The following is a 144,179-nucleotide window of genomic DNA, read 5'->3' as shown; positions in this document are numbered from 1 at the left end:
ATATAGAGGCTATGAACTAATATAAGTAATAACTAGTATTATGATATCAACCCGAAAGATTAATAAGTAATAACTATAAACTATAGTATATTAATAAAAAATAATGAAATAAAATGTCATTAGTAAATTAATTATTATATATTTATATATTTACAACAGCGTATTAAATTTGATAATAAATTGATAGCCAGTATATTAAAGACTTAATACAATAATAGTTAATGTATGTTACCTATAAAATATGTAATATTATAGTCTTAAACGTATAAACAATTTTGAATTAAAACTGTGAAATTAAAGGTTTAACTAAAAATTATAATAATGACTGTTAGTAAAATAATTATTTCAGAATATTCAAGTGAATATAAATAGATTAAATATATTTTTTTATAGATTTAGACATAATTAAATGACACTTTGATGTATTTTAAATTTTAATCAATTTAGATGTTCTAAATAATTTTAGATTCTGAGCGGAGCAATGAATGTTTACATTTTTCAATGATATTTTTTATGATTCTAAAAAAATTTTTTATACTATAAAAAATGTTTCAATCTTAAACTACGAGAGTGGTTTCTGGTAGCAACTTATATCCTGTAGTTTAGTACTGTTAGAATAGTAAAAAAAATCGCAGTACTTTACAAAATAATTTGGAAAACAAAAAAAATTATAAATTAATAAATGCAAAAGACTTGAGTTTTTAACCAAATATTTATACTAGTTTTTTCTAGACATTTTATAAAAAATATTTTAAACGTACTTTGATAAATAAATATTTTAGTTTTCATAAAATTAGACAAAATCACGAAAATTTGTAAATAAATTTGTGATTAAAAAATCATAAAAAATTAGATTTCAACACAACGTTTAAAAATGTAATGAAATATAATCATCATACATTTTTGTAATTCAAATACCTATTAGTCATAGAAACTTTAAAAATGTATTTAAGTTTATTTAAATTATCATTTTCCATAAACAATAAAATTTATTTTTGAAATATTTAACCAAATATTTTAATATTTATAAGAATTTGAAAATTTCAAATTTTTTCAATTTTTTTTCTACGGATGTTGATTAAAATTGTTACGATCAACAAAAATGTATAATAATTGATTACAAGATTCAAATATTTAAATTAAAAAATCAATTAAAAAATATCAAAAATACATATTATGAACATTATTTATAGATATTTCAACTTAGAAAAAATTGGAATTTCAAAAAAAGAACAATTTCAGCTAATTTAAAACATACAACTTTTAGACTCTTAAAACTCTTACCACTATACGATTATAATCATTTACTATACATAATACAATTTTGTTTTAAAAATATATACCTACATTAATATTAAGCTATTTATACGACACACCTATTCACAATGTTATATTATAATATATAACATAAGATATTACTATAAAAATTTGAACCAATATCAACATAACTGTTAAAAATTATCAATGATCATGAGCTATCAAAACTTAAACTGTATTTGCGCACATTTAAATAATTATTAACGTTTAGGAATGATAACGATAAATTATAATAATTTAAAACAACTTTTGAATATGATAATTATTTGCTGTAAAAAAGTTCAATACATTTTGTACGGTCATATACAAAGTAATCAAAGTATATAGAGAGAAATAGATTAAAGAATTTCGCGGTTTTGTCGCTGTATACCTACTACTTATGCATTTACTTAGTAGCACAAAACATGACTACAGTGGCATGATATTACATGAAAAAAAAGACAGTAGAAAATAAAAATAAAATATTACAAAGGCATAATAATTTAATTATTTATTATATCTGTAACGTAAAATTCACCCTCTGGTGGCCTGTCATGATTCGTGATAACTGATAACATTTCCTTTCCGTCGTCGCCTTTATGTCACAAAAGAACGAATTTTAGAGGTGTAAAATGTGTTTTGATAGTAGCCACTACTGATGTTACAAATTTTACAATAGTTCATTACTTTAATTTAAACTTCTCGCAAGCCTCATATTATTATCAAAAGACGAAAAACAAAAACGATATAAATTATATACACTATATTATAATAACTAATAAGTATAGTAGCTTAGTTAAATACTTAAATATGTACATTACACGACCACGTGAATAGAAAAAAATGTTTTCTTTATAACTAATAATTATTTTCATCTTAAAAAAATGAAAATTTTCATATTTTTATTTATAAAAAATAATTGAGTTGTCATTTTTTAATGATAATATCATAATGTTTAAAAGTTGTTTTTCTAAGATCTATCATTCAAAAATATATTGAAAATATTAAAAATAAATGCATTGTTCGTAAATCGTAATTCTATAATATCAAATACCAAGATTATTTCTTCTACCGGTAAAATAAATTTATGTAAGTCTATGCATAATACTCAATAGTATATTTACAGAGGGAGATTAGGGAGATATTATACATCTATTCTCGTAATTCCTTTTTTTAGCTTATATTTATATAATGATTATAGTTGTTTTTTTCTTCCATTTATCACTTTATTGTTTACTAATTAAGTGTTGGGATTGTATCAACAACTTAAGTTATATTTCCTTGCTCAAAAAAATCAATAATACACCACTGGTATTACTATTATGATATTTATATGAATTTATTTTTGAATAATAATTAAATATATTAGATTATATTGAATTCTACAAAACCAAACTTTATTAAGAAGCAGAACCTTATATACTTAAAATATTATTTTGTTATTTTTAACAAAAATATTTTCAAGACATGTCAAACCTATTATTATTTTAATATATACGTATCTGCATCCTAAAACAATAAAGACCATTTTTTTTATTTTTGTTACAATGATTACCATTCAAAATAAAAATATGATATGCATTATTCAATTATAAATTCAACCATATTCAACATATTATGCGTGAACACAATTCAACAATTATATGGTTTAAGAATGAATAGACAATAAAAAAACAACTAACACAGTCACATACTAGATGTAAGTTGTAACACTAGTTTAGAATAGACATCTAAAATAAAATATAGTCATTAATTATTATATTTTAACTGTAGTATTAATGAATTTAAATAATTCATTAAATGAATTTATTTAACATAAAATGTGTTAGGTTAAAATTCATAAGATAAAGACAAAAAAGGAGGAATCTAAAATCAAAATTCAGAGACGATTAGAATTAAATAAAATTGAATTGATAGAGATTGTTTTAACATTCATGAAGTAATTTTTATTGCTGCTGCTTAATTATAATAGAAGACGGTTAACCTCATCATCCACGCCTATATAATCTAATCTACTTGTTTTTACCTATCCATATTTATTTAAACCAGAAAGAACTACTACTAGATGTATAAAAAATGTAACATTACAAAAATAAAATATATTATATTGTCATATTTTAGAATTTTAGTATCTTATTGATAAACTTAGGCTTATTTTATTAGATACATACTTATTTTATTACTATAGATCTAAATGCATAACACTCATTTTAGCCTAATATATATTATATATATATATTTCAAGTAATACTTGAAGTGATAAGAAGGAATGGGGAACAAAAAGATAAAGAAAATATATGAACATGACCTTAGCGTTAAAAACTTGCATAACATAATATAGCAAGAGAAAAAAATCTCTTGGGAAATATAAACTTTCATTGATGTTTTTTAATTAATCATTTACCATTTCATTATACAACAACGCAAATTTAAACTTAATTGGATCGTGAGAATATGAGAAAAGTATTGTGAAGTTTCGTTTGGTTAATCTGCCTGCAGCTGATATTTAATTGCCTTGTACATACTATACGATAAATTATTATTTATTAAAATGTATTATTCTGAGATGATTGGAAATCAAACCAAAAATGTTAAGAAAAAATTAACACTAGATGCAAAGCCATAGTATAAAGTTTATGAGCTTCAGAAGCTATAAATGTAACAAATTTAAAGATAATTTGAGTACAAGAAACATTGAAATGTCGAAATAAATAACTATAATAATTATTTACTAATATAATAAAATCATATAAATGATAAATGTATAAAAAAAAAACTATAGAATGAATAATTTTTAATTATATAGTTATAGCAAGGACACTTTACTATTATTTCTAACATAAAATAAGTTAGTTTTGATAAAATTATTATTTAACTACAAAATTAATTTGAGAAAATGAAAATATGTTACCTAATAAACATACAATAATTATATTATCCGTATAAAAATTATTTATTTATTTTTTAAAATAAAAAGTTATTCTTAACTCAAAATTAAATTAAAAATATATTATTGGAGAGAAATTAAAAATTAAAAATTTTTTCTTAATTCTTTTCACTTGCAATGCTTATTTTTAATTAACACCCCTACTGATTTTACAAAATACGTCTATAAATAATAATATGAAAACGTTTAATAAAAGCACAGTAGTTAACTCACTAATTATTTATTACTTATTATTTTCTATACTCTTAAGAAATTCATTGTATTAAGATGAGTTTTTAAATGTTATGAATATCAAAATCAGTATGTATTTGTTAACGAAAATTATTATGTTATACATTATTTATAAAAAGTAAATTGTATTTATATTTTATATATATACTTAAAATATTTTAGTAATTGAGAAAGCAATTTAAATTATTTATGTTAGTTTATACTATTTTTTTTATTTTGTTATAGTATAACTTTAAACTAATTATTTTAATTATCTTAACTATACCGTAACAAACTATACTCTTAAACAAAAGTATACAAGTATAAAATAAACTTGAAAAATATAATATTATATTATATTACCAGTGACATAATATATTTAGTTAATTTTTAAAAACCTTTTAACAATAATATTAGAACGTATTAACGACATATTAAATGGTTTGTTAATTACAATTTTTTAACATTTACTGTCCCCAAATCAATGTGCCTAAATATTTTATATCATAATCATATAATTATACTATGTAATAATAATAAATACTCGATAACTTTAATTAATTACATATATTTTTTCTTACCTGAACTTCGTGCACAAGTTCTTGATCGTCGAGGAATACAATTTTGCAGTGGTGTGTTCGGGCGCTAGTACAAAAACAGCCCATGTTGGGTTTTTTTCTTATTAACTCTTGTCAAATAGATCTACAAGTAAAAAATTAAAAATTAAACTTTTATAATACTTTACTTTTGAGTTAATACAATAATGAAAACAAATTTTAAAATATATTTAGTAAGGAACAATCGTAAAAATATTAATTAAACAATTTTATCATGTATTTCAATCGAAAAAATAAATAACCAGAAGACTTTTGACAGATTATAAAAATTATTTGTTATATTTTTATGCTGTCGAGTCCCTCAAATGATTAATTTCTTTATTCACTGAACTTATAGAGGAATTTCAATGAGCCTTTTAAGGATATTAAATACACCCATTATATAGGACATTTTTTGCCCTTAGCATTTTAATTTGAGATAATGTTTATTAGTACCACTCTACAAAGGTCTTCGTTTTGCATATTGTATACAATATTGTTTAGTTTGAGATCAAATGTATTCATTCGACGATTATTTTAATGGAACCATTTTTTTTCAAGCGCCTTCGATTAAACTGGATTTTTATGCTATCCACAACAATTTCCCATATGGTCAGTCAACTGGAATGGAATTCGGGATATTGTCCCCGAGGAATTGCCAAGGGAACACGCTAGTGGAGCAGGAAGCTTAACAACTTAACCCACGGGACATTGTCCGAAACATTCGGTCGTAAATGCGATTTACGCGAAATAACCCAAACTTTTACACACGATGGATAAGCTTGTAAAAATAATGCGAATGGATAAGATAGTGGTGAGAAGGGACTAGGCAATAGCAAGCAAAGGACAAGTTCTGAAAAACACATCCTTTGGAAACTGAAAAAAATTAACGATATAACACTTGCCTTTGGGAAACCGTGATTCCTTAGAGTCTTTCTACACGTAAAAAATGATGAATTTTCTCGTCAAATTGTAAAAATGAAATGATAAATACAAAAACGAACGCGTGACTAGGGAATTCCAAAGGGAAAACAATACAATTTTAATATTTAATCAGAAAAATATCGTTGGAAAAATATTATAATCGTGTAACTGGAAGAGTGAAATGGGAGATAGCTTTCAACAAATATTTATTTTTTCTTGAGCTTTGTTATAGAAAAGAATCAGATAAGTATGCCTTTAAAAGATAAATCATTTGTATACCTAGTTATTGAGTTATGATTTATATTGTTGTCATTTTGTTTGACTATCAATTCATGTAATAATATAAGAGTATATTGAAAAAAAAATACTAATAAATATATATATTATATGTGCATAACATTTTGAATCAACAATAGAATTATTAGTTTTGTTAATTTTATAGACATTCGTGTTCTACGCTGTATAAACATAATAATATACCAATTGATTATTTAACCAAAACAAGCAAACTAAATTGTATCATCTACCGAATTGGGATATTTAAACTTATAGTTGATAATTTAAAATTCTTTTTTTTTTTTTTTTAATTTCAATCATTTATTTCTATGGTATATTACAGAATAAATATACATGTTATGTAATATAATAAAATTAATATTTATAACAAATGAATATCAAATAGTACAAACACGTGTATATTATAAATTATAATTGGCACTTGCGTTTTCAATTCGTATACAACTATACGATTTGAAATCAAAAATATAATATTATAATATTCTAAATTATTATTAATTTTATATGAATAAAATTATAAAACTAAATAGTATTTTTAGTTTTTAAACATAAGTAAAAATTATACATACTCGTAAATATATAATACAATATTTTCAATTAATTATGATTATTCAATGAATACATTATTATTTGAGTTTAATTTTAATCACTACAGCTATTTTACGTATAAACTGTATAATATATAGTTTTTACGTTCAAATAAAGCTATGTAAAAACTGTCAAAACTTCGTGTGCGAACATTAGAAAACTTTGAAGGTTTAATTTTCATTTAATTGAATAACAGTGATTATGATTTAGAAGTATTTTTTTAGCTTTAACCCTTTAAATTATCCTTGGAAAAATAAAACATCAGTGTTAGATAAATAAATTCCTATCAATTGGTTTAAAATCTAAATGTACAATCTACACGAAGAATAGGTCATTATTTTTATTATAATCTTGTAAAAAATATAGAGGAAACTGATTAAACAGTATAGCCTACCCTACAATACTTGTAATGTACCAACAAATTGAAAAATATAAATTTATTTTTTGACATAAAATTAAAAATGTATCTGTTTTTCGAAATTTTCATTGTCTGTCGAATTCTAATAGAACATATAAGTAAAAACAGTTCTATTATCTATTCAAATATTTCTATTCTACACTAGCAAGTTAACAAGTGTATAGTATAGTTATACAAATAGAATTTTTAAGTTATAAGCATTAAGTTTAAAATAATAAATAACACTAACTCGTTTATAAGATGCTTCAACAACCATGTTCACGCCCCTTTCTTCAATAATGCAATTATTCAATACCTGATGTTTGAAATTTTAAAGTATATTTAAACACCATATTTAAAAAAATTAAGAGTTTGAAAATATGGTTTTTAAATACATTCAAAAATTATAAAAACTTTAATTGAATAAATAAATTATTAAATGAAAACATGAGAATGCATAACAACCTTTATAGGGAGTAAGAACTACAAAGTAATTCAATATTTCAATAATATATAGTAGTTTCTAATAAAATGATATTGGCTTATAATAATTCATATAGTTGGTTAAAATTAATCCAAAAACTTTGTAAATTTTAATTAAATAAAATATAATAAGGAGTGTCCTATAACTATAGTAACTATAGTATAAAATGTCTATAAAATTATAAAATTTATGACATTGAGAAACAAGAAATTAAAACAAGAATACTATATATTCCAATAAAATTATTCTATTCATACATAACATATATTATTGTCAATTTTTAACGAAATAAAATATCAGTTTTAAGGGGTATTTACAAAGTGTCTATGCTATTAAGATATACCTACGGTAATTAAAATTTGAAGATATTCGTTTTCATAATATTTAAAATTACTACAATATCAAATATTTTTTTATATCCTTAAGATTTTTTTTTTTTTATCACACAAAAGTATTTCATTATTCAATTTTTATGTTGAAAATCTCTTATCCTTACATTATTTTTACAATCTTACAACATTTGTGTGAGCAGCGTAATAAGCATAAGAATGCTCGAATGCGTATTAAAAATGAATATTAGTATTAGGGATAGAAATTATAATTGATTTATATTTTATTTAAAAATAATTGAAAAGATTGTGAAACATATTATTTATTATTTGCGATAAGGTGCATTTAAACGAAAATAATTTAATAATTTATTTTATACATTTATTTGAATAAACTTTTAAAAATATTAATAGTTTTATAAATCTACTAATTGATCCAAAAACAATAATATACCTTATTAGTTATAATTTGTTTCAGATTTCGTAATATATTTATCATAACAGAACGTACTATTATTCTTTTTAACTAAAACGTGTTTTGATAAGAACGGAATTTAATAAATAAAATCATATGTACACAGAAATCGTAAAATTAGTTTTTTTAATTTTGCTTATTATCGATACATTTTTTACCGTATAAATAAATATATATATATATATATATATTACAATAACTAGCTTATATAGTTTAGGTACGTAATATAGTATCGTGCGTCGTCTGCCGCATGGTAAATTAACGCTGCATAACCCGTTCGCATACGTAATAAATAAAGGAATACATGAATATGATATAGGACCAGTAAATAAAATCGACGGCCGTTAAAATTCCGTAATAATAGTTATGATGATGATGATAATAATATATGCTAAACCATGGCTGTTGAAACGGTACGTTATTGTTGTTTGCATTACAAATCGCCGCCAATACACGACAATACGCCACGAGATAAATATTTATCACACGCTCTAGTTGCGCTGACATAGTATCTATCTACGTCTCCACTACCCGCAGAGTTATTTCCTTCAATATACGTTCAATATGCGCATCAAATGGTACGTTAATACCGCTACAATAACAATGGCGGTGTAATAAGCCAACGGACAAGGGTTGTTTGGAAGACGTAATAATTTCATAGTCTTACAAACATCAAATCTCATCGTTTTTTTTTTTTTTTTTGAACATTGAAATGAAAACAAAATACATTTGAATCAATGGCCATAGTATACCATCTAGTACGATTTTTAATGTATTGTATACTTTATAGTGTTTGAATTCTGGGCTACAGTTACCTACGTACCTAATTATGTATCATAATTAAGTCCCGAATTCAATGTAGTGTTTTTGATGCTCTAGGATAATGTAAGTAAATAATTCATTCTATATTACATAAAAACATTAAAGATGAAAATTTTATTTGATATTTATCAAAGTTTTCTATTTTTTAATTTAATTTTATTAATTTCAGGTAATTTTGCTAATTCTTAGTTCATAAATTGTACAAGATTTTAGCATTAATTAGAAAATTCAAAATATTTCATCAATAAATAATATTTTTATAATATTTGGCTTAATAATTTGTATAGATTTTTATTTATACCCAATATCAAATTTTCTATCGTTCTACATTATATAAATTCAATAATGTCTTTATCTATCTTTGACGTTTATTGAATATAGTGTTTAACCAGGACTTAACAAATAACAAGTAATTAATTGATTTTAAATACATCGTGGTTGCATTTATTTACAGTATACAGTATTATTTATTTATTATTAGATTAGAGTCTATAATTTGGTATTTTGTTTAAATATTACTATTAGTCAAGATAAAAAAGTTTAAAAAATGACAAATATTAAATAACAGTTTTTCTACTGTTTCAAATTTACATGCCTATAAAAAAAAAAAATGTTGATTATTTTTAAAGATATATTATATTGAAAAGGCACTTTTTAAGATATTTTTTAAAATATTTAATTATTTAATTACGGGTCCTAATCATCATTATTATATATTTTAATGTGGGTAAATATTGAAATTCCTCGAATTTTTTTTTCAAAAATTTACCACCGACATAAAAAAAATGTTATACATATTTATGTATTAGTTAAATAAATAAATATAAAAATAAAACAATTATTCAAACAAAAATCGTCGATTATACAAGTGCATAAAAACAAAGAGAATTTTAGATTTTGGTTATTTACGTGAAAAACTTAACCTATAAATGTATTCAAATTTTTTCTATTAGTTGTTAATAAAAAAAAATCATCACTGATTTTTATTTCTCACTTATAATTTAAACTGTTAAATTATACTATAATTATACAAAAAGTGAAAAAGTTCATTGTTTTTCATTCTAATTTATTAAAATACTTTGAAAAAATATGTTACGAAGGGAAAAAATAACAACAGTTTCTTACTTATTATGACATTATACGTTACAGTGTAAAAAGTATTCACCTAAAATGTCAAAAAGTTAATATTTATGTACTCAAATATAAAAATATTTATAGAAAGTTAAAAAGTTAAATAAATAAAAATAAATTGTCATATTTTATTTTTTGTTAAGTAGAAGTATTAAATTATAAGTAAATATAAACTTATGGCGATGTACTATCAACGTTTGTTTGTTTTTAAAATATTTAATGAGAACTAGAATTAAAATTTATTTAAAAAAATATTTTTATGTATTTCATAGTGTTATATTCTAGATCTGTATATCTGTATATCGTCTAATGTTTATAATGTTTATTACCATAACTATAATAATAAGCATACGTTTCCTTAAAAACATAAGATAATTAAAAATAAAAAAAAACCTTTTAATCTCAATGTCAAATAACAGCATCTATTTAATTTAAACAAATAAACTAAACGTATAATACTGAAAAATTAAGCTCTGGTTATTAAAACTTCAGTAATAATGTAATAGCTACTAGTATAATGTTATGAACTATGACAAATACGTATTAAACAATTGTATACAACATCATAATACGAATAAGTTTTTGTTTTGTTTTTTTTTTTTATTCTAATAACATTATCGGTTAATAAAATTATCAACACTATATAGGTTAGAAAAAATACCTGCAAGGATTGCCATTTTGAATCGACACCTATCAATACTGTTAACAATCGATAATTTTAAACTTTAACCTCAGTTAGAATTGCACGATTGCGTATTCAATATTAGTTTTAAGTTTAGTTTATATAATCAAACTGTTGTCAAATAAATACATTTCCACTTAATATATTATATGTTAGGAGATACCTTTGTTTGAGTGAAATTCAATAATGTTGTGTTCAGAGAAACAAATATATTCATTAAAAACTACATTAGAGCTAATAATGATACACATTAATCATTAGTTAGGTAAATCATCTAATAACGTCACAGTTTAGATACGGTCATTGTTGACAACGACGACGAGATGTCTGCCATCAATAACGCATATACGGTATAAACAAGACACGACAAAGAGGGCAACTGCAAAGCGCACAATAGATATACTAGGGGACCCACGAGGGGGGACGTAAATTACCGATAACTCGATCATCTTTATAAAGAGCTTGAACTCGTCCGTTTTCGATTTCTATACAAACGCCGACGACTAACTGTATTCGTTTATATGGCATGTTTTCGTCTCAATCTTTTTAAATAAACTAGTCTAATGCGACGGCAAGCACTAGTGGCGGAGTATTTATAAAACGTTATTTTTCTTTCTAGCTTCTCTCTCTTAATCTCTTACCGTTTCACTACGCGCAGACACCGACAACATATATACACACATACAAACGTATACCTAACCTACACATGACCACCGTAAGAGGTCGACAACCCGTTTTATATATACATATTAACCGCGGGAGAGGTCAAGACTATAACACAACGACGAAGTTAATTTTATTTAGTATCCAAAATTATCATCAAGTTGTTGAATTACTTGAATTGTTTTTTTAATTTTATCACGGTGGATTTGTTAAATTAGTATATGATCAGAACATAATCATGAGAATTATACAAGCACACGTACAATCAAACAATAAACAAAGTGTATACAGCCCCCTATATTGTTATTATTGTAAATGAGCTTAATTCAATTGCACAAAGCGCACATATTATACGCTATATACGTTAATAATAATCGGCGGTATGGAGAAAGGGGTATTGTGTACACATTTAATATATATTATACTATATATTAGTCTGCAGATAGCAAACAAACGAACACGAACAAGGGAGAACCGCATACGGATCGACTACAGACGGAGGCGGACGGTGTATAATATTCGTAAATGCTCTTATACTCACGTACTATTGCCGATCAAATCCTATCATTACTATTAATCCAATATGCAATAAAATAAATGAAATCATCATTTTTTGATTAACTAATATAATAATTTTTCAGCCATAATTTGTAAATGTATAACCACAACTTTGATACTAAAATAGCCAAAATATATGTAGTTTAAAGTACCAACTACCTATATTTGATCGTTTCGATTTCTTTTATATTTAACTAATTGTTTAGGTACATTTTCATTTCATTTATTTACAAGTACTTGATAATTGACGTATAAATATTTTGACGATAGGTGATTGAGTATCAATAACAATTAAGAATAATAGTTAATGCTCCATATTATACCTAATGATGATCCGAAGAAATTCAACATATTAAAATCTTATTTATACGTTGAATATTAAAAGTACTATAAATTATTATAATAGCTACTCCTATTAGTACTTAACTCATGACCGACACAAAACAACCAATTAAGCACGGATGAAATAAGTTTAATTAGTTAAGTAAATTTTACTGAGAATATCTACTTTGTCGTACAATCATTATTATGATTATAATTAACTCCTTTAAGGATACACTGATTCGTATCAAATTCACTTTTAGAATATAAATTGTGGTTGTAATAATATTATCAGTTTCGTATCAAATTGTAATTTTACATTATTAATTGATTTAATATGTACTTATGATTTTTAATTTTTTTTCTCTTTGTTCTAAAATAAAAAAGTTACTTATAAAAAAAATTTAATGTTATTACATTCCCAAATTAATTATAATAAAACATGGAACAGTTTCGAAATTATTGTGATTTATGCAATTAAATAATACCTATACAATTTAAATGAATTAAAAAATGTTACATATACTATGATCATCGATCATTAAATTTAACCACCAGAATGTCTGAAATTAACAGGAAATGTTATAATATATAAGTTTTTATGTTTGAGTGAGATTGAAATGTGAAAATAAGTAAATAACATATTGGACACAAGAGTTTGGTTAAATTTGATGCAAACAGAAGTTTATAAAAAAACATTTTAAATCACAATTTCCATTCCACCACCACAACATCTTTTCTCCGTAAGCCTCTAGTCTCTAGTGGCTCAACTATTATTGGGAGATACCTAATTAACCATTCCTAAAAACAACTAACTTCTTTAATATATTGCGGTATATTTAATTCTATAATAGACTAATATTATTTTTTTAATACTAATTACCCATCATTTCTAAAAATATTACATAATTTTATTCGTAATGCAACTATTGTTAAGGTTAAACTCAATATATTTAAACATAATAAAACAATGGTCAGTTAGATCAGTGCTTCTCAAACTGGGGAACCATGGCTATATGACTGGCGGACCGTGAAATATTTATTTTAGTATATAACTAAGAAAAAATAATTAATGATCTTGATTAAAGGGGCCTTGACAGTTTCACATTAAACTAGGGGGGGAGGGGGTTATGACAAAAAAAGTTTGAAAAGCACTGAGTTAAAGTAACTAACTAAGCCACCTAAGTAGCATAAACGAGCCAAAGATCAACATTTAAGACAAGCCCGGTAATAGAAATAATTTTTAAATAAATGTATTCTTTTAATAGGCATTTTTAATAATATATTTTATTTCAATTCAATATGCTAATAAAAAAAAAAATACTTATGCAAAAAATAAACTTATTTATTCTAATTTCAAAGAACTCCTTTATAAATTTATAATATTACTACGCAAAAATAAAAAATAAAAAGTTTTTAAAAAAGAATAACGTTTCTGAACACGTATATCATAGAATTTTTAGTTAAAAGATTCAACGTTTTTATTATCTGACGAAATTCTAATTAAACTATATGCATTTATATATAAAATAGTGCTGTTGGTTTGATAATATTGTGCATTAGTTCATATAAGTAAATGACCTTATTTTTTATTTTTTCGTATTTTTATAATACTTTTTATATTTTCTAACTCGGATTTTATACACATATACACTGTTATATTAAAACGTACTAGAATTCAATATCGTGAGAATATTTTAAAATTTAAATGAGATTAATCCAAATCGCCTTTAACATCAGCCGGACGTAGTTTAATTATAAATATTATTATATTGTTTTATGTTTTAAATATACTCTCGGCACTTTACTTCAATATAATAGTAAGTATTTCATCAAACATTAATTCTAAAAATTACATACTAAATGAATAAATTTACATAAAATAAAAATGATAATTACAATAAACTCAAAGTTAAAATCTAAAAACAACTCAAATGTTATTATTGTTAAAAAAATTAATATAGTTTTATCATTTGTACTATACGTATCGAAGCTACTAGGTTCTTTAATTATAATGGTATTATCTATAGTTATATTCATATATAACAAACACTATCTGAATATTTTCAGCTTGTTCAATAATTTCTGATGATATTTTTTTAACATTTTCAATAGATAATTTATAAACGTCTAACAACATAGGCATATTATTATTTTTAGAATCCCTAAACTCTTCAAATTTAATATAGAACATTATTCTAAAATCAAAATATCAATAACATTTTCATAAGAAGTTTTGGACTTATGGCCATGTAAATTCTAAATCAATAATTTGCATGATGTTTTAAAATTTATATTTTGTGTATCAAGAAAAACTTAAAAACTATTGGTATACAAATCATCAATGTAGTAGAAACTTCTTCATTTGTTCGAATAAACTTTTTAAGCCAACTACATGATATGTCTGTCTAAATATTTTTGTATGCAGAAAACTAAGATACCTACTACTTTGTTTTGTTTGGCCAATTGAACATGTACAGCTTGCTTGTTCTATTACTTTATTGTTAAAGAATATAATTAAAACATAAATATTATAAATAGGACCTCAATGTAACAAACAAAAAAAATATCTTCAAATCATATAGTCTAGGTATCATGTTGACATGTACTTGACCACTTAATAACCTACATTATGTAAATGTTTAAAATTTACCACATGACCACATTAAAATGTTATCCTAATGTCTTAGGATAGTGTTTTCTTTTGAAAAATACTTTAATTTAGGTAATAAAACTAATGACTTGTGATATTTTGATTATACTAATTAATGTAATATTGTCTGCGCTAATTGTACTTAATTCATGAATTATAAAAATAAAATAATAATATGAAATATTATCATGAATAAAATTAAATGCACATTACATAATAATTGTGTACTTTAATACAACAACAAAATCATACAAAAAATACATAAGTCATAGTCATATAAAATAATTCTTCAGATATGTTAGAATAATAATTATTATAGGATAAAAATTGTTAGATCTACAGGTGGTTTATATACAAGTAAAAACTTGTAAAAATACATTTTTAATAGTTAAAATTAAGAAATAAACTTGAACACCAAAAAAACTAAATTTAAAAATAATAATTTTTCATCTATTTATTCACTTCTAATGGAATGAACTTCGATAACAGTTTGTTTTAAATCTTTAGCCTTATCAATCTTTCACGTGACGTCACTACCATTTACATTATTTTTTTACTATACACGTATAAAATACTCAATTATAAACCCTCATGTTAATATGCATGTAATGAGTATCATTATAAAGACGAGCGCAATAAAATATATTTATTTATGTTAAATCTCGTATAACTAAATTAATTAGAAATGAGCATGACGTTTATAAAATATTTTCAAATCCTTAAATGCGTTCACTGCTTATCCGAAAATGTTAGAATTAAAAGCTATATCACTACTAAACTATACCCAAATTTGTTATTAACATTTAAAGGGGATTATTATATCTAGTAAGAACATAACAATAATGATAATGAAAAAAAACAATCAACCCGAACGTGGCTCATTGGGTATAATCGACAACAGTGGCGGATTAATATCCAACCAACGTGTTTGCATTGTGAGCCGGTCACGTATCTCAGAAACGTCACGATTTCCAAACCATCACATCACGCGCACGCTCGCTCTCAGAGAGCTCTTGACCTCCAATGGCTATTGTTCATAAATACATACACACACACATAAATGTACATACGTAATACACTCGTACATAACCCTAGGTTTTTTTTAAAAATATTATTAGAATTACTACACAATACTTATAACAAAATTTACTAGTAATGCCTAAAAAGTAAAAATGCACACAGACACGGTTTAAAAATAAAAGTTTCAATAAATTTGCAACATGAAAATAAAAATAGAATTTCGGCAGAAATAAATATCCAAACAAGTTTCCTATTCCAGTGTTGATAATAATTATTGTGATGTAGATGACGGACCGTACATAATGAAAGGAAGAAAACTGGTGTATGCCATCAGATAGACAGCTGCAGGTGCCGTCAGTCTACTAACAGACACCTGTTATGTATATAACTACTGAGTATAGGTTAGCAACAAGACGATTCTAATTTCGAATAAAAAAAAACTGCGTTAAAAACAATTTCTTCGATGGCTTTCTAACTCATTTTTTTATTTATAAAATAAAAATAAAATCGAAACACATGTTAATTAACTAATTAAAATATAATTATTGCTATTTTTTCAGTAATAACATCTACTATCCAAGATTGTGCGTATTTAGATGCTATTTACGTAAAAATTACCTTTATACCTAGTACTTCTTGCGGTGGTTAAAACGTTACTTCATAGTTTCAACGTTAATCTATAAAGATTTTTTAGGTTTATATAATATTTACGTAGCTATCTGATTCATAAATAAAAGAAATATCCAAACAGGTCGTATACAATTTTTTTCCTCTGCTGCAATAATAACAATATTTCTATATTGGGTGCTTTCTCGTTATATTACTTAACAAATTCAAACCAAAACTTACTATGCGTAAATACCGCTTTATAAAAGGATAAATAAAACATTTGATAAATTTAATAAAAAAAAAACATTGTGTAGCACGCTACATTATTATAACTATAAACTCATATATATTATAATATTATACGCTAAAGACATAATAGCGTAGAAATACAAACGATTTTAAGTCAAATTTATTTTAATTTTAAATAAATGAATAATTTTTTTACGTGAAATAATTATTTATAATTACATAGTTAAAATTTTAATTAGAATAATATAATGTAAACATTTTTTATATACTTTGATTTTAGATGAGTAAAATGTCATTGTTAATAAATGTTTTTATTTCTTAAAACGTGAAATTCTACTGATGTCAAATGATTTGATTTATATTTAATACATACCAATATATATATATATATATATATATATTTAATATACATAAATATTTTACATATATTTACCTAATATAATAATATATAAAACAACATATTTCGATGAAAATAATAAATAAATATATTAAAGCTGACATCTAGTCCAAAGAAATACTAAACTATAATGCACACCTTGAAAGAAGATAATGTAATATATTATAGCCGATTCTACGATCCTTTCTCTAATTATCGTCTACCAACAATAGCATTGTAGTTACTGAATCGATATAGTGTCTATATAGATACATATGATTATATTCCCGTTAGGTGGCATGTATGAGTTTCTGTGGATTTATGATTTTCTATTGTAAGATTTTATGACTTACAATAACAATCCGATCCTTAGAGAAAAACACAATTTTCACGACTGTTATGACTCGTGTGAGTTATGTCTTATGACATATGAGTTTATGCTGTAAACGGACTTCAAAATATTCTATTAATTACTGATATTTTATTTCGACACATAATATTAAAAATTGGATAAATTATATTATATTTAGTTAAGTATCTATAGGTATATTAAAATAATCTATAAATACCTTATCGTATTTTGTGACTGAATAAAATAAATTCTTAAAATACACATAAATGTGTTTTTATTAAATTTACATAAAATTTGTATAATCTTATATTGGGTATCCAACATGACTTATTTAAACATTGTATATTTTAATTGTTTTAGTTCTTTACCTAATAATAACAATAAATAATATGAAAAAATAATTATTATTTAAAAATAAAACTTGAAAATAAATTGTTTATAAAAAATATTAATTAAATCATTGTTTAACAATCATAATGATGTAGAAATCAGACAATATTTATAGTAAATAGACAGGAAAATTAATAAAAAAATGGCTTTTTTTCTATTGCTGTAATATAAAAAAATTACAAACATTTTATACTTTAAAGATAAATGATTCAATAAAATTCCACAGTGGAGAAAATGTTTATTATAACTATAAAATTCAATTAAAGTCAAAGGATTTAGCAATATCGATTTTACATTAATAAAAATATAATTTTATAAACGATCAAATTTAAAATATAATTTATTGATTTTGATGTATTATCATACGTAGGTACATGCATGCATTTAAAGATTTAAAAATTCTTTTTCATGTTCACTATCTCTGGTTTTAAACCCGTGTGTTATAACTTTTTTTTTTTTTTTTATTTAAGAAAATTTACAATCTATATACAATCTATATAATAAGTAAATATGATGATATGAATATCATAACTGTGTGTTATAACTTATGAGAAATACACTATATTGTATTTACCATGCCTTATTTTCGAAACAAAAATTAATCTTAATATTAAACATGAATATTATGTACTCGTATAATTTAAAATTAAAAAAATTAACATTAGTAAATGACTTTTGTACAAACAAAGCATAAGGCTTAACATTATCTTCATGAACATTATATATTCATACGAATAATAATTATTATTTCTCCTAGAACTTTCTTATAAAACAGTTATTTTATAAAATTTCTTTAACTATAGAATAATATTTTTAAATTCTAATCAAACCAGAACAAACAGGTGATGATATTCAAAAACATATTAACATATGAAACGTATCACAAAGTTGTCTTTTTTGAGTCATCTGGTCAACCGGAAAGTCATCAATGCTCCAGACATACGTATTTATTGTTTGTTAGGTACTCCATTTCCCCTTTCCCTACACATAATACTTTATCTGCCATTAACCATTTAACCGTGTTTATTGTCAAAGAGTTTCTATTTTGTCAATATCCTTTGTTCATATGAACTATTTTTTTTCCAAGTGTATATATTATTAACAGTTTACTCTGATATAAAATAACTGATCATTAATCATAAAAAATAAATTTTCAATTTTTACAACATCATTAGTTATTTTTACATAGATAAATAAAGAGGGGAAAAGGCGCATTGATTTAAAATTAATATTTTCAAAATGTTTAAAAACAATAAAATTATAATTATCTTCAACAAAGTCCAAAAAATCTTTTACAAGTTTTTAATTGGGAAATTTAAAAAATTATACAAAATTGTTCAACGAATATAATATACCTTCTCTAATTAGGTGTATATAAAAATGTATGTATTATTTTTTATGTAAGCCCAAGTTGTTATTTCGAGTTTCAAATGCATTCTTGTATTATAACTTATAGCTCAATACACACAATTTCAATTATCATCGAACTTTAACAATTTTATACATCTATTTTAGTACACTATTACTTATATTTATTTTATTCATTATATCACTCGTTATTTTTATGAAAATATAATAAATACAAATTACTATCAATATTTACACAATTTAATTTTAATTTAATAAAATATATCACTGATGTTGTGTATTATAAGAAAATATTTTTATATAAATTAATAAATAGTCGATTCAAAATTATATTCAACTATAACTATGAAAATAGCTATAATGGATGAATTTCACGTATAATATCTTCCAACTTACTGGTTAAATATAAGAATTCTTCTAAACTTAATAGTTATGATGTTATAAACTTGTATATAACTATATATGAATTACACAATAATCTGTCTCGTAATATATTAAGTTCCATTATTTACAATATACTATTATATTAAACCTGATTATCGATAGAATAATACCATGTACAGTATTTGAATCAAACATAAAGTCATACGATTTGAGAATTATTTGATTATAAATATGTGTTATAACATAAAACTAACAAATAATAAATAAAACTATACATTGAAAACGTCTGCATCATTTTTATTTGTAATGTAATATTGTAGTGCATAATATATTAATTCAATCATGGTCAATAGCATTATTCAAACAGTGTGCGGTATTGACAAATACAAACATACTAAACGTAGAAGACTAATAAAAAATAAGACACAAAACATTTTCAGAAATACAAAATCATCATATTATAGTCTGCCTAATAGAAGCATATACTATGCATTGCAATGTACATTGGAAATCACAAATTATAGTAATAATTTTAAAACCATTGGCTATATACTATAAAATCATACACTGTGATTTAAGCTAGGAATTTAGAAGTGCCTTCGGCATGGAGAACATAGTGTTAGCGTCGCGCGACGACAGTGGCCTGCATCATAGGATATGCTACGCGCGTACGTCGCGCGTCCGTCACGTTTCCAAGTCTCCAATGCCTGTTAATAAATTGGCCACCGCTTCCAACACATAAACACTATAACATATTATTGTAATAATACGACTAATATGCAACAATCTTTTGTTTTTATGTCAGAAAATCATCACACAGCTAATACAATATCGTCAAAATTCAATAAAAAAATATTTTTTTAATTTAATTTTATATTATTATTCATTATAATCAGCCCTAACATTTTATATAGATACGCTACATACATCATTGCATATTTTGACTTTAAAAAATATTATTATACTATCTTCCTGGGCAATCTTGACACCAACGAGTAGGTAAAAAATGTAATGAAAACGTCCACTTTGAGTATTTACAAAAAAATAAAATAAAGAAAAAAATCCTGGTCGATCAGACGATAAATTATTGCTCTAATACTATACTTACTGAAACTATGTCATTATAAAAATTAAAACATTATATTAATGTATACAACAATTTGTACCTAAGACTCTTTGATTAACATTCAAATTAGTCAAATAGATGCAAAATTATTGGAAAAATAAAGTATTAAAATTCGTATGACTATTATGATAAATTTTAATAGAATAAAATCAATAATAAATGGGAAATTTTAAATAAATTATCTATTTAGTTAAATATTTACGGACACAGCCTTTATAAAATTACTAATCTATATTTTATAAATGTGTAAGTATCTACATATCTTTGTTGTTTTTTTTTTTTTTTTTAATGTTAGTATACTAGATATTTTTTCTATTAATATATTATGTATTGTATATAATAATAAAATAAATAAATTATAGCTATTTTTAAATTATGTACTAATGAGTAATTATATTTATTTTAATTAAAATGGATAATAAGCTAAAACATTAAAATACATTTATATTCTGCATTAAAATTTCCAACCTTGAAATTTTAAATATACTTATGTTCACTGGTTATAATAATATATATTCAAAAATCTCGTAAAAAAGAACCAAAGCTAAGGAAATGAAACAACATAACATTATGTTTGGATTATTTTTATAAATTGATATTATAATAAAAAAATACTTCTACAGTTTAAAAGAAATAAATCGCTAAACGTATATTTTAAATCATTATTTTATTACCTACTTAATAGAAACTAGTAATATCTCTAATACGCAAAAATACATAACTACTATTTTAACTCGAATGTAACATAAAAGAATAATAAATATTATTTTATTTAATTAAAAATACATACTAATAAAATGAAAAGTTTTAAAAATATAGTGTTAATTCTTAATAGTAAATTATATAAATAATGAATATAAGCAATACATTTATTTGATATTATACAGTATAATATACTTTAACTTACATTTCGTATAATTCATAAAATAAAAATAGATGCATATTTTATAGTGGTCAATGTATAACAAAAAAATAAATCTTGTTTAATTTATTACGACAACATATTCAAAAACTCATATTGTAAATAACAATAAAATTACCATGAATATCATTATTTGAAATAGATGTATTAATCGTTAGTAAAATGTATATGGTAACAAAATTAGAGACTATTCAATATTATTTTTATTTTTTTTTTGGCAGAAAAAAAAAATTTATAAAATTACAATTAAATTATGTCTTTACTATTAATAATAAACATATTTTAGAATATTATAAAAATTAACTATTATCTTATTATTTGAGTAGTAATGAAATATATTTTTTTACCGTTAAAATATATTTTCATATAAATTGTATAAAAATTATTTTAATTCTCACTCATTAAAAGATTTAAATTCGCCTTTTATACAGTTATAAAAAGAAATTTCATGGTTAATTCCTACAAAAAAATGTATATACATTTAGTAGAACCATAGAAAAAAGAAATATTCTCAACAAAAAACATTAATTTCCAATCAATAAAATGTAATATGGTGCTTATTAATAAGAATCTTAACATAATATTGATTTAATATTATAGGTAAAATCCCTTAATCTAATTATGCTCGAAAATATATATAATGAAGGTTGATGATAATTTTTTTTTATATATATATACCTAACTATTGTTTTCGGTATCACTACAACTTCACTATTATTATTATTATTATAATATAATACAAGTAGATATAAAAAATTATTGATGAATTTAAACTGAAACATAATACCTATAACTAAAGAGGTAATACCGCACTGATATTATTTTAATAATTTATTCATGTACACTTGTGTTTGCTATTTATACACGTTCTTAATTTACATTTTTTTTTTACATCTAAAAACGTATACAGTATTTTTAAAGAATTTAATTTTCAATTCAAATATTTTATTAAAACTTAAACGTTATTCTAAAGCATAGATTTTATTTTGAGAAGTATTTAAAAATATTAAACTATTTAACATTACTCTACTAATTATTATTATGTTAAAAAAATTTTAAAAAATTATATATTTTATAAATATTAATAATATCATAAATCCGTTAAATCTATTGATAAAAGAAAATCAACATTTTGAGTAAAATATTTAATATAAAATAATATTCTAAGCGTCTAAATCCAAAAATCTAATCAAAATTAGATGACTATATTATAAATATTTGATCTATATGTATTTTGTATATGTAAGTGCACCTATATATATAAATAAAATATCTATACAAAAAATATCATAGTAATGTCTAACGATTAATTTTGAAACATTTAATTACATATTATATTAGTTATTTTTGTCTATAAAATACTGCGATTATTTTTGTTTTCCAAGTTTCCAATCAACTAACCTCGATCAAAACGACTGGATCCACCGCTTAAGCAACGAAGACACGAATGTTTTGCTGTACATCGGATATTTCGTAATTTTTCTATTCGTCAAGTATAATAATTATTACTAATCACGTAAATATTTTAAACACGCACTACTCACACAAGCACATATATACACACACGCACGCAGAAATAATTTACAAAAATAATACACGCCAATATAAATATAAAATTAAAAGAAATAAAACTTAACTTAATAATAAACTACTAAATAGTAATAATAATAATAATAATAATATAAATAAACGCGTCCGGCGTACAGTACGAGAGCATCCGAAGGACTACTCACATGGAGTGGTTCGGATGGCTGCTGGAACGGCCGCGCGGCGGGAACGACGCGGAGAACAGGTGAACTGGAGTGCCGCCGCCGCCACCGCACGGCGCTGCCAACATTGTATATATGTATTTTGTGTGTGTAAATTATATATATACATATATTATGTGTACATGCTGTAGTCGCTATAATGTTCTCGGAATATATTACATAAGTCATTACTCATTAGTATTCCATTGGTCGTCGTGTTCGTCAGTCCGTGCAGACATTATAATCACAAACATTCGTAAATATTTTCACGATTGTCCGAGGACTCACCAACATAAATATATAATATATTACGTTTCATTAAGTTATCATTATTTTAATATTTTTGTTATGTATTCATTTTTTGCACCAACATTTAAACTGCGCGAATAGATAGAAATAGGGATGGACGGATGATGTGATATTAACTACTCTAGCTAGGATTAAACTCGTCGTGCATTTCCGCATGGACATCGATAAACACACTAAATTTACTCCCAACTATGTTGAAAAATCCTCAAATTTATGGATGCTATCGCATCATTTAGAACTATTGAATATAATTTTAACACTATTAGCGTGGTAAACGACCTAATCGACGTGTCCCATATAATAATCCATACTAATTTTATAAATAAATTATATATTATTTAAATTTAGGTACTAAATATTAATAATAAACTATATATATATATTAAAAAGCATCATTTCAATTATGTTACGTTTGCGTTTTGTGTAAAAATCAAACAATATTTTTAGTTTTTTAATGCACAATAATTGAAAATCAATTTAATAATTTAAATATTGCAACAAAGGTAAATCGATCGAAAATAAAGTATGCATAGGTATTATAATAGTTCCTTAAAATTACAACCTAATAGTATTGTTAAGTTATATATATATATATATCATTTGATTACATATTATAACAATTCATTTTTAATATTAAATAATAATGGAAAAATAATAACTTAAAATATTGTCTTCATATTATATTCTACGGGAAAAAATTCGTTATAGTTTAAATTTTAAAACAAAAAATGTAAAATAGTAAGGTACAAATGTACAATTGTATTTTAAAAAATAAAATATTTTATCAAACATTAAAAAATAAGATGCAGCGACCTATGATTACATAATTTATCTCATGATATAGAACAATTCAACTGTTCATTTCTTTTAAAAATCAAAGACTTATAATTAACTTCATATTGTATTTCACATTCTGTATTTATAATAATTTATTTTAATATCACGTTAAAAATATAGATCTATAAAATTATTAAAAAATATTTACTAAAAAAATATAATATACTATTATAAAATTAGATCCACGACCGAAGTGCACCAGAATAGCCTATTTATAACGCCGTGTGAATACAATTTTGTTATTGAGATAAATGAAAATATGCATACTAGAAATGCAAACATAATAATATTTGATTTTATTAGGACAATGATTTATATAGTTCATTAATATTACAATAATCAATTATAAAAGTTATGTTAATAGATTGCAACATTCATAATAATGCGTGTGTTTATTATTATACATAGTTAATTACATACTTAATGTATACGTATTTAAAAATATATATATAAATACACGAAAAAATCTCGGTTATGTGAATTTTTCTTATCCTTTTAGATTCCTTTGTACACTCAATAATGTAAAACGCATATCATTTTCAAATTAAATGGAAATTTTGTTTTTATCTACCATAAAAGTTATTTAAAATCGACTGTATACTATAATTTATAATAAATAAATCACATAATTTATAAACTCACTATAATTATATAAAAATACTAACATGAAATCTTTCAATAAAAAATATTATAGGTAGGTACCTAAACAGCAACCACTATAATAACCACAAAACACGTACTTTTATGGGGCAGTTCGCCCCTGTATTTTACTATGGTGATGGTCGATGGGTTTCGGATGAGCGAGTAAGTTAACACTTCAGTTTGTAAATCTTAAGAATATACAAATTCTGCGACAATCGATCAGTAGCATTGATTTTACAATATATTCAGGATTACATTATATTCTAAAATTAATGTCAGTAGACAGTATAAGATACTGTTAGATATCATCTAGTAAGATGTTATGAAGCAATAAAGCTTCTTTTAAGAATAATATATATGTGATAATGATTATTTTTGTCTTAATTCTTTGTTAGTTGTTTTTTTTTTTTAAATACTAGTAATACTACTAATGACATGTTATAAGGTTATATTTCTGAATACTCTAACTTTTAACGAAAAACATTTATTGACAAATATAGAGAAAAAAGAAACAAAAATTAAGTGTTAGAAATACTAAAAATGTAGGTTTAACAATAATGTTTGTAGCCTGTAGCATTGATATTTTGTATGTATCAGTGTGTTAAAGGTTGAGATATGAATGTATTATATAATGATAAGTTAGAAATATATAATGTGATAATCATAAAAGAATAAGAGACAATTTGTGAATGGGTAAATATATACTGATGATTAATCTAGGGCTGCACTTATCTTAGTTAAGACCAACTTACAAATTTCGAAAATTAACTTACAAATACTTACAAATGAAGATCTTTAACTTACAGTCGATCTGGTTTGATTTTGTCAATATAGGGGCTAACTTCACACACGTTAAATATATACTTGGATATGTAAGAAACAATAACTATTTACTAATTAATACTTATTAGGTTAAATAGTATACTGTATTTATATTACAATAGGAGTGATAAATTGCGAGTTAAGCAAGCGGCTTTGCGATGGTTGCATTTTCAATATAATGATATGGTCGGTCATTATTTTACTCTAAATTATTGGGTGTTGGTGGTAACTAATTTTTATACTTTCCCCCACTAAATGAAATACAAGTCAGCACCAGTGTGATAACGTATGTATAAATTTATAATTATGTTATAGTGGGAAATAGGCGAAGGAGGTAGTCTTTATCACTATTATGATTATTGTGATCATGGATATCTTCACTTATAATATACTCGTACTTTAATCACACAATTTATTTAAATATAAAAGTGTATAACAATTACTAAACTATAAATTTTTTACTGTACTGAATTGTTTAAAAGACAATAACACAGTTGTATTTTTTTGTATTTTCAAAGTACATCGTTATAATCTAAATTTAATGAGTATAGGCTAAAATATTGAAAAAAAATGACAACGGTTCGTTGACTGCAACGGCAACTTAAAAATATAAGTATACTTATAAAATATTTTTCCGTTTATTAACTGCAATAAATACTTGTGGGGTACATATATTAATCAACAACTATTTCATAGTAGATCTAACATATATGACACATACAATATAAGATCCTAAGATCCATCTATTTAGCTTTCATGCGGAGTCCACCTAAATATCAAGTATATAGTAACAGAATGCTTTACATTCGAAGAATTCAGAGAAAAAGCCAATCTTTTAGAGTATATTTCCACATAGTTGAACAATTCCCAAGATACAACAAATTCAAAAGTCAATTTCGTCATCACTTCAAAGTTAATAAATACCTAAGTTATAAAATTAATCACTGTACAAATTTTTTATAATCTCTTTTTTTGTATATTTTTATAGTGTAAATACTTTTTCATAAACCTCAATGACTTGGAGGATACTATAGTAAAAAAAAATATATATGGGATCTATCAAAAGATATAAAATATAATAATAATAATAATAATATAGATATTCATATAAATATATGAATTATCCGAATCAATTACAATACACAAATACAAAATAATACCCAAATATTTAACTATTCACCAAGTTTTACTTTGATTTTATAAGCCCTGCATACACACATATTTTATCAATGTGCAATCTTAAATAGAGCTTAGATCTAAGACCCCGCACAGGATTTCTTTATGTAAAGGATTATGAACAAATAAATTAGAAGAATAAAAAAAAAATAGGTACTATAATACTTGTATTAATTTTTAAATATATGAAAAGTTATTATAAATTATAGCTTTTTGATCACACATTTTACTTAAGAAGTTTTGCAGAAAGAAACTTTCTTTTAATTCGATAAATCTGATAAATGTTGATCTAAATATATATATATATATATATATATATATATATATTTATATATAAGGTAACAGGGAGAGTTTGAACCCCCAACCCCGCCTTACACACAGGCCTGCTTAGATCATATGCTTGCATGGTAGTATTATAATTATTATTATGGACTAAACTGTAAATATAATTATATAACTATAAAAGACTGCAAGAAATTCTAATCGTACTAAATAATAACATATAATAATAAGAAGTATATTAATTATTTAAATGGCGTACAGTGGAAGACTATACTAATAGAGATTATTTTAAAAACATCATTAACATTTTTGGAAATATGTTTTTTTACGTAACTACTAATGTCTTCTTTTAGAAGCATTTCAAATTAAAATTTTTGGAAAAAGAAATATTTTTTAATATCTACGAAATAATATCATTATTATTTTTTAACTATTTTAAAGACTGTTAATAATTTACTTTTACTGCGCATTAAAAAAAAATCGAAACTTTTCAAGAAAATGAGTGTTTTTAACTTATTCATTTCAAAAAATGGCCTATATAATATAATTAATTTAATTAAAACATCACGGCATGCAGTATCATGCGGTAGGAAATCGTGAAAACACAAATAACAACGGTCCTACTTATTATAATATTCTCACATCACATCGTCATTATAATACTCACAATCGACGATAGAATATTATAATATTGTTTTATTGTATGGCCATAGGCTAAATGGTTTAGACAGACAACACGCCTCAACCAGCTAATGAAACATCACAGAACACCGCATATACACAACTGTCAACTACCATGTCGTGCGGTCCATGCACGGAGACTGACAACTGTGAGGAAATCTCCGAAAATGACGGAGAGTACGAGGCGTGCTATCAGGTCGACGTCAGTGACCACGTGCTTGAGAAACATAGGAGACTACTCCCCTCTCCCATATAAAACGTAGAAAGAAACATATAATTTCACGCCCCCCCTTCCAACAAGAAAATGTAGACGAAACTTTATGAATGACAAAAACGAACATTAAAATTAAATTTTAATTCATGTTAATTATTCATCTCATCGTGAATAAAAATATTTAATAAACAACTTCAAATAAATAAAGATGTTTGACTATTTTATAACATGGCTCATTTACGTTTCAAATAACAATTAAAATCGATTATAATTCTGTGATATAGGTAATCACTATATAGTTACTCACTACACATATTTTATAACAAGCATTTAATAATAATTAGTGACACCGTGAAAGTTTTAATCACTGCAGATGCGTACAGGAAATATCGTTATTATATTATGTTCTATTCTGTGGTTATTTTTCATGACTATGTAAATAATATTTATTTTTTCAATTTATGTTTAATCTTGTTTTAAAATTGAAGTTTATTTTAATTTTATTTTATTTGTTTTTATAATTCAATAAGGTTGTTTTGCATTCGTCATATTTTTTAATTTGTTTTATATTTTTAATTTTCTAAAATATATAGGTAATTTATCAATATGATGATAAAATCATGAGTCTATTGGCTTGGTAAATTTAACATTTTGCACGAGCACTACGTTGAATAGAGTGAAGAAAAAACACGTATAGAGGGAGGTTAAGGTCTTTCCCGATATGCATTTCTAGGGCGGCGAAGGAAGAGTGGTTTATTGACTGGTCTCGAGAAAATACCCACAGTTACACACATCCTGTGCATTTTTACCGCCGAGAAGTAGTACTAACATCGCTGATTGCGAGTGTTCGATGACTATGTCACCGGCCGCCGCTCGCAAATACTACTACGACCTGGCGTCGACGCACGCTGATATGCCGAGCAACCGGATGACAGCGGCGACGACGAAACTGCCGAAGGCGACGTCAAACGCTGAGAACGGATATTGGTTACTCGCGTTCAAGTCGTGCAAGCCCGGCACTACCAACTCCACGCCATTTGGATTGGACTTGAGCACTAGATGACCAGGGCCCACGGTGGACGACGACAACGTCGAAGCCGAGCGCGCTGCTTATGACCTAGCCGAGACGTACTATAAACGCAGCCAAACGGCCGAACCGACCGTGCACATCGAGCCGGCCGATCGCCTGACATCCGCACTTCGGAGCCAAGTCGTACAGCAGCGGCACGTACGTTGGCACACTTTGCCGTCGGACGAGTAAAAGACGTTCCTTCCCGCGGCTGACGTACCGATGACACCAAAATCAAATATATTATACTCTCCCCAATTCCCCATACACGGTAGTTGATGGTACGTAATACGTTACGGTGCATCTACTAGTGTCTAGTACGTAACCTACCTAAAGTCTATTTACAGTAAATGTATAATGTATACAGGTACATTACACACACATAATATTATTATCATTACACCGTTGCGACTTAGTGGTGTTCGTGTCAACCGTTCAATATTGAGTTGTGCTTGAATAATTATTTATTAATACTCCAATAACCCTATACGTATAACGTTTATAGAATTGTTTTTATAATAGTATCTAAATAACCATTATTTATAGAATGAACTTCGATCATTAAATTATTTAAATTATAGTTATAACTTATTACCGAGCGTCATAATAATATATGACTTATTACACATTACCAAATTACATATTTACCTACATATTATCTTAAGATTATGACACGTACGATATTAGGTACTTACTGAAAGGTAACTGAATACTGGATATAATCTTTAGCAGGCATCGTTCATAGACCGCTCACGCGCGAACAGTATTGCGTCTACGACAGACCAGGTGAAAATAATAAGAACGAACTCAGACTAAAATCAAGTTAACACACCACTCGAGAAATAAAAAAAAAATGTTGAAATTTATGTATTTCACTAAGTTAAAAACGATTTGCGATGGATCAGTTAGACATTTTTGCTCGGACTTCATTTCAACATCATATAACCATATTTTGAAGTTTTATCATTCATCATGACAATTGCTCATCAGTGGGTGTCGCACACAGTATTATTGTCTATGGTCATACGATTGTAAAAACTAATAAGTCATATTGATTAGTAGATACTTAGTACATTGTGATCATAGCTGATTATAGTCATAAGTGGTAAACATAAGTATTTACTGCACGGTTCATAGATATTGCGATGTCTTGTTTTGCTTGCGACCGGAACTAGTAGGCGTATAAACTAAACCTGACCCTCGAATATAAAAATAGTCTATCTGTGGGGAGGAAAAGAAAAATCTCATTCGGTGTTAGACGGAGGATACCTACCCTTTGAGGAGAGTCTAGAGGGTAATCTCACAAGTACATATCTACCGGTTACCCTTAGAGTAGACCTTGCAACTTATAAGAAATATGACAAAATAAATAGTCAGTCTCAACGCTAATCAATAAACTTCTCGTGACATTACCAGTTAAAGTAAGACGAGTAGTCGCTCCCTACGCTTACTCGCTTTGGTTGCAGCTTTGAACTGGAACTATTGAATCATATCAATAATCTACATGAAATAGATATTTATGCATAAAAAATACTAAGTATAAAACAGCTATAACTTTGAAACGAAGTCCAAGCGACAAATTCTGATCGCACCATCGTTCTTAACTCGTTAAAATATGCAAGTTTCAAAAAAATTAAAAAAAATGACACAGCAGTACTTCTTTTAATATACGTATCTAACGCGCTTTTGGAGGTCTCACAGTTACATCTTAGTACTGACTAATGACTATAGAAAATTGAAAATATAATAACGCGCGAACCGCAGCTGTTTATTTTTTCTCTAACCAATGAACGACTGTTATTGTCTTTGTGTGAATACCAATATTACACCACAAGATTATCCGCAGTGCTCGCGTTTTAAAAAAAAACTTATCGAAAAACGAACAAAAATTACTCCGAACGTTTACATGTCTACCACAACGACCAATGAAATTCTTATGGAAAAAAAGGGCGCTAAACAGATTACTAAATACTAATCATTTTAATTTATAATGTTATCTAGAACTATATAAACGTATTTAGGTGTGTCTGGCAATGATCAGACTTATGAATATGAATTGTTTTATAACAAAGTTTTAGAAATTATTTAAGTGTTGGAGTAACTGATTTTATGAGATATAAACACGATAAAATAAATTACCCGAAATTGGTCGTTTGGTGTCATCAAATGAAAAAATACAAAGTAATAAAACGTATTTTGGTACCCATTAATATTAATGTTTTAAAATAAATAATAATTAACATATCATTTGTGTATTTAAAATTGGTCATCATTTTTTTTTTTAAATCAGCTATCCCTAACAAATATTCATTAAACTTTATTGTATTTAATCATGGTTATTGTGAATTTCCATAAAGTTAATAAACCGATTATCGTGTTGAAAAGTCTGTGACTCATTAACTTAAAGGATACAACAAATTTGTATTGCGACAAATTAATCATACAATCAGTTAAGAATGTAACCAAATAGCAAACCGTACGACCAATTTATGTAAGTTCATTGTATTTCTATCCAATGATAGGTGACCAAATTTTATACTTGATATTAAATTAGTAATAATTATTGGCTAATGTGAAATTTACAATGATGGCAAATTGGTAACAAACCATCAGGTGTATAATACAACTATATTTATCATTTTAATGCAGTGGCACCTATTCAATTTCGACTTAAATAATATGAAAAAAAAATTTATTTTGAAATGATGAAATATTAATACTAGAAATAATTAAGTTGCCGATTACCGATATAATTACATACAAACTTCGTATAAACCAAACATTAAAATAATTGAAACTATGACTTTTACACTAATTTTCTTAGGTATCTTCTTTGGCATTTACCAAGATCATAAATAATGCAATATTACAGTATATATTACTCATCTATCTGTCGAATTTCTAAATGTGTATGTATGTGTATGTTTAAACTTAAACTATTAGACCTTATCTTATTACCTACATAAATATTGTATTATGTTCATACGTCAAATTTATTTTATACTCCGGAGCAATTAATGAGTAGTCAACCTAATGTACACGTTACATATACTTGCCCAGCTTATATGTTTTATTATTTTACTTTGTAAATAAATTTATTAAACTATAAATATCCATATGTTTAAATTGTAAAACAACGTCTCATATTTAATGTCAACACCATATCGTTTTTAAAGTATATAGGAGGTATTAATTACGTAGGGCTAGCGATATTTCCAGCACATTAATTACCAGTATAAATATTATGCATAAATACTCATATATTTAATATATTTAAGTGTATTTTAAAATATCGGTATTCTGTGATTCGATAATTACCGTTGCTATCGAAAATACAAAGTCACTGCAATTACTAATTATCGAAAATACCGTGTCACGATAATTATTGAAAATACCGTATACATTTATAATTTATATTTTGTGAAGTTTGAAGTTTGCACGTAAAATAATTCTTAATCCTAATTTGTAAATAATATACTGGTCTCCAATTGTAAAAAGGTGAAGACTTAAGAAGTCAAGAACTTCAAATCTAAAATACTATTTACTAGAACTATAATTATACCTTTTTGTGCTTATAGCCAATATAAAAATAAAAGGTAAATAAGTTGGTACTGCTCCGCTGTACATTAGGTGTCTTATATAACTCAATAACTCATAATTGAGAAAATAACTATAATGAATTAATTAGCTATAATTTACTCAATGATAATCCTTGTATACAATGAAATACGATTCTAAACGAAGACTGTCTAAATTTTGATAACTATAGTTACAAAACTGTCATTCTAATTATAATATTAAAATTATGTAAGCAAATATAGTTTTTCTTTAATTTTTTGTTTGTTTTCCTGCCTCCTGATTATAAAATAATCACTGAGAAGTGAGAAGTTTTACCTTTAACCTCTTTAAAGTACAAACTATATCCAATTTTCTATCCATAATCAACCTAAAAATGAAAATTGAAGCATTTATCGATTACTTATTGTGTATACAGACAAAAAAAACACACATTATTGTAAAATCAATAACTCATCCCTCTGCTAAAAATCTAAAAGTTAAATATTTAACAGCAGTTACTTAAATTATGTCTTTAACTACTAAAAATTATAATACATATAGATACCTACACACAGTATTTGTTTCGAAATTGTTAAATTTGTTTGCGGTTAATAATGTTAATAAAATGTGTATAGTGTGTAGCCGTATCTACAAACAACGGAGGTATCCGGCTATACCTATATATTATACCTACTTCGAAAATCGAAAACTGTAAAAAACACTTTGATAAATCAAACAAATCACATTTCGAACAACGGTAGATTACAGCACACTATCGCATTGAAAGACTATAGCCACTTTTTGGAATTTTCACTATTTCGGGTGCCGTTTGATGGTCAATATACATTTGTTCAATGTTTGCGTTTGTTAAAAGAAATGAAAAAAAAAATGAATAGAAAAAGGTCACGTAACACACCGTGTATCAGCTTCGGGCACTTATATAATATGCATTCCCCAAGGCACCCCGTCGGAATGGAAAGAGTTCAGTTACTGCACCTTACACAATATAATATAAAATAATATATAGTCATGTACCTACGGTTTAGTGCACTTTATACATGTCTAAATATCTATATACCTAACCCACATAATATATACTCCGCAGTCCACACTAGTTATTTGACATTTTACGACTGTAAGGCGCGCATTATATTGTTAAATCCAATCATAAAACACGTCTGTCGACGATAGACTGTCGTTTTATCTGTGTAGGTAACTACTAACTATACATTGTTATTATTATTGTAATATAGCTATAGAGTCGATAAACCGACCGATACAATAACATCATGTTATTTTCGACCATATAAATATGATACATTAAGACATCAATAGGAACTAGGTTCACTGTCCCCACACAAACCTCATTATTATACCTACCTATAATGGAATAGACACCATTGGCACAACTAAGGGTGGATGTATAGAGAACTTGTGCAGTTCTAAATTTTAAATGTGCATCTCCAAAAATAGAAACATTTTTCTATTAATATTTGAGTATTTTGAAGTAAATATAATCATTAATTAAAATATTTTACATTATACTGTATATTGAGAAAAATAAGTACCTACCTATTATTTTTCCAACTACCTTTGAATTCTTCACTTTTTGTGCATCTCATAAAATTTTCGTCTAATTGCGTCTATAGTAAACACAACTACAGGAAGGAGTTAGGTCAGTAAGGAGATTTAATCCCACCTCTTAGAACCAAAAAAAAGTTACGGTTATTGTAAAAATAATATATTTATATAAATTATAAATAGATAGGTATGTATTTAAGTTATAAAACAAAATGGAAGGCCAAATTTTCGAATATTTACTAATAATTTATGTATTTCCAAGTTGAATATTAGCCAAATATTAGTATTATTATTAATATAGGTATTAATACTGTAGACATTATTGTTTAATGCATTTTGCAGAGAATCGATTAACTATAAACAACATGAATATACTACCTGTATTTTATATAATACATTAATACCTCGTGAACACTTAACTCCCATCCACTTTACTGTATATTATGTTTCGTACTTTATTTTAACATCTGGAATGAACAGAACAGTGGTAATAATCTTAACAATATTGTAAGAATTCTTGATAGGTAGGTGCTAAGGGTTGGTAGGTTATAAATTAGTAAAAATACTAAAAATGGATAAATTCGTGATAAGAATTATCTTATAATTTTTTTTTTTTTATTAGACGTAAAAGACCACGGCAGCTCTGGCCATTGGTCTGACAGTAAATTACTTTTTATTGCCTACATTAAAATAGGTAGATATAACATAAAATTAATATAACTCAAACCTAATATATTCGGTTGTCAACCAACATCGCTCTTTTTTTTTGGTACGCAATTCGGATGCAGCCGTAAAATACATTATACTATAATAGGTACAGAATATATTCATTTGTATAAATCAACTAATGATAAATTTTAACACTAAAAATTAACAATTACATTTTGATTCATCAATTAGGTATTAATTATTAGACTAGTGTGGAAGATAGAGAAGTATTCATTAGATTCAAATTAGAATTAAATGAGCCGGTTGCAAACAATGAGATAAAAATTTAGAACCCTAGCTTTATAAGCTTATCATATATTAGGTATACATAATATGTATAAACTTACAACTTACAAGTTACAAATGATCTTTTTTTTTTACTTTATCTTTATAACTTTACCTCTTTGATGGCTAGCTCTAATAATCTTTAATAGTCCTCTAATAATTTCATACCATCTTAATAAAATATTACATCATAAAAGTTACAAATAATTATTTATTATTATTATTTTATAGCAAAATATTTTTTAATACCACTTTATCTAGTTTCCTCAAATTTTGATTATTGTATATAAAATTACAACAATAATATAAACAATATACCTTAAAACCTTTCTTTTTTTTTTTAAGTGATCATAATGAACAATGTTGTTAATTGAAGTAATTACAGCTGTTTCAAACAAAAAAAAAAAATAAAAATTTTTCATTTTTTTTTTCAAATATATAAATTTAACAATTTATTAATATAAATATGTTGCTGTTATTTAACTAAACAGTATATAATTAATTGTTATCATTAAAAAAAAAATTAGTTTTGTAAATTTATGATGATAAAAAATGTATATTACTGGAAACTGAATAATTATTTTCTAGCTTATTGCAACAAAGAAATTATAACTGTTATTATAATAAAATTTAGTAAATCTTATGGATTTTATAATACTAAAATGCTTAATTCATATTTTCAATACCTATGAGAACAATATACATAATATATATATATATATATATATTATATAGTAATGTCATAGAGCATTAGGACATAGACTATGTATAATGAATAATAATTAACAATAATACATGTTATGAAATATATGGAATTATATTTATATGGATAAATAATATTGGTCAATATTTAAAAAAAAAAACATTAGATACTTCATTATAAAAAAAAAATTAATTATTAAGTACAGTTAAAAAAAAAAATTATATTACATAAACAAATCAAATAAATATCATTAATTTCTATAAAAATGTAATTGTTTATATAATAAATCAAAACCAAAAATACAATAATTTTAAAATTTTAAATAAAAAGAATGAATAAGAATACTAAAAATATTTAATTTATGTAGGTAAATTTAGTTTCTAAAAGTTACTAGTCATTCTCTTAATGGTATTTAAAAATATATTTACAATATACCATACAGTTTAACAATATTGAGTAGATACTCATGGTGGAGGAATAAACTTAATGGAAAGCATAGTTATTTTTTAACAATTAAATTGATACCATGCAGGACATATCACTCACTATTTCAACAGTCCAAAAATAATTTAATAGGTGTAGTAAATGTAGAAATACACACATTTTTAAGTGTATATGAATTTAAAACAAAATTAATAAAAAAGATAATTGTTACAGATATCGGAGGCAAGATTTAATTACAATACAATAATAAATTAATATATATATATTAAATCAAATTTTAAATTTATACAAAAATAAAATTAAGATTTTCTTCCTTAACAATATTCCCAACTAAGAAAAATAAATAAAATCTAAAAATACCAGTTTGTGTGTTTGTAAAGTAAGCACTATTGGATGGACATTATGTCAGGATACTTTAATTAATACTATTAATCATAAGTAATCAAGCAATAATACATATTTATTGAAACAAATATATACTAAAAAAAAGATTCATGAAAACTTTGAGCAATGCATAAATGGCTTTAATAATGGGTTTGTTCGTAGTTAAACTATTAAAGGAATGCATTCAGTAACCGTTATTGATGAATTTATTAATAAATATCAATTAAAAATTATGGATTGTTGTAAAGAGAAAAAAATTTAAGTTCAAAAAATATAATAATACTAATGAGTATTGACACACATTATTTTAATATTATGTAAACTTAAAAAGAAAATATGGCAATTTCTTGGAAAATGAGAACAATATTCTACAGTTATTATAATACATTAAAATTAAATGATGTTATTATTGGAATGAATAAAATAGTCAATTACTGATTGCTTAAAAATTACAGTTTTGATAAATTTCAGGCAGTAATATTCATTTATACTTAGATTACACAATTGAGCTTTATTTGTTTAAATTTAAACACTATGGAACTGAAAAACAATTTGTCTATAATAAATACTTACAAATTATTTACTCAAATAGTATGTGTATTACGCATATTACAACGATCAATGATTCAATAAGATTACTAAGACTAAATTATTAAAACTAAGGTAGTAAAAAATATGAATATTGTTATTATAAATGTGTTAAACACATTATTGGTAACAAGTTTGACAGTCTAAGTTACATTACAACTGTTCAAACGAGATTGTACCCGATTCATACAAATTGGTCGAATAATAATAATAAATAATAATATGATTTTATACATATCATTATGGCACTACTCGTTTCAGAATAATCCTTTTTTCTTGGTTTTTTTCTCTTTTCCATCGGTAGTTCTGAAATACAAGTTAACATATTATTAAACATTGTGCTAAGCTGATTAATTAATAAATAAATTATAATTTAAGTAGGAAATGTGACATACTCTCTCTCTAATGACCGCCTTCTCAATTCGTCAAGACTAACACCACTGCTTGATTCCCAGTCTCTGATTTCTACTTCAAGTTGTCTACGTCTTTCGTCCAATTCACTAGCTTCAGATTCTAATCTTTTCAACATTTGTTCATTCTTTTGTTGTAACTATTGAAAAAAAAAAATTAATATTTTTAACTACATTAAAGTAAGAACAAAACACTAACAGCAATTTCCGAATCTTTAAGTTTTTGTTTTTTTTCTTTGACTTTCATCTCAAACACTTGTTCCATTTCAGTTTCCATTTTTTTAAGTTTGGCATCATGATCACGTTTTTCATCTTCCATTTGGGCTAATGGATTCCTATTAATAAAAAAGACAAAAACAAATTATATACATTCAAACACAATGGGTTTAGAAGAATGCTATACCAATTACAATATTGCTTTATAATCATAATTTATTATAAATTTATCGGACTAATTTTTGGATGAGGGAAAAGTAATTGTTTCTTTCATACTATTAACTGAAACTTACCAAACAGCAACGAAGGAATTGTTGATTGCTCCTGGGGCGCACGAGCTGGACAGTGTGTAAGAAAATAATAATAATGTTTTTTTTAATTGATATTATTAACATAATCAGTATAATGGTTTTAAAAAAGCTTGAGTTCACATAAAAAAAGCATTCTATACTATAAACTACAAACAACTAATTTAACTATTTATCTTGGTAAACAAGACATATTTTAATATAAAAACTCTAAACGATTTCCAACTTGTACTTATATAAATAGATATAATATGATGTTGCCATTATATTAAGAACTTTTTACTTTTTTCTTTATGATACATATTAATTTTAGTAGATACAATGAAACCACTATATTAGAATACACCTTCCAATAGTATATTATTCTAAAAAAATTCATAGTAGCAAATTCATACTAACATCCTAGTTTAACTACTGATAAATCAATCAACTAATTAAACAAACAATATTTATACTAAATATTATTAAATAATTAAGTTATTATATAAAAATTTCAATAAATAGGAAATTAATAGATAAAAAATTTTGATTATTTTTAAGGAATAAATTGTTCAATTAATACCAAGTCATATTAATCTGAAATAAACTTCTCAACAAACATTTGTATGCAATTGGCTATCAGAAAAATAATTAAATGTTTTTTTTTTTTTTATATTAATAAGGGTCACAATATAATATCATGTATATACTCTATCCTTCGTATAGGAGTAATCTCTAGTGGCGAGTTTCTGAGCATGAAAATGAAAATGAACAACAAGCCTAATCACACACAAACAATTACACTATTAAGAGCATCACTTTTTATTCCAACAGACACCTATATTGCGTTTTACTAAAATAAACAAAGACATTTTTTGATCACTGCACAACATTAGAAATGAAGACAATTTATTGAGAGGCATATTCTAACCAAAGTAAATGAAAATCAATCTCTGCCTAAATTTAATATTATAAGAGACAAAGTATAGAAGAAAAAATTATATTTCCCAAAGGAATTTATTTTATTAAGATTTCATTGCAATAAATATTTCTATATTCAACTTATGATTCTTTTTTAAGCTAAAAATTTTAATTGAACGATATAATATTTTCATAGTTTAACAATATCAATGCTACACAATATACTAGATTCATACCTATGATATTAATTGGTAATTAAAAAGAAAATATTGAATAACTGATAAACAATATTTTTAAAATTCACAAATTTATACATTAGAGTATTAACATTAAACAGTAATTCATAATTTATTTATATTTTACATAATTAATAATATATATTTTATCAACTCCCAGTTGTTAAGAAAACAAATACATTTAATTATTTTGGTAACTATCATTAACTACAAATTGGAAATATAATGAAACACTAATTAAATATACAAGCAAAATATTATTTTTCATAGTAAAATAAATATTTTAGAAACAACTAATTATGCATATTAATGCATACCTATACTGATTATGGATTTTAGCAATTCAATATACTAAAATTCTACATTTTAATTTATTTATAGCATATTTGACTTGAAAAGGTAATTTTTTTTTTATGGTCAATAAGCCCATGCAAAATTAATAAAATAGCCAATAAAACAAATATTTTAAATGTTTATAATGAAATAACATTAAATATATTTATGCAACTATTATAATTTTTTTGAGGGTCTCATCCAAAAATCAGCCAAATAAATGATAAATAGATATTATTTGGATACATAGAAGATGGAATATTCTATAAATATGAAATGGGCGCAAACCACAACCTTGAAAGGCTATCAAAAACGCTTACTCATATACCATAAAATATTAACTCACTTGGTCATTCCTTTTGGACCATCAGCTGAGAAACAAGCCAACTTTCTAAATCTAAAGTTTTCATAATGTACATTACTAGTCACTTCTTTTAGATCTTGTAAATGTGTTCTCAACAACATATTTCTTAAAGCAACAAAATCACAATGATCAAGATTTTCCACTAGAATTTAATATAAACAACAATTATTCATTATCATACTTAAAGTGAATTTGAATTTTAAACAGACCTTCAACTAAACCCCAAGGATACTTTCGACCACGCACCTTCTTCCCATCCACTTCATGAACTTCAGTTGATCCAACAACAGCAAATGGCACCCGTGCTTTAAGTTTTTTTAAATTTTCACGATCTTCATCTTTGTCGGAATCAGGGAAATCGTAAATTTTGATTTTATGCTGAGCAATTTCTTTTAAAATCTAATAATAATAAAAAGAGCAATTTTAAAATACTAAACATAGTTTATCATATCAACATAAATTGGCAAATATAAAAAAATATAAACCTGTTTTTTATACTCTGTCACTTCATCTGGAGTCATGGTATCTGCTTTGGAAATAATAGGTATTATATTCACTTTGTCATGAAGTCTCTGCATAAATTCTACATCTAAAGGTGTCATTCCATGACTATTTGACTCCAAAAAATATAAGCAACAATGTACACGACTATCATGTTGTATTTTTCTATTAACTCTGGATTCAGCATTTAAGTATTCTTCATATCTAGCAATATTAAAAAAGATATTTCAAATAAACATTAAATGACAAATTAATAAAAATATTATATTTACCTTGACTCAATATATTCAAGCACTGGTTGCCAACAATCAGAATTGTCAACAGCATCACCAAATCCTGGTGTATCAACTACAGTAAGTGAAAGATTTACACCCTTTTCTTTTAACATACATCTATTAGTTTCGACTCGTACTGTTTTACCAACACGTAAAGAGGGACCAAGATGTTCTTTGCCATATATATCAGCCAAGAACATTGTATTAATTAAGGTGGATTTCCCAAGACCAGATCTACCTATAACAATTTTTATATTAAAATTTAACTTAAAAAAATGCATGACATCTATGCAAGTAGTAGTGTGATATGAAATACATACAAAAAATATAAGACTATTCAAAAACCTAATAAACTTACCAACAACCATAAGTGTAAATTCAAAGCCTTTCTTTACAGCTTTGCGATATACTTGATTAGGTAAATTGGCAAATCCAACATATCCATCTAATTTCTTCACTTTTCTATCATTAACCTTTCCATTTCCCGGTTGATCTGTTTTTAAAAGTTTTTCTTTGCTTTCTGTAGGCTCTGTTGATGACTCAGCTACATATTTAAAAACAAAACATTTAAATAAAATACTTAACAAGAATTAAAAGACATACGTTTAACAACAACTGGTACTCGTGGTAAATTCATTGGTGCAGTTGATGGTAAATTTGTAATTTGATTAGTTTTTATACTGGTAACAGAGTTCTGATGGGGCACTGGAGAAGTTGAATTGGAATTTGATTGAACAGCAGACTGAGTTCCAGAGATTGCACTGTTTGCCGATACGTCATTCTTAAAGAACAACTCCCGTTTACTTTGTAACTAAACAATTAAAAGTAAAGGTTAAACATTTTAAAAATAACAAATAAATTAAAACTAGTCACATCATTTTAAGAAAAATTAATCAAATTCATATTATCCCACAATCTTAAAATATTTTATAAACTCACAACACTAAAATAAACCAATTGTTTATATTGAAAAAATAAATAAATACTTTTATAATAATAAAAGTCAATAATAATAATTATTAGTAATTAATAATCACATAATATATAATTCTACAATTATTATTATTATTCACAACGGAAAATAATAATTTAATGATTATTTAAAAGTTAAAAAAATGATATCTACATTCAAGAATTTCATATGATTCTTAGTATCAAAAAGTAAAATAACCAATAAATTAAATAAACCTCATAAAATCTTAATTATTAACCAATAAATATTAGGTATAATTGCATACAAACAAATTGTAACTATAAAAATAAAGTATAAATGTAGGTATATATTTTTTTTTAGACGCAATAAATACGATTGAAACATTCAAGGGTAGTTGGTTATGTGTGAAAACTGTTAAACAGTAGCAGATTAATATAATCATTACTCGTATGTACGATATGAATATTTAAAATACTTAATGATGGGTATGTTAACCATAAATTAAAATAAATTATTTGTAAGGTAATAATAGTAACTTAAGGGTCCATCAACAGTATAAAATAAAAACAATCATAAAATACATACAAAATAGGCAGTCGTTTAAATATTATTAACTCTAAAATAAATAATATATAAATTATAATTTATAACGTAAAAAAGCGATGATATAACGTTAATACAATAATACGATGACTGACAGAATCTAGACATGATATACACATTATTTTCCGTGTACTACTCGCATTGTACACATAAAATGAATATATCTCTATTTATTACTCAAACTTGACTTATTTTCACGCACACACACACACATATAATATTAGAAATAAACATATGTAATATACCATGATAAATAACAAATAACAATGAGCTTACAAATATTAACAACTGTAATAAAAATCGATCACAACTAATTAAATGATTAAACATATTTTGCTACCAATAGAGTCCCAAGAGTGACGCAAGTCAAATGGTCATGTACGTGTCAAAAGCTAGTATGCCATAAAAACATATAATTAATTTTTTAACCTAGTTAACTAATCTTCTATTTAGTCATAAAAATAATAATTTATCACTATTTAAAAATTTGACACAATATTATATTTATATAAGTCTCGCACACAAACGATAACAAACTATTTCACGGTAGGTTATTTTGAATGCATTTATTTTTGCATTCATGCTTCATACAGAGAACAAAAATATTTATAAAAAACCAACAGGTGAAAATATTATCCCAAAAAACCTATATTATACAGTTTGTGTCGAAATCAATTCATCGGGCATACACAAAAATTTGACTTGATCACGTTTCGAAAATATAACAATAGTATAAAAAAATTCCAAACCATAATAAAATAGCTTATATTAAATTTACCATTAAGAACACACTCATAATTTATTATACCTTCGATTCATAATTTGAATTCCGTTTTATAAGCGAATCACTACTTAACATTAATTGCGTAGATTAAACATTTAGTAGGTATTAAAACATTTTTTTATATACCTATAATATTAAAATATATTTTGAGGTGAAGAATACCGTTTAAAACACGCAATGACTTAGATTAGAATAAATTCAATTAATTATTAATAATAATATATGTACACCTACAAATTACAATAATAAGATGAAATATTATTATATACTTATATTATTCAGAATGTAACAAAGTGAGTTTTAATCAATATTATTATAAAAATACAAATTTACCTCCATTCACTTTCAATTAATAGCATTGAAATACAAACTAACAAAGATTTTTAAATAAAAAAGAAAATAATAATTAATCAATAACATTTGCCAGCGGTTAAAAAAACAATGTCATTTTTCTTTTATTTAAATTCTTTTGTGTAAACACTATTAGAAAGTATTCAAGCTATATTATTTTTATGAATATATTCGTGAAATATAAAATAAAAAGTTATTAAAATTATTAAATGATCAAATATCATTATTACAATATTATAATATTAATCCGGAAAACTAATTATCTCTATAATGTATGTTCGACGATCCACAATAAATAAATTATACTACAATGGGTTGTCCATTCACAAATTTATTTTTCTCATAATTTCATATGATTCAAAACATTATCTTTATTTTAATGTACAAAGGAGTGGTTAATATTATAATTAGAGCACGATGACGTAATTCCTTAGGAGACCCTAGTTATACAGAAACAGAACACATGTGAAAAACTCGTAATAAGGGTTAAAACAAGAAGTCTGAATGTAACCGAACTAACATTCTTTAAAAATCAAAATTATTATCATAATTCAAACACTACATGACATATACTATAATAATCCAAAAATACGTTTAATAGTAGATTTGTGAAACATATAAAAAAATATGATCCTACTAGAGTTGGTCAAAAATTAAATATATTTTTAATATTTCCTAATAATTTTTTTCAGCTTTTTTTTTTAAACGAAAGAGCATACAAATTATTTTATTCTCAAGATTTAATTGCATATAGGTATATTTCATTCCCAAAATTTATTTACTACATTTTTTGTATTATTTGATTTTCATAAACAAAACAAAGCATTGATATACTACATAATTTAAAATATCACTTAACATTGCCATATATATTACTGAATTATTTTGGATTAGATTTTATTCATTTTATAAAAAGTTCTATCAACTTACAATCGTTGAAACAATAAAACTTGCCTATAATAATAAACTATGATTATTGTTAAAACCTCTTTACGGATTAAAGTATCTCCTAATATGTCACATTTAGAATTTAAATTATACATATTCTATTAATTATCAAAATTTGTGAATTACAGTAAATCAAACATAAAATACACCGAAGTTTGTCAGTTTTATCTTTTTTTTTTTTTTAATTTATCAGATCTTCGAGAAACGTTTGCATTATACATTAATATATTACACATTTTTAAAATATTTTCTGATGTCCATCACATTCCGATTGGTCGAAACCATAATGTATTTTTGAGCAACAAAAACACCCATCGGCAATGTCATAATTTGATCGAATCTGTAGATATTAGTGAAAAATACATTCCACGATTTTATCAGACGACGACGCCTGTCTCGTTCAAAACTACCCTTTAACGGTTTCATCTAACAAATATTAGGCCGTAAAATTTGTTAGTAAATAAGTTTATTAAAAATATTTAAGTTCATTTAACCGGGAAATACCTAGATTAAGTTTTTTTGTTTTATTACTATATTTTAAAAATGGATATAATATACAATTAATTTATTTCACATAAGTATTAATACTAAAATATAATATATATCACGTACTCTCATAAGGAACAAATATCTCAAAAAAATCTAAATAACTAAAGTTTTATAATAGAATTCGATAAAATATTTATAAATTAATTTATATTTCTATAGGTATATACATAATTAATCATAAAACTAACCAAAGATGTTTCATACTAAAAATGTAATACTAAAAAAATATAACATTGAGAACTAATTATTTAATAAAATAATATTATATTTCACTCAGTGGTAATTTAATACTAATAAAATTTTATATATTCATTATAAATCTGAGGATATTAAATTTATCATTTTCCAGACAAAACCTCGCCAATAACTATGATAAAATTCTCAGTAATATAATTATTATTCATCTACCAGCAACTAGCAAGTAGTGGTCTCTGATGACATAAGTATTTTGCATTAACCAAAAAAAATATTGATAGACATTGTATGTGTTTTAAAAATTATATTCAAATGCAATCATTGTTTTACATATCAATGGTATTGATCATTAATCTACATTTAACTATATAAATCAATACATATTTTAATGATTAATGATTATAAAATATAAAAATAATGAGCACATTACATAATATTATTATATGCCTCATCTAGCTTTTAGTAAACATTGTCGAAGTAAATATAATAAATGAATATTCTGCCGTTTATTAAAATAAATATAATTTTTACATAATATATTAATTATGTAGTTAATTTTATTTTAGAGACTAAAAAGTATACTATGAATAAAATATTTTTATTTTTATTACATGTACTATTATTTATTTATTTTTAGTAATAAGTATTTTTATGGTTTATTATAAATAATAACAATATAATATTTACTATAGGAAATTAACTGTGGAGAAACATAATAGGCACTTATAATAGACGTACAACTTAAAGTGGAATATATATAAATATATTAAATATATCATGTAAAACTGTTAATTTCTTAGATATTGATGTTGTATTATATAAATGGCACTAAGTTATGGAATGAAAATTAGAAAATTAAAATTAAAATGGTAAATTCTACTAAACAAAGTTGTTAAAAAATATAAGCACGAAAATTATTAGCACGTGGTTTGACAACGTAAGGATCAAGGTTAGAATTAAGCAAGCGGACGCATCGAGCATCGCTCTTAAATATTAGTCAGCTGTGGTCGCCATGGTGACGCATACGCTACGATCGATTTTTCTCCCTTGGAAAAGCAACTAAAATTAACAATACTGCACAGAGCAACCCTCTGTAGTTTTTTTTTACATTTCAAGGTCAGTATTCTGTAAAATTGTTCGATCAAATCTCACAATGATTATATTGATATTGAGTAGAATTAGCTACTAAAATAATAGTAGTATTTTGTATTATAATAAATTATATTATATTATAACGTTTATACACTTACAACAATTGTAACCATATTTTAATTTATAAAACTACGTGTCTGCATTACTGCAATATTTGACATAAGTATCATATTATTTTTATAATTTGGAACATAATATAATACAATTATAATATGATACACATAATTTTCCTAACTTTAATAATAATTATACCTAATGAATATTATTTACTAATAAAATTAATATTAAAAATTAGTTTTATAAATAACTAATTTAAAAATATATAACACAATCACTAATCGATAAATCGATATCAAAAACATTAATGGATTCAAACTAAAATTAAACAACTTTAAATATAAAATAATAATAAATTAATAATATATAATTAAGATATCTAAACAACAACACATTATCTGGCAATACAAAAAACATACGTACAATATTAGAGAGCTAGAGGTATATTTAAAATATAACATTAAAAAATTACAATATTAATATTTACAAATACTAATACTACGTCAAGTGGCCAAATTTGGACACAAATCGAATCTGACAGACCATACACACATCGATTTCTTTAAAATAAATACGTCATGCACATGATAATATGTATACATCTCTCTTATAAATAAACACATGATTATAAAATTTTCTAAAAAAAAACGATACGTTTAATGTTATACAAATATACTTATATACAACAATAGCAAACTAAATATAATGATTCTATTTGATTTAATTTCAATTTACAGATTATTTAACAAGTTGGTGAATTGAGGAACTTTAAGTAGTGTGATAAAAATCACAATTATGGTTTGCATTATGATTTGTAGTGAAAAAATAATAATGCGATTTTCAATTTTAAGTTAAATTTTTTTTTTAAGTCTTTATAGTGGGCAATGTAAAGGTCAGTTTAAAGACAATTTTCAATTTTCGTAAATACCACTATTAGTTAATTAAAATAAAAATATGAGAGAAACACTTATCTATGTCTAAAACGCGTATTCAACCGTCGAAAACAAAATAAATTATAAAATATTAAAAATAGTATCAATCAAATACTTAAATTAAAAAAAAATAAAATAGAATTATCATTAAGTGGAAACATTCAAAATGTTCTCTATAGTTCTTTTGATGGAATAAGTAAAGAATCATCATTAAAAACAACCTTGAAATATTAATCTCCGTCGTTAGTGATAAAAAATATGCACACAGTCAACAAATTATTGAGATTTAAATGTTTCAATTTTGGTAGTTAGTCAATTGTATATTTACGTTCATGTAAGACTTGTTATAAATCATAAACACATCACAACTAGCTATCTATGTTTATAGATGGCTCGAATTATATATTAAAAAGGACAAAATATCGCTAAATATTAGAACTGTAAAGTTTTAAAATGTATATTCGATAAAGTACCAGGATACATATATGTATTGCAACATTTGAAATTCATTCGTTTTAAATTATGCCCTAACAACGTCGCCTATTGGTAAACACTGCTGCAATTGTACGATTTCACTTCACCTGCCCTCTATGGTAACATTAAGTACCGTAAAATATAGCATATAAGTGTATGACTCATCATCTGGTTTAATGTTTAAGTAATAAAGTCAAGTTTTCCATATATTATTGCATTGAACAAAAGTGTACTTTATGTATTTTTATACATATAAGTACACGTGCAAACTGTGTACGCAAATACCTACTATTTTTACAATTCTAACAAAAATATATATTTATTAAACAACAAAATAGTATGATAATTTTTAAAAAATAGTAAATAAAACATTATAACTGTAAATTCTTAAAGCACTGATTTACTAAGTATTTACTATCTAATTAGAAATTCCATGCTTTTAAAAATTCATATGCATTTTTAGAGTTAAATTTTTTAACAAGTACAATAGATCCTGGCAGTTTTTATACCATTGTTACAACGAATAATAAAACGCTGCACTTTAAATTCGATTAAAATCCTTAAAATCCTTAAATTTATCTAATCCAATAAATTGGACAACAAGAATTTATAATTTTAAAATTGCCTATCAATATAATACGATATATTTAAATTAATTAATCAAAATAGTTGATTATTCATTAAATTTTGCATTTTTGTTAAGTTCAAAAACTACAAAGGCTATCTGCTTATAATTATAAATTATAAATATTTAATAATCATAACATAAAAATATTTATCAGCAATTCATGCATACTACATCATTAAGGAAAGTATACGAGAAAATAATATAAAATCGTTTTTATTTCGCATTAATTTGATATGTAAATATTTTTCATAATGTATTATGATAATATAATATATTGTATATTACATATTACCATTAACATAAATGCATATAATAATGGCTACATTACGTATAAACGACTATGATGTCAAAAATTGTTACAAAAAATAATCTTATAATTACCAAAATTAATTATAAATATTTAAAAATCATTGAAATATCAAATATATTACTAGAAGAAATCTAAATAGCTATAATATAATATAGTTAATTTTTAATGAAATATTGATTTAAATGATATAATTTATTGGTCTGGAAGAATTTCAGAGAAATATTCCAAATATAAAAGTTAATCATTTTAGTATGCTTAAAATGTAGCAGTGTTAAAATAATAGCAACCCCCTTTTTAGATGTTTAATAATCATATTTTAAATATTATGAATTCATAAATACGTCGATGAATCAACAACACAATATTAAATACATTGTGATGAAAGAGACTTGCAAAAATGCGACGAGGATTTAGTTTTTAAAAGATCGTTTCGAATAGAAATATTATAAAATTAAAAATATAAATTATAACATTTAAACTGACGATTAGAACAAAACTTAAAACTTAAAATTACATAAGTACATCTTAAAATCATTTAAAAAATATATCAGTTTTTTGAATGTCATTATACATTGCTATCACCAAAATGTAACTAATCAACCAATAACAAACATAAATTGAAATTTGGAAAAACAGGTTTTTTTAATAGTCACGTGTACTTACGAATGGTAAACATTCTTTACAAATTCATAATAGTAAACGTTTAAATGTTTACTTTTAAAATCAATAAATCTTAATTTTTAATAAATGTCATAATTCGTTTTTAGTTTATAATAGGATCAGTTTAAACATAAATCCTAAAAAAATAAAACCATACTAATAAACAGTTTAACTTAAAAACATATTCATCTGAATTTATTATATTTTTAAACACGAAGCTTAATTTTCTAACCTTTATTGACATACACTTAAATGACACGGTTATACTATAAGACAAACAAGAAAAAGAATTTAAAACCGTATATTATATTAAGAAGCATTCAAAAATTGACAGTTGTAATAGTTTTTCACGAATAAATAAATGTACTAAAAATCAAACCTTTAATTGAAAAATAATTTTCCATTAACAAAACATAACTTGAATTAGACCGATGAGTGGATTATGATGACTACACAACAACTTCCATGAAAACTCGCAATATATTAATAAAGAATAACGATGAATCGATTATTCTCTGGCAAAAACATGTGTGACTCAAATAAACCAGTTTACAACGGTCGTATTATTGATCTACTGTATGCATAGTGTAAAAAATATTATTCGCAATAGAAAGACGAAAGACCTCGTCATCAAGTAGATGTGAAAGCTTCAGCAATACCGTCGGAAAGGTCGCGGCAGTGTCTCCTTGTCGGTTGTTATAATAAAATTTACATCAAAAGACAATAATAGTAGAACCTAAAACTGAATACAAGCGAAGTGTATGACATACTGTTGATATCAGAGTAAATAATAACAAAAATATCATACACTATACATAGTGAAACGACAAAATATTTAACTATAAACGAAGAGTTGAGTGACCGAAATTTAACGTAGTTCTATTTATTATAATAAGAATAGTATTAATAAAAATAACATAATATAATAATAATAATAATAACCGCACAATAGATATACGACACGTGTGCTCGTGTGCAAGGAGTTAAGTATTTTTTCACGATAATGGAAATTTCTTTACGTGCCCCGTAAACAATGCTATCAGATTAGTTAAGTATACACTTATATCACTAAACGCGAACGTAAATTTCAGTCATGGAAGGTGGTATGGTATTAACTCACCAATAAAATGTCAACAGCTTAACGACAGTTTAAAAAAATTGAAAAAAAATGCTGTTTTGATTAAAACGATTCTTGTAAGTTTAACAATAATTTGCATGTAGCAGCCAGCAGAGCTTTAGACTTTATACATATTCTAAATTCAAGTTACACACACGGATCCTCGACGGAGATTATCGAATTTGAACGCGAAAACTTGGATTTGTAAAGGGAGAGCTGACGAAGCACGGCGAAATCGCGCGTAAACAATTGTCGACAAACAGGTGGTGTACAAATACTCGTAATAAATATGATAAATAGTAGGTATAGTTATAGCCCGGGCATCTATATATGTATAATATAATGACGGAACAACAACTGCGAGTCGATTTAAAAGTATAACACACGCTCACATATGGCACGAACAAACAACACTGTGCAAAGTATCCGACAAATGACGAGTAGGTATGATATGTGTTAACCACGACAATGATATTACAATAGACGGAACGCCAAAAAAAAAAGATTAGCTACAATTGAGCTTGGTTACACCGGCGACACGATATGACCAACAATTTATAACCGTTGTAACAATATCGTCATCGTCGTCACATCTATCTACCGACGAATGGTGAAAAGGATAAAAAGAACATTAATAACATTAATGAAAAAAAAAAACTGACGGGTTTCTCACGGATTATAATTATCATTCCATCTGGAATTTAAAATAAATGTATATGTATAGGCAGGTACGCATTATTATATTTATACACGCGAGTGTGCAGCGCAACACATCAGGCGTGTGTCGCTTTTTTTTCGTCACTAAAAGGGGAAGAATATGCTTCGCTCGGAGCGGCAGAAAAAATGATATAATGTAACCGTTCGTACCGTTCAGAACAATATGTATTAACTATTAGCTCAATAATTCAAATAATCACTCCAGAGTTCACGGCCTCCGCCGCTCGAGTGTGTCTTATCTACGTCAATTTCCTGCACATTTTGTTGTTTCATTCCGACCAGCGCGAAAACACGATAATAATTATTGTTGAAGTACCTTGTGAGCACATATTGATTGTTATGAAAATATAGTCGAACGATAGTGGTTTTATATAACACACACGATATGTGTGTATAACAAACACTGCGACTGCATCCGTCGGTCGAAACATTATCACTGCGGCCGTCGATTAGATGGTTAATTAATTTAGAGACAACACCGCGTATTACATGCGGTCGTCAGCAAAATAATTCGATAACGAAACGTTTAAAATATACATTATAAACCGACCACCTCCATCGACCTACTCGTATCAAGGTTGACTTATATACATAATATTAAGCGTCCACCTTGGTGGCAAACATACGCCGCGCAGCACTCGAAGCCCGAGGTATACAATAACGATGATATAATTAATATTTTCCAATCGATAAGAATAAAATGTTTGTTTTTTTTTTTCAAAGACAAAAATATTGTAATGATACTATAATATCGTCGCGATGTGTCGAGACGAATCGCACGTGACACGCCTTAAATAAGGGTGTGACCTTTAAAAACTAGTTGTTGGAGGGAGGAGGGTACACCCCAGCGCACGATCTCTGCAGATCGGAAAACCAACCCACCTACCCATCACCCCCGCGCGACAGACCGCGACTTAACCTAACACCGCGCAACAGAATATACGGTGCGACGCCCGCCCGGGAAAGTAGACCCGTAACAAGAAAACGCTTGCCTTGGTGCCGAGCACAGGTTTAGGTGCGGTGACGGGTGGCGGAGGTCCGACCGGCGATGACTGGTGGTGCTGGTGATCGTCAGACGATGTCGCAGCGGTAACGGTAGTAGTGCCGGTAGCAGCGGTGGACGAGGGCGGCGCCGGTCCGCCCTGTTCAAAAATCCGCTGACGTTGGGCCAGCCGTTCCATGCTGGCCAGACGATACGCGGCCGCGGCACTCGGCGTGTAAGACTTGGGCAACGTCGGCGGGGGCGTCGGTTTTGCCATTCCGCCGCCGCTTTCGTCACCATTAATCATGTTAATGATTATTCGCACGTGGGAGCAGCGACGACGAAGACGGTAAATTAATTATTTTCAAAATAGAACACTCGAGGCCTAACGAGCGCGTAACGCGAATAGCACGCGACACTGGGCACACCGCACTGGAAAACGCGCCACCGCAACACCGGGGGAGGTGTAATAGTCCCACCGAACGCGTCGTCGTCGTTGGTGTCGTCAAACGTGTGCGCAGCGCGAACGCGATCTCCTCACTGCGCCCGTCCGCGGATTACTCGGTGCCCGGTGGTAAGAAGTCGACGATGACGGCGACGACCACAGTAGCGCGCGCGCGCGCGGTCGGGGACGGCGGGATTTCGATGCCGGCGCGCGCCAGATGCCCCGCCGACGGTGTCACAGTGTTGCCACACGGTAGGCGCGGTGAGACGTCTTCGTGCATAAAGTACATTTTTTTTTCTCCGATGATTATGTTATTAATTATTATTATTTATGACGAGTGATGACTAAATATTCAATATTGCAAAAAAATAAAACACAATTACTCAATCCGTTCGCACACCACGTCCGAGAACGTTTGTAAATTTAATTAGTTCAAAACTTAACTGCAATGAATATAAGTAGTATCACAGTAGCATCAACAGTCGATGATGAAATGAATAAATATTTTGAAATTAATATATTATTCACAAAACAGTAAACCATCGCGTTTTCAGTGTTTTTAGTTGCCGTGATAAAAAAAAATATCGACGGGATCCAACTTCCCACACATTTTATTCTAGATTATGATAAAATAATACAGTTTGCAGTTGAGAACTCTGTATGGGTTAATTTTAAATTCAAATTTATTATAATACAATTTTTAAATTATTGTTTAGGTAATTGAAAACAATAACTTGACAACATTTTCAAATATACGTATATTATTTATCTAACCTAAATATGGTCAAAATGTTGTACTTAAAATATTTTTATTATCACTAAATTAGCGAATTAAATATATATATATATACACAATATTGTACATCACCCGTCAAAAAAAAACAAAAATAATCCCTCGGGGTTAAAATTTGCAAGATTAAAATCGATTTTAAATTAATAAAAAAAACATGCAGATAAATTACATTATTTATTCTTAATAATTATTTTTAAGAATACTCTATAATTTAAGTTAAATAATTATTTATTTAATAAACTAACATTAGAAGTATTCATATTGAGCTTTCAATTCTAAAAATTTGCTACATGAAACTTTTGAAACATTATTCTTTATTCTAGAAATATTATGAGAAAAAATTATTGCTAATTAAATGAAATAATTTAACACGGCACAGTACACTCAGAATCAAAATTAAAAGTAAATATTTAAAACTTGGGACTTAAAAAAGATAAGCACACAAAGTATATTTATGCAACTATGCACAATAATTATTATACGAGACATTCAAATGAAACTGCCAATTAAGAAGAGCGTACTTCGTCAAAGAATTGTATTTTACACCTAATGTAATGCAATCGAATCGAAACAACAACGATAAATCAACACTTCTACAACGAATTGAATTCTGTTAAAAAATTATTGAGTCCGTCAGTCGTATGAGATGATATTATGAGAAAATAATAAAAAGTATACAATGACAGGGAAATATACGGCTTCGATTGATCTAATAAAGAAATTCCTATATGGGCTAATAATTTGTATTTGCTACGTATAAGTAGTAACAAAAACCTACAAGCCATATATGTCAACATTCAGATAAAATACACATAAAAATATAGAATGTATGTCTCAAGCCAGAGAAGATATATTATATATACATATCAGTGTTCTAGAAAATAACGGTTTGAGCAAATATAAATTATAAGCATTCAATGATTTAATACCTAACTATAAATATTCTGTGAATGTCATCTAATATCGCCAACAATCAATAGAATAATAAATACAAATGAAATATTTAAAATAAAGCAAATAATTAGTATGAGAATACTAGAAAATATTTTTAATAATTTATTCTTTAATTTTATCAGAGTATTTACTTAACACCTGAGGCAATTAATCGATTACTTATTACAATTTTACGAATTATAAAAACGAAATACTAATTAATTACATAGTATTCATCATAAAACTAAAATTCTGCACCAGAAAATACTCTTGAAAATATAATAATTTTATAAATCATTAATTATTTCATGCTTAAATAGTTTAAATTTATCACTGAATTAGACTATTCTTTAATGTTCGATTTAATTACACACAAATAACTTCAATTATCTGCATAAATATTTAGCCATATGTGTATAGGTATGTACAATGAAATCAAAAGTAGTTAACAAAGTTAACCAATCACTTAAGAGGACGCCATATCTGTTGTATTGTCCATTTTTATTGTTTCGTCGGTTTTTTACGGTATTTTTTCTTTTTAAGCGAATTAAGAGTGTAAAATAATATTTTAAAATGCTTATAATTCGGTTAAAAAATAAAATATCGTAAAAACTCAACGAGAGAATTCTGCAGTTAGTATTCTTACCAATAAGTTTGATAACAGGTCATTTCACCCAAATATTTGAGCTAAACACACAAAATTGGTTTAATTGAACAAAAATTTGGTATGTTGTACGTTTGTAAGATGAAAACAATACATATAGCGGATGAGGCATTCTATTAAAAAGGAAAACCGCAATATTTTACATATATTAAGATATGTATCTATAAGCATTAGTCAAAAAATAATGTTTTTAAATACTTTTGAAATTAGTTAATACAATAACAGGAAAAACAAATTTAAAAATATAAATACATTCCTAAAATCACAATAATTTGAATTACGTCACATAATTTAATCTATAGTTAAAATTTTAAAAAAAAAAACATAAATTCCAACATCATTAATTTTATAATAATATAATGCGCAGATTTAAAATCAAATTGCACTTCCTTATGAAAGTCCTAAAATATTACTTTCTAAACACAATAAAATAAATTTGATTTATACCTAAATTAATTTAAAAATTAAAACTATACTTTTCACATTTAAAGTATTCAATTAAAAAATAACAACAAAAAATGAAATATTATTTATGATATAATAAAAGCATTAAATAGTATCTTTTTAATGCATTTTTTTTTTTTTTTATTTAAAGAATTTAAGTCTGCACCTTAATTATTAGTATAAAACTAATAACAACATAATATGGAACATTGACCGTTAATAACATTAAATACAGTTGGACCATTTCATTAAGTTTCTTAACACATATCTCTCGCCCCTCCACCACCACCCACCAGTTCTTTTAGAACATATTTCAATCACAAAATACAATAATTAAATTTATTTATGATGACTAATTTACGATTATTATAATAAATATACAGCTGTCATTTTCATTTAAATTGTCTTTATGTTTAACAAGCGCTGTGCGTAATCCATTTTTGTTCAATTAAAATATTAATTGCGGTGATTTGTATTCACTTTTTAGAATATTTTCAATTACCCATTTTAAAATTATAGAGATTGTATAATACTTAAATAAATACGATAACTTTAAAATCAATATTTCAATTATAATATTTATATTAAAGTTAATTATGTATATTATTGCACATTTATACCTATTAATTATTATCATTAAACTATATAACTATTATTACTTATACATTTACTAATGTAATGTTTATAACTTTGGAAAATAACCCGTTTTTTGAAAATAAATAATCATCTCTACACAAAATGACTATAGAAACCTCCTTTTACTGTCTACTGATTTACTTTCATACAACAATATTTAAAACTCTGCATAGGAATATTATCTTAAGTTATTTTTGTAGTTCATATTTTTTCAAATGCAACATGTAATAATTAATTTGATTAATTCAATATATTAAAATTACAAGTATACAAATGTAAAATATTTTTTAATATATAAATTGTTTATGTCTACTATCACTTATTTTACTTAATAGTGCATTCAAACAAACTCTACATATGAGTAATATTTATGAATTATGTGCATCGTCTTACTTTGTTATTATCACCTATAGGAAAATGGTCAGACCGGTAGCAAATAAAGCTCGCAAATACGCACGACACAACACTATGTACTTAAATGTAAAAAAAAATTAAATATCTGCTAACATTGGCGAGAGAACGGATATTAGTCCAAGAATTGGATAGTAATACTATGGATGATGCAAAGAATGTGACTGACCAACCGAAAAGACTCGGACTGCCTACTGGATGATGGTAATCTCAATTAGGCTTATCGCGGTTGATTTAATTAAGTTATTAACCACGCCTACACGTCCAGCACTCGAATACTCCGGTTTTAGAGTAACCACGGCATTTTTAGTCGATCAACCTTGTAAATATGTACCTACCAATTTGGAATCATCCAATTTTTAAGGGTTCTCGATTAAAATTAAACTGTTTTACGAAAATGCATCATAGCAATGCGTATAGAACTAGAGCATAAACAATAATACATTTTATTTATTTAAAATATATTTTTTCAAGGTCTATGGTGTAGACTGTGGAGCGACAAAATTCCGGTAACAGGAATATTGTTTTCTGACGATTATTATAATTTATAACATTACACATGCCAGAACCAAAATAAAACTCACATTAGCCACATAATATGTAATATATATTCCTCATAAAAAAGCTGCAATTTATACACCTCTGCAATAATTACTTAAATATATTATATTTAAAATTGAGCTTCTCCTCCTAGAAATGAGTTGTAAAGACATACTATAATTAAGTGAATAAGAAAAAAATTAATATTATAATAATTGGTTTCGCACTAATAAATTATCAAGAATATTATTATTGAATAAAATTCTGTAATAAAAGATTATTATAACAATTACAAATATACCTAATTAGTTTTTGTAAGATAATTATTTTAGTAAATAACAGAATGTATTGAAATAAATCAATCGAGTAATGAAGATACTTATTTATTTAAAACGAAAATAAAAGTGATAAATAGTACTATTTACACACTAATAGTCACAAAATTAATAATACTTTTGCCTAATATTACGCGTTTCATATCTTAGTATCAACTAAAAATACAAAATTATATTTTATGTTTTAAGAACAATTTATTATCTCTTCGACCTGTTATTACAAATTAAACATGATAAAACTATTGTTCAGCAATATCATTGATTATTTAATAAATAACAATAGGTTTATCACTCATTTGATTTTTATTATATAGAATGACGACATTTTTCAAGTTTTAACTGCTTTCAGGAGGATAGATACCACCTACCCAACGTAATATTTCACTATTGACAAATGCTTCAAATAGCATATAAAACTAATTTGAGTATTAAATTTCAATTTTCAGAAAAAAATAGTTGTGTACTATTCATTTAAAAAACGTCAATTTCCATCGATCATTTGTATAAAATGCTATGTTGTGTAACACCATCTACTCTACACTATATACTATAGTTAAACAACTCGGTAAACAACTAGAATTAAAAGTAAACCAAAAACAGCTCACTTCCGATCTATATAAAAAAAAACCAGTTGACAAAGGTGTAGACGAGTCGTTTATAAAGGAAACTCGATTTTATTCAGACTCCAAAACCATCGTTTTTATATTCCGTGGTTGAACTCTTCCCATGGTGTACAATAACATGACTCATACGAACAACTTTCTAGTCATTTCAAATGACAATAAATACATATTATAAGCCTGCGATTAATATTTAATGCTTCAGATAAAAAAAATTATCTTGCATTTTAAATTCAATTATAATGGTTATACATATAATTAATAATAATATTATAAAATAAATAGCTATAATAGTGTCATTCACCATCATATAATCATAAAATATCAACTAAACAATGTAAAACTATAATACTTAATTGATCACATAAGCATAAAAACGAAATGATAGTTGATACAATATTAAACATTCATAAAGTACCCACTTCAGTTTTAAAACCACTTTAAAAATATTTATACACGTCTTTGTTTATTTTAAGTTTTTACATAATATATTTAACAACTAATTAGAAATACTATAAAACTTTCAAGTCAAAATGTTTTCTAAATTATTATTATCAATTTTAAAAACCTAAAATATACCTAATTCATAAACTTTCATTTATTTACCTTTAACACAAAATTACATACATCTAAGTAAAATTAATAATTTAACGAATATACTAAATAGTATATAATCATTAAATAAACCATTTGCATGCTTCATTTAACTAAAATAAAAGAATACTCTTAAGTAACCAAAACTATACTAACAAACAAACCACATTGATACGTACACAAGTCACAAACATTAAATTGGTATTAAATTAAACTCCAAGAATAAATTAACAATTACAAATAATAGGTGCCTGCTTCAAATACAAAATTAATTGAGCATGACTATAAGGTATGTCAATTGGACACTATATTTCATCTAATTCAAGAAATAAAACGATAAGATATTATTTTCAACTATGAACGTTTTTATAATAATTTATTATTATTTATAGGTACCTATATATATATATATATATATATAATTTAGGATACCCGACAATTTTTGAACACTTATTGGTGTGGATATCACATAATAACTATATTAAGTGTTTTATGATTTTAAACTTTGATAAAAATGAATAAAATTAAATATACTCTTTATAGTGTCAAAAAAAACAATAGATTAATAAGTTATTATAATATATTCAAAATTATTTAATTATAATAATACTTATTCAATTCCAATGCAATAAGAATAAAGTATATGTAACATGAATTAATCATTTTAAGTAATAAATAGAATGAATTTTAAATGAATGCGTTATTTTTAAAATATATAACTCATTAATTATACAATTTAGGTAGGTAATAAATTAATAAATTATAGGTGGGTTAGGTTACATACCGTTATTTATTTATTGATATATTATAAAAATATATATACCATATAAACTGTATTTTTTCTGTATTTACTTTGAATGGTAAATATGAATAAAGATAGTAATTATGACTAATAGGTATGTATTTATCTACTCTCAATTAATTATATATATAAAAAATAGTAATGATAATTAAAAATGTTTAATAGATACTTATAATAAATTTATTTTTAATTATTAATAAACATAAATTAATTATTTTTTTAAATTTTTGAAATACTTACAATTCTTATGAAATGACATTGTAAAAAAAAAACGCAATGTTAATATGTTAGAGTGAAATGTTTAGGTAGATCTTTTTTATGTTTTAAGTATTAAAATAAAATAAAATCATATTGAAAGCCTATAAAATGATAAAATAAAATCATTAGATATAAAAAAGTAAGGGGTATGGATTTTGATTATATAGTTTCATCATACCTTCCTAAGTCCCAAAAATAAAGTACTCATCCGACAAACAATTAAATTTTAATATTAATTAATATATATTTATATTTGCATAAGTATAAGCAAAAACAATGCTTTAGAATATATTTAATATCTTGTTTGTATTTTTGTACCTACATACTGCCTAAATCACTTAGAATAAAATCTATGTATCTAATACTAATATTGATGTATTAACTTTATAGAACATTTCTATGAGGAACTTAATGGGATGATTCAGTACCAAAGTTGATTACTGGAATCAACTTCATTTGGTCAATAAATAGGTACATAAACGGGAATTATATTTTTTAACTCAATTATTATGTTACGCTGGCGATAACAATCATGGTGATAACTGATAACGGTAGCTTATAAGTTATAATAAATTAAATACGGTAGGTACTTACAGCTGCACGAGTATTTCAGAGATAATTTCAGAAGCCAATGCACAACACGATTGAACCAAAAAAAAAAAAAAATAAATAAATAATAACAAAATAACAAAAAATACAAATACTAAACAAGTACACAAAAACAAATCAACAGAAAATGAATTTTGAGTAAGTTAACAAGGTGAACAACAAAAACAACAACCACTGCTACAGCAGCGTTCACTACAACTATAGTTATTATGGGAAACAAACGATAATATGCAACAGGGAATCCGGCTTTCGCGCGACGAAAACGGAACCGACGATCTAAACGTGTTCTCTTGGAACAGACTCACGCGCAAAACGCGTCGTCACCGGCAATACAGCGTAAACTGAACGTCGAAACGCAGCCGACATCGAAGCGATTCGCTCACGGCGGCGGTGGTGACAACAACCGTTTAGCACGGACGTCGCGCCGTTTTCGTGCGCGAAAAATAACGGATCGCTGGACATGATGGGTTTATGGACATTTTACTCAGCGCTCCTCTGCATTGTGGTGCGGTTGGAAAAGTCAACAAACGCGGGGGAAATTCGGACGAGATGACGCAAAAACGACGAAAAAATTTAAAATTTTAAAAATCCGCACGTCACATTATCAAGCGTCGATGATGGTCGGACGGTAGCACAGGGAGGGACGGAGTACGAACGAATGCGCGCCGTGAAAACGACAACAACACCGTTGAACATGATTGTGCGGGGGTGGGTGACGGTACGGCCATGGAAAGAAAAACAATTCGGTGGCGATGAATCAGACTATCGATTAACAAATACGAAAATATTACTGTTAAAATTGAATTGAATTTAGAATGGATCTTTCTCTAATATCAACCCTAGATCATTAACTATCATTATTAAATTGCGTATGATCTAAGATCTCTAAAACTTAGAACTCAAACGATCGCTCTCTCGATAATAACAAATTGTTCGTATTTTTTTTTAGGTTAACAAGAACTCGATCTTGTAAACCTTGATAACAATTTTTTTCCGATAACGTTTATTTTTTATTTACATTTTACGATTATGCATTGAACTATTGAACACTTTGATTAATCGTAATCGTTCCGTTTGTCGAATGCTCACCACGTAATTTCTGGCTACCCGGTGATAGTAGTCGTTTCGTGATCATTCAAATTTTGAGAAGTTTTTCTGTTCTGCCAAGTCATGAACGGTTTGCGATTATTCAGACGGCTAGCCAGCGGGTTTTCTGCGCGTTCCAGCAAGAACGAACGTGCCATTGTCGTCACTGACGACGCGTCTACCATAGTGTGTTATCACCCAGAGAGTTCTTTTCCATACGAGTTCACCAAACCGTTACCGGTCAACAAGGTACAGGACAACTCAGTTTTACGAGTTCAAAATAAAGATTTTGTGCACGAAGTATTCAGCAAACCCAATAATGAAATAGTACAACAAGAACTAATGAAAATAACATACACTACCAAACACCGTTGGGTGCCACCCAAGAAATGGAAAAGAAAGTTTGCGCATCAAAAACTTGTAGACAGAGAATATTTATAATCTGATATAATTATGTTTATTTTTAAAAGTGAATTAGCTCATGTATTTTAGTATAAGAGTATACTCAAAAATTGTTGTATAATAATTTTGTTGAATAAAAATTGTACAAGTATCAAGAATTAGGATAATTGTTATAAAAAATATTCTTTCTTCTACTTCCAGCTGTAACAGAAAAGTACATTTTTAATAATAAAATTTATAGTCAGTGATAGTAGTATTATATGATAATAAGTCACCTTAATAAGTCTGTTAACGATGGCACAACTGGTGGAATAGTTTGACAAACTTTTGGTTGATTTGATGGTTTTTTAAGCTTTAAATTGCGGTGTTGTGGGAATGTAGGCATCAACTTAGGATCAGACGCTAAAAATATAAATATTAATATGATGAGAAATTATGAAAAAAAAAAACATGTATTATTATATAGTTAAAATCATATATAATAATTATGACTAGAATTTTGATGCACTATGCATTATTTTCCAAGGCTTACAGTGCAATGCTTGTATTTTCACTAAAGAGCATTAAAATTCAGACTTTAATAATAACGTAATCAATGATTTAAGATAATTACGCAATGGTGGTTCAACAAAGTATGAACTCTGTAGACATTCTTCAGCAGTTGCTCTTCTACTCGGTTCATACATGAACAAAAAGTTCAAAAGACGAATACCAGCATCTGATAACCACGGAAATCTAAATAAAAAAAATTATATTTTCTTTTGTGTGAAGGTATATTTTTTAAATGTTAAATACTTAGGTCTAATATTATTATATGGTTGTGGTCTCAATGTAAAATTCTTCAGAGCTGGTAATGTGTCAATTTCAGGCCATATTGAAGCATTGGGGGTGCCAAGAAGTTGACATATCAAATCAAGTTGATGTATCTCTGTACGTCCAGGTAATAATGGCTTATGAACTAAATTATAAAAAAAACAAATACTTATGAATTATGTTTTACAATAACAACAACAATATAATAACTAGCATACGCAAAAGTTCAGCAAAAATACATGCAGTTGCCCACATATCAATAGCTGTTGTCAACTTAGGAGATCCCAACAAAACTTCAGGAGCTCTGTACCAAAGTGTTACCACTTTGGCTGTCATTTTTTTTGGTGGCACACCAAAAAAACGAGCCAATCCAAAATCAGCTAAAGTACAAAAATAAATATTAATTACTATAACTTATGTATATTTTATTTAAAAATTTTAGTAAATATATATTTACCTATTTTTACACATCCTTTGTCTGTAATCAATAAATTAGATACCTTGAGATCACGGTGAATAATGAAATTTGAATGCAAATACTTAAGTCCTTTCAAGAGCTGTAAAAATATGCATTTTACTTGAGATTCAGTGAATGCAGTAGCCATGTTGTCTAATAAGCTCGATAAATCATGTTCACAATATTCCATAGACAGAAAAATACTAAAAAATGTATATGAAAACATATGATTAAAATCAAAATATTATAATACTACAGGTATAAGACTAAAACTAAACGTTTTAAAATTAAAATATATTACTACACTGAGAAAATAATAAATAATTTTGAAAATTACATAACTGAAATAATAAATTATATTTATTATTATTCAACTGAACTTAATTAAATTACATGGGGGACAGAGTAGCCGACCGGATTAAGGCGTCGATTGTGACGTACACCGTCACTGGTTTGAAGCCAGCTACAGATGGCATCACTCTTTGGGTAGTTTAGGTAGGCAACTGTCTAGATGGCAAAACCGCCATCTCCTAACCGGGTATGGCAGAAACCTACAAATGCCCCACTAAAAGTTCTGCCAAATAGGCGTCTGAACTAAGCCTTCGGACCTACTCCCAGACATAAGTGCCATACATAAAAAAAAATTAAATTACATATACCAGAAGTTGTAAATTAAATGTCAACATATTATATCATTGTTAACATGTTAGTTTTAATTTTTATAATAATTATCATAGATATAATGGTTGGTTAATATCATTCATGTTAAGTATTTTCTAAACAGATTATTTTATTATATTGGTCCTTAATTAATTAAGCCATTTTTTTGGTACCTTACTTACAGCAATTATTTCCTTGCTCAAATTATTTTTATAGTACAAAATCATTACTTTTATTAAAAAGATCAGAATGTATAATAGAATAATGTTTACTTTTTATAAATATTTACCTGTCTAAACTTCTGCCTACTAAAACTTCTTGAAGGCGAACAATATTTTCATGATCACATTTCAATAATAATGATATCTCACGAAGTGCACTCATTGGTAATCCTTCCTTTTCATTTTCCATGCGAACTTTTTTCAATGCAACTATTTTTTCTAGAGGTGATTTTGAATCCTTTGCACGATCTTAAAAACAATTAAAAAAATGCAATTGACTAACAAAATACAGTACAATCTAATATTTTTTATTAATCACTCAACTGAGTAAAATAATTAGTGTACAAAGACTATATCAAAAATTGAAAAAAATAATAAATTTAACTTACATACGACACCATATGTTCCTTCCCCAATACGATTCAATTTTTCAAACTCAGCAACAAATCGACAACGTCCAAGCTAAATATGAACAATTTTCATTAAATATAAACTAAATAATAATAAATACATAGCTTATAAGTGTGCATGCAAAAATTATAAATTTTACTAATAAAGCAACATAAATTAATGAAAATATAAAATTATGACTTAAAATTGCTCAAACACAATCCAATTTACTTAAACACTCTTAAGCAATCAGGAGTTCTATATATAACTGAAAACTGAAGGACTGTTCAGTTGAATAAGCAACATGAATCATTTTCATTCTTTAAGGCAAATACAATGACTTGCATGACAGTCTGTCATTAAATAACTGCACAATTCAACATTCATTCTTAAATTACATTTTACTAATACACACTTAATTTTGGGTGAGAGATAAACAGATTGTATAAGGAGCAGCACTTATATATATATTAAAAGGTATGTATATTACTAACGAGGTCTTTTTCAGGAATCGTTATAGGTTTAAGTTCACGAAAAGAGTATAATGATCCTGAAAGCATAACTGGTCCGGTAGGATCATAATCTGCTAATACTTGTTTTGATTTCTTGATGCCTCCACTTTCTACAGTTTTTTCTTTTTTGCTCTTTTTCGAATGTTTTTCTAAAAATATTAAAACCAAACAAATTTGATATAATCATTACAATTATTTATTTAATTGTATAAGATTTATTGGGTAAATCAAATATAAAACATACTTTTTGATTTGCCCATATTGGCCGGATAATTGTTTTAAATGCAAATCAAAAAACAAACGTTAATACTTATTTGTAACTTATAATAAGTAAATTACTAAATTGAACAGAACTTATATTGATTATTGTCTATTGAGGCAATTAAAGATTCGCCGTTCAGTGCAAAAAGCCGATTGTTGTCACTTGTTATCATCAGAAAGCAAGTGTGCCCGTCGAACGGAATAAAATTGTTAATAGCGCGGTGTAATTCAAATAATAACCATACCAAACTTACATTTCATCACCAGGTATATAATTGTAGAATATAATATTATTTTTTTAATTCAAACCTATATGTTAAGAAATTTGCCTATATTTAATCAATATTTGTACTATAGTTGTGGACATCAGTTCTTGTAGATATGATAGATATGAAATAAATATAGTAAAAATGGTACGCGAGCTGTCAATTACCAATCCCTGCATTGAGCAATAACCAATAATTAAATCGAAATTTTTTACAAAAAAATTACAATTTGTAAAAATAAATAATAATAAGTAAACGAAACTCACTACCTATTTTTCTTTAATAAAAAAGTAAAATATTTGCATCTAACATAAATGTAAAAACAAAAGAATAACATAAATATTTAATTATATTTAATAAATTTCTGTATAAAACGAATTTTTTTTTGTCTCCCAATAGACATCATTACATAGAACTTTTCGTGTAGATCATAAAGACCTTTATTACATATTTACAATATACGTCGACTCTTCTACTTTGTAGACAAAATCCAGCTAATATTTCTTATGTGTTTATTAATTATTAATATTAATTTAGTCGAATTATCTATAGGTATAGATGGGAGAGATTTAAACAACAAATAATTCAAAATAAATAAAACTAAATTTTTTTTTGGTTTGCCTTATGTTTTTTACCATTACATTTGTTTTCTGAGGCGTTTGTTGAGAATCTCAACTTGAGATATACCTATAGCTTTTTGTCCAGATGAAAAACAATTTTATATAATTTTATTTCGATGTTACATATTGGATAATTATATTGAGACCAATCATTTTTCACTAATATTGTAGGCAGAAGAGCCCAATACAAGTACAAAAACGACAAACGGCGCAGAAAGTTACCATAGTGAATTATAGGGTGTACATTTATTTCAATTTAAATTATTTTTAATTACAATAAAATTGATTGTATTAATGGCCGGTATATTGTTAATATTTGTATTAATATTTGTAAAATGGTCGATGTTGTGCATTCTTTACCTAACCTAACAGGTTGTTAGAGTTATTTATACGTTCATGCGTGGGTAATGATATGGAAATTTGAATATCTATATTCAATATTGAAATACTGGTTTTTAAATATAATATATACGCTCATTTTTAGTATACCACTCCAACTCAATCTCTGACTCCAAACAAATAAAAGCGGGTGTTCCTCAAGGTTCTGACCTCTCATCTTTATTCTTTATTACATAATATATTATATTTACATCTGATATACTAATTCAAATAAAACTCTACTGGTCACATTTGCAGACGACACTGAAATTCGGGCATCTGAAAAAGATCTTATCTTCGTTGTATTAAACACCCTATCCAGCCACACCTAAATAAAATACATTTCTGGGCTAAAAAACAGAAAATTAAAATCAATAATGAAAAATAAGTCTAAGTAAACTTCACCTTAAGTCGAAAGGAATGCACTCAACTCCGAATAAACAACAAACCAATCCAAGTCCAGTTCTCAACTAAATACTTAGGAATCATTCTTGATAAACCCCTCTGTGGGTCCAACATACCAAGTTTAAACGCAAATAGGCAAAAACACTATTACATCTACTTAGACCCTTTCTTAAATCTAAAATTCAACTTAAACTAAAAGCTCTCATTTAAAATGCCATAGTCAAACCCATCTGGTTATGGCATTCAAATTTGGGTTCCCGCTTAAACCATGGGATATACGTAGGTATAATAGTAGGTCCTCCAGTCTAAGCCTTCCAGTCTTATAACTTATAAGTCTTAGACTTATAGCTAGAGCTCCTTGATTTGCTATTAACGAATCTCTTCATAGTTCATAAAAACCATCAATGGACTGGCAAATACCCATTATTATCGATTCTGCAATAAACTAATTAGCCACTTAAACCTTCTCGTTGACAAAATGTCATCCTAACTTTCTTGGTATTATCAATCGTCGTCTAAAAAGGAAATGGTCTAGAGATTTGATTAATATATAAAAGTAATACAATAAAATAAAAAATGAAAAAATTGTGAGATGTTGTTAGTAAAAAATTTCCTTCACAAGTTAATCATGTGTTGTAAACAGTGTAAACGATAAACTTGTAACCTATCCAATTTTTAAAATAACAGATTGTAAATGTATTCTAATAAAAAAAAAAAAATTATATAAATGGTATTATAAGTTACAAGAATTGACTAGACGTCTAGACTTAACTATGGTCATATATTTAGAGGTACCTAATAAAATGTGGACCAACCAATATTTTATTTTATGCAAATAGGCAATGAACTGTTCGTGGTATGTGGTGGTCAATATTTATAGATAACGTCATCTTAAATTGTGGTAACGGTATCATAGAGTACTCTATAAGCGGTATATACCTAATTTAATAATCACGAGTATGAACATAATATTACTTACTGCAACTGTCGAGCGTCGTGTCCGTTACGTATTATCAGCTCGGTAGTCGGTACGGTGCAACTGCGGTAGTTATTTTGTTATTTCTGAGGTATTGTGACACGCGTAAGCTGCTTTTTATACTATCATTGGTGTAGTACAACTTTTACTTTTTACTATTAATTACGTTCAGAGTTTGCCGTTTACACTCGGTAACACCTTCTCAAACGTTTTATTGACTACAGTCAAATTATTTTTACTCGTGAGTTTTGTGTAAGATTCTTGTGTCTTGTCTATTTGCTAAGATGTCTCTAGAAGATGTGGAAAACATCAAAAAACGCATCGAAAACTTCAAAAAGACTCTAATGGAGCTTACTGAAGCGCCGGGCGTGCACGAAGTGGCAGAGCACAAAATTCGAGAGATGTCTGCAGAAGTGATTGACTCAAACCCATACAGGTAAGAGCGGCGTCTCAGTGTCTGACGTCTCATTGTGATTAATATAATATGTATTATGCATATAACATAACTGCTTCAATCATTTCAGCCGGTTAATGGCTCTGCAACGAATGGGCATTGTGAAGAATTACGAGGATATCAGAAAATACACTGTGGTGATCGTTGGTGTTGGTGGAGTTGGTAGTGTAACTGCAGAGATGCTCACTCGTTGTGGCATAGGGAAGGTAGTGCTCATTAATAGTGTATTAAATATATTTTTCTTTTAAAAACATGTCAAGTACACTATTGTTTCCTCTCCTAGACTCATAAGCAATATTACAAATTGTTTTTAACAGGACCAATCTTGTGTTATTAATTTCATTATTAATGAATTTACATTAAATTAAAATTTAAGTTTTTAATATTAAGTCTGATATTAGGCCAATTCATGCTTAATATTAAAGCTAATAACACAGTTGAATGCAAATTTATTCAAACCTACTATGTGGATGCTTAGGTCTAAGAGAAAAAATAAATATTGTGCTGACATCTATTTTAGGTCTTGCTTGATATGTATGTTGATTTCAGTTAATTCTGTTTGACTATGACAAAGTAGAACTAGCTAATATGAACCGTCTCTTCTACCAACCTTCTCAAGCGGGTCTGAGCAAAGTTACAGCAGCATCAATGACATTGACAAAAATTAATCCTGATGTTAAAATTGAAACATACAATACAAACATCACATTAACAACCCAATTTGAAGAGTTCTTGAACGTCTTAAAGTGTGACTCAAATAATATTTATTTATGGTATAAAAATATTAACCAATAATTATGTTGTTTTTAAATAGTACTGGCGGAATTAATGGTGAACGAGTCGATTTGGTATTGAGCTGTGTAGACAATTACGAAGCTCGAATGACAATTAATTCAGCATGCAATGAATTAGGATTAAAATGGTTTGAATCAGGTGTTAGTGAAAATGCTGTGTGTGGACATATTCAGTATATTGTGCCAGGAGAATCTGCTTGCTTTGCGGTAATATATTTTTCAAATACCAAAGAGAAACTTGTGTTGACATTTTTGTATTTATATATATATCTCCTGTTTCATTAAGTAATCATGAAGATATTCATTCATTGTATTATTTTACTATAATTTCTAGTGTGCACCTCCATTGGTTGTGGCTTCAGAAATAGATGAAAAAACATTAAAAAAGGATGGAGTTTGTGCAGCGAGTTTACCGACTACAATGGGTGTAGTTGCAGGATTGCTTGTTCAAAATACATTAAAGTAATTTTTATCATTTTATTAATGTGTTAATATTTTTCAATATATATTTTTTTTTTCTAGGAAATTGTTAGGTTTTGGAACAGTTTCATGGTATTTAGGATATAATGCTTTATCTGATTTTTTTCCAAGCATGATGATTAAACCAAATCCTAATTGTAGTGATAATTTCTGTATAAAGCAACAATCAGAATTTAAAAATAGAGTAAAAGAGGAACCTGAATGCACAAATGTAAATCCGCTCGAAGATGTAGTTATTCATGAAAATAATGAATGGGGTTAGTATTTAAATATATTATACAATATACCATATCACAACTAATTACAATTTGGTTCTTACTAATTAAAATAAATATTAAAGGAATATCATTAGCAGAAGATGAATCATTAGTATCAAATAATATAGCAGAACCCGTTGAAACATCAGAAACTGAAAACGTTAAAAATAATAGTATTAAAAGTGAAGAAGAATATGTATCGCTGAACGATGGAATAGAATTCGCTTACCAATCTGCTGATCAAACAGCTCCAAATGAAGAATCCTTAGTGAAAGAAACCGAATTAAGTGTAGATGATTTAAGAGAACAATTATCGTTGTTATGATAACAGTTTACATTTAAAAATTTGTTTAAATTTATCTTTTATAAAACCATTAGTATTTTAATTTTTTTCCAATACAGACCAATGTTAAAGTATTTTATATTTGTTCATACATAAATTCCAATTTAAGGTACTTAATAATAATTTAACAAAATATGTATTGTAAGTATCATGTTATAAATATAAAAAAAATGCATAATACAAAACATCATTTACTTTTTTCTTTTTTAATAATTTTTATTGTTGAGTAATTAACAGACAATTTTATTAAATTAAAAATTATATAAATAAAAATATTAATCTTCATTGATATTTATTTTATAATGGATGGGCCGTTTAAATAAGTTGAGCTATAACAACAGTCATCTTTAAATAATTAAAATATTATTATAAAGAAAAAAAAGACTGTACACAATTTTGAACATGTGCTTTTAGCAGTTTATTATATAGCGTACTGTAAAATATAATAAATATCATTAAAAAAAATCATAATTAAGTAAAAAAAAAAATTAAATAAAAGACTCTATTAGTAAGCTTCATCATCATCATGGTTGTTAGTATCAACCTCTTCTGGAGCAGCAAATCCTTCCTAAATAAAATAAATTATAATTTTCATTAGAGCAGTATTGTTTATAGTTATATTTTATGAAATTAGTAAAATTAAGAAATGTTCTGCTAGACGCATAGGAACTATTTCAACTATTAATATATATAATGAAAGCATTGAATGCTTTACTCAACAAAGAAATACATCTTATTATGTAAAATTGTTTCTTGTAAAAGCAGGTAAGTTTAATTTAATAGTAATTATTTTTATTGTAAAACCTTTATATCACTATTTAAATAACTTCAAGAAAACTTAAAAATGGTTATAATAACAGATATTTTAGTAAATATCCAAATTTAAAAATCATTATTATGTTATTTATTTTATTACTGGTTGGTATTTTTAAATTTTTTGATAAATGCTTAAATTTACAATCTATACAACTAAGCATAAGTAAATGATATGATAGAATATAATCAAATAAAATGTATGGTAATTACTATAGTTTGAATATTAACAATATTTTTATAAATTTGATATTGATTGGTGTTACTTAACATTACAAGTAGATATAGCATTTTATTATGTTAGTAAATCAATGAATCATTACATTTTAGTTCAATTTTAATATATTCTTTACAAATGTTAACTTGTTAGGTTCAATTGTTAAAAATTGTACTTAAACATTTCATTGCATTGCGTCTAGTAGTTTAAATTAGAATAAAATTGTTAAGTTAAATATATTTTTGGTATGTTCAGTGACTAATGATTTTAGCCAATAATAAGCACTAAATGTCTTTAACAAAATAATTGAGTACTAGCCAAAAAAATTCCTTAAAAACCTACTAGTGAATAATTTAGTTATTTATAATGATAATGTATTATAAATTATTAACACAAATATAGAAGAAATAAATCCTAAGTATATAATTTAATTAATATATAAAAAATATACGAAACATACATTTTTTCATAATAATATTCATTATCAATTATTTTTAGAATATAAAAATCCATTTACACACATACCTCAGTTGCATAAAGAATTTCCAATACTTTAGAGAATAATGGATGTTCACTTTCTTGTTCCTGGCATATCACCTCAATGTCACGCAATTTACCAAAATAGAAATCACGTTCTTTTTCCAAACCCTCAACTGTAACTCTCAATTCACTCATCTAAAATAATTAAATACAATGAATTGTTGTAATAAAGTACAACTATATTAAGACTGAACTTGCCTGTCTAGTAAGTTCATCAATTTTATGATCGCCTCTATCACGCTGACTGGCTGGTGCTACTGATCTTGTTGAGGGTACACGATTAGACACTAAGAACAATTTCAATAAATTAAAAAATACATTATATTAAAACATTTAATATGTTATCAATTAAATATATATAAATTAAAATCAAGCCAAAAAAGCATAATACAGGGAAATTGGGATAATTTCGAGTTAAAAATACGAACTATTACTGTTACTCGCGGGACGGAATAAACGATTTTGGGAGGTGGCATTTCTAGGCGGTACTGCTGCCGATGGTTTTTTGACAGGACCTGCTCTGGCTGCTGCACCGGCTGCTCCCATTCCCTCACCACTGCGCGCACCTACTGGGTCGTAATCATTCATTTGGTAATTGGTGTCAAAAAACTTTTTGAACCATTGCAAAAACTCGAAATTATCCTGAAAACGCCCCTTGACCAGCCTATCTATAGGTACTATCTGCAAAATAAAAATAAAACAAAAATGATGAGATTAAAAATAATAATAAGTAACTAAAAAATAATAATAATTAATTAAAACTATTTTTTTAACTTGTTAGGCTTTTTTCACAAATTTTCAATCCCAACAATAATATACACAAAAAAAAATAACTGATGTATTTTAAAAATTATTAAAATTATGATTTTTAACTGCAGACAAGGAAATTGGTAACCAAAAATTTTAAAACAAAATGTCACAATTAAAATACATAAATTATTTAATCTTAAAGAGCACAACAATAATATTTTTAAGATTTACAGGTATTTTAGATATATCATGAGAACAAAATTATGGAAAACTATTTAATTATTTTTTTAAGTTGATTAATATCAATTTGACTTAGTGTCTTAATATCATAAAATATTTTTAAAAATCATGTACCTAATTCATTTTTTGATTTTAAGAATAAAATTAAATACAATTCTTATTAAAATTATAAAAGGTTCTCAAAATATAGTAAACAGTATGTTATCTATATTTTTGATTTAATTATAATATACCACGTAATATTTAATCCCACTAAAAAAAAAAAAAAAAAAATAAGTATTTTAAATCTAAAATAAGAAAATCAATGATAATAATAATAAAAATAATATTATCAAATAAAAAAAATCTTTAAATATCATTAACTAAAATATGATTTAACTATGATGATACAATTTATAAAATTGATAACGCTATTATCAATTTTGTAAATCAAAACTAATAAAAAACATTATCATATTAAATTGACATGCAAGTATTTGAAATAAATAAATAATTAATTTTTATCTTTATGAAAAAAAAAAAAAACTAAATTTTGAATGTTTACTGATTATATTATCCTAACTAATAAACACACAAAAATCCGAGCATGTATGAATACCATGTCCATAAGACGGGCTTTTATAAGCACGAGCCGCTTGTGGTACACGATATGGGGGAGGTGCTTGAAAACCACAAACTTCTGCTGCACCAGAGCCAATCATAACGCCACCACGTGCATCAAGGCCATCATAATCACGTCCATCATAATTAGCATCAAAGAACTTTTTGAACCATTGTAAAAATTCAAAATTGTCTTGGAAGCGTCCTTTGATTAAGCGGTCAACAGGTATCACCTGCAAAGTAATTTTTTACCATCCCAATTGTGGGTAAATACAAAACCCATAAATAGAATACCCAACGTAATATAACTGACACACGGTTTGTTATTAAATTACAATTAATAAAAATGTAGAATATTGTTAATATCCAAGTTTACTCTCTAACTTTAAAATATAGACTTGTTTTAATTCTTAATAAGATACACATTTAAATATTAATATTGTTATTGACTATATTATATTTAACAATTTGAATTATCAAACATACCTTGTCAACTGACATCTTTTTAAAAGCTCCTTGGAGTATTTTAAAATTTTGTATATATTCATGTTCAAGATTTGTTCTAAACTTTACTCGTTTCATTTGCACACTACCTATAAATCAATAATAATGACAATTAAATTTATTAATCATTTTCATAAAAAGTTGATACAATCTGGAATCATAAAACTATTTTATATGACTATGTATCGTACATTGTTTTTTTATAAATAATAATATAAACTATAACTACATAAATATACTACAGCTATAATTATTCATTAAAGAATAATACATTTAAGTACTAGATGATGGTTTTAATAATGAACTAGATTTAAAAAAGTACAAATACACATTCTAAGTTTAGAGACAAGTTTATAATGCTACGAAGGTCAAATTTATATTCTATAATAAATGAAAGAAACAATAATAAAAGTTAGTTTGTTACAATTATATAGTAGAAATCAGTAATTAAAAAAAGAAATTATTATTTTGATTGATATTAGTATCAGATACTGATCTGTTATTATACTCATTGTTTTCAATGATACATTTTAAATTAAAAAAAAAAAAATGGAACTTTTGTACATTAGATACAAGACATAAGTAAAGAATTATTTTAATGTAAAAAAAAATATGTCTACATATTCACAGAAAAAATTCATTATATTTTAGGATACTATTAGAATCATATTTTACAAAACAAAATGTACTTTAAATACTTGTAATATTTTATAATTTAGTTTAATTTTTATTAAAATATTTAAATTAATGGATTTCTTTAAAGGTTTGCCTATTTAGGTAAGACTAATTTGATCATAAGACTTATGGACTTATTATTTTGACGTAAAGTAACTAATTCATCAAATGTTATTATAAAAAATGTTATATTCAAATCAAAATTTGAATAAAATAGCGCTAATATAAAACTTAATCTAAAAATTGGTTCATTAGACATATAATTGGTAGAGCATATTAATTGATATGAAACGAAACATTTAGATTTTACTATTTAATAAACCCTGTAAATTTCAATTTACATTTAATAAATACTCATTAATACATTAGATATGTAACACAGGGAAAAAATTGAATCATTAAATGTACCTGTATGTCTTATAGGTAATATTATTATTTATACATTTAAATAATATAAATTATTTAATTTATAACTTACCAGGGAATAACATATCCATAAATTGACAATAAGCAGCTCCTGAACATAGTTCTTCTATTTTTGTAAAACTTGCAGAAAGAGTATCGTTTACCCATGCTAACATGTCATGACGACTTAGGTTATCAGATGTCACATTAGTTGAATACACATTTATAGCCATATTTTATTGAGATTCTAAAATAATACAAATATTATTTAAATAATAATAAAGAATAGTAGGAAACATAATTTACATACAATTGTTGAAAAGTTTTAAGTACTTATATATAAAATAAAATATAGGCAAATATAACTTCTTTAAGGTTTATTGATAACACATTATAATAATGATCTCACATTAATGTTATAATTAACTGCTATAAAAATATTAAGCAGTTTAAAATATTTAAGAAGGAGATCTAAGATAGTTTTAATACTAAATTCCCACCAGTCATTTTAATGGGTACCTATTATAAATAAGTAACTATTATTTTTACAGATTAAATCATTTTTATTGTATAATTTATTGGTTTTTTAAATATTATTAGTTATAATACATGACTGAATATTATCTTTTAGTAATTCAGTTTTTTAACATTTGTCATATAAATTTTGTTTAAAAATTAATCTCAATATAATAACTGTTAATAAATCAATTTTTTATTTTAAGTAGGTAAATATATAAAATAAAAGAATTATAAATTTAAATTTAAATTTATGAATACAATTGTATCTTCATTATACAGACATAACTAAAATATATAGATATATTTTATTTTATTGAATAAATATCAATTTAATATAGAAGAGCACTTTTTGCATTTCCATTTAATACAAAAAACAATAGTACCTATATAAAAACACAATTTATTTTTAACTTTAAATTACATTAATAATGATTTCAGAAAATGTGTCATGTAGCATCTAACGGTTTTTAATAATATAATTTATGAAAATGTACGGTACTTGCGTTAATTAGGTACTGGAACAGCGTAAAACGAGTAATTATTAGTGAACGTGATAACGTAGTTATTATTGAATACAAAATATGGTGAGTGGTGACGACTGACTACAATCGTCAGCGTTATAAATATTAATTGACGACAAACAAAATATTACCATATAAGCACTACTAAGTGAAACAATCTGCCGATTAGGAGGTAATGCGAATTGCGGGTGACAAACTAATCGGGAAAACCTTGAAAAACGGCATACGATAGATTTAAGGTTAAAACGAGTAGTAACTACCTATAGTGTAACGGCGACTACGATAGCGATCATGATGATAATAATGATAAATTATGATAATAGTTAATAGTAATAATAATAAAAGGAACGTCTATAGATGGGTGTGCTGAGATGACGGGCGACGATCAACGGCAAGACAGGCGGTGGAAGTTAAACGGCGAAATATTGAACGTTGGAAAGTGACAAGTGTTCGAATCGGTCAACTAATCAAACAATGCACACACGCATGATAAAATTTCACTGTATCACGTTCATCAAACCTTTTTGGCTCGAAACGGGAGGAAATTGACCGTTGCGCAACGGCCACTGATTCAAATTTTGGTATGGTCGCCGGTTGGTCACCAGTGTTATACAACAAGAAAATTAAATGCTTCACAGTACCCACCCCTCTATCAACGTGAAAAACGTTATCACACGTCAGGAGTCTAGACCACTGGGGAATAAATTCGAGGGCATAGATACTTAAAGAAATGATTTTTTACTAAAAAAATCACGACTTTTGCGGTATGCGTAACGCGCGGGAATCGGCGAACAGCTTCGCCATCCCCACCAATAATACGTGGGATAATGGGTAGGGTTTATATTTTATACACAGTGTGCGGTAAACGCGGTTACAACTTACGATTAAGGTCACGTCATAGGGCACCCGCGGGGAGGTACACTGACCGTGCCCGATTGCTATATAAGGCGAAGTTGCCGTTAAAACGATAGCAAAGATGAATTGCAATCAATCGACGCCTACTCAGTACACGGCATTATGAAAACGGACGATCGAATAATGACGAGAACGAAATGTTGAGCACTTACCTGCAGAAACGACGATGCCGTCGAATGCAGTTGTCGTCTGGTTTTGTACTGTGACTTATTTATCTTTTGATCGGTGTTCGCCGCGAGTACGATTTCTCAATAGTTGTCCGTATGCTCGAAGTGCTATAGCCTCAATCAGACTAAGTGACTAAAACAGGGAGTAGTGATCACAAAACTGTGTAACGACTGACGGACGAACGTTAGTCGTGACTGAGCGTCCCGAATTCTTGATCGTAGCACGCGCTAACAGAAGATGATATTGGTTACTAAATATTAATTAAAAAAAAAAAAAAAACAAACGAAAAAATCGGAATTTTCCCACTCGACGAATCACCTCGGGATCCGCGATGACAGGCTCGGCGACGACGACGACTACCGATGACTAATTTTTTCTTTTTGCGGTAGCTTGATCAATACCGGTTACCAGGTAAGCTGTCAGTCGCGCGGGACCTTCATTAAAAAAACCGATCAACGAGTAGTTGTAGTGTGTCAGAGTTTATCTCAAAACTCCTTCTTAAAACGTGATAACAGCAATTCGATTTTTAAAATATCAGTTGAGCCAACGTTGAATTCAAAAAATCTTTAAAATCTCAATAATATGGTATATAAAATTAATTGACTTATTTTAAAATTCAAATTTATGTACGTTATTTTAAAATTTATAATAAATTAATTACAAGTACGTATTATGTATACCACGTACGACCTACTAACAATAGTCTATTGTAGTAAATTACAACAGTTTTTATGCTTTAAACTTGATTCACTCAAGTTTTCCTACTCTTCTAGAACAAATACAAATTTATTATTTGAAAAACTTAAGATGCTTGCTAGATTATATTATATTTATTATAAATGCATTTTATCCAGTACTCAATAACTAAAATAAATATCATCTTTAAGATATTCAAACTTGATTTTTCTCAAAATGTTAGATTTTGAGTATTAATTTCCAATGAACTTCATACTGTTCAAATATCTTGATATTTAAGGTTTTTATAAAACATAAGTTCGAGAACATTTATTATTATCTTTTATGGATTATGGTCTTATATGATATATACACAACATGACAATTTTGAATTGTATCAAAATTACTCACAAAAATAGTTGACATTCCATTTCATTTAGTTATCTATTTACTCCAATACAAATAGGTATAAGCAAAAATAATTTTAACATATTTTTTATTAACTATATTTTCTATATTAATTGATTACATTTTTGAATAATAAACATATTTCATCGTATCATAATATTATATACCTACTTATATTCATATCGAAACTTTTATACACGTATCTAGGTCACAACTTGCAACGTCTTAAAAATGTATTATTGTAATACGATGCATAAATAACATAAAACATTAGAAATTTATCAAAAATGAAAATATACAAGTTTAAAGGATTTAAATTTTATTTTTTGATGACATTTGAGAATTCTTAAGTACCTATTCCAGATATCTTCGAAAAATACGAACAAAAGGTCATCCAATCGATATACTATATAAGAAAGTAAAACTTAAAAGACATTCTATAATTTCCTATTTTTATGAAGTTTAATTTTTGCCGTTTATTATTTTATTTATACAATAATAGATACAATCTAACTTGTTATGAATATAATAATAATAAATATAGTTAGTCAGTTAGTGCCGTTGGTGGCCTATCGGCTATCATGGATTTATGTGGTCGTTTAGATAATATTGTATTAATTAAAGTAATAAATTATATTACCCATTAAATTAAAATCGATATGGTAAGTAAAAAATTAAAAAATGTACTAACTCAATATTTTAATAATGCATCTAGCTACATATATTAGATGTTAAAATGTTGAAACACTACCAGTAACAAGTAAGCCAGCACTAGTGCTGTGAAGAAAGCAAAAGTGCTACAAGTTAGATACATTCTCTTATTGACTCCAATATAATAATAAGAATCTAACCGCGCATATACGGTGTATACATCGTAGGTAACGCATCGTTTATGATCTATATCAGGGATAGGGGCAACTGGTGATCCGTAAGCCTTTTTTATCTGGTTTAAAGTTAAAAATTCACAGTATAAACAAAATAAAAGCTAATTGAATTGCATATTTGAAATGACTTATTTTTTTTTGCTTTCTATATGCTCTGGCCGCTAGATTTTTAATTTTCTAAAAATTGGCCCTTTTGTAATAATTTTGAGTTGCACATCCCTACTGGCTGCTATAGAGCATAAAATGTGGGATTCATTGGATTCAACCGCATTTTAACGTCGGTATAATCTATAATTGTATTAAATCGATGTCGTTATTGGTATGACAACGCGTTGTAGATTTTCACTGTACAGGCGCAAATAGAGTTTGAAGTTTAAAGAGGCTGAAATCAAAATCCATCCCAAATTCCCAAACACCTTAAAATATTTTTGCTCGCTAGGCTCGATTAATAAGGGGGGGGCGGCTACAGAAATTAGGGGGCTTAACCTCCCTAGCCTTCCCCCCGTTATTTGCGCCTACGATGTTCAGGCATATTAAGGTCTTTGAATTTTTATTTATTATTTTGTTCTGATATAATTTATCGTCTTTCACATAAGAACCCAATACATCATCGAAGTGATGACCATTATAATATCACATAGATAGGTTAGTAGGTACCTAATATACTATGGTTTTTTACTCGATTTGTAAACTGTGACTATAATTGTAAAATTGCATACGCGAACTGGTGAACGGTAGATTCGGTAGAGTTACGTATTGACATGTATATGTATTATTTTTTTTTTATAGTTAAGAATAAACAAGAAACCAATATGACGTCGAAAAAATGAAATAAATAGTAAAATTGGGGCGGTTATCTTGTTACTTAAAATACGTGTTCCGTTTTTATTCTTAGATCCACGCTCATTGTTAGATCGCGCAGCTTGTGGTTACTGGTTTCCACTGTTTCCAATCGACGTCAGTAAATTATATTAGGTCTATGGTTTTGTCCATGAACCGGCGAAATTGTTGTTGATAACACGTATTCATTTTTGATTATTCCGATTTCTTAGTGATAACTCTTCGACCACGTAGATGATAGTGGTTCAGTACTTCAGTAGTTATAAACACTATTGAAATCATTGAAGATCTTTTAACTGTTTTCCGGGTCTTGTCTTGTTATTAAATGTCAATTATTAATTGTTGTTGTTGACTTTCGGCTGGTCTACTTGTCTACTGTTTAACGACAGTCAATTACAATTAATTCATATTAGTGTATTATTAAAAAAAAAACCAACAGTGTCGAAAAATGGCTAAAATTTTAGGAATCGTTTCAAAGTTTTATGATGATTATACGAAGACAACACCTAAAAAACTTAAGATAATCGATGCTTATTTATTGTACATAATGTTGACTGGAATCGTACAGTTTGCATACTGTTGTTTAGTAGGCACATTTCCGTTCAACTCGTTTCTCAGTGGTTTTATTTCATCAGTTAGCTGTTTTGTACTCGGTGGTAAGTAATAACATCTCCTGCCTTCATAAATATTACTTAGTTTTTGACTACTATATTCATTTTTAACATTATATTTTGACAATACATGTTTTATCTGTTAATCAGTTATTTTCAGACTATAGACATTATCTAACAAATGTTCTTTGTACCTTTATCCGTTAAGTATCCAATAATTCTTTGTTGAAACTTCAAAGTTTCAATAATCTCACTTGAATTTTTAACATCTTTGATGCCACTGATAACTTTACATGCGCATGCTAGTGACCACTGTGGTTAGTCTTACAGGCGCCCATCTACATATGTAAAATTGGAAGATTTAATGTTATAGTACAGTGTTTCCCAATCTATGGGTCGCCAGTCCCTATCTATAATTAAAATATATATTTATGAAAATAATTTTAACAGAAAGTTTATAAATGTCTAATTTATGTTTTATTTGATACCTTTACATATAATAAAGAATAATAATGTGAAATGTCTTTAGTATTGTAGATTCTACTATATAGATATTAATATATATATATATATATAGTAAAGTTTGTATTATATTTTTATTTTATTGGTGTACGCATTAATGACTGTTGTTGTGGCATCGGTTAATTTTCCATACAATTGAGCTATAAGCAGTACATAGAGACTACGAGAGTAGGTACAAATGAAAAGTTTTAGTTTACAATTAGACACTCATTTTTATATATTCAAATTTTATATAATGTTTATTAAGTTTTAATTTTGCTAATGGATAAATTTATTGTTTATAAAACCATATACGGTGGTACCAGTCAACCAGTTTTGTCAGGCAGTTTAGTACATTATACATTTTTTTTTTAGTGTTAGTGGGGGATGGGTCGCTCAATCAACAAGTAGTAAACAATAGTAAATTTATTGGTCGCCACTCGCCATTACCAAAAGGTTGGGAATCACTGTTATGAATAATACAATTTTCAAATTTATACAACTATAGCTTTTCAATTAAGACATAATACAAAATGAGTTACTGCATGTCAACTATGTGTTAATATAAATAATTAATAGTAGTATTTATTTTTTAGTGATTAGTTTTGTATAATAACTGTTATATTAATTATATACAATTTTTTAACATGACATTTTTTTTAATTAAGTTTGTAAGATATTTATTTAAATTAATATGATTCTAATCAAAGAATTATTTATTTTTAATAGAAATATTTGATGTCATTACTTCAAATTATTTTGTCTATTTAATAATTATTTAAATAATATATTTACTAGTTATTTTAATATTTTTTGTTTCAGTATGTCTGCGATTACAAGCAAATCCACAAAACAAAGCACAATTCAGTGATATAAGTCCAGAACGTGGATTTGCTGATTTTATTTTTGCACATATTGTACTTCACTTAACTATTGTAAACTTTATAGGTTAAAAAGTTAAATTCAACATTCAGGTTAAAATTAAAATGTATTTTATTGCTCCATTTTTTTTTTTTTTTTTAATATTTTGTGTAAATAAAGGATTTAATAAATAAAATTTATACTCATACCACATATTTTTTTATTCATCAAAAATAATAATATAATTTTTACTTATTTAATTTATATTATTATATTATATACTAAAATCCATACTAATCAATTAATTAAAATATTTAAACTTATGTTATAGGACTTACAATTTGACTAGGATCTGAATATTAACACAATTTTGTCAATACAATTACTTACTTAAGTACATAAAATAATTTTATTAAAATGTAGTGGTGATAAGAAGTGCAAAGTCTTCTAATAAGGTTTATCACAAAATAATAAATGTTTAAAATATACATTACATTAATTTACATGACAGTTCTTGGCTTTATATAATACCTTCAATTTAATTACAAATAATCCATAAAAGTAAACATATTTCTTATAAATGTATTAATGTATTAATAAGAAAAAAAAACTCATATATTTATACCATGTAAAAAAAAATATTTGAAGAGTGTTCAATTAATAAATGTTTTAAAAAGGTTTGTAATATTTACATCATGATTTTTTTTCATGTGTAAACTTAATTAACTATAATCTAAGGTTTCTTTCTTAAGTTGATTATGAAAATATTAAAAATATATTTAAAACAAAAATATAATATATTTGTTTTTTCTATTGGTTTTGTGAAATTTTTAAAAACAATCAAAATATACTTTTCCAACATAAATAGGTTGTCTAAATATTTGTGGTGCTTGTCAATCTATATATTAAAAAAAAAAATCTAAATTTTATAATAAAATTTAGATAAATATTATATCTTCTGAATATTGTGACAAATATTCCATTTATAAAAAAAGAAATTAACTCAAAACAAAATACTTTACCAACATTATGTAAATGGGTAAGATTTAATTATTGATAACAATAACTATTATATTTTACAGTAGAAATCATTCAATCTCAAACTTAAAATTGTAATGGCAAACTCAAAACTGATAACAGTTGTAAGCCCAATACATATATAATTGTCCCATTAAATTAATCAACATGACATATTTATTGAAACTAAATTATGCTGAGCAATTTTTCAATGTTTTTTATATCAATTATTACAATTAAGAATTTAATTTTCCCAATTTTAATTGATAAATGAAAATATAATAAGTTTAACAAAATTTCAACCTATTGAAAATATTTTATATTATAAAATAACCTCAGGTGGGACTTAAATCACAATTGTAGTAATAAAAACAGAATAATTTTCTCAATGAATAGTCAATATGGGGCATATTACATTCATAAAGTCAGAGCCAGAAAGCCAATGTTCATAACTTGATATTTCTTAGGAATTATTTATACATTAAGTTTTAAATTAGAAATTTAAATATGTAAATTAATGGTAAAACTATATCTATACTAAAAATCCAAAAGCAAAGATATCAGCAAGGATAAAAATGTATAATAACCCAAATATAAATCTGATTAATAAAAGTTCTAAGTTTTGTCAATTATACAATATAAATGTATATTGTATATATATATATATATATATACAGAAAGAGATATTTTTAATTCAAAGTGTATGTATAATTTAATTCTAGTTTAAAGAAAATAAGTTTGCATGAAAGTATCATTTTTTTAATAGCGTAAAGAAAATTTTTATCAAACATTTAATGATGATCTATCTTTTTTCAAGCATATAGAACTTATAGCCGTCAAAATGCTCACTTGTCTAGATACTGATTTTCTTCTAATAGGTATCATATTTATATCTGTATTTTAAATATACTTATGAGGACATTTTAATTACTTGGATAAATAATTATCTTGGACATTTATATAGTTTGAAATTTTGGACACTAAGATCCTGAATCTTGTGTATATTATTTTATACAAAAAATTATATTAAATCCTTAAATTAAAATCAAATAATGGGTTTCTAATCACAGTCTTAGCTTTCTTTTGTGTGAGTGTATATGTGCAAGCGTGTGTCTTTACAATGCTATTATTAGTCAGTTTTTGATGAACCATCTCCATCTTTGCTCATGTACCTTTGCCTAGCTTTCATTATCATTGCTTGTTTTCGAGCTCTCAACATATTTTCTCTTTCATCGGGTGACTTAGAAAACTGGCTACCCATACTCATAAGTCCATCTATGGTGGGTTCACTAGTAATTGTGTTAAAACTAGAATAAAAATACATATAAGTTAATATAAATAAACATAAAAGATTTCTGATAACACAAGTCTCATGGATAGGAATTATGCTAATAGATATCCTAAATATACATATTAAAAAGAATTTGTATAACAAGTATTGATGTGTTATGTATAATAATAAACATTTTGCAAAATTAATTTACCTAGCAGGAGCAGGTGTATTGATAATTTGTTCAACAGTATTAACAATTGGTATAGTTTCGACAATAACAGGTTCTTCTTCAATAAATTGTTGAGGTGCTACCAGTCTGCCTTCTAATATGTTATCAATAGTTAAATCAACAGAACGAGTAGTTGATAAATCTTCAATAATTGAATGCATAGTGAAGTGTGGAAACAATTGTAAAACCTAATATATATAATAAATGGATTATATTATTGAAACATTTTTTATAAACAAATTTTACCTGTCGAGCCATTGTATCTATTTGTGAAGTGTGTATTTGACTTGTAGGTCTTATAGTATGTGTTACTTCAACAGAAAAACTTGGTAACCATGATAAATATCTAGATCCTTTAAATACAGAATCAAACAAATGTATATTTTTAATAAATAGTTTTTTTTGTTTTTTAATTTGTCTTCATTAGTTATTTTTTAATTCTAAAATAAATTTATTATTTTTAATAAATACCAATTTATAAAATAAAATTAAAAATCGAAAATTAAAACATCAAAAAAATACTAGTGCCTAAATTTTTAATTAAATTTTAACTGCTGAAAATTCAAACATTGTAACTTACCATCAAAGTGGAAAAAATGATAAGGAATGTGATTATGAGTACCCATTGTCTGTTGACCACCATTACTTGTTGAATTTATTGGCATATTTTGATTATGACCTAAGGTTAATGACAATCTGCATGTTGGACATGATGGTTCTTGTTCCATCCATGATTGTAAACATCCATTATGAAACAGATGACCACAAGGCAATTTTCTTGCTGAATCCATTTTTTCCCAGCAAATAGCACAGTTATCGGAATTTGTATCTAATTCTTCATCAGTTGCCATAGGATAACTAAAATATTTGATAATTAACAAATATTTATCACAATAAATAATAATAAACTGGAAAAATTTAGAATATGACTGCATATATTTTTAGTGATAGTTGCTATTGAAAGTCAAATATTTTATACAAGTAAAATTGTATTAAGTCTATAGGCAAGTTGTAAGTAAATTTATATCATTTAATTTACTTGGTTTTAAAAAATTAAAAAAAACTTATAGTACAGAGTATCAAGTAATTATTTAGCAATTTTTATACATTAAGCATTTTAACTGTTTAATTTTTTATAATGACTTAATTTAAAATATATGTTTTTAAAACTAATAATTAAGTTAAGATATTAATACATTTTCTTATAGGAATACCTTAAAACATTATTTATTCAAACTTTTTGTTCATCAATTATTTCTATTGTGACAGGTGGATCAATAGTATCCCTAACTTTTTCCATTTCATTTTAACTAGTAATTTTGAGAATTTAAGTAAATATTTTTATTATGTATAGGTTCATTTGAATTTTATCCTTTACAAATAGTTTGATTATTAAGAGTAATGTACATTAATTATGTGAGTAAAATAGAAAATATTGAATATTGTTAATTATAGGTATTGTTAATACCTATATTATATATTTTATAACCTATTCTTTGATTAAAATATATTAACATATATTTTTTATACAACTAACTAAGTTAATACAGCAAAAAGATGAAAAATTCATGATTTTTTATTTTTAATTAAAATTTAATTTTTTATTACCTCCTAACAAAATTCTATCCCTCATTGAATGTTACAAATGTAATTAAAAATCTTATTATTTTTATATAATATTATAATGACACTTTACTACGATAAACTAAGGGATTCTTTTATTGAACAGTCATTATTTAAAATCTATAAACAATGTTGAAAAAGTTTTATTAATTATTTCAACATTTTTCATTATTATTTTTTTTGAATGAAAGCATATACTTTTAATTTCATATTCTGAAGATTGAAGTAGAATAATTTTTGGAATATTTTGAAATATTATGAAATTTGGATGAAAAGTTTATAAGTTATAATTTATAAGTATTTTAGGTTTATTTAAGCAGACTAACATTTTTTAGGGTAAACTAGTATCTCTCCACATAATCACATAAATTTAATAAAATTGTTTCACAAACTAATTTCTATATATCGAAAAACTCCAAAAAATATGTATTTTTTTGAAAATGTTGTTTATTTTGACTGGAAATTATGTAAAAATTGGAATTATAGAAAATATTATAAAAAATAGAAAGATCTATCATTTCATTTACACAATAGTGTAATAAGTTATTTTTTCTAAATATGAAATTGATTAGACACATCTTAATTTTATCTTTGTTAGTCTATAACTTACTTTTTTTCTAGATGAGAATGAACCCAAAGAAAATTTTTATGTTTTTGTAGTCGTTTTTGAATATCACTGATCAGTTGTCTCATATGCATAAATATTACAAAACCAGCCATTGTTAGATATGAACTGGTCCATATAATAGCATGAGAATAATGAAGGATCTCCATCACACGTATACCAAGATCCAAACTTAACTCGGAGTAATAAATAAATTTACCAGGACTAGTTGTATGATTTATAGAATTACGATGAAAAAGTTGGATATAATGACGAAGAAATATATGGACAATACTTCCAGCCAACATCAAACACTGTAAAAAGTAATGATGTTAAAAAAATAAAAATAAATTTTTTAATGACAAAAAATATGATTACCTCAATGACCATAAAAGCAAATATATGTTTTGATAAAGTAAGGCCAACAAGGTATGCAAAATTTAACAGCAACAAAGAAAATATAAATCCAATAGATAAAAGTACAGACATATGAATATATTTCCAGTTCACTCTAGTTCCAGTACCCATAGAAATCCACATCTATAAAAAAGAAATATTTTATTTATTTTAACAATAATATAGTATTTCAATTTATGTCTTATAAGTTATGAGTTATGAATCTTATGATAAAAACTATACTTCTTTAATATGTTAGGTATATGTCAGGAAAATAAAAATTAATTAATTTTAATTTAAAAACTAGAGTTTAATTTTAAAACTGACTTTTTTGAATTTAAAATTTTATTTTATTATTATTATTTTAATTTTATTAATTAATAATTATTATTAAATAAAATAATATTAAGCTATATAAATAATAATATTGATTGTTTCAATATAAGAATAACTAATTTATTATGTTTATTGTAAGATGTATGAGTATGTTTATGTCATAATATTCATAATTAAGGAAAAAACAGAAATAAGTTAATGTAAGCATTTTCAAATTAGATTTTTTAAATCATAGTAACATGGCATAAACAACAGTTATAAATATTTGGGCGCTTATAGGAGAAATGACGCTATCAAAAGAAATTTATTTCTGGGTAGACCCCCCGAGTAACCATCTACGGACCCCCAGTTAAGAACCTATGGTCTATACATATAAGGTTGATATTGTCAGTGAATCTCATAATTTTATTTTTTATTTGAATCAAAACTTTAGTTATTAATCAATAAACCTTGCGTAGAAGCCAACAAAAAAACCACTTCATAAAAGTTTCCTCCTACAAAATGGTCAAAATTGTTAAAAACTAACAGACTATATCCAAAAAAATTTATCTAATAGTTGTAAAATAAAAAAAAAAAATTTAAATAAAATAATTTAGACATATATTAAAGTATACCTTAAAAATGATTTTTATTATTTAATTTTAAATTGTGATGAATTTAATTAAAATAATACATTATAAATTATAATCACAATTTTATTTTGTATCATGAAAAAAATTACTATTAAACTTATTGTCAATTGACATAAAATGTACAAAATCATTATTTTTCAAGAGAAATAATTTCTGTTTTAAAAAATTAGTTAACTAAGTACAACTTTGTATAGATTCAAATATAATTCAATAAGCACATATTATGTAACATTTTTTATTTTTGTCAAAAACAAAAATATTTTTATGTTGGGCATTATTTATTACTAAATTTAGTGATACCAATTTATAATTTTCATAACTATATGTATAGTATATTTCATGCGAAGCAATGTTATGCAATTTTAAAATAGTAAACTCATTAAACTTTGTATAGTAATAAATTACTAAGAAAAACAATTAAGTAAAAATATAATATTTATTAAGATTTATAAGACGTAAAATATTTGATAAAAATTATGTTTTAAATAATATAAACATTATAAACATATATTTTAATTATTTTAGGTTAAATATTTACAAACTGATTGATAAATCACTAAACTGTCATAAACAATTTTAGGTAGTGATCCAATATGTGATCTACAAAATATATTAGTCTACCTACTGATAAGGTTGTATTCATCTACAGGTTTCTTTTATCGATACAAATCGTAGTTAACATTTAGTTCCAATAAATTAAACTGTTTTTACTGGAAAAAGCAAAAACTCCATCATTAATAGGTATAATCTTTCTAGAGATATATCAATAAATTGTTTTTCAAAAAGAGAAAATGGGTACTCCCATTGGAATATTGATTGGAATTATTCATCCCAAGGGATGTGAATCATTTTTTCAAAGTAAAAGGAAGTATAATTCCGGTTAATTACAATGAGGAGACTATTAGTCATTAAGAGAAAAATATAATTTCAATCATGAAAATTCTGATGAAAATCAAATAGTAGAAACAAATAAAAGAATAAGTGTGGTGGAGAATGGAGATATCATGTCGAAATCCAAAAACTGTTTTTTGATAACATTTTGACTGATATGAAAACTGTATGAAATTAATTTACAGGTTGGTTAAATTAATTTGTATTTAACATTTAGAGTGTAGACATCATATTGGACTGTTACTCCACAGGTTTGATATTATTTCAATTGTTTTTATTGAATATTATTTTTTATTATTATATAATAGGTTTAACAAAATATTCAATGTTCTAAAATAAATTAAGAGTCAAAAGTTAAAATCATTATTTAAAAAAACTGGCTATAATTATATTAATTTAATCAAAAACTCAGAAAATTGAATCAATATTTACTAATAAGCATAATGACTAAAATATCAGGAGTTCCTCCCCACACACACACCACAAATTGTATTGTAGTTTTCACTCATTTTTACAAAATTAGTCAGAACTGTTATAGTGTGATGCACAATTTTATATTACATTAATTTTCTGTATAGATTGACAAAGAAAATATATTAAACAATCAGATAATTTAGTATATTTTTAAAAGTAATTCAGATTATGAGTTATACTGCATAATAGTTAATATTTAATGTTAAACTAAGGCATGTGGTTTCAATTTCAAATTCAAATCAATATTTGTAAAAATTGATTAATATTTTACAATACAATTTTTATTACGTTATATAAACAGTATATAATTAATTTAATTGTTATAATTGTAATTATTTAAGGTTTAAGTTAACAAATACATTCAAATTTTTAAATCAATTAACTAAATACAGATAAAATAAACAGAAATATGTCATGTTATCACATTATGATAATTGCATTATATAATTTTAAACTTGTACCATTGTAAAGTAATTTATATAATTATTTAACTATATAAAAATTAAATATCACAAGTTTTACAACTATTCATATGATTATGTAATAGTTAAATGATTAAAAAAGATTAAATATCTAACTGTTTTTTTTAAGTATTCTGAAAAAACCATATTAAATTTTTCAATTTCTTCAAAAAATTTCTAAAAACATGAAAAATTTATAGAGTTTAATATTCTTTTTTTTTTTTAAAGTTAATTTTTTTAATCTTTTTAAATTTGATAATTTATATTGATAACTTTTAAACACAGAGAGGGGGGGACTTAAAATGTCTATCTGTTTTTGGATAATTAGACTTTGTGCTTTATTACTTAATTGATCATTGACTAGTACAATTGCCAAAAAATGCTCTAAACATGATTGAATACATGTGTTAATAATCAATAGAACACACTTATATAGAAAATATACAGCATGTAGGCATTTAAGTGTTAAGTATTAAAAGGGAACTCCTTGAATATTATCAGTATAAAATTCCTTAAAAAGAAATAAATTAAAAATAGTTCAAGCAAAAAAAATATTTTTAAATGATTAAACCATTTTACTCTCTCTACTGTGTCAATAAAAGTAAACTAAAAGTTTAGCTAATGATATCTGAATTATAATGCCTTTAAATGTATTTTTTTCTATTGATTGATAGTATTATATAGATCATATTAAATGACACAATTATGCAACTATGCAAGGTAAAGTGATTGGGTGGGGGGAAATTAAATGGATACATTAATTATACATTGATTACAATTGCATTTCATAAAAATGTATTGATTGAAGAAAAATGAATATTTTATAGTTAAATGATGATTTTTAAATAATTATTAAAAATAAGTAACAAGTTCAATAATAAATAATTATATATATACTGATTAAAATAGTTATCAATAATAAGTAAAATTAATCAATGTTATTTTCTTTTTTTAAATTTATTGATAACAAAAAATTATTCGAACATAACTTATAGTATGAGATAAATTATTAATAAATAATAATATTATTTATTTCTTTTTGGAAAAATATTTATGTATTAATGAGTAACAACAAATAACAATATACAAAATAAATACTATAGATAAGTAAGTATAAGAGAAAACAGATTCTAGTACAAAATATAAGATATTAATCTGATGTTATGTCTTACCTATGTATTTTATGCTTTTTTCAAACCCAAATAGAAGCAAAATTATTTACCTATTTACAAATGTTATGAATACAATTGTTATGAATAATAAATCTGTGTACAATATAAAATGTATAGCCTGAAAATGTACATTTCAAATTTCAATTAACTGTCAGCCATCTGTATGTTCTCAATATATAAAAACTACACTTATTTCGAATTATAATATAGTTTTAATGGCAAATTTAAATTAGTTAATTTTAATATTTTACAAGAAGTAAATATTTGAAAAGGAATATAAATTTAGATCAAACATAATGAGTAATAAAAAAAAATTTAGAGTAGAAATAATGTTTATATTTTTAACTTTAACATAAAAATTCCTAAATTTTTTTAAAAACTTATAAAAACTAAAATTTATATGAAAAAATAGTACTGAACAAGATTGGATTTCTAATTTTACTAAAACTCAAAAACAAAATTAACTATGAAATTACTATTACTACTTGAAATTTTCACTTAATGTTTATATTATAATTTTCTATACATGGTATTTTAAATATTTTTTAGGTTATTTATAGACATTTAAAATTTTTGATTTTTTTTTCTTTATTTTCAATTCTTATTTATTACTCCTGGCGCTATGTCTAAAAGACTCTCCTAGTTCTCTCCTTTTCAGCACATTCTTTCGAAGTCATACGCAATTATATTATTAAACAAGTTTCCACTATACGTCTATACGAAATCAACTCACAGTCTTTACTACTTTTCCCAATTAATTACCTAAAAAAAACTTCTTAAATTATACACGTAATTGCCCAATATCTGCACCACCTAATTATGTCAGCAATATTTTATTCGTAAGCCATAACACTTTCCCACTATTCATCCTTATTTTCACGGACGCCTCTGTTATTCACTTACCAGCCGGAAAATCGCTTTACATATAAGAACTTCGCATTTTTTCTATAATAATCTAACACCCACGGAATTATTATTCACATACAAATGCTTCACTACATTTGAAACACTCAATATAATCTCGTCTTTACCACCAAATAAATTTTTCATCGCCACTAACTCAACCTTTCTCTTTTGATGATTTTAATTCACATCTTTCTGCTCTTATATAGGTATTAATGGAATCAGGCATAAAAATTCAATTCTTACGAATACCAGGACATACTGATATTGTGTGAAACGAATTCGACGACAAACTTGGAAAATTGCGTTAAAAAATTTCATGATATGACTGTATTCACAAATTTTAGGATTTGCAACTAGTTTATACACTAGGTCTCTAGGAATCACTCCCTCTACATTTCGCCACTTGGTACAGAATTATCTGAACACTACCCGGGTTTTACAACCTTTATCACTTTAGGAAAAGCATAGTATCATTCTCCTCTCTCTGTTTTGGACACATTATACTTTTTTTTCATTATTTTAAGCTTTCATTGAACGATTCCCCCCTATGCACATTCCACAATGACTCTTCTATGGTTTGTAACATTACCTACCTAATTTTCACCTGTCCCAATTTATCACTACGATGTGATCGCCTGTTATCCCTTTTTAATTCCTCTAACATTCTTTTTAACACCAAAAATATTCTTTCAAATAAAAAAAAATATCATACTTAATATATTATCTTTATTTTTATAACTAGTTTATATAATAAAAATGTATTATTCATAAATAAATAAATAAATTACAATAGATATACTTACAAATTAAAAATAAATATAGTATTTGACAGTTTTAAATAAACAATTATAATATAATTAGCAATTAGCGATTTAAGTCATTTATTGATTAAATTATTATAAGTTATCAAGTCATATTGTACATTGATTATGTTGATCACTTTATTCAACATCAACAGGCTATTATTAATTCATATGTATCTAAGGTGTTATTTGTTATATCGGTTTAAATATTATATTTTGTTGTTCAACGTTAATAAAATTAAACTTATCAATAAATAACTATTCAAATTGTAGTACTTTTAAATTAATCATAAAAATTTTATGATGTTAGGTTTTTAATTTGAATAAAATACATGGGTGTTCAGAATAATAATATATAAAATATAAAATTCGATATCGATTTTATGGAAAAAATAAAACAAATATTATTCAGTTGTTAACATTGTTGTTTTTTTATTAACTATTAAATTACTTATAAGCTGCAAGTGGCTCAACCAGGATATGAAAAATTGAAAATTATTTTTAATCTTTGGTGTAGTATGGCTGAAGTCGTGAGCGGGGTTTATGAACATTATTGTTCTCCAACACTGTTGCTACACTTAGCAAAGCAGCATAATATGATGACTATAAATTCCTAATTTTTCTTACCAAAATCATGCTTCCGTATTTCCTATTTTCTTCAGACCTCAAATGTCGTAGACACATGATTTTTTTACCAAAATAAGTTTGGGAAGTTCATAAGTTTTAATGATTATTTTTTTAAAATTTTAAAGAATTAAAAAATTTTAATTACAAATATAATCGATAAGAAAAAAAATTTAAAAATCTGGAATATAATTGTCTAGTAGAATTTCTCAAATTTTTTTTGTGTTAAAATTATGTTTCTATGACTAACGAGGGTTGAGGAAAATGAGTTGTACGAACACATGTTTTTACTGTCAAATTCCGTTACCAGTACAGCCTCTAAATATTATGTACATTATATTCATTATAATGACTTACTCAATGACGATATAATATTATACTCGATACCTACACTCTAAAGCAGAGCGGTTAGCTATTTATTCACTTTTAAAAAAACCTATTTACTACCTAAAAAATTACTCACTAATAGAAATACACATAAAAGATTTTTAATATAACTTAAACTGTATGCCTGTACGTCTTTTTAACTTTTAAAAATGTAGTCGTAAATATTATCTAAGAAAATTTATCTCGATAATAACATAAAATAATAAAGTATTAATGTAATAATATACTTACATATTCAAATCGATCTTTACACAAACTGGTCATTAAATGAAGAAATCCTAAGGTAGAATACCAAAATAGCCAAAGAGCTACTTTATCCAATGTATAAGCTTTAAGGATTATAAACATAAAAATGAACTTGTAAATAACCCAGTTCCATAGACGTTCGCGAAATTGTACATGTTCTACTGGTCTTAAGCTACCAAGAACAAGTGACTGTATAACAGCGCCTATCATCACTATGCTACAAATTGCACCGTTACAAAGAACCTGAAAAATATTATTAAAAAATTAATTAGTATAGCAACACCAACATTTAATCTTAAAAAACTGAATTTGTAATTATTTTTTTTAAATTGAAATAGTAAATACAATATTTTTTATATACACCAGAGATGAAAAAATGAAATCATGTTATTATTTTTATCGATATATAAATATATTCCAAAAGTTATTAATAGCAATTCATCTTGTCAAAGTTAATAGAAGAGCTAATATTATGTAATTATTGTTATTTATCTGAACTGTGTACCATTATATTTCAGTAAAGATAATAAATTAATGTAATAAGTAATAACTAATAATAATAACTATAAATAATTATTATGGAGAATAATTATTATAATAAACTGGGCAATGGCAGTTGAAACTAAAAAAGGCAATTAAAAACTACACATTATTGCTCTGCTCAAAATCTAGAACGAAAATGAAATAAATTTATGTTGGGTACTATTTTTATTTAAATTAAGCTCTATACCTAACATAATGTCATAATATTATGTATACAAATAACATAATAAGTGCAAACGAAACAATATTAAAAAATAAAAATATTTATATACAGACTACAAAAATAGTAACATAAAAATAACTTTTCTAGGTCAACAACAACAAATAACAATTTAGTAATAAACACAATAAATCTACATCTAGATTATATAAGTATGAACAACACGAATATTAACAATTATTTTTATGAATATTTAATGTTTATATAATTTTAATGAGACATAGTTATGAGTACTTATGAATAAGTGAACAAAGAAGTAATGATAAATATTCAAATTCAAATATTAGTCATAAATTCGATTTTTTTCTTGAAAAACTTGTTTTAAAAATTGCCAATTCGCACTTATAATCAAACCATTTTGTATTGGTATTACAATAGCCTGATAACTACTGGTCAGATATTACAATATCAAATCGGGCGTAGGTCGCCCGGAAAGCAATAGGCATTACCCATTATACTTAGCTGGGTACATTCTGAGCATTGTTTTAAAGCAGTTGTTTTTAAATACTTTGACCGTCCTCTACTAAATTTTATTGATGATTCGTTTAGGTTTAAATACAATATTTTTGTGAAAACCATACCTCAAAAAATTAATTTTTATCGATAGTATTAAAATTATTAATGCACCATCACTATCTTGCGTCGAGCTACTAAGGTCCTCTTGATTTCATATAAAATCCAAATCATATTAGTATATTACTAATAATAAGATATTTTGATATAATGAAAGAAACAATTATTTTACTCTCGATTTTTTGTCCAATGTCTGATTTTCGCATATTTATTGTTTAATAATGTCAAGGATATTAATTTATTTTTTATTGACTATAGTGTCTAGTTGACCTTAAACAGTAAAACTTACTTCTCTTCTTTATAAAAAGTTAACATTAGAGTTCATCAAACTGCGAGTTATTATTTATTAGTATAGTTAAAATATAGATACTATCAAAATAATCTGATATCTAAAAGCTGTAACAATAATAAAATACTTCTAAAGTTTCTAGATTGAAAATCATTGCTGTAAATAAATTATTATTTATTAATATTAAATAAATAAATAATTTCAGTATATTTTAAATCAATAGAATATTTAGTGTCTGTTGTATCTTTTATAATAAAGTTATAAAAATCAACTTAATAAAATCTTCAAATTAAAAATTTAAAAAGCACAACATGCCCAAAATATAACCATGATTAATTATAAACAAATTAGTTTGTTCAAATTCTCATTAGACATTAAAACAATAAAAAAATCTAACAAGTGAATTAACAACAATTAATTTAAAATGAAGTAGGTAATAAGTAAAGTAAATGTACAGTCGTACAGAGATTTAGTTATTAAAGTCAACACCACAATAAATTATTTAAGAGATAAAAAGAAAAATATCGAATGATAGACAGTATCTATATTGATATAATTTAATATTATCATAAATGTATTATGAATTGATCACATGTCAATATATGCTATTGCTTTGTGTTAGGTATTTAAATAATAACTAGTCATAATTCATTAATAATAAATTATGTGTAGGAACATTTTGATTTTGACGAATCAACAAAAATTGATAATTCACTGTAGTCATTCTTACGAATCGAGACCAAATTTTTCCGAAAAATTACCTAAAGGCCGAAGCAATAATTGTTCGATCAATATAAATTATAATTATTTCTATCAACTGCAATCTGCTTTATATATTTTAATTATTAATTTAAAATTTACGTTGACTGTAAATATTCAATTTCACTTAAACCATAAGTCAAACTTTAAAAACTTATAAAAAATATTTTGATAATTAAAGAAAATGTTATTCATTTTTATTTTTTAGTTATTAGAATGGCCAATCTACAACACATGTTTATATCATATTTACTTTTTCTATTTTTATAAAAGAATTTTTATTAACTATAATTATAGTCCTGAGATTATAATTTTTAAAATTAATAAGTACTTGAAATTTTCAGGACACTTCTTCAACTAAACAAAAGATATTAATAATACTATTGAAAACAATCACACCACTAAACACCACTGGAAAATCGAATAATTGACTTTACAATTGTAATCAAGTATATATCATGAATAAAAAACTAAAAAAAAAAAAATTGTAAGTTTCATTTATGCAAAAAGATTATGAATTATGGTTATCTTTTGTTACATTAAACTAGTCAAAGATAATTTTTTCCAAGAATAAAAATACTAAATAGAATTAATACCATAAAAAATACTTGTAGGTATTTCAATACCTTTTTATCATAATGTGTAACATTGCATAATTTTATTATTTTTACGTATTATAATATTTATAGTTTATAATCATCCAATAAATACCTACATTAACACCTTCTCCGATATCACTTGCATAAATTAACGCCAAATTGTTTTGTCTATCGAAATTATATATTTAGACGAAAATTATTTAAGTGCTAGATATTTCATTGCCCTTCTGTTAATTTAAATTTCATACAATTAATCTACTATTTGAGACAATTTTTTTTTTTAATATAATAATAATAACGATATTTTTAGAGTACTGCCAAAAAAAATGATGTAGTTAACATAAAAAGTAACTTTGGTTTCCTCGCTCAATTTATTTTAAAATTAGAAGGTTGTTTAATGATAGTCATTAAGTTAGGCATTTGTGTATTGTTTAATTTATAATTTTGACAAATTATCATTATACCTATTAACACCTAATATAAATAAAAAATAATAACTAACATTAAACATTATTTAATTATAAACATTTTTTTATAATACGCAGCTACAAAATATATTATATATATATTATAAATATTAATCAATGAATTAATATTATATTCATATAATTATATTAATTTACCTTGATATAGATATTTCGATTTCTTGTTAAAATATATATTTATTATGATTATTAATTTTTAACCATTTTAAATTTTTGTAAAACTATAACTAAGGACTTTTTTGCTTTAACAGAATATTTTAATTTTAACACAATCTTAGTAAACAATTATTATATATTTGAACATTTTATGTTGTAACAAATAAATTAACATTTAATTGTGAAGAGCTAATGGACTTAGGAACTTGACCTAAGTCACGAAAAAAATTTAATTTTACTGAATAAGTATCATTATTTTAGATATAACTTGTAACTATTATAATATTCATCTTGAATAATAAACATAAATAATTTATAACACACGTTAATGTTTATTATTCTTTTGGATAATAGCAGATTTGTTATTTACCAAATGACATAAAATTAAATAAATAAATAGATTATACAATTTTTATTATGCAAAATGGGTTTGTATTTTTTTTTTTTTAAATATCAAACATTTATAACAGTATGATTAATTTTTTATGAATAAATTGTGTCTAAATAAGTTTACTAAGAAAACTTATGGATATTAAAAATATAAATATTATCAAAATATGCTTTTTTTTTTAACTTTATTTACTTAACAATAAATTATTTATATAATTTACTGTAATTAACTATAACTTAATTTTATATATTTGTTTAACTTTCTTATGAAAAATATTTTAACAATTTAAATTATATTTAAGTAGAATTGAAAATGTAAATTCTTTATTAATGTTATTCCTATTTTCCTGATGTTTTTTGTCAATTTTTTTTACGAATTTAAAACTTTGATCCCCTAAAATACCAACTAGACTAAATTTGTTACCAGAAATCAATATCAAATATTGAAACATTTTTCTAAATAAGAAAAAAAAAATCAGGGTAAAAATTAAATTAACTCATTGCTTCCTCACATAGAATTTAAAACGTGATTTAATAATTTTTTCAGAAATAAAAATTTACATAAAAAAGTGGAAATTTTATAGACGGTGAATTTTAATTTTGTACTAATTAAATATTATATAATCGATTTTTAAATTAATTTATAAAACATATCACCAATAAATATGTTAATTCATAAATAAAGACAAAAATAATGACTCGTAATATTCTTTAAAATCACTTAAGTTTCTTAAAAAAGACTACATACTGAGAAATGAGTTCAAATTTCGCCAGTCAATTTATAATATTTACTATAAAGTAAAATTATGATACTTAAATATTATTTAAGTTAAAATCTTTACGTTTAAAAAAAATGTATAACTTGTAAGTAAATAAATAATTTGAAGGTAAAGACTAAAGGTATTGATCAATGACTAATGGACCTAATAGGTTCCATAAGATATTATAATATTATTTTTAGAGTTCAAGGTTAAATCAATTTTATAATCATTAAAAGTGATTAATAATCAGAATTATTTCTTTGTTATTCGATCTAAAAGGTATAACAATATTAATAATCAGTATATTTTGTAGAAATAGAAAAGACTATAAATGCGCTTTGGACGCTTTAATTCTTTTACACACAAATTTCAAGAGATTCATTAATAACCTCGTAAATAATTAAACAAGTATTCATAAAGTATTTACTAATAAAATTAAATATTAACATTGGGTTTACCCCATATATTAATATATATACTAATTAAAAATATATAAATTTCTTAAATAAAATATATATGGTATAATATATTATAAATTATAGCTAATTATTGTACTTCTATAGTCCCGAAAAAATTAGCTAAATATTTAAAATTATAACAGAAAACAGGTTCTAATGGTTCTATTTTTATTAAAGAAGATGATTGTTTATTACTGTCCTTCTTAGTTACATATTATTATATTGCCGATTACTTCGTTATTTAGATACGGAACAAAAATAGTAAGGTCACCCAGAGGCCAGTAACCAGTAAGTTAGTCAAACGTATTCAAAACATATAATTTTTAAATTTAATTAAATACCTAGATATCTTTATTTCCTTAACCTTACATCTGAGTATTTTTTTAAAGGAAATACAATATTTAAAGTTTATTACACTCTATTTAATAAAAAAGAAAAGTTTTGTTTTAATTTAGAAAGTATTAGGACTTCGAATTTGATATAAATTTGTTTTACTAAAAATATAGTTTTTAGTTCGTAGTTGTATAATTTATAGGATAGTCGATTTTTCGATTTCATTATTTGTGGAATAATTTTAGTCAACTAATTTTCAAAAACCCCTAAACCAATAAACTATAAACAATTTTTTTGACGAAAACAAACATATTGTGTAGCGATATTTTTAAAAACTTCAAAATAGTTTTGAAATATATATAAATTATTTTGGTAGTAAATAAGAAACTAAAATTCAATGATGATTATTCAGATTATTATAATGACTTTTAAATTTATAATGCACATATTGCGTTACTAAAAAAAATACATCATACAGATATACAAATCTTTAATAACAAAGATGTTAGAATTCAACTAAAATAATATAAGAATATGGAAAAACACATTTCTAAAATGCAAATTGTTTAATTTATAGTGTCAACTCTGTACATAAATAGATTATAGATTGAAATTGAATAATGTCTAAAAAATAAAGGCAAGAATGCTAATTATTCAAATATTTTTAAGGATAACATCTTTATTTTTTTTATAAATTATCTTTACCTTGAAAATTTAAATTATTTCATGCCTAATTAAATAGGTAGATCAGTTTATCAATTTTTTTATTCATTATTATGGTAGTAGTTACAAATAATAACTAATTTTAACTGGATGAATTTTACACCAAATACACTTTATTAATATTCTACATTTCTAATATTTATTAGTAAACTAAAAATTATTATGGTTGGAATTCTAAAAAAACTATACACATGACACATAGCAGAAGGTGATAATTTATGTAGAAAATATTAATATTTGATTAGCTCATATTCTTAAATATAATTCAATTATATCTTAATATTCTCAATTATTCAGCCATTCTCAATCCATAAATAAATAAACCTATAAGTAATTTATCAAGAGTAAACTACAGTAAATAATGTATAAAATATTTATTAATTTAAGTAAATGAAAAAATAAATTGAAATTAACTGGATCACTCAATAAGTATAAATTAGAATTAAATAATAAATGATTAGTCAAGGTAATTATAATTAATAATTACTTCACATTATAATGAAGTAAGCTTCATTAAATAATAACTAGCATATTGGTACGAATAATTTATTATTTTTTCAATCTTAATTTTAAAAATTCTAGAATCTGTATAATGTATTAGGTACAATTAACTAGATAGATGACATATGAATTATTAAATAATTTAACTAAGATATAAAATTTAAAAAAAAATCAATACATTTATTAATTAGTAATTTTTGTGATAACATTTATTCAACAAATAATATTATGTTAACTTACCAAAAAACATAAAGGATCTTGCAACATAAATGCTAACACATTAAGCATTTGTTCATAATATACATCCATTGGATCAGTTTTTGTTGGATCTTCATTAATCTTGACATTAGAATTTGATTCATGTGATGCATCAAAACTGTATTTAACTGAATAATAGGTAGCTGCAGATATGGATAATACCGTAGCCGAAATATATGTAGATAGTTTAGGAACAGGCAATCGGTCAACCATCATAAATGACATACTCTTTTTGGCTTGTCTTATCTTGTAAAATATGTCGAATTATTTTTTTTGGTAAACACACTTATTAACAGAATTTGGTATCTAATTAAGGTCTTGAATATAATATAATAATAAAATATAAAATAAAAATTATTGTTTAATAACCATAGCAGATATTTTAATAATTTCACTAAACTCTAGAATTATATCATACACGTATTAACATATGTAAATACTGTAAAAAATTATGTTTAAAAACAACTAATAGATAAATTTAAGCACAAAAAAGTCATAACACGCAAGAACGACAACATTGAAAACGTACACGCAGGATGGGAACATAAAACTGGCTGATAAAACACACTACGGTTGTTCGAAGTTTTGACAAGTCGGTGGTATAGTATCATGATAATAATGTGACGTCATAACGTCACGTTTGATTTGTTTTGAGTTAGTAGCTCCCTCTATGGATTATTTTAAACATTTAACTCAAGGCGTTATGAATTACCTTGGTGGCTTGGTCAACTACCTAATTAAATTTTAATATAAAAATATTACTAAAAATGCAAATGTATAGTCAAATCATGTAATTCATCATCATAATTTTCAAATCACACGTCATAGTTTTATACCTAATGTTATTGATTATAGATAAATACTATTAAAATTTAAACGATTCAAAATATAAAACACCCTTATGAACTCAATTATTAGGGAGTTTTAACAATTTCTGAAAAAAATAAAGGTACAATTTTTTTAAATTGACTATACATAATATTATATCATTATAATTACTTATGACATTGCTAAATTGAGATACAGTTAATACCCTAAGTATTAAATTACTATTCGAAATTTCATGATTGATTTTATATTATTTTTTAAATGACTGCTAGTCCTTTTGCAGCTTATAACTAATAAATAGATAATTCATCAATATTAAAGAACCCTAATTTTTTGTAGCATTGATAATATGTAAAGTATAATACTTCCACAATATCTACTTAATATTATATTGATACATACATGACACATGTACCTACTACTAGGTAGGTACCTAGGTTCATTATAGTAGGTACATATTTATAAGTTATGAACTACGGTGCTATTTATAATACCTTACTACTTAATATATTTTATTATGGGATGCGTGGTAGGGAGGTGGAAATTGATTTATAGATCAGAGATTAATTAAAGCAGTTTTAGCTTTTTTAGACGCATAAAAACGTTATATAGGTTATATTATTGTAGTGTACATAATATTTATAGAAATAGGTAAATATTTGGAAACATTTCCCTTTTGCATAGGTAGTTTCAATACCTTATACCTTTTAACTGCAATAGTCCAACCAAAGAATTATACACCATATACGTCACTACATTACTTATCGGAGGTGTGTTAAAATTCCCATTAAGTATGCCCATGCCGTCGTTAGCATAATAATTAGGAGAGCCATAAGTGGCGTATAATCCATACATTTTTTTAGTTTTAAAGAAATATGTGTACGAAATAAACAGCTTATTATTGAGCATTATGAAACTGTTTTTTGTCAAATGTCAAGACATGTGACATGCTATTCTCTATTCACCAAAATAACGTGCCAATTCTATGCATCCCCATACGACATCTCGCCATAGTCGAATCAGTCTCGATGGTGGGATTACGCAGAATTGAGATGTTCTCTCACTAGGCAGAGTATACTTGAGTCCTTTAACAAAGACACCCAGAGAAACCTAACCGGTGGTGTACATAAATATTTATGTATGATTTTAAGAATATACCTTATAAGTTTTAACAACATAGACCAATTAAACGGTGGAAAGAGGGACACGCGGGCCCTATACTCACAACGTCGGTATCCTTGCCCTCCACAGATTTACTTGTATCATGTTTTTATTGTGATTTTTTATTATCTCTTTTCTATTATTTAAGAATGGTAAATTTAGTTATAATTTTTGTTTTGTGTATATAAACATAACTATTAAAACGAAACGAGATATAGATAGTCAAACACGCAAAAAATATACTAAACGTAAGTATAATACACATCCGACTGGTCAGTTTAATGGTTATAACTTATAATATAAGACGAATGAATTATTTTGTGAGTATTTAAGATAGAATAAGAATGAATTATAATGGTTTTAATTGAAATTGTATTTTGTTAAATATAAAAATACCGGAAACAAGCACAACCGGAACACTCTCTGTGCTGTAGGCTACGGATCGATTCCGCCGACTGGTTCTCACTAGTCACTAGTGTTGAATATTATTTACAAATGCCCTTGAACTGCATATCATTATGAAAACTCGACGACCTGTTCAATACTTTATGCACTTACCACGACGTCAATGTCTACAAGTAACGGATACTTAAACTATACAGGTAAACAAGGTGATCTCCTGATGTATGTACATTTTTTATAAGTACCTATATTTTTATTTGATCAGGTGATTCATATATTATATTTGTAATCCGTAGATCAGGGGTTGGAAAGTTGCAACTTAAGGGCCACGGTTTGTGAAGCAATTTTATATAATTCACAAAAAGATTTTAAATTTTCATGATATTTTAATATTTTTTTTTAATTTTTACATAATTTAGTTATGTAAATTTATTAAATTATAATTATTAGTAAAAACCATTAATTAAAAAATATATAATTATATACTTATGTAAATTAAATTTTTCATGAAATCAAATATAACTGTTTATAGGTATAATATAGTTTTGTGTATTTTCAAGTATTAATGTGGCCCATGGTAAAAAAATAGAAAATAATATTTATTTTTTTTTTTTTTTTAACAGAATTCTATATTACGCTATCTGTTACAATTAATGAACAATAAGCTTAAGTGATAATAATAGAACAATAAAAACAGACAGAAGAGACTGAGAGAAGAAACCTCCCATCGGAGGTACTTCAGCATGAATATAAATTTAAGAGTTTAATGCTAAAACAGTATTAATAGTAATAATAATAATAATAATAATAATAGCGATACTACAATGAGTACGTAGTAGTTATAACTTATAAGATCATATAACACACATAAAATGACCAGAACACCAACTCTTAATATATAATATGTGGCATCCAAAAAGTGAAATCATTCATTTCATGGATTGAATATCCAGATAATGAAATTCACCCAGATCGTGATAATTTTGACAAAAATACATTATTATATGGATATTATCCATTTTATGAAATGGACAATACAAGTATTTTGTATTTTGTATAATTATTACAAATACATATTATATATTATATTATTATAAAATACAATTATAATTAATTGTATATTATATTTTATAAATGACAGTGTTACCTATAAAGTATAATTATGAAATAATATTCTTACTTATTTATTTTTTCACGACAATTGATTATGAAATCGATTATTACATTTACATACTATGTTATTTTTAAAACATATACTCTAAACTTGATTGGCAAGGAGTTTTTTCCTTACATTAACAAAACGAAAATCCTAGCCCTCCTGAATTTTTTTAATAATTTCTGGCACTGACAAACAAACAACTTTGAATCTAGTATCTACTTTTTTAAACGTTAAATTAGCTAGCAATATCAAATACGCGATATGGTATTTAGCGATATCGATAAATATCGCAAATAATAAAACCCATTAAAAATAATTGACAAATGACAATGCACCGTCTTCAGAAGATCTTATCGATTTTTACCGTTAAGACGTACGTTGTGTATAAAACTATCAAATGTATTTGATTAATTAAACACAAAAAAGGCATTTATAAGTAAAAAAGGCAAAAAAAATACATCCATTGTCTTACATATTAAATAATACAAATTTTTATGAAAAAATTATTTTTCTATTACTATTATTAAAGAAAAAAGGCTTTTGCCTTCAAATTCAAACTCTAGTAATAATCAATCGTGCAAAAATAATAAGGATATTATTTTATAATAATACTTCATAGGTAATACTACTATATTTATATAATTTATAATAACTAGAGCCCGGATTTCTATGCCATTGCATATTTTTTTCCTTTTAATATTTTTGGATTTTTGTCAGTTATCTCCACGAATTATCATAATTTGAAGCTAATGTTGAAATTTTTTTTTGCATATTTCTGCATATTTGAAGGTTATTGCATATTTTTGCATATTTTGACAAAATTCAAAATTTATTGCATATTGAAGCGAAAATTTAAAAAAATGTATAGGATAATATTTTGTCAAGTAGAATGATTTAAAATTTATATCTATTCATTTGGCATTTTTAGTGATAAAAATAGTCATAAAAAAAACTGGAAACTCGAAATATGACTTTATATCTAAGCTTTTCAATAATTGACGAAACGAAAGAAAAAATGCATTCTATTCCTGGATTGAAAGGTGTAACACTTACAACAAAATTAAACGAGCTTTCCAATTAAAATGAAGGTCTGAAAATTCTACGAAAAATTAATTCAGTGTTATTAAGTGAAAACGTTCATCTTGAAGATCTTTATCAAGATCCGACAATACTAAGTTGCTTCAAATATGCCCCAATAACTTCGGTTGACGTCAAACGTTCGTTCTCAGTCTTTAAAAATATGTTAATCGATAAATGATACAACTTCACAGAAGAAAAACTTGAAATGCATATGATTATTAATTTTAATAATAAATACAATTTTAAAAATAAATTAAGTTTAGAAATTATTTATTATTAAGTATTTAAGTAATTAATTATTATAAGTTTTATTGTAAATTTTAAATAAATAAAAAATTCTTGTATATTTTTGCATATTTTCATAATTTTGACTGCATATTTTCATTATTTTTACTGCATATTATATGCCATATTTCGATACTTTTAAGTGCATAAAAATCCGCGCTTTAATAATAACATTACATCATATTTTATTATATTATTATTTTTTTTATGAAAATTAAATTAAAATATAATATAATATAATTTATTGGTAAATAAAAAAAATAAATAGTTGTTATATAATAATCACACAAAGTATAGAATATAAATATTGTCCATTTCATGAAATGGATGTCCGTATAATGTATTTTTGTCCAAAATTCAAGATCTGGGCGAATTTCACTGTTCATGAAATGAATGGTTAACCTACTTATCAAAATTTAACGGTGGACAAGTTAACCAATTTTAACTAATATAAGTTAAGTTTTCCTTAAAAAAAACTAAGCCAAGTTAAAGTTAATTTTAAAATTTAAATAAATTTGAGTAACGGAGTCAAGTTAATTTTTAAGAAAATAATAAAAGAATAACTTGTTAAAGTTAAAATTTAAATTGTTTTTTTTTCAAATACTCTTAACTATAATCATAAACATTTTTATCTCATAAATAAGAAATTAACTAGATTTAGCTTAATAATAATATTCCATATTATAATTATTTCAAATTTTCTGGTTTTATTCAAACGGTTCAGACGATCATGACGGGTATTTACAGTTAAAACAATATAATTTTATCTTAATACAATAATACATGATAAAAAAGCACAAATCAATGCAAAAAATGTATTGTTCTAAGTACAAAAAATTCGTAAATAACTTTAATTTTAACAATATAACTAAATTAAGTTTCAATTATTTATGAAAATGAATAAATCAGTTTTATTAATTTATTTTGTACCATTCTATTTTTGTTTAACTATTTAATTATTATCCATCTTTGTAGAAGTTAAATATTCCAAGTTACCAAATCAATTTTGATTTATATAACGTAGGTAACTCAAAAAAAAAAAAATTAATAATAATAATAATAATAATCGTAAATACTTGAAATATATACCAAATGGCTATACCATTCATAACATTTATTTTTTATTACAAATTAAAAAAATTAACACATTATCTTTAGATGTTTTTTTAACTGTTATAAAAAAAAGTTAATTGGAAAGTCGCATTAATATTTTGAGAGTTTGGAGTTCAAATTTTTAAGATTTTCGACATTCTAGCTTGTCAAATAATTTTCTCCTTAGAACAAAAAACAAAAAGCAAAAGATACTTGAAATATTCCAATTTTCAAAATATTTCATACATTTCGGCCCATTTACAGGCATAAAGATTTTTTTTTTTTTGATAAAAACTTAAGCAGTTATGCTAGACTATGACTTGAAAATTTAATCAAGGCTTCTTGTAAGTTGTATGTAATTCATATTGTTATATATTCATTATATTCATATTTATAGACATTTTAAGTCATTTGAAGATAAAATGACATATTTAAATGATGAAAAACAATGTTAACTATTTTGTTATAATTTAAATATATTATTCGTCAAGACTTAAAACTCCTACATAAATTATGAATTTTACTATACGCAATGTCATTTTCAAAATTATATGTTTATATATAGATTAATTTTAAGCTATTATACTTATTTATAACATGCACTTACTAATTTTTTTTTTTTTTTTTATATTTAGCACCGTTTTATGCTTTACGTTAAATTAGTATTAACTTAAAAGTTAATAAGAATAACAATTATATAATAAATAGCATATAAATACTCATATATAGGTAATATTATAATAATTAAATATTAATAAAATAATAAAATAATGCACCGTTTTTGAGAAAATTCAATTAACTTAAAAAGGTAAGTAATAAGCTCTGCTGTAGATTAAGTGTCGAGAGTATATCACTATTAAAGGTGTGTTAACTTTGAATTCAATGATATTTCAAAGAGGAGTTAGCCTATATCAATAAGTATACTTTATGATGTGTTTTTTTGATAAACATAACTATTAAAATTATTTATATAATTTTTATGAAAATATTTCAATTGTTTTAAGAATATATATATATATTTATACCTTATTATATCAATTTATATTAAATATAAATATTAATTAAATTTTAATTTTTATATATTTTTATATAGGTAACTTAAAATTATAACCTGTGTATTTTCAATATTTTTAAACCATAATAAGAACAACTAATAAGGGATCTTGTGTTACAATTTTTAGAAATTTTATCCAGTGAATAATTTTTTATTGATATTTATTTTTTAGAAAAAAACAATAATACAACAAAATTAGTTATGCCTTTAAATAGTTTAAGAACAGTTAAAATATTTTGAAAATTTTATCATATAATAAAGATGATAAAATAAATATTTTGTGAAAATTTCAAGTACCTACTGTTATTATTTATTATTATTATTACTTTTTTTGAAATTCAACAAAATATCAAAAATTATTTTACAAGTGAATAACTAATGCGTAAAAATTTGAATTTTAAATGCTCATAAAAATTTTGCTTTCTAGTAGAATTCTATTTTTATGTATAAAGGTTTAAAAACGTATAAACCTTGTGTTAAATTATCAGTCTCTTACTATAAAATAATTGCCAATTTTCATGATTTTTATGAATTTTTCAAAATTTTAACTTAAAATGCTTATAAAATTATTTTTGAATATAAATTTTTAACATTCCTTAATTGAGAAGTATAAAATGTATAAAAAGATTTGTATTAGTTTTTAAAGCTTTTTCACCCGACTAATATTTTTTAATTAACATTTCTAGAAAAAAAATGTAAATTTTTCATGCCTGTAAATAGCTTAGAAATTATCGAGATATTTTGAACATTTCACTCAGAATCTAATATACACTGCCATTTTCTTAATCGTATAGATTCAGGGCTATCGCACTTTCTTGGTTACATCAACGTTACTGCTTTATTGACATATAGAGTATCAGCATACCAGAATATAAATTAATGAAATATTTAAGTACTTTTGTAAATTATAAGCTAGTAAGATTTTTGAAGAAGCTATTTGTAGCACTGTGTTAAGGCATGGTTTAAAATACTCTTAACATACGATAACACTGATAATAATGCGATAACAATGTGACGGCAGATAAAAGGTGCTGGATACGGTAGCTGCGGTAACTTAATTTTTAAATAAAACTAAAAGTTATAACTATTTAACTTACTAGATTGTTTTTGGCTCTGTAGAAAAGTATTAATAATGATTAACAACATATAAAATAGCCTTTGGTCCGACGAATTATGTTCTATCAAAATAATATGACTAGTGAAATAAGTAATAAAATAAAAATAAAAATAAAAAAAAACCCGTATCCAGATCACTATCTGTCGCATGCCAAAAACGATTAACTGCTCCGGATGTTAGACGTCAAATAGTTGTAAGAAGACTTGCATCACAAAACGAATCATCCATTTTTACCTATAAATGTATACTCCATTTACTTAAAATTCATAGATAATAATGTTCCTTACTTTTAAAAGTCGAAACTGTTGCTTTCACGTGTAACAATTTTTGTAATAAGATATAATTGGTTCGTTCCGTTTCTCTTTCTTTCGCTTGACGGTTTATGAAAGCTGACGATTTTCTAACAAAGGGCGCCGGTTTTTGGGTCTTGTTCGATCTGTCCGTGTACACATTTATTATTTGTTTCTTCTTCATAATTCTAGATTTCTTAATTGTCAGTTTTTCCATTTGTTGTAGTTCAAAATTGCAGTTATTGCTCATATATCGATTTTTTACATCGCCGTCAGAGAAATCCATGTGATACTGCTCTTTCTTGTCATCATATGTAGAATAAGCATGATACTTATTTGCGTCACCACTTTGAAATTCAAGCTCGGAGTCTGTTTCCTTCGATGGTTTTACTATTGGCGTTGAGATTAAGTCATCGTATTTTCCCCTGTTCACGTCACGATAACCGATGAAACGTTCTGGTCTCTTTCCGCAATTTTTTATATTTTCTCTGATTTTATCATTATTCAAATTTATACGAGCTTTGGGTTTTAAGTTTCTTTCCATCAATGGTTTTTCTATCGGTGTTGAGATTAAGTCATTGTTTTTTCCCTTATTCACGTCTCGACAGCCCACTAAACGTTCTGTTTTCTTGCCACAATTTTTTATATTTTCTTTGATTTTATCATTTTTCAAATTTTTTTGAGCCTTGGGTTTTAAGTTTTTTGTTGTTAGTGGAATAATCATAGACGACAAAATGTTGTTATTCGAGTCGCCTTTCCGCTCGTATTTGCTGGCTTGTAATGGGCTTTGATAGGGCTTTCTACAAACCGCTTTAATCACTGGGAGTGACACGTTACTATCGCTTCCAAAGATGGACCATTCTTCATCTGAACTTAGCACTTTATATTTTGTATTAGTATGCATGATAGAAATATGAAAAACTATAGCTAAATATAACGATTAGTTCAAAATAAAGTACCAGTACTATATCAAAATGCAAACTAAACTTTTTATGGCAATAGTCAATAGTTACTGGCTTTCTGTAAATTTTAATTTAATATCAATAGTCGATTTATTTTCAGCCAGTAAATAAAATAATTATTTTTGTACTAGACTAATTGAATATTTTTGCTTCATTTAGGAAATAATAAGCAAATACGTACAAGATTTGATACTATATAAGTATAAGTGTATCGTGTATCTATATAGGTTTAAGTTTGGTACCTCAGTTCACAAGAAAATTGGCTTCATTGTACCTCGCTTTGAAAAACTAGTTAAATAAAAATGGATAATTAACTTACACTGAATTGAATATACTTACCCATTGAAATACTTTTTAACTCGTATGACCCACCATCCACACCATCTAACTTAAACTAATCACCGCCTATTCTTGTTAGTTTAAATTTTGATTAGAGTAGGTAACCATTTTATTCCCTATTTAAACATGGGTAATAAATTGTTCAGCATGATATACACTATACAGCGTTGACGGAAGGGCAGGGCAGAAAGGGTAGCTGCCCAGGGCCCCACCATTTTAAAGGCCCTGTGCCTTTCATAGCATTTAATGATTTTGAAGCCTTTATTTTTTTTTTCAAATTTAATTTACAAATCCCGTCTGTATTCCTCATATTTAATAACTTTGGTTTTTTTATATCATATTAACAAAATACAATTCACAGAAAAAAAAAAGTAAAGAAAATGTTGCTATGATTTACAAAATGTTTTAACTGATGGTGAATTAAAATAAAAGATATAGATGGTTATGAACTTTATGAAGAATCACTTATCTTTTGTACTACGATTTCTGAAGAAACGACAGATTTTTAGGCTCTTTTAGTACTAAAAAAATGTTGTGGTTCTTTTTCAAATATTTCAATTGTACTTCGAATAAAACTTTCAATTCCAGTAACATTTAATGGTGCTGAAAGGAGTTTTTCCAAATTTAAATAATTAAAAACTATACTTAAGGAGTACTTTATTACAATGTTAACTTACAAGCTTAGCTACTCTATCAATTTGACAATAAGTTACTGACTCATTATTAGATCTTAATGAACTGATTGATATTTTTGCTGCAGTCAAGGCTAGGAAAAACAATTTTGATATTTAAATCTTGAATTCTTTTTTTTAATTTTTGTCTAAAACTTGTATTTAGTGTACCTACCTAAATATTTAATTTTTACATATTTTATAAAAATATTTCTAATAGAGTATCAAAATAATATCTACAGTTTAATGTTTTTAAAAATAAATACATATTGAAAAGTATACGTTTGTTTAATTGTGTACATAGAAAAAAAAAAAATAGAAATAGAAATAGAAAAAAGGTCATACAAGTAAATACGAGGACTTGACGAGAATTTTTTTCGTTATGAAAAAAAATTTCTAAGGTCCATGAAAAAAATCTGCCCCTGGCCCCGCAAAACTTCCCGTCGGCGCTGATTGGTACAATTGGAGTAAATGCAAATTGAGTCTTTACGTCGTTTGGTCTCTACTTCTAGGTCACTAAAAAAAGAAAATCAGCCAAAGGTGACAGGTCTCAGGTCACGTACAAACAAAATCATAGAACATTCACGTGGTCGTGAAGGTAAGAATCGCACATGTGTATGAAATTATTATATTACATTATAATTTATAATCTACTCTTACTAGTTACTAGTAGGAATAATTAAAATTTTGACAGTCGTCACTTGTCATCGTGATTGTTAGCTGGTTGAACGATAAAATGACGAGGACAACTGGTTTACGCCAGTATTCAAATAGCACTCAGTCCCATGGCACTCAAAACTTGAAAAAAAATGAAATCGGTATAAAATAATATTTTACATTAATATACATGAGGTCGTCAACACACAATACAGTATATAGACACATAGTATACATACTTACAGGGTGATTCACCAATATATATCCTTATATATATATATATATTTAATAATAATATATTTATTATTAAAATTCTGATTTTTATAATTTTGAAAAATACCTATTTTCAAATAATTAAATATTTTATGTTATTTAAAATAACTTATATGAACTACTTTTTTTTCAAAGTAGAACTACTTTTTTTTCAAAGTAGAACTGCTCTTTTTTACTGTAGGTAATTAATCACTAAGTCAAATTATTTTTATTTAAAGTTTTGACGTAATTTAATTAAAATTCAATAAAAATGAAATCTGAATGATTAAACTTTAATCAGGTAGGTACTAAATAATGAGGATATAGTAAGCAATATAATGGTAATACACTAATACGTATAGCCACTATAGCCTATAGGTTAAAAAGTTATGACAACTATAAGAATATTTGAAAATTACAAAATAATCAAAATAAATTTATTACAATTAATTTTAAGATTTAAAAGTTGTCTTTCACTGGGTATATATATTACACCTATACAAGACTAAATGTTACATTTTTGCATTTTTTTTTATTGTTTGATAAAAAAAATACCTAAGTACAAAGTTTAAAGGTTTAAACCAAAATATACTTCATGACAATAGCATGGATTTCTTATGTACTAAAATGTATCGAAATGTACCATACAATATATAGGTAGTGAACATCATGAAAATATGTAAGAAAATTATTTTTATTTATTTAAAATTTTCAAATTAAACAACTTATAACTTAAATACTTAATGAAAAATTTTCACTTTAATAAGTAATACATTTCGAATTTTCTAAAAATATGCAGAAACATGCAAAAACTACCAATAACCATTAAATATGCAAAGGTATGCAAAAAAATTTCACCATTAGATTCTAATTACCTATTATGATTTGTGAGGATAACTAACAAAAATTCAAAAAAGTATGAAAAGAAAAAAAAATATGCGATTGCATAGAAATCTGCGCTTTACTTATCACTTATGCAATGACAATAATTTATAAACTAGAGTATAAACTTAATTTTTAAATTTCTCCCCAACACATCAATAAAACGACATAGATAGATAAAAATAAAAAATTTTAAAAATTAATCGTCTCAAAAGTTTGACCGAGAGAGACAATATCTACGCCTCAATAGTACCTACGGTCCTGAACAAATGCATTATATCTAATGATAAAAGAGGATGAGACATATTTATAGGTTCATTTTATAAATACAAGTTATACATGCTATACCTCTTATACCAATAGTAATAACTGCAGTTATCCGCGTTCTGTTTTCATTATTACCTACTTATCATTGCATAGTGGCGCCATAATGAATATTATTATATTCTCATCTATCTTTTCTTTTGTTATTCTTTTTGTTTCACGGTTTATACATTTTTTAGTTATGCAGTGTTCTTAATGATAATAATAATATTGGCCTCGAAACGATGCCGCTTTGTTAGATTAGCAACAAATTTACCTACCTACATGACTAGGTACCTATATAGCTACCTACATTATTGGTAAGTTATTGAAAATTAAAACACGCCCGCTATAACTAAATTACTAATATGTATTATTTATATTCTATAGTATGATTTACCATAATTAATGTGCTCCTTTGAATATTAATCACTGTAAATATAGTGTATATAAATATATAATAATTATATTTCGTATAAAATACACAGAAAATATGAGACACATATTTTCAATGCCTAATTTGAAGGAATTTAAGCGCGAGTGCTCCTCTAACGTCTCTATCTTATTTTCAGATAATTTTGTGAGTATTACTCAGGGCCTGATTTACCAATTCACGGGCCCAGTACAATTTATTTTTTTGGGCCCCAGAATTGTCCATCTCTGTTGTTAAATATAATAATTCGTGTTAATTTATAAAAGTAATAGTACATAATATAAGAGTATGACTTAACATTATTATTAAAAGTTTATTACCTAGCGATTGTGCGTTAGTAGATGAATTTGTTCTAAATGTAAATTTATCTAAACTACCCCGTAGTTTTTTTGTTTCTTCATCTTGTTTATCCTTTAATTTTCTCTTCATTGAACCACTCTTATATTTTTTTGACATTTTAAATTATTAAGAATATTAAACAAATGACAAAAATATACACTAAATACTACTGGCGTATATCACGAAACTCAGTCTGAGATGCACCACGCAACAACCCAAGACAATAACATCAATAGTAATATTACGACGAATGACGATAATAATTTATAATAATAATAGTATTACTGTGTAGGATATAACTGTGTAGGATTTTATATTATATTTTTATTTTTCATAATTGTTATTATAGCTCTTATCAAATATGCTCATTGTGCATCATTGTATATATTTTATATAATATTATGTAAAATAAAAAAAATAAATAATTTTTCATAATAAACTATTTTTATTTTTATAATTGTTCGGTTGTTGTATACAGAACGACCCGCCGACGGTTATCGGTTATTTTTGTTTTTCAATTATTATATTACCAACGAGTAACAACAAGTCTACAGTCGCAATCCCATTATACTTTATAACCCACTAAAATATTCGAGCAAAATCAAAATCTATTTTGTTTTCCCAAAGTGTGATAAAAATGTGAAGAATTAAATTTGTATATGCCTGAAATCGGTGAGCCCCCATTTTGAGTGGGCCCAGTGCAAATGTCCCATTTGTCCTTGCGTAAATTTGGCCCTGGTATTACTTACAATTATTATAACGTGTATAGGATAGTATGATATTTTGTTCAACGATCTAATGATCCGAAGTTTAGATTCTTGAATAATTAATGGTATTACAATAAAAACAATAAAAAAAATCATTTAATCATTCTTAGGTATCCGTCCATCAGAGTGTTGCGTCACTAACGAGCTTATAATATGAAAAATTCGCTTTAAAGAAATATTACAACTGAATAATTTGTTATACATCATGAAATAATCAATTTAATAGTCATTTTAAAAGATGAATGTTTTCTTTTAGTCACATTAGAATTCGATTTGAAAACATTATTTTTAGAAGTTGTAATAAAAGTTTAATGTCTAAATAATCACTTATATATATAGTTTAGTATTTCTGGAAAATGGAAATATTTAAAGTTAATTTAAAAATCAGTAGGTATCTAAATAAATTTAGTTTCTTCCATGTAAACAAAAAAAATTATCAAAATTTGACAATTATACAACTTATGAGTTATGAGGAATAATTGTTTTTGATTGTTGAAATGGATTGGTTTTAGTTTTTTGTGAGATTATGTTATACGAATATACAATCATCGGTTAATAAAGATTAGAAATTACTTTAAAAGTGCTTTCAAGGTACGTTCTCCTTTTTCCTTTGCAACATATAGCGTTAAATATTGATCCGAACATAATCTGTATCATAGGTAGATACATCTTTCCTACGCTAAACGTTATAAGGAAAATATACTTAAATTTTTTTTAATAGGTGGATCTGACACCACTTTTAAAATATTTTTAAAAAAGTTTGAGGTATAAACTTTTTTGATTTAATCATTTAATAATTTAAATAAATTGAATTCTAAAAATTGGTTTTTGACTATCCCGGTGATTTAGTTTAAGTTCTTAACATCTAATAATTTACGGTATAGGTACCTGTAGGCTATAAGTTATAACAAGTAAGACAGTAGGTGCAACTTTCCTGTTACTATAATACTATCATAAGGATAATATATTATAAACACTGCTGCAGTTATGTCATCATTAATATTTATGCTACTATTACATAATATATAATCAGGTGCGGATGTGAATCTAAAAATAAAAATATAATATTCAAATAGTATATACTAAATGTTGATGTGAAGTTTAAGTTTTTTTATTATTTAATACTTTGTTTAATAAACATCACCATCTCTAGAGCGCAGATTACATTTTTATTTTGGTATGGGCAACATGGCGTCTTTTTAAGTTAAATAATTATATGACAAATACTCGATAAAAGTTGCAAGTCATGGTTTAAAAAAAAAATGATAAATGATAAATAAATAAATAAAATGTTCCTTTTAAGTAAAATTAGAAGTAATAAATAAATTATTTGTGTAAAAATTTTTTATAAATCAAGTTTAACAAATACAAACTGAAAAGAATTCTTGAAATAAATCTCAGAAAGGCGAATTAATATCTCTTGGATAGGTAAGTTTTATAAATGATAAATTTATAAAAAAAAAAAGTACCTAGTTAATTCTTAAAATATTAGAGATTGGAAATATATGATTATAGAAGACCAACAGATTATAAATTGTACACTGTAATAATGAGTAATAAAAACTATCCTGTCTCAAGGAATCTATTAATACAACTTTTATTGAAATCGGTCAAGTAGTTTCTTTGATAAGCAGTTAGCAAATTATGTTTTTGGTAGTTTGCATAAAAATTATTTAGTCATACATTTTCAGGGAGGTGATGCTTACACATTAATAAATTTAGCCAAACCCAAAACTATACTTAAGTTATTTGTCACGGAACATTTTTTATTTCAAACACTAGGTATAAGAATACAGATATATAAAATCCAGATTAAATTTAATCATTAAATTGCTTGTACCTAAAATAACAATATAAGACAATACATGTAAAAAAAAAAAAAACCATAAATTGTAAAATAGTAGTGGATGCATGACAAAAGCAAAATTATTTTTTCTATAATTATTATTTTTTATTGATAATTTATTTTGGAAAATTAGAAAACTGGTAAAACAATAAATTTTTTTTTATACTTGAGTGCTTTAAGACAATACAAAATTATTTTTTTATAATTAACATTTAGAACTTAAATATTTAATTATTTAGCTTCATTCTTTACTCTGTCATATATTTCATCACAATCTTCATTCTTAATATGTTTCCATCCTTCTTTAGTGATGTGATATACTAGAATTTATTTTCAAATAATTTAATTACAGAATTAAATTATACAAATTAGAAATATATTCAAAATTTAAATTTATTACCTCGAACAATTCCACCACTGTAAGCATCTCGGTGAGTAGCATGGAAGATAGCTCTTTGACCAAGTTTTTGAGCTTCTTCATCAGTTAGATCCCATTTATAGCCAGAGTCGAGAACACCAAAAGCATAAATTGATCCTGAACCTACTGAAAATACTTTACCTGGTGTTCTAGAACCATCATTGTCAATATAAAATAAAGATGGACCCTGGAACATTATTTTTTTTTTTACAATTAGTTTTACAAGTTTTTAGATTTTAGCATAGAGACTTACATTTTTATCATATCCAGCTAACATCATTCCAATAGATAATCCATACCCTTTATAGTAATAAATCATATTTGACATAATTTTAGAAGCAGCTGTAACACTAATACGTTCTTTGTTTCTTAACTCATGTAGTCTGCATTGTTTTGAAAGAACACGATCCCAGTAAACACAATCAGCTGCACCACCAGCTAATGTACCTAACATAAAATCATTGATTTCAACGATTTTTTTCATACATTGTGAACCAATGTACTGTCCTCCAGTTGCACGAGAATCAACTGCTAACACTATGCCTCCTTGGTATAAAAATCCTAATGTTGTAGTACCATGGTGAAAATTTAACTCAATTGGACGACCCATTGTATCACGAGCTGTTATCATACGCATATTTTCAACAGGCTAGAACATTAAGACAATAATATATATATAAGATTAATAATATATCTTGGGAAAAAAACTTTAGATTTTGTTTATAAATTAACTGAGAACATTATACATATTGAAGAATTTAATTATGTGTTGAATTATAACAAAATAAGCAGCATTATCACATTACAATTGAAAAGACTAAATATCTATTCAATATTATATTTCTGAATTTTCAACCAATGATTAGGTAGTTTTTTCATTTGTTTAGAGAAATAAAAATGTCTAGTTCATAACTTACGTGAGAATTTTTTTTATTTTAATATTTAAGCATACTTGGCTTTATGGAACTTTAAGTACTATTATTGAAGCACAAAAATAACATACATATATTCTAAAGAAATGTATTGGACATTTGTCAATTCAAGTCTCATGTAGAACAAATAACAATAATTAATACTTACGTTTCCAGGAAGTGAGTATAAATTCATTTGGTTAACAGTATTGTCACTCTGAAAAGTTTCGAATGCTTCATTTTCTTCGACTTCGCATTTACTTTTGAATAGAGTGTCATCGGATAATCCACACAAAGATAACATCGCCATGATTACTAAAATTAAAATTAAATTTTATTTCATACAACTATAGGTAAAAAGTATTATTCAACGCTAACCAATTAAGTTTGTGGACTGTAGTTCAAGAGTTTAATAAATATTAAACAATAATTAACAATTTATTCCTTAATCTTAACGTTATTCCATTAATGATAATGAAAAATATATTTGTTGATTTATCATTATCAAAAAAAACGCACATAACCTAACAAACTTCTAAAATACAACGTTGCCTTTTTTGTCATACAAAATATATTTTTATTGTAAAAAAATAGTTTAAATAATTAAAGATTTTCAATAAAAATTAATTTTATAATTTTTTAATCAATATATTATTAAGAAAAGTATGAATTGATTGTAATAAGTTTTTATAATTATTCAAATTTATTTTCACATTATATTTCATAACCACAAATATTGTTTTTTACTTTGGCAACATTGCGTCCACACTTCAGTCTTCATTCGTATTTCTTGTTGTTGTGGAACAGGACAGACCCTGTTCCTTTTCTACTAATTTTCGGCGCACGTTTTTGTTACTCAATTTAGGTAAGTAATTTATTTTTATTTGTAATGAATTTTTTTGTCTTTATTAATTACACGTTTAATAAAATTAATTTCTTTGCTATCCTCATTAAATAGATTCGTAAGCTAACTTTTAATTAATTGTACATATTTATGACGTGTGGTTTCCAAGACCTCACGTTAGTAGTTTTCAACTTAGTACTACTTCTATTACTGTTCACTAGTTTTTTTATTAATCATTTTTTCCCCTATTTTTTTTTTTTTTTTTAATTATAAAATCTAAATGAAGGTGTTACTTCTATAGTACGATTGTTTATTTTTTGAGGTTATGTTATTCATTTGCAGGATTAGGTCGGTCTCCTAAGATGGGTGGTTATAAGTACGTGCAAGAAGTGTATCGAAAGAAGCAAAGCGATGTACTACGTTATTTATTACGTATTCGTGTCTGGCAGTACAGACAGATGACTCGCGTACATCGTGCGCCACGTCCTACTAGACCCGACAAAGCTAGACGGTTGGGATACAAAGCTAAGCAAGGTAATGTATTAATTTTTAACCACAATGCTATTAATTAATTTCCTTCTAATAGCATTAATTTTTGATTTTTCTTTAATGGAATAGGATTCTCCATATTTAGAGTGCGTATCAGGCGTGGTGGCCGCAAACGTCCAGTACCTAAAGGTGCTACTTATGGTAAGCCCAAAAGCCATGGAGTTAATGAATTGAAACCTAAACGCTGTCTTCAATCAATTGCTGAGGTAAATGTTTACATACTACTACATAAGTTATAAATAATTTTATTTATGACTTGGTATGTTTTTGTATTTTATTTTAAAATTCCTATATGCTATATATTCAGCTAGGGTTTAGTAGTTACGTAGGATAAGCCTGTTATGTTAGTGTGCAATGTTACTAATTTAAGTCTTGATTACAGGTGGTTTATTTCTTTGTTGATTAGCATAGGGAGTCATTGTCTATCTTTATAAAAAACTGCATAAATCACCTAATACAATTTTCCCTAGTATTGTACTACAAGTTTAGAGTACTTAGAAATAATGGAGTTTGAAAAAAATTCTTTTTTTATTATAAGTTTATGGTCAACCAACGTATTGCAAAACTATAAAAAAAATTTTTTTTTTTAATTGATCTTTCCTTATTACATCACTTGCTATTTTGTTAATTTCCTAATTGCATTTAATATTTATACTAGTGCACATGTTCAAAGCTATTATTTATTTAACAATATTTGTTTCCTGAAAAACTTCTTGTGGTTGTTGAATATAAAATATATTCTTAAACATTAAAAGATATTTGGCGAATGTTAACCATTTAATATTATTGATGTTCTGACAACTTTTTAAACATTATAAATTTGAAATAATAGTTATGATGTTATGTTAGTATAGCATATAAAAATTTATAAGCTGGTATTCAATGTATAACTTATTATATTTTACATCAAATTTGGTTAATTACTAAGCTATATGATGTTTTATGAACCATGCACCACTCCTTATTTAATAAATGAGGATATTAATAACTAAATTCTGATAGCTTATTACATTAATCATAGTGATTTTTTTTTTTTTTTTTTAATATAATGATGACAAAATATACACTAGTAACTGCTGATAGTCTATGACGGGTTAAACTTCCTTGGATGTCTGATAGATATTATTAGTACTATACACCTAATATATTTAGTTTACTTTTATGTGATGATTATGTACCATGCACCACTCCTTATTTCATTAGATGAGGATAATATTTATGTTTCTGAAAATTTTCTAGTTGGTAAAAAAGTATTTTAAAATTGTTTTTATGATGATTATGTACCATGCACCACTCCTTATTTCATTAGATGAGGATAATATTCATAAATCTGAAAATTTTCTAGTTGGTAAAAAAGTATTTTAAAATTGTTTTTATGATGATTATGTACCATGCACCACTCCTTATTTCATTAGATGAGGATAATATTCATAAATCTGAAAATTTTCTAGTTTGTTGGTAAAAAAATATTTTAAAATTGTTTTTATGATGATTATGTACCATGCACCACTCCTTATTTCATTAGATGAGGATAATATTCATAAATCTGAAAATTTTCTAGTTTGTTGGTAAAAAAGTATTTTAAAATTGTTTTTATGATGATTATGTACCATGCACCACTCCTTATTTTATTAGATGAGGATAAGTTTTAATACATATCTGATAAGTTGATGGATTCAAATTTAAAGCTTTTTAATTATGTGTATTACATATTACACATTATTTTGAATTGATACTTTTAATTATAAAAGTTTAATGATGACAAATATGTGTTAATAACTACTGATTAAAATATGAAGGGTTAATCTTCCTTGGATGTCTGAAAACTAAATATTAAAAAAATTAACATATGATAATAATTATATCATGTATATATATAGATAGATACTATGGTAAGATTTATAAACATTCTTAAGTTGACATATATTTTTAGCATTTTAATCCAATGATGAATATTGTGTATAATTACTGATATTGTGTGAAGGGTTTATCTTCCTTGGATGTCTGAGGATTCACAATATTATATCTGCCATTCTCCCTTTATTTTTTTTAACTATAACAAAATTATAAATACATTTCTGCAAGTTAAAATAGTTTATTTTATTGAAGATATTATATTTATTATAAATAATAATGGTATTGTGACATAAAGATGGATGATTATTGTGATGATAACTTGTGTTTTATTAATAAAAACTGAAATAATAATAATGTGGACAAAAATACAATTTTGTTCCCTTGGCTATCTGAAATTTTCCTTATATTCAGTCTTACACAAAATTAAATAAATAGAAAATAATGATGATACTTTGTGTTTTGTTACTAAATCACTGAAATATTAAAAGTGTGGACAAAAATACATTCTTGTTCCCTTGGCTATCTGATACTTAGAAATAATATTTACATTTGCTTGACTTTATGTTTTATATTTATTTTTTTTTAATTATTAGAAAATTATTATGATGATACTTTGTGTTTTGTTAATAAATCACTGAAATAATAAAAATGTGGACAAAAATACATTCTTGTTCCCTTGGCTATCTGAAATTTAGAAATAATATTTATATTTGCTCGACTTAACATATTATATGCATTTATTTTATAATAAATAGAAAATTATGAAGATATAATGTGTTTTTGCTGATTAATAATGATGTTAATAAACAATAAAAGATGGAGGGGTATAGTATTTTTTGTAAATAAGATATTTAAAAACAATCTTTAAATTTCATATGCTGAAAACTTGTACATAAAAGTTTTTCTACATATTTATATAGTGTATTCTGGGGGTAGGGAATGATAAAGGCATTACCCGATTAAGGATGGTTGTCGGAAATGCCTCCTTCTTAACATGAATAATAAAGGTTTGCTTTATGCTATTAACTTTCCTCACAAAAATAATTTGCTATGAAATATTAACAATTTTTATGTAAAATAGAAAAATATAAAAGTTTCAATAATGATGATAAACTGTGTTTTGTTATAATCACTGAATAATTAATTAATGTGGACAAAAATACATTTTGTTCCCTTGGCTATCTGAATTGTACTTTTGAAATAAGTTATACATTGATAAATGAAAAAAAGTTTTTTATCATAACTTATATAAATTCTATTGTGTGTTCTATCATAACTATTTTAATTGTATCTTATTAGTTGCTAACTAATGTAATTTAATATATAACTAATTCTGTAATGTAGGAAAGAGTTGGACGTCGTTGTGGAGGTCTCCGTGTCTTGAACTCTTACTGGGTAGGACAAGACTCAACTTTCAAATTCTATGAAGTCATTACTGTTGATACTGCACACCCAGTAAGTATTTTATTTACAAAAAATTTAAAAATAACTTAGTCATTGAAATATTTTTAAAATGATGAAATAAATTATTTTTCTTTTTACTAGGCCATTCGTAGAGATGCCAAGATCAATTGGATCTGTAATGCTGTGCACAAGCACAGAGAATTGCGTGGAAAGACATCTGCTGGTCGCAAGTCCCGTGGTCTTGGAAAAGGACATGGTTTTTCACAGACAACTGGTGGATCAAGAAAAGCATGTTGGAAACGCAAGAACACCTTGCAACTTCACAGAAAACGATAAATCCATTTTTATTATATTATGCTCTTTTTATATTGCGCTTATATGTTAATAAAATGGTATTTTATCTGAAAATGTATTATAAGTTTTTCTTTTCTTGTAATTTATTATTTTTTTCATGGTTTTTTAATTTAAAACATGTTATATTCCTAACCTTTACATATGATTTAAGTCAATTGACTTATAATAATAAGAAAAAATTGGTTCTGCTGAATGCAACTTTGCTGATGATATATGTTTGCATTTTTATGTCTTCTTAAAAGTTCTATTGCAAATTAATTAAAATCTTTTGTCATTGTTTTGAGAATTCTAAATACTGACTTATCAACAATATCTATATATTTTGACATTTCTTATTGAATTTTAATCTGTATGACAATTTATTATATTTATTGTCTTATATTTAGATTTTAATCTATATGACAATTTATATTACTATTTTATGTTTGAATAAGTAGTCATGTAACTAAATTCTTCCAATGTTTTGAATACTCCATAGCGATGATGGTTATAATTAAAAGAATATATTACGTTTGTTTACTTGTATACAAAAATATTTAATAGCTTGGTTGGTAAAAGGCTAGATTTTTTAATTTACCTTAATGTCAAGACAATATAATATTTTACACATAAAACCAATTGTATTTGTTTAGAATTATTTTTTTCTTTTATAGGCTTGGTTATCACAGCATGAAATAAAATGAATTATTTAAAAAAAAAGTTTAGATTTCTTTACAAATTTATTATCTGGACAAAGCTTATAGAATAAAACTATTTTTTTCATCTACATATTAAAATTGTCAAAATGATAAATACTGTCCTATATTAGGGGTAGCAAACCTATGGCATGATCTAAAAGTACTATATTAGCTGTATTTAAGAGCACTTGAAAGTAATTTTAATTCATTAACTGTGTTTTATCTTGAATTTAATGATTTTTTGTGGTTCTTAAAATAATGTTGATAATTGTAAAAGTCTGTGAATCACTGCCTACAACGGTTATAACTGCAAGATAAGTATACAGTATATGTTAGAGACGGCCAAATTCTTTTTGGCCACGGTGTACTTAGAATATACTTAACCTTTGATAAAGTTTTTTTTTTATTATTAAGTTTCTATATCGCTATAATTTTTTTCTGTGCGTAGCTTAAAAATAAATTTTAACACAATCAACTTTGAAATGATTTGCGATTGACTGTTTGGCCACCCCTGGTATATGTTATACTTAAAAAAGTGGTTTATTTAAATGACTTAATATATTTGTGTTGACATATATACATGAAAGGTTATTTTTTCCTATATATTATTTTAAATCAAAACAGTAATGGTTTGTTGTTTTAAACGAAAATAAATGTAAAATATTCTGTTTGAGTTTTAATTAATTTAAACCTATTTTTATTAAAAAAATGGATGATGATAATAACTGAAGAAATGCAAGAATCTTTCTTTCGTAGAATAGCACAGAATTTAAAATTGTTAAATGTTTAAGAAATGTTTTGTTGTCAATCGATGAATTAAGTTATTGTGGCTTAATTGTGTACATAGGTACTTTCGATTAGCATAAAAAACTTTATACCCATTTCATAAATGTAAAACATGTCATAATAACCAACAAATAAAATAATGTACTTGTGTATTCAATTTATTTTTTAATCTTTGGCCCACTTAACACAGCATAAATATATGAATATAATTTAAAACAAATACCTAATACCCAAAAGATAAGTATGAGTAAATCAATTATATAATAAAAAAGCTCATTTGATGAACATTAGTAATTGTTTCATAAATTTGTATATATCAATGTAATTAAATATTAAATAATGGTAATAACTAAAAATATATCACAGAATGAAGTTGACAATAAATTGTGCTTAATGAAATGGTAACTTTCAACACCTTTAGTCTAGCAATGTTTTAGGAAATATATTCATTTTAATATAGTCATCAACAACCTGTAAACAAATACTGTTAAAAATTATCACTTGTTCTTTTTATATTAAACTTATACTAACCTCTTTTAGTAGTTCAACTGTAATCTTTGGATGTTTCAATATGAAGCCAGTATTCATTAATTTACTGCCACTCATTTCAATACGATAACCGTTCAAGTGATCTTTATGAATGAATGGTGAGAGAGGAGTGTTATGAACACCAGACTTAGAACAAGCTTCAGCCCACGGTACTGAATGTTTGTCATTTGCTTCAGACGCAATAACATCAAAATCATTCTTAAAGAAAACATTAAAATAAAAACATCTATTGTGTTTAAAATATTATATTGGTATTTTGAAATAGAATAAATAATAGTTAACATACTTTACATAATGACGAAAGAACTGAGCCAAGAAACTCATGTTTAACTCCAAATAATGAGGACACAATTTCAGCAATCATATTTTGTTTGGTCTGACCACTGTCTACTAAATTGTAAATTTCCCCTACAGCTTCTTGTGATTTTAACAAATGCCATATAGCTCTACAAATGTCTTCAACATGTATTGTGTTACAAGATGTACTACCTTTCCATAATATTCGGACAGGCTCTCCCAGTCCTCGATACAAAGAGCCAATTGCAATAGTTGGTGCTGTAATAGAAAATTGATTAAATACTAATAGTCAATATCACATTGGCATAGACGTACTGAGTCCAGTTCTGTCACCTATGCCATACACAATAGCTGGCCGGACAATCGTATAATTTAAATTTGGAATAGTTTTCATTTGTTTTTCTACTTCATACTTGTACTTTGCAATGGATGTGAGGGGTATTACTTTGTCATCCTCTTTAATTGGTCCTTTATGACTAGCAGTCAACTGACCTGATGACACTTCGACATAACGTCTCACACCAAATTTAGCAGCAGCTCGAGAACAATTCATGCTGAGTTTATAGACTCCCTCTTCATAGATAACATCTGGTAAATCAACACGAGTTTCTCCAGCACAATTGATGGCATAATCAAAGAAACCTTCAAAAACATTTTCACAAGAACCTGCAAAAATTGATGTCAAATATGTATTGATATTTATTTCAATAAAAGTAATGTATAAATGACAAGTTTACTTTGATTTATCAAATTGGCACTGATAAATTCTACTATGGGAGATTCGAATGCTACCTTGTGGTCGTCGTTGAGCCAAGCAATTTGGGGTGGAACTTTGTCAACTACTCTCACAGCCGACGCTAGATCATTGTCCACTAAATACTTGACTAAGTGACGGCCAATAAAGCCACAACCTAAAAATTGTGAATAAATTTAACAAGAAACTTAAAATAAAATAAAAAAATTTCAATTACCTCCCAAAACTAATACTCTATCTTTTGGCATGCTGGACGTGTGTGCTACAACTGTTGCTGTGGAAGAGGATAGAATAATTGATCAAAATTGATATTTCTTCGACACTTCCCGAAACCAAATACTGCAATATGTATACGATACAAATTTATTATTATATCATTATAATAAACATATGCGTTAATTATTATGATGGAGGTATATAAATAGAAATTCGTACGTGGCGTAGTGGTAGCCGTCAATGATGACCGCATAGTTGTGTCATCTTCCGTTTGGCGCTTATCCACCTTCCGGCAAGATGTGCGTACAGGAAATAGTCACTGATTTGTGCGTTTTGAATAATAATAAACTATTATTTATTATTATTATAAAACTGGTATCTCGTCATATCATTAAATTGTATTAATTGTAATTCGTAAACATATTGCATTGTTTGCGATGAGTGTAATATTAATTATAGGTAAATAAATATGTCTATGACAGTATACATTAATACGTGCTAAATTGTGGCGAATATCGAATGTATGTAAAAATACAATTGATCAAACGATATAACCAATATAGGTTTTGTTAATATTTATCATTATGCAAATACAACGTACCTACTTAAGTACTATTATAATTTATAAGTCACTATTAGTTAAGCGTTATGTAATGGTAATAATAAATAATAATAATAATATTATCAATTCTATGACAACACCTATATACATTCGTGATAATGTATATTATCGTTTTTAGTTTTGAATTTTTGATAACCGCTAAAAAATACTAAGGCAATTTCCAAGAATTATGTTCTTATGTTTTTTTTCTCATAAAATATTTAATTTTTAATTGTTTTATTGTTTTTATAACCAGAAATTTTTCATAGCACCTATTGGCTAGGTACTATAAAATTAAAATAAAAATACCGGTCAAACCAATCATATTATGGGATTAAATCAGTATGTTAAGCTTTAGTATGTTTTATTTTTATTTTTAATTTTGTAACATATTTCTAGTTTCAACTTCTTTTTAATTCTTTCAATCTTTATTTCTAGAGATTAAAATTTTATAATTATAACGTAAATGAAATTCTCAGTTAATTTTCATCTTGGTTGTTGAATAGTTGAACCAAAACAATTTGGTGATACTTAACATTTAAGTTTTAACATTAATACATTATCATTAATTATAATGCTGATTTATGATGTACTGATGTCAGATGTATGATGTTCCAGTGTACTACCCAAGTACAGTGAAACCTTCATTACGGACACTTCCGGATAATAGATAATTTTATGGGCCCGGGAATATTTTTACTACTTTCATATAAGAAAATCCCTAAATATCGGACATTCTATATAACGGAAACTTTTATAGCAATTATTAGATTTTGACAATTTTTATCGTAAATGTAGAATAATTGTGAATGCCAATTTAATCTAATCTTACTACTATGTATTATAAATTATTAAACATTTATAGTTTACCTTACCCGTTCATTATCGCGTCGATGAAAATAATTTTCTAGATTATGTTCTGTAAAGTTATTCTATACTTGTATTTAGTTGTGTAATGTGTTTGTGGTTCCATCGTATTCGAAATTTCGAATGTGTTAGAGTAACATAACATGTTTCGTAAACGTATTGTAATGGCTAGTAAACGAAAGAGATTAAGTTTGAAAAAAAAATTAAAATTCCTAAATTGACTATGCATCAAGCCCATTGAGGTCTTAAACAAACTAAAGTAAATAATTTTTTCAATAAATATTAATTTTTATTTTTTTTACGTTTTTACTTATTTTTTCATACACAATACATAATATATTAATACATATTATAATAATTTTAAATGATAAATAATAATATGTACAATTAATATTTGCATTAAAATAATACAAATGTATAATATTGTATACAAATATCATTGTTATAAATATTATACCTATATATGTATACACATATCAATAATAAATGTTGTACATATGTAATTATTAATTTTAGTTATTTTTAAGAATTTAACCCTTTTCTCTGAATAGTGGACACCTCTAAATAACGGACTAAATTACGGTGACCAAGGGTGTCCGGTATTTAGAGGTTTCACTATCATAATGCAGAGATAATATTTATGATTTCGATTATTGGCGAAAGAACCGAACAACTGTCATCACTAGTTACTCACTCGTCACTCGTCAGTCTGATGTTCATATTTTGGGGCCTGGAGTTCTGGACAGTGGGCACGTATATATCATATTATGACACATCACTCATGTCTCATATGACTTAATATTATATCCTGTTGTAAATAATTGTAAATTTATTCATTTTTTTTTTTCATTTTTTCTTCCATATTGAAATGATATTCTAGGATTATATATATAGTATGATCTTATCAGTGAATATACTCGTATATTATCTATTGACATTAAAGTAAATAATAAATATTATTATATCATATTATTGTGTAAGTATCGGTAAAAAGTTGCGCATTAATTAATAATTATCAATTTATAAACAAAGAAAACAATTGACGTACCATTCTATTTTATTGTTATAGTTATCTATTTCATAAAAGCGGATAGTTAGAAATTGGACAGTATTAGAAATTAATTTTTGCTTATATTTTTTCTACTACGGACACGTATTGTAACTTTACGACAATCATTATAAACCACAACCGTCTTTAAAGATGGGTGCTTTATTTTCATTGTGTACAGTTGGTCAAGTGAGTGTCACTAATAATTTTTAATCATTATTGTGCACAGTACCTCAGCTATCTAAATACTATAACATATTATTTTTAATATTTTTAAGCTGGCATGTTGTTGTGGTCAAGCAGCATGCTCTCTCTTTGCGTGTTGCCCGTCATGTGGTAATTCAACATCGACAAAAGTGATGTACGGCCTTATGTTACTAGTAGCTATTATATTATGCTGTATCACACTCGCCCCTGGACTACAATCGTTTTTACAAAAAGTAATTTGATTATTTGTATTGACTACTAGTGATCGGTAAATGTTATCAATGTCTTATGTCTAGGTACCATTTTGTGAAGGTGATCACAACTCCGGTTTAACTAGTAACTTTGTCAATAATATATCTGGTGTTTCTATCGATTGTAAAGATGCTGTTGGTTACATGGCTGTTTATAGAATTTGTTTTGCCATGTTTATATTCTTTTGTCTCATGTCATTTATTATGGTTGGTGTGAAGAATTCTAAAGATGGACGAGCTCCTATACAAAATGGGTACAACATTTATTTTATTTTGTTTTAACTTGCGTATAAGAAAATAATAATACAATATTTTTGTTTAATTAGATTTTGGGGCTTGAAATATCTTATTGTGTTTGCTGGTATTGTTGGTTCATTTTTCATTGCACCAGGAAGCTTTAGTCACATATGGATGATTTTTGGTATGATTGGAGGTTTTATTTATCTTATTCTCCAATTTGTACAAGTTTTAGATTCAGCACATTCATTGGCTGAATCATGGCTGGATAAATGGGAACAAACTGAAGATAAAAGATGGTAAGTTTTATGTTAATATTAAATAATAATATATTTAACAAATTTTTAATTGGTAATTTTTAGGTATTTTGCATTACTATTTACTACATTAATATCATATGGACTAGCAATTACTGGAGTTATTATTATGTATCACAGTTTTACCCAGGTAAAAATAAACAACGTTTCATTATTTTTTATTTTATTTTTATTACAAAAACAAGATTGTGCTATATATGGCACATATGGCAAAGTGATATAGCAACATTTTCTAGCTTATGAATTAATGTTTACAACTGAATTTATAGAAGAATGAGGGGGTCCTCATTTGCTAGTTTTGTTAATCTATTTATTAGTTTGTTTGACATATAATTAGTCATATAGAGTGAAATTTAAAAAGGAGTTAAAAGGTGAATAGTCATCAGAGACAATTTAAAATTAATAAGTGAAAGAAGTGAGTGAAAATCAGTAGCAGATGTAATGGGATTTCTGAGGAAAGTGATAATGGTCAGTTAAAGAAGATAATTTGAATTTAGATATTATAGGGAAATAGTCATGAGGGGAGTAAGGAATTTTTTGATTTAGTACAGTGAGGGTCTTAAACTACAGAGCCATATTGAAGAATAGGTCTAATGATAGCACAGTAAAGGAATTTATGCAAATTAGCAATTTTAAATTCACTTGAAATATTTTAATAAACCTTGATAATTTATAAGTTTTGCACATAATGAAGTTAATATATGAACATTTATTAATATTAAGAGAATAAGAGAATTTTCTGTTTGGTTTATTAAAGCTATTAAACATTACTTAAATACAGACTTACAAGAAAATTTATTCTAAGTAATAATTATCATATGAGTTTTAGAAATTTTATAGTTAAGTTGTAACAATACTCAATCTACATTTATTATATAATAACCAAATATCTATGATGAATATTAAAAATAACATTAATTTATGCATTTTTATGAAATTGTGTTTTAATTTTTCAAGAGGACAAAACATAAATTTTTAAAATGTTGGAAACTTTTGTTTAATAGTTTAAAATTACAAATCTGGTTTTTTCTTATACAAGTAAATTTTTTTGAAGAGTGTTGGTTTGACAAATTTTGTAGATATAGTTTTGTGATTGCTGATTACTCAACAAACAATACATGTATTAACATTGTGTCGATTTGTAAATTTATTTAAAAACATTTTGATTAGTACATTTTCATTCTCATGATTTATAATATTTAAAATAGTATTATAATTTTTTTAGGAAAATGGATGTTCCTTGAACAAATTTTTTATCATATTAACAGTTTTAATATGCTTCGTTATTAGCTCAATTTCAATTACTTCATGTGTACAACGTGTGCATGAAAAATCTGGCTTATTGCAATCATCTATTGTAAGCTTGTATGTGGTGTATCTTACTTGGTCAGCACTCAATAGTGGTCCAGGTATATTTTGTTTAAAAAAATCTGAATATACATAAGTATACTGTAATATAAACATTATATATGTTTTGAATTTTAGAAACTCAATGTAATAAGAGCTTGGCAGAAATCCTGAGTCTATCTAATTCAGATGGTTCTAAAGTACACTTTGGTTCAGAAAATTTTGTCAGTATTGGAATTTTTATTTTATTTGTATTATATTCTGCTATAAAAACAGGATCATCCTCAAAATTCTCTATGAGTAATTCTACAGAAAGAAGTGAGTGTTAATTAGTGTTTAATATTTTAATAATATACTGTATATTTTTTATCTTAAATATTTTAGTAGGCAATGATAGTGATCTTGAAGGAGGTCCAGTGTCAGGTAGTGATGATAATTCTGGTAAATTATTTGATGATGAAAAAGAAGGAGTTGCATATTCATGGTCATTCTATCACTTCACATTTGCAATGGCCACTTTATTTTTAATGATGACACTCACAAATTGGTACTCGTAAGTATAGACAATATATTTTTGTAATATATAAATTTTCTAATTATATCATGACCTAACATTACCTAAATATTTTTTTTAATTAGACCCAACTCCAGCTTAGAAAACCTTCATCCAGATTATGCTTCTACATGGATTAAGATGTTATCTTGTTGGGTCTGTGCTGGGCTTTATGTTTGGACATTAGTTGCACCAATTGTATTACCAGACCGTGAATTTTAAACTGTATTATTATTAAAATTATTAAGTTGTTTTAAGCTCATCTATTAATATCTTATTATTATTAGTATTTAATTTTTTTATAATAGTTAAACAATATGTTTTAACTATGGTAAATTATTCCTGTCTATTCTACCACAATTAAATCAATTACAAGTATTCACGATCAACATAAATATTAAAATCAAGTTTGTTGTATAAATTTAATTTGTATTTAGTTGCTTATAGTTTGATTATGTGATTAATAATTATATAATGAAAAGCATTATATTCTCTTAGTTTTTAAATATAGTTTATATTTAAGATTTTTTTATAGATGACATTTCAACACCTGAACAATTAACAAATTTTTTTTTATTGTTTAAAACTATTCCATTTTTTATTTAAAAATATTGAAGTCAATAATATAAAAAAAATTAAATTGTTTTATATGCAATTGCTTACATTAATGGGTTAATGATTTTTATTGATTATGTTGTGATATTATAAAAGTTAAATAAATGTATACATACTTAATTATCTTATTTCATGGTTATGTAATTTATGATGATTTAGTGTATAGTAGGTACTTAAATATATATATATATATACACATTTTATTGAGTTAAATATTTTTTTTTATTTAAGATCTATCCCCACTTTTCAGCAGGTAAAAATTTAAAAAAATCGATTATAATTTGGATGTCTGTTTAGTTTAGAACTGTTACTTGATATACAATTTTAGGTAAATTTAATGTAATGCATTAATTTAATGTATTAATTTTTATAAATAATAATTATAAAAATATTATATATTGTATTTAATTATAGATGCATGTTAACAAGCATGTTTAAATATTTAGTTTGGATAGTCAATATTTTGATAATACTTATGTTAGGTTGAAGTACGTACTCTACCCAGCAGAATTACATTTTGGATTTTACAGTTTATTAATTTATCATCACTCTCAAATTTAATATTTTAAATACAGCATAATATCTATTATTAGATGCTTTAAAGTGAGTGAAGCAAGGCGAATACTGGAATACCTTATATACTAAAATGTAAATGCTTATGCAAATTGAAATCACCTATATTGGGAAAAGTTCCATACATAATGATGTACAATAATTGTGATGTTTATACATAAAAATGAATAAATAATTTTGTATAATTCTAAATTTTGATAATAGTTGTCTGTTTCTTATTTTATTGTTGATGACATAGGTAATATTTTGACGATGGTGCTGTTACTTACTGAACTATTAGGAAACCTATGAATATATATATTTTTTTGATAATTTGATTAATTATTTTAGCAACAATTTATTTTGAAATTAATTTTATATTATCATTATTTTATTTTTGTATTAAAAATATTTTCCATTATATTTAGGCAAGTATTTTTTGTTTTTGTGTATACTATAATATTAGTATTTGCCATTTGATAAAATGGTATCTCTATCTGATTACCTAGTAGTATGCATTAGGCTGTGGTGCAACTAAATAATTATATAACTTAGAATACTTAAATACTTACTACTTCCACCCCTTCAACTAGACAATTAAAAATCTGATTATATTAAGCTGATTAACAATTAAAATATTATAATCTATAGGTATCTAACTACTAAATTACTAAATTGAAATGTTATTGTAGTGGTTTCTTTAGGAGAGAATGTGAATTTATACATGAATGTGTGTATATTACTATTACATAATTTTAGATTATTAAATTATGGTGGCGTCATGGAAGTGATACGAAAGCTGTTACCCACAACGTCGTCGGTTTCAAAATAAAAAAGGTACCTAAATTCAATTATATTTTAAAAACAATGGTTTTACAATTTTTATTTTTTACCTGAATATTGATACTTAATAATTGTATATTATTTTAAAATGTGAAAGAACATAATAAAAATAACACTGTTTGTCACTTGCTTTTTGGGCACTCCTAAGCCTCACTGTGTCAATTTACTTCCAAAATGGTAGGTACCCCAATTTTGTTTGTCACGTAAAAAAATAAATAAATGATTTTTCGATTGATTTCTTTGGATTGCCATACCTAGTCACAGTGCCAAAATAGGTTATTATAATTACATGCACTATATAGTAAAGTTACCTACTACCTGCCTATATATTTTACAAATTATGATAAAAATTTAAAGTATAACATTGATGTTTAATCAATGAGTATAATTTATTAACGTATAAGAATATATTAAATATTTTTTAGCTGATGTTTATTGTTACAATCATTGTTGTTTCTTAGTTACCTATTGCCTTATTGGTACCTACAATGGTACCTAAATAATTACTAATAAGGGCCTAAGCCTTAGGGGATTTCATAATGCACCGTGTATTTGTGTGGTAAGTGGTTCAAGTTAAAATGTAGGTAATGTTACCTACCAATATTTTGTTACCAACGTTGAAGATATTGAATTAAAAATACAAAAATATATGATTGTTTAACACTGTGCAGTGTGGCCGCCTTCTTAACGGAGTTTAATTTTCATCGGATCTCCACAGTCCTCGGGAAGAAAGAATGAATACTAATTCCTTTGGTATATTCAGAAATTGACATTAAATTTTTTTTTTTTTTTTTTTATGACATAAAATGGTTTAATTTTGTAAGTGGAGCACTAAAATAATGTTTTAAGTAGATATCATAACATATTATTTTATTTATTTATAAAAGAATTAATGCTAATCGGCATTGAACAATAATTGTAAGTAAGGTATTTTATCTTAAAATTGAACAATGATTATACATACACACATTAAATTAAATAGTTTTAAATTATAAGTTATAAGTTAATATTTACTCGGGAGTTTGTTAAGAGAAGTCCAATACTCAGGAGGTAATTTCGTTTTTCTCTATTATTAAGAATAACAGAGTAAAATGGATTCTGTTGAATGATATATTTTCATGTTATTCGTTTGGAAGATTGAGAGAACGCATGCGGGTATAATTATAACATAACGTCCTTTTAAAACTTACATAGCTATTTAAACTAGTAAGCATTTTGAACACTTAATGTAAATAACTAATAACATTTTTATAATTAACATAGATAAGTAAGATGTATAGTATACATTGGTCATCTCAGATTTTTAAAAAAAACATTGAAAACATTTTTTTTTTTATTTTGAGTATCAAAAAAAAAAAAAAAAAATAATCAATGTACCTAATAGAATTACATATTATATAGTATGAATATTACGTTTTAAAACCATAACTCTCTAAATCATATTTTGATTATATTAATTAGTAGGTTATCAAGTTACAAACGGGACAAACGCTTTAAGATAATTTGTAAGTTGCATGTATATATACATATAAAATGTAGGTATATAATATAATATATACATTATACCGTCCATCTCGTACAATAGAGCACAACATTTAATAGAGAGGATGAAGGGAAACAAAATGTCGGTGAGAGTGTATAGCGGGCGTACTACGGGGGCGCTACGTGCGGGAAACCCGGTCACCACCGGATACAAAAGTTGTTACCCCTTCGTGTCCCGATTTTTCCAGCACGTCTCCCCTTCCTGAAAGGGCCGCCGCAGTTTCCATCCGGACACCGAATCGTGAACGTCACGCCGACTCCGCCGTACACCAGCACGACGGGACATGATTCGTAAGACTAAATCAGGTACTATAGTACTTTGATGTGAAAAGTCATTTAAAAAACAAACTTTTGCTTAACATTTTTATATTAATCAGTGGGAAATGAAATTTTTTAGAATAGATTTGATTTAATGTCTGACTTTTTTTTTTATAAATTAAAATGATATTTGATTGTCTTGGAGTGTTTGTCTTCGCTGTTGATATAAAAATTTAGATATAATGATATTATCTTGTGTATCATTATTTTAGGTTTAAACGTCGAAACTAAAGTTAGGTTTAGTTTTTTTGAAAAAAATTTTTTTTTAGTTTTATAAAATTCAGTGATAGTCTTATGATCTAGGGTTAAGAAGAGTTGTATTTTATTTTATTATTTTTATAAATATTTCAAAAATAAACGATAGGTATTTAAATTACTATTAAATAAGATTTGGTCATTGCTTTAAAAAAAAAAAAAAAAATATATATATATTAATTTAAATTATGTTGTTGCTACTCTAATAAATTTCTTATGAGATTGTACTTAATTACCTTATGATTTAAATTAAAATGTAACTTATTTTTTAAAAATATAATATTTTAACTTGATAAGTAGTTAGGTAAATGCTTATTTATATTCGAGAGTATTAATATATTTTTTTAGTTGAATGAAAACGTTAATGTATGCACACACATACACAGTATTTAAAGAATGTAAGATATTAATTTTTTTCTTTTGAACGGATTAGTGAATAACTATAATTTATTAGTTTATAACACATTTAGTTTTAAACTGTTATATTAATAAGTACTCAAAACCACAAATATATTATTATATTTAGTATACATGTTAATATTTAAAGTGCTTATAACTTATATACGTTTTAATTTAACTATACTCAAAGCTAAAATCGTGTTTTTTGATAATATATTATTTTTCTATTCTGTTGAAATTAATGGATGTATATAACTTATTGTATTTAAATTTAATTTTAAATACGAAATTTAATGGAATGAGTTTTTAAATATGCCATACATTCTTCAGAAATATAATATAATATAATATTATACAATATAATATATTGTTTAGCATTCTTTAAAAAAAAAACTTGTTTCATTTAGTTTAAATTTGGTATAGATAATCTACAAATAGTGTATTATGAAATATATTTTGAATGTTTGTAAATATTAAATTTAAAAATAATATAATTAACTTAACCTTTTTTATAGCTAAGCATTAATTATTATACTTATCTATTATTTTATAATAATATGAATGAATAAACGAGATAAATGTTGTTAATATCATTTAAATTTTCTAGTAGAGTATTTATAAAATACATTCATGAAATTAGTGATGGGTATTAAGTTATAATTTGTTGATAATATTATGGTTTAATATAATATTTATTATTGTAATCATACCAAAAGAAAAAACTGATAAGAGTATATGGTAAATGATGAGTGTTTTTAAGATTTAGAAAATTTAATAGGAGCTATATTAGTTAATTTTTACACACAAAAAAATAAGGACCTATAAGATATAACTAATATAAAATTAGAGCAAATAAACTACAAAAGCTATAAACTAAAATTTAATGTAAATGCAGGACTAAGAAAATACAAATTTTGCAGTAAACGGTAATTTAATCATTAAAAAGGTGGGTAAGTGGGTATCGTTTAGCTGTACATTAAGTGTTGAGTGGGTCACTATTAAGGTTGTATTAAATTTGAATTCAATAATATTTTATTGTACCTATATGAAAAACAATTTTGATTGGAGAGGAGATTCCTATATCATTAAGTATATTTCATGGTATGTTTTTTTTTTTTTATATACATAACTATTAAAGTAATTTATTTTACTTTTAGTATTACAGTTATTTGATATATTTTTTTCTTAAAATACTGCATTTATTATAAATTCCTAATTACGAATTAGTTTGATTTTTTTTTGAAAAATTTTAATTTTAAATGCATTTGAAAACATTTTACCTATCCATATATTTTTAATATCTTTATACAGATATAAAAACAGTTTTTGTGAAATCTTGTATTAGATATTCAAGAATTTTGATCCGGTGAATAATTTTTTATCAACATTCATCGAAAAAACATAAAAAAAAAATAAAAAAATTATTATGCTTAAAAATAGATCAAAAAGAGTTAAAAACTTAAAAAAATGTATCATATAATGAAAATGATACTGTAAAAAGAAAAAATTTCAAGAATTTATTCTTATTTTTTTTTTTTTTTTTTTATAAATGTAATAAAATATTAGAAATTGTTTATAACTATTTTTTGGGTGAATATCGAATGCTGTAAAAATATGAAGTTGAAATGCTCATAAAAATTAATTTGGTTTTCCGGTAGAATTTTTTTCATACATAGGTTGAAAAACTTATGAGGAATCTTGTATTCAATTTTAAAATTTTGAGTATAATAATTAAATTTTTTATGAATTTCTAACTGAAAAATAATTTACTAATTTTCGCGATTATTATGAATTGTGTCAAAATTCTAATTTTAAATGCTTAAAAAAAATAAATATTGTTTTTATAGATTTTAGATATTTTTAATTGAGAAATGAATAACTTACAAGGAGCTTTCTATTTAAATTTCAAACATTTTTACCTTTTGAATAATATTTAATCGACATTTATAAAAAAAATAAAAATTTATTGAAAATTCCTTATGTCTATTAATTGTTTAAAAATAGTCAAACAATTTTGTTATAAATATAAAATGATTATATGATTATATAAAGTTTTGGTGAAAATTTTAAGTATCTATAGTTTTTCGTTGTTAAGTTATACCAAAAAAAAAAAAAACAAAACAAATTTTGTTAAAAATTAGTTTTGCGTAAAATATTTTGTTTTTCATAAATTTTTGTTTTTTGTTTTCTCTGATTATAAAAAACATTTTCTTTCTCAAGTATAAACTAGATCCAATTAACTATTCAAAATAATCCTTAAAGTTGAAAATGGAAGTATTTTATTAATTACTTATTAGTTATTATGTAAACATACACTAAACAAAAACATACACACACACACATTATTGTAAAATCAATACATACCTCACTCCGGTCAGAATCTAAAAATCTAAAATAGATTCTGTAATAATAGTTTTTATTACGAAATCAACAAATTTTTTGCGATCAATAAATAATAAATATGAACGTATAATACTAGGCGATTGTTTTATCGAATAACACTCATTATCAGTGACGGCCCTATAGTGTTTGCGGGGCCCGGCCCTAGGAAAAATAAATCATTACATATAGTGTAGGGTTTTTGAACTACTACCAGCGGGGCCTAGATTAAAATTTTAAAGTGCAGAGCTCGGGGCAACTGCCCTTATTGCCCCCCTCACGCCGTCATTGCTCATTATTTCAAAATATATTAACGTTTTTGAAATTTTTTTTTTTTATAATTTCCACTTGAAATAAACCAACATAAAAAAATCTCTTTATTTTTTATCGTAATATTTTTTAAGTTTTTACTTTTTTGAATGAAAACATATATTTTTAAGTCCATATTATGAAGTAGAATAGTTTTGGAGTATTTCAATACATAAAAATCGAAATTTGGATGACTAGTTAATGAGTTATAAGTTTAGACAAAGGAGTAAATTACTATAAAGTAAATAGAGTAAATTTACTGAAGTTTAAAATGAAAATTAATAAATTATACGTAACATTTCAAAGAATTAAAATTAAGTACTAGCCAAATCTAAATATTTAATATATTTCTTAAAAACAATAAAATATATTTTTTCTCATAACATTTTTTAAGGAAGGTTTAAAGACAATTAGAATAACTTGATTATATTATCTACTTGTACTATATTATATCATAAATTATTAATATAAAATAGCTGAATATTTAAAATACATCTATGTATTTAGTATAGGTACTAATGTTTATATATTATATTAACTATTTATAGTATTTATACTAAAAACAGTAAATTATTTTTCTGTATAGTAGGTCTTGAGATGGTCTCGTCATTAACAATAATTGGTAGGTTATGGTAAGTGATAGGATTTTTAAATTAGAATTATACTATTTTTATATTAGTAAGATGGTAAGGTGAACTAATTTTACCAAATACCATAGTTTGATCTTATAATGTAATATAATGTATTATTTACGAAAAATGCTTATGACAAAAAAACGTAATGATTAAGAATAAGGTAAAAAATGTATTATATATATTTAAAAAATGGCATTTTATTTAAATTTATGGACTTAAATACTTATACATTTTAAAATATGGTCTAGCTGTTATTGAGATTATTGACTTTACGATTACTATCTGCTACAATAGACTAAACAGAAAACGTTCAACCAGAACAGGCTCATTTAAATATTAATTAAAAAAGCAGAAACAACTTACCAAAAACTTTTTGTACTAGAAGATAATTAACTAACGAAAACGAACCAGCTATATTATTAGTAGTGGTGATAGTGTCAGGCGTTTTATCTGTTTCTGTCCATACCTCTAGATTAAAGAATATCCTTCCCTGTTTACATTGCACACGTTGAAAACTAAGAATATTATTCGTTAAATTGAATTTAAAATATTATAATTATTTATTTATTTAAATTTAAGCTTTTAATCTTGATACTAATTTTTAATTAAATCATTTTCATAACGAACAATGAAAATCAGTTCTTTTTATTAGTTAATAGTATATTTTAATAAATAATATAAATTATTAACTACTACTACTACTACTACTACTACTACTACTACTATTAATAATAATAATAATAATAATATGATATATTAGATTACATTTTGAATGAAATAATTACATAATTAAGGTATACTTGTAGTTTTAAAATACGTAAGTGTCGTAAGTATACTACATTTATCCATAAATTAATAACCAGTGGTATTTTTTCTGAAATTATTATAAGATTATATAATATAATATTCTAAAAACCTAATATCTAATAATAAACTAATTAATACTAGGTTGAATAAATTCCTTAATTATTCCACTAATACATTTTATTAATATTTACATTTGATTGATGTATAAATAATAAAAATAAAAATTGATTGTTTGACGTGTTAGGGGTGGTAACTAAGGTAGCTTAAAGCAATATAGGAACATAATCTATTATACCTATTTATACTCCTTGCAGTTCATGTGAAGTAGAGTTTTTTCAAAGTATTTACAGTAAACGACATGAAAGTAAACATGATTGAATATGGAAAATGGTTTGGTTCAAAATTTAAAATTAATACATTATCGGTTAAAAAAAATATGAAAATTAAAAATCGACTTGGGGTGTTTATTACACTTGTATCACTGCCGAAAGATAGTTTTAATAATATTTAAATAACCGCTTATAGTCATTTGTATGTCGTATTTGCACATATTAAATAATACTGTTTACTTGCAGGTGTGTTTTTAATACATCCACACAGGGTAGACATCACAACATTTTAGGAAATTATTTTTAAATACTTAGTTGATATATGAGTAATATTATTGTACATTATTCTATGTACACTTAAAACAAATAAAACTTAAACTAATTTACTAATCTCAGTAAATAACATAATATAGATAATGACTACCTATTAAATATAAAATGAAAATTACATAGTTATATAATATGCATATAGGTACTTAAAAATAATGCATAATTATTTTTTAAAGCCTTTCTAATTTCTTAAATTTTAGTTTTTGGCTCATAATCTGGGATTTACAACCTCTATAAAAGCTTTTTACAAAAATTTTGTTTTTATATTTCCGTCTTTTTCATAATTATTGAACATAATTCAAAATTTCAAAACACCAGTTCTAGGATAAAATCATGAAATTGCTGATGATGCACGATTCATTTAGGCTATTAAAAGAAGTACAATTTTGATTACTTGGTATGCTATGAAGGTGCTCTAGTCAGTCTAGTATCTACTACCTACTACTCTACAATCTGTGATATTCTATGGAGCGTGATTCACCAAGTATTTTCACTTATTTTTATTTAAAAAAAAAAAAATAAATATAATAATAATAATTATTATTGACAATAATTTAGTCATTCAAAATTTGATTTTTAGAATTTTTAAATATACTTAAAAATAATATTTTCACATTCTTGAGGTTTTTGTTTTACTTAAGAAGCATTCTGTGAGGTTAAATACTTCTGTTTTTCAAACGATAACGTTCTTTTCTTCTGTAAACTATTTACCAAATAATTTTTCTAAAAATATTGTAATGGATTTGGAAGATTAGGAGAATTATTTTTATTATACTATTGAGAATTGAGCATGTGTAACATAACTTTTGGAAGTCTAATGATAAGTACTTATGGATTATTTTTTCGTAAATCCAAATATTTTTTTTGTGTGATTGGTGATTGAGTCAAGTAATACAATTATTAAAATAGTTAATAATAGGTAGTAACATGATATAATTATTTTTTGTATAAATTCACTAGATATTTATAAATTATATTAGCTATTATATCCAAAATGTTTTATAAAATAAATTATTAGAGCATAAAACTTTTGTAATTAAATAATATTGACAATTGTAGAAAGTCATACATACCTACATGGGAAATATAAAATATTGCTAATTTGTAAAACTACAATGGATAAAATGTATTGATTTAAATTTCGTTGGATCATATTTTCATCAATTGTTGAATAAGTATCTGTAGGTACTTAATTTTCTTGTATGTAAGTTGTTAAGGAGGGCTTTATTGTTAAATAGTGAGCTTAAATTCTACGGTTTTGTTTTAAGAGACCCTTGATAGCTTCGATAATTATTGTATTAATTGTTTTCAGGTTTTATAAAATTTAAGGGATTTATTTTCGTGTATAGATTTTTAAGAAATGATATAGTTATGATGATATTTTGAATTTTCTATAGTTATTTAATTTTAAAACTATGATTATTTTAAGAATTTTTAAAATATTTTAGATTATTAAAAAGTATATTTGAACAGGTTTGGGTAAAATGCCCCAAAAAAGTATTTTAATACAAGATATATTTATAATTTATTTGTAAATAAATACAAGATACAAAAATATAATTTTTTTAAGATTCTAGATACCAGTATCTGAGATACATTTAAAATATAAGATATTAACCTAATCTAAATTGGTTTTAATTAAATATATTAAAAATATTAAATTCTTAATTCTTAGTTTTATATTTTATATTCTCAAATAATGAGCAAATTATGATATACTTGATGGTTGACAAGTTTGAAAATGTATGATCAACGAAGTCTTATCACTAGGGCCCAGAACTTGACGCATTCGCATTTTTTTTTCTAATACGTTTATATGGAGCTTGTTTTTATAGATATGTGATTTATGTTATGTAAAATTCAAAGGAACAATTTTTATTTTGCATTTTCGGTAAATTTTGGTTATACTGTCATTTTTTACTGATTTTTATATATTTTTTGCAGTTTTGTAGATATATTTGCATCTTTTACATTTTTATTTTATATTATTTTGACAAAAATAAATATTTGAAAAAACTCGTGTTGTATAACCTATTCCTTCAATTATTTTTCTAAAAATATCGATTTATTATTTTGTTATTATTTTGTATTACTGACATTATTTCTTATTTTCGTTTTAAATTTAATTTAGACCCTAAA

At 25.3% G+C, this 144,179-nt stretch overlaps 13 protein-coding genes across 23 annotated transcripts in view; 6 read left to right on the top strand and 7 right to left on the bottom strand.

Annotated features, from left to right (window-relative positions):
• Positions 1–23,733, bottom strand: part of LOC112594801 (band 4.1-like protein 4) — a 148,201-nt gene extending 124,468 nt beyond the window's left edge. For all 3 annotated transcript variants that reach the window (XM_025339803.1, XM_025339802.1, XM_025339804.1), the window contains exons 1-2: positions 23,571–23,733; positions 5,035–5,155 (exon numbers count right to left, since the gene is read on the bottom strand). In XM_025339803.1, coding sequence (XP_025195588.1) covers positions 5,035–5,118 — 84 coding nt within the window. In that variant the 5' untranslated portion in view covers positions 5,119–5,155; positions 23,571–23,733. The remainder of the gene's footprint in view (positions 1–5,034; positions 5,156–23,570) is intronic.
• A 14,390-nt stretch (positions 23,734–38,123) lies between these two features.
• On the bottom strand, positions 38,124–61,887 carry LOC112594543 (septin-7). 3 transcript variants are annotated; one of them, XM_025339360.1, is made up of 11 exons: positions 61,707–61,887; positions 42,347–42,554; positions 42,102–42,287; positions 41,741–41,981; positions 41,453–41,672; positions 41,177–41,366; positions 40,950–41,109; positions 39,120–39,164; positions 38,810–38,945; positions 38,596–38,750; positions 38,124–38,506 (listed from the first exon to the last, which is right to left on the bottom strand). In XM_025339360.1, exons 1-11 carry the CDS (start codon positions 61,719–61,721, stop codon positions 38,458–38,460), a joined length of 1,605 nt encoding a protein of 534 aa, XP_025195145.1. In that variant the 5' UTR covers positions 61,722–61,887; the 3' UTR covers positions 38,124–38,457. The 3 variants fall into 3 exon arrangements, with proteins under 3 accessions (XP_025195145.1, XP_025195142.1, XP_025195144.1); XM_025339357.1 differs by lacking the exon at positions 61,707–61,887 and adding an exon at positions 53,147–53,694; XM_025339359.1 differs by lacking the exons at positions 39,120–39,164; positions 61,707–61,887 and adding an exon at positions 53,147–53,693.
• A 312-nt stretch (positions 61,888–62,199) lies between these two features.
• Positions 62,200–62,809, top strand: LOC112594544 (39S ribosomal protein L42, mitochondrial). The gene has a single exon (XM_025339361.1). The coding sequence runs from the start codon at positions 62,391–62,393 to the stop codon at positions 62,745–62,747; it is 357 nt and encodes a 118-aa protein (XP_025195146.1). The 5' UTR covers positions 62,200–62,390; the 3' UTR covers positions 62,748–62,809.
• A 59-nt stretch (positions 62,810–62,868) lies between these two features.
• On the bottom strand, positions 62,869–66,172 carry LOC112594633 (cyclin-dependent kinase 10). Its single transcript, XM_025339527.1, has 10 exons — positions 66,006–66,172; positions 65,744–65,910; positions 65,249–65,321; positions 64,928–65,108; positions 63,979–64,181; positions 63,740–63,901; positions 63,504–63,666; positions 63,322–63,443; positions 62,984–63,110; positions 62,869–62,909 (listed from the first exon to the last, which is right to left on the bottom strand). The coding sequence occupies exons 1-10, from the start codon at positions 66,019–66,021 to the stop codon at positions 62,900–62,902; spliced, it is 1,224 nt and encodes a 407-aa protein (XP_025195312.1). The 5' UTR covers positions 66,022–66,172; the 3' UTR covers positions 62,869–62,899.
• Positions 66,173–68,694: 2,522 nt separating this feature from the next.
• Positions 68,695–71,153, top strand: LOC112594558 (ubiquitin-like modifier-activating enzyme 5). The gene is made up of 7 exons (XM_025339391.1): positions 68,695–69,103; positions 69,192–69,327; positions 69,671–69,867; positions 69,936–70,122; positions 70,250–70,377; positions 70,438–70,652; positions 70,736–71,153. The coding sequence occupies exons 1-7, from the start codon at positions 68,952–68,954 to the stop codon at positions 70,975–70,977; spliced, it is 1,257 nt and encodes a 418-aa protein (XP_025195176.1). The 5' UTR covers positions 68,695–68,951; the 3' UTR covers positions 70,978–71,153.
• Positions 71,154–71,386: 233 nt separating this feature from the next.
• LOC112594743 (microtubule-associated protein RP/EB family member 1) lies at positions 71,387–78,232 on the bottom strand. Of its 4 annotated transcripts, none has more exons than XM_025339705.1 (7): positions 77,847–78,232; positions 75,813–75,986; positions 74,642–74,748; positions 74,154–74,388; positions 72,764–72,852; positions 72,551–72,700; positions 71,387–71,563 (listed from the first exon to the last, which is right to left on the bottom strand). In XM_025339705.1, the coding sequence occupies exons 2-7, from the start codon at positions 75,970–75,972 to the stop codon at positions 71,501–71,503; spliced, it is 804 nt and encodes a 267-aa protein (XP_025195490.1). In that variant the 5' UTR covers positions 75,973–75,986; positions 77,847–78,232; the 3' UTR covers positions 71,387–71,500. The 4 variants fall into 4 exon arrangements, with proteins under 4 accessions (XP_025195490.1, XP_025195487.1, XP_025195488.1 ...); XM_025339702.1 differs by lacking the exon at positions 74,154–74,388 and adding an exon at positions 72,994–73,246 and having other exon boundaries at positions 77,847–78,224; XM_025339703.1 differs by lacking the exons at positions 74,154–74,388; positions 77,847–78,232 and adding exons at positions 72,994–73,246; positions 76,911–77,069.
• A 2,679-nt stretch (positions 78,233–80,911) lies between these two features.
• LOC112594659 (dolichyl-diphosphooligosaccharide--protein glycosyltransferase subunit DAD1) lies at positions 80,912–82,805 on the top strand. The gene is made up of 2 exons (XM_025339573.1): positions 80,912–81,325; positions 82,604–82,805. The coding sequence occupies exons 1-2, from the start codon at positions 81,118–81,120 to the stop codon at positions 82,732–82,734; spliced, it is 339 nt and encodes a 112-aa protein (XP_025195358.1). The 5' UTR covers positions 80,912–81,117; the 3' UTR covers positions 82,735–82,805.
• A 1,576-nt stretch (positions 82,806–84,381) lies between these two features.
• LOC112594746 (E3 ubiquitin-protein ligase AMFR-like) lies at positions 84,382–102,331 on the bottom strand. The gene is made up of 8 exons (XM_025339709.1): positions 101,747–102,331; positions 94,702–94,959; positions 87,767–87,928; positions 87,395–87,702; positions 85,742–86,019; positions 85,408–85,514; positions 85,144–85,349; positions 84,382–84,966 (listed from the first exon to the last, which is right to left on the bottom strand). The coding sequence occupies exons 1-8, from the start codon at positions 101,987–101,989 to the stop codon at positions 84,789–84,791; spliced, it is 1,740 nt and encodes a 579-aa protein (XP_025195494.1). The 5' UTR covers positions 101,990–102,331; the 3' UTR covers positions 84,382–84,788.
• Positions 102,332–117,846: 15,515 nt separating this feature from the next.
• Positions 117,847–119,501, bottom strand: LOC112594653 (proteasome subunit beta type-5). Of its 2 annotated transcripts, XM_025339558.1 has the most exons (5): positions 119,391–119,501; positions 119,182–119,327; positions 118,355–118,750; positions 118,084–118,288; positions 117,915–118,003 (listed from the first exon to the last, which is right to left on the bottom strand). In XM_025339558.1, exons 2-5 carry the CDS (start codon positions 119,320–119,322, stop codon positions 117,915–117,917), a joined length of 831 nt encoding a protein of 276 aa, XP_025195343.1. In that variant the 5' UTR covers positions 119,323–119,327; positions 119,391–119,501. The 2 variants fall into 2 exon arrangements, with proteins under 2 accessions (XP_025195344.1, XP_025195343.1); XM_025339559.1 differs by lacking the exon at positions 119,391–119,501 and having other exon boundaries at positions 117,847–118,003; positions 119,182–119,322.
• A 268-nt stretch (positions 119,502–119,769) lies between these two features.
• Positions 119,770–124,078, top strand: LOC112594769 (60S ribosomal protein L15). Its single transcript, XM_025339742.1, has 5 exons — positions 119,770–119,877; positions 120,199–120,390; positions 120,475–120,611; positions 123,607–123,717; positions 123,808–124,078. The coding sequence occupies exons 2-5, from the start codon at positions 120,219–120,221 to the stop codon at positions 124,000–124,002; spliced, it is 615 nt and encodes a 204-aa protein (XP_025195527.1). The 5' UTR covers positions 119,770–119,877; positions 120,199–120,218; the 3' UTR covers positions 124,003–124,078.
• Positions 124,079–125,654: 1,576 nt separating this feature from the next.
• Positions 125,655–127,896, bottom strand: LOC112594638. Of its 2 annotated transcripts, none has more exons than XM_025339536.1 (7): positions 127,519–127,896; positions 127,301–127,422; positions 127,067–127,240; positions 126,645–126,995; positions 126,319–126,587; positions 126,015–126,230; positions 125,655–125,967 (listed from the first exon to the last, which is right to left on the bottom strand). In XM_025339536.1, exons 2-7 carry the CDS (start codon positions 127,329–127,331, stop codon positions 125,947–125,949), a joined length of 1,062 nt encoding a protein of 353 aa, XP_025195321.1. In that variant the 5' UTR covers positions 127,332–127,422; positions 127,519–127,896; the 3' UTR covers positions 125,655–125,946. The 2 variants fall into 2 exon arrangements, with proteins under 2 accessions (XP_025195321.1, XP_025195320.1); XM_025339535.1 differs by having other exon boundaries at positions 125,658–125,954; positions 127,519–127,894.
• Positions 127,897–129,968: 2,072 nt separating this feature from the next.
• LOC112594586 (probable serine incorporator) lies at positions 129,969–133,129 on the top strand. 2 transcript variants are annotated; one of them, XM_025339448.1, is made up of 9 exons: positions 129,969–130,004; positions 130,094–130,255; positions 130,319–130,527; positions 130,600–130,809; positions 130,873–130,957; positions 132,053–132,236; positions 132,313–132,492; positions 132,562–132,727; positions 132,814–133,129. In XM_025339448.1, the coding sequence occupies exons 1-9, from the start codon at positions 129,969–129,971 to the stop codon at positions 132,947–132,949; spliced, it is 1,368 nt and encodes a 455-aa protein (XP_025195233.1). In that variant the 3' UTR covers positions 132,950–133,129. The 2 variants fall into 2 exon arrangements, with proteins under 2 accessions (XP_025195233.1, XP_025195232.1); XM_025339447.1 differs by having other exon boundaries at positions 132,559–132,727; positions 132,814–132,949.
• Positions 133,130–136,506: 3,377 nt separating this feature from the next.
• LOC112594679 (oxidation resistance protein 1) overlaps positions 136,507–144,179 on the top strand; it is a 170,084-nt gene continuing 162,411 nt past the window's right edge. Inside the window, exon 1 of the mRNA XM_025339613.1 lies at positions 136,507–136,585. The gene's annotated coding sequence lies outside the window, so the exon portion shown is untranslated. The remainder of the gene's footprint in view (positions 136,586–144,179) is intronic.

The sequence above is a fragment of the Melanaphis sacchari genome, unplaced genomic scaffold (genome assembly GCF_002803265.2).
Source record: "Melanaphis sacchari strain LSU unplaced genomic scaffold, SCAv2.0 Contig23_pilon_pilon, whole genome shotgun sequence".
In the NCBI taxonomy this organism is placed as follows: Eukaryota; Metazoa; Arthropoda; class Insecta; order Hemiptera; family Aphididae; genus Melanaphis; species Melanaphis sacchari.
This window is presented reverse-complemented; position numbering and strand designations above follow the sequence as displayed.

What these genes read in the sequence shown, in the direction of transcription:
- LOC112594543 (XM_025339357.1), bottom strand. Translation starts at nt 53,443, where the DNA reads ATGATTAATGGTGACGAAAGCGGCGGCGGAATGGCAAAACCGACGCCC. An exon ending in TGACAGAGTATAAAAAACAG is followed by an intron (nt 41,367 to 41,452) that starts GTTTATATTTTT and finishes TATTATTATTAG; the next exon opens with ATTTTAAAAGAAATTGCTCA. An exon ending in AATTCCTTCGTTGCTGTTTG is followed by an intron (nt 38,946 to 39,119) that starts GTAAGTTTCAGT and finishes TTTTATTAATAG; the next exon opens with GAATCCATTAGCCCAAATGG.
- LOC112594544 (XM_025339361.1), top strand. Translation starts at nt 62,391, where the DNA reads ATGAACGGTTTGCGATTATTCAGACGGCTAGCCAGCGGGTTTTCTGCG.
- LOC112594633 (XM_025339527.1), bottom strand. An exon ending in AGGAACATATGGTGTCGTAT is followed by an intron (nt 65,109 to 65,248) that starts GTAAGTTAAATT and finishes ATTGTTTTTAAG; the next exon opens with ATCGTGCAAAGGATTCAAAA. An exon ending in CAAAGGATGTGTAAAAATAG is followed by an intron (nt 63,902 to 63,978) that starts GTAAATATATAT and finishes TTTGTACTTTAG; the next exon opens with CTGATTTTGGATTGGCTCGT.
- LOC112594558 (XM_025339391.1), top strand. Translation starts at nt 68,952, where the DNA reads ATGTCTCTAGAAGATGTGGAAAACATCAAAAAACGCATCGAAAACTTC. An exon ending in CTTGTTCAAAATACATTAAA is followed by an intron (nt 70,378 to 70,437) that starts GTAATTTTTATC and finishes TTTTTTTTCTAG; the next exon opens with GAAATTGTTAGGTTTTGGAA. An exon ending in TCATGAAAATAATGAATGGG is followed by an intron (nt 70,653 to 70,735) that starts GTTAGTATTTAA and finishes TAAATATTAAAG; the next exon opens with GAATATCATTAGCAGAAGAT.
- LOC112594743 (XM_025339702.1), bottom strand. Translation starts at nt 75,972, where the DNA reads ATGGCTATAAATGTGTATTCAACTAATGTGACATCTGATAACCTAAGT. An exon ending in AAAAGATGTCAGTTGACAAG is followed by an intron (nt 73,247 to 74,641) that starts GTATGTTTGATA and finishes TTTATTTTGCAG; the next exon opens with ATAGTACCTATAGATAGGCT. An exon ending in AAATTCTTTATGCAACTGAG is followed by an intron (nt 71,564 to 72,550) that starts GTATGTGTGTAA and finishes TATTTTATTTAG; the next exon opens with GAAGGATTTGCTGCTCCAGA.
- LOC112594659 (XM_025339573.1), top strand. Translation starts at nt 81,118, where the DNA reads ATGGCTAAAATTTTAGGAATCGTTTCAAAGTTTTATGATGATTATACG. An exon ending in TAGCTGTTTTGTACTCGGTG is followed by an intron (nt 81,326 to 82,603) that starts GTAAGTAATAAC and finishes TTTTTGTTTCAG; the next exon opens with TATGTCTGCGATTACAAGCA.
- LOC112594746 (XM_025339709.1), bottom strand. Translation starts at nt 101,989, where the DNA reads ATGTCATTTATGATGGTTGACCGATTGCCTGTTCCTAAACTATCTACA. An exon ending in TTGCTTTTATGGTCATTGAG is followed by an intron (nt 87,703 to 87,766) that starts GTAATCATATTT and finishes TACTTTTTACAG; the next exon opens with TGTTTGATGTTGGCTGGAAG. An exon ending in AATACACCTGCTCCTGCTAG is followed by an intron (nt 84,967 to 85,143) that starts GTAAATTAATTT and finishes TTTTTATTCTAG; the next exon opens with TTTTAACACAATTACTAGTG.
- LOC112594653 (XM_025339558.1), bottom strand. Translation starts at nt 119,322, where the DNA reads ATGGCGATGTTATCTTTGTGTGGATTATCCGATGACACTCTATTCAAA. An exon ending in TATACTCACTTCCTGGAAAC is followed by an intron (nt 118,751 to 119,181) that starts GTAAGTATTAAT and finishes TTAATGTTCTAG; the next exon opens with CCTGTTGAAAATATGCGTAT. An exon ending in CAGTGGTGGAATTGTTCGAG is followed by an intron (nt 118,004 to 118,083) that starts GTAATAAATTTA and finishes AATAAATTCTAG; the next exon opens with TATATCACATCACTAAAGAA.
- LOC112594769 (XM_025339742.1), top strand. Translation starts at nt 120,219, where the DNA reads ATGGGTGGTTATAAGTACGTGCAAGAAGTGTATCGAAAGAAGCAAAGC. An exon ending in GGGATACAAAGCTAAGCAAG is followed by an intron (nt 120,391 to 120,474) that starts GTAATGTATTAA and finishes TTAATGGAATAG; the next exon opens with GATTCTCCATATTTAGAGTG. An exon ending in GTCTTCAATCAATTGCTGAG is followed by an intron (nt 120,612 to 123,606) that starts GTAAATGTTTAC and finishes TCTGTAATGTAG; the next exon opens with GAAAGAGTTGGACGTCGTTG.
- LOC112594638 (XM_025339535.1), bottom strand. Translation starts at nt 127,331, where the DNA reads ATGCCAAAAGATAGAGTATTAGTTTTGGGAG. An exon ending in TTCTTTCGTCATTATGTAAA is followed by an intron (nt 126,231 to 126,318) that starts GTATGTTAACTA and finishes GTTTTCTTTAAG; the next exon opens with AATGATTTTGATGTTATTGC. An exon ending in CAGTTGAACTACTAAAAGAG is followed by an intron (nt 125,955 to 126,014) that starts GTTAGTATAAGT and finishes ATTTGTTTACAG; the next exon opens with GTTGTTGATGACTATATTAA.
- LOC112594586 (XM_025339447.1), top strand. Translation starts at nt 129,969, where the DNA reads ATGGGTGCTTTATTTTCATTGTGTACAGTTGGTCAA. An exon ending in CGAGCTCCTATACAAAATGG is followed by an intron (nt 130,528 to 130,599) that starts GTACAACATTTA and finishes TTGTTTAATTAG; the next exon opens with ATTTTGGGGCTTGAAATATC. An exon ending in GAGTAATTCTACAGAAAGAA is followed by an intron (nt 132,493 to 132,558) that starts GTGAGTGTTAAT and finishes TAAATATTTTAG; the next exon opens with TAGGCAATGATAGTGATCTT.